This window comes from Capsicum annuum, chromosome 3 (assembly GCF_002878395.1).
Source record: "Capsicum annuum cultivar UCD-10X-F1 chromosome 3, UCD10Xv1.1, whole genome shotgun sequence".
Taxonomy (NCBI): domain Eukaryota; kingdom Viridiplantae; phylum Streptophyta; class Magnoliopsida; order Solanales; family Solanaceae; genus Capsicum; species Capsicum annuum.
The window spans coordinates 106,303,656-106,447,834 of NC_061113.1; the positions used below are offsets into that span (position 1 = coordinate 106,303,656).

General features: G+C 35.2%; 1 protein-coding gene across 1 annotated transcript; it reads right to left on the reverse strand.

The window, feature by feature from the left end:
- Positions 1–78,846: 78,846 nt before the first annotated feature.
- On the reverse strand, positions 78,847–79,275 carry LOC124896698 (secreted RxLR effector protein 78-like). Its single transcript, XM_047408416.1, has one exon. It carries the CDS (start codon positions 79,273–79,275, stop codon positions 78,847–78,849), a length of 429 nt encoding a protein of 142 aa, XP_047264372.1.
- Between the last annotated feature and the right edge of the window lie 64,904 nt (positions 79,276–144,179).

Genomic DNA, 144,179 nt, shown 5'->3' on the forward strand with positions numbered 1-144,179 from the left:
AAGATCTAATCAAAAAACTAAACAGAGAATTAACTAGAAACATTCAAGATAAAGGTGAGAATAACACAACTACACCCCTAACTCAGTCCTAGCTTTAATAATCGATTCCCACACTATTTCCCATGCTCTAAATACCTCAAATGGTGTTTTTGTACTTATAATTTAAGGTAAAAGTGAAAGGAAATATTTATATGCTACAGAGGTTTCCTCATCACTATCATGAGTCCCCTGATTACAATCAAGGGCCCCCCTATAAAACCATCACATTGTGGTGGCCTAGCCAGATAGACGTGATGAATAGGATAGTCTTATCCTACAACTTTTTTTATGGTGGTCATTAGTCCCGTCCTCCTGATTGTCACGACCAAGATCCGCAGACCCTAGGGATAATGAGGTCCTCATTGTGATAATGATAAAGGACCTTGCCATGAACCAGTAACTTTTCTAAGTTATAAAGTCTTTGAATGGCCTTCGAAATTTATTTGGAATCCTATGAATGCAAACAAAGTATGCTAATCTACCGAATTTAGCATTCCTAACTCATAAGAACCATCAAAACTTCCTTCTAAGATTATTTTGATAAAAATGGGTCCCACACCCAAAGGTCCAATTCAACCAAAATCCACCTAATAGTCCAAAATGAGTCCAAAAGTCTTGAGAACTAGATTAAAGGTGTCCTATTCTAAAATCAACCTTCCAAATCTAATGGAATTGTTAGAGTTAGAATTCAAGGCTATTTACCTAATGTTTTGGTCGAGGTTGTATTCTCAACTTCAAATGCTCTAAAATAAAGAAATGGCTCCAAAAAACAAATGAGTTACTCGATAACCAAACTGTCAGTACCAGCAAGTCATAAATGACTTAAGGCAGCTATGAGAAGTCTCAAAATACAGAAAATAAGAAAGCATAAAAAATGGCCTAGAGGGTCATCACAACATCCATTACTAAAATCAATTTCAATCATAAAAGTAAAGGATTAATGTCACGATCGGAGACTACACCCTAGTCGTAACACGGTGCTTAGAGTCACAAGTAATCTAAAGCTAACCCATGGCCTGGAATGAATATTAATATTTCAATAACTGATCATGAAATGGAAATTTGTAACTATCAAAGGTATGGAGACACAAATCTTACAGGGGAAACATATTGTCATAGTTCATAAACAATTAATCTGGAAGAGTTGAACAAAGCTCATATTTGACCTATAACCTAATGCAAAGAAAATAGAGTTTTACTTATAAATTTAGGAAATTCTTGGGACTCAATGGGTGGAAGGGACCTATTAATGAAACCCCACATACCTTAAACAAAACCCTTTGGAGAAATCTTTTTGAAATTTAGACTTACTTGATAAACCTAATTTAACTTTTTAGAGAAGAAATTGCTTCATTTGCTGTTAATCTAGTCATAGGTTTTACAATAGTCGCAAATCTCTCAATGAACCTCCTTTAGTAGCCTACCAAGCTAATAAAATTATGAAACTCAGTCGCAGAATTAAGTCTAGTCCAATTACAAATTGTCTCAACCTTTATTTGCCTAACCATAATCCCATTCTTAGCACCACATGCCCTAAGAATGCTATAATATCAAGTCGGAACTTTAAATTTGAGAATTTGGCATAAAGTCAATGGTGTCTCAAAATATAGATCACAATACTCAAATACTGATCGTGCTCCTCCCTGCTCCTCAAATAGACAATAATGTCATTAACAAACATAATCACAAAAATTCCAAATAATTCTTGAAAATTTAGTTCGTCAAGTTAATGAACTTTGTTGGGGCATTGGCTAATCAAAAAGGCATCGCCAAGAACTGTTATTTGTCATAGTGAATACTGAAGACTGTCTTAGGGATATATCACACTCGAATCCTCAACTGATGGTAGTCAAACCTTAAACCAATTTTAAGAAAAATAGTTTCACCCTGAAGCTAGTCAAAATGATCATTGATATAAGACATATAATACTTATTCTTCACTGTCACCTTATTATATTTTCTATAATTGATACGCATACCCATAGAACTATCTTAATTTTTCACTAATAGAATAGGTGCACCTTAAGGCGATACACTCAGCCTAATAAAACCCTTACCTAAGATCCTAAAGCTAAATATTCAACTCCTTTAGCTCAGCAAAAGTCATATGGTAATGTGTTATAAAAATAGGTCAGGTGTCTAGCTCAACATTAATAGCAAACTCAATATTATGCTTAGATTAAATCTATGTAGGTTAGAAGGGAAGACACTATAAAACTTACAGACTATAGGAATAGAGTAAAAATAAGGGCTCTTAGTACTATCATCACTAGCATAATATAAATAATCTAACTAACCCCTCGATACTAGTCTTCTACCCATAATATAAGAAATAATCCCTATTATTGTGTAGCTATAAGAACCTTACCATATAATGGGGGAAATTCCAGGCATGGATAAGGTAATGTCATGGAAAAACAATCCAAGACCACATGATAAGGTTATAACCAGTGCATGCCTAGAATCCATTCAAATCAACCATGTCCAACACAATAAGGTCATCTCGAATGTCATACTCCTAAATAATCACAATACATGATATATTCAAACAATTCACTACTAAAGAATAACCCACAAATGTAGCGACATGTAATGACATAGGTAATGGCTCTTAAGACTAATTCAACCATGGTGCATAATAATAAGACACATATTAATATGTGGAGCCTGAATCATCTAAAGAAAAAATTAGCTAGTTATAGGATGAGATCATATCTATAATAATAGTATCCAAAGACTTAGCCTCCGACCTACCAGGAATATCATATAAATGAGCTTGTTTGATTTTAAGTTAGTCGCCCACCTGACCCCTTGCCCTACCGTCTTGAGGGCCTCCTACAGATCCTAGGGGACTGATATTTCTCAAGTACAAGCTAGAATAATGAATGTATGCAATTGATAACAGTATATTTAACCAACATGAGTTGGGGTCGAATCCATGATGAATAATGTGACTAGAGATCGAGGAAGTAAAAACTAAAACTAACTCACTAAAATCCAATCAAAGATATAAGTGTTTTGGGGGTTTGATATATAAAAGTGAAACATGGATAAAACAAATTTAAAATATGAACAAAAGATCAATGGATTTCACAATAATGGAAAACTAAGAACATGATATGGTAATCAATTATATCAACAATTAGCTGTATTTAGTTAAATACTCACAATTTAACCATGGGTAAAACAAATTAGCCTTGGATTCAAAATCACCCACTAATGTTTGTAGACCATTGAGTTTTAGTCCTTGTTAGTTCTTTCAAACCAAGCTAAGAACCATGAATTGTAAAACCAACTTTTAACTACACAAGGATTTGACTATGTCTAGCAATAAATTACATAAGATGGGTCATAGTCCCAAATTTCACTAAAATAATATTTCCCAACCTCGATTAGCTCTTTTAAGCATTAATCAAGATAGACGACAAAACTCACTCTAGTATTCTCTTTCAAGATCAACTAGAGTAAAAATGGTAAAATACGAGATTAATTTAGATAAACAAAATCCATTTCCAAATCACGTATAATCATTCAATACAAAATCATAAGATAGAAAATCCAAATTCAACACAAAAGTAATCAGGACTTTAGCGGTTCCTAAGGGCATTTTTTGAGACATGTTTTTGGCTCATCCTTTTTAGTTCAGCTTCTTCCTTTTTGGATCTTTTCAGTTTCATTTCCAATTTTATTCATCAAAAACCTTTGTAAACTCAAAATACCTGAAATAAACACAATTCAAAGGATAATTAACCTCATATTATAGATTAACGATACAAAATCATAAGAAAAAAGATACAAATGAGTGGTAAAATTGCCACTCATTAGGGACCTCCCCTATGACCCTCACACCACCCCTAGTTTGGGGCAACACTAATCTACTTAGCAGAATACTCTACATGGTTGGCCTACTATACCACAATCATCACAGGTCCTAAGCACTTCACTATATCATGAAGATCTGAAATAGCACACTATACCACAGTCATCATATGTCTTGAGCACTATACTCTATCACGAAGATCCTGCTGACCTGAAATGGCCATCTTAACTTGAAGACCCTGACTAAATACCCCTTAAATACTAACCACTGCTCTGCCCATTATAATTACTATAATTAGGTTGATCCCTCTAAAATCTACAATGTTGCCTGAACAAAGCGATTAGACTGGCCCTAATACTAATACAACTAATATTGAGGGTTGCATCCAAATACACATACAAGTGTACTTTGTTATACAAGTGTTAAAGTGGCTCTTACGATCCGGATTACAATTCCACGGGAACTTGTTGATTAAATATTTTACTAAATTAGATAAATTCTAATTATTTACTCAAGTGATAATTCCAAATATATATTTATTAAATTGCTAAAAAATAAAAAAAATAACTAATTTACATTTTAACCTAGATGAAGAGTAGATTATGCAAAGTGAATTGATCTGGGATTATATAATCATTAATAATCGTGTGGAGTATTAGTTTCATCAACTCACTCGATTATCTAGTCATTGATTTATAGAGTTGATTATATGAGCATGGTCTTTTGAGCCTCTAATAGTTTATCCTAATAAACCTGACAACTACATCATTGATCAAGGGTGTTATAACCCAATCCGAATTCATTTATATATCTTCTTGTTTTCTAACCAAGTAAAGCGATCTACATATATTCCTATCCTAGCCATAGTTCAATTATTTATTTCTTTTAAGTAAAAATCTTACTCCCTATATTCTTCATTTTATCTCACTAATTCTTCTTCCGAGTTTACAATAAGAATATAAATTTATTTTAATTATAGCCAAGCATTAAAATATTTAGCACAAGAATATAAAACAACTATGATAATATTCAAATAAATTGAGTCTAGTAATTACTAAATAATCACATTATCAACTATCATAATCCTAGAATGAAAAATCTAACTCCACATAGACACGAAGAAATTACAACAAATCATATAAAGAAACAATGAAAAATAATAATAAAAGAGAAAAAAAGATGAAATCAATATTTTTGTCATCCTAGTAGCTCTTAGCTTTATATAATTCAAAAGTTATATAAAAATGATTTTATTATATGTTTATAGGTGTAGGAAAAAACTCTAAATAGAATAAATGAGTCCAAAATGGACTAGGAGGAATTAAATACAGAACAATCCTGCTCCATGTCACACTAGGAATATAGAGCAACTTCACCATGCCACGCAACAAACACTTGTGCCTACTATTTCAAGAAGACAAAATTTCAATTATAAGGGTCTCTTTTCAAGTTTCATTAATCATTATTTTATTAATTTTATTCTATTAAGCTACTTGTTTGATTTTCTTCTATAATCATATGTTTTTAATAACCTAAAGCATATTATAAAAGCCTTACATTACCACCCTACACTTAAAATCTTTCTCATTCTCAAGAAATCATTAAAGCTCATCTCAATAAATCATGCTAAGAACACCACCACTTTGATTGATCTAAATAATTCGACCATATGACAATTCACATCATCAAATACGTATTTTGATCATTATCCAAGAAATACAAATACAAAACAAACCTCTAGCTTCCTAACCTCCAAGACACACTCTAACTCAATGATATAGGTTTATTCACCTACTCTTATAAAAAAAGCAAAAAACATTAGTAACATATTATAAAATAAGTGCCCTAATAAGAAGAAATTGCACATACATAATTGTAGAGATCTAATATAATTTAATGAATTAGCATCAAATAATAACTCTCACACTAAAAAAAAATTCATATGTACTCACAAAGAACCATAAGTATGCCCATTAGGTACATCTCTACTAATAAAGCAAGCTGGAATGGAATAAAACAAGACTTTTAAAGGGTTTTAAAATTGGCAAGGAGATGTTCTATATGTAGTTTTAATGATGAGAAGGTAACTGAAAGGGACCATATCCCTAGATATGCAAGGTACAATATAGTTGGCATACATTGTCCGAACAATTTTTTCCTCTTGTGTAACAAATTTGCGGGTGTTATTTTGTACTAATTAGGACAATTGGTCCAATTATATTTCAATCCTAATCATCACTCATCAATAAAATAAAAGAGATGACTCTTTATCAAATGGTTTTTTCAATTACAACGAGTGAAAAGAGGTAGGAAAAACTATATTTCAATACTGCTCAAGTTCTTAGCTATTTAAGTGAGCTTAAATTAAAATTGTTCTTGAGTCAGTACTAATTTGTAACTGAACTACTCATGCTATGAGAGTAGTGTTTTCATTTGTTGAGAAAGGTGCTTAGGTAGAGTTGCCTAATCTTGTGAATGATTAGAGCGAATCAGTAGAGAGGGTCCTTAGTAGAGTTACCAAGATGAGGTTGTAGTAGAGTTACTACTAGTGAAAAGAGCCTGGAGTTAGGCTCAAATCTGGACTGTAATCAGGAGGTTGATTATAATGGATTTGAGGTTTTTGTGAGGCAAGCCATGATTTTTACCTTCCTAGGTTTCCGCATAAAAATATTATGTTCTTACTCTCCCTACACTCTATTATTTGATTTTTTGTGATTTAACTCTAAGGGACCTAGTCCCTCACTGTGCGGTGCAACCCCCAACGATTCCAACAATTGGTATCAAAGCAAGGTCACTCTAAAAGGTTCATACCTAGAGTGGCTTTGTCAGCATGGCTGCTCCACCTAATCTGGAAGAAGGGCAATCAACCACTAGACCACCTAGATTTAATGGACAGTACTATGAGTGGTGGAAAATAACGATATTTGACTTCGTAATGGTTGAGGACAGTGAGCTTGTGGAAATTATTCTTGACGGTCCTCATGTACCTGTAAGAAAATAAAAAAAAGAGATGTTACAAGAATGGTTATCAAAAGAAGGATGAAACTCAATGATAAAGATGGAAAAGAATTGACAAAAACTACAAATAAAAGAAACTATTTGTCTATGGCATAAGATCAGATGAATACAATAGGATTTCAGCTAGTCAAATAGCTAAGGAAATCTAGGATTACATGAAGACAACTCATGAAGGAACTAGTGATGTGAAAGATTCAAAAGTTGATATGTTGAAAACTCTGTATAAAACATTCACAATGAAAGAAAGAGCAATTATTTAAGAGATTCATACCAGGTTTACTTCTAGCACTAATGAGTTGCATTGCGTAGGGTATCGGGGGTGGTCCTCGGACCTGGTTGGACTTGGGATGCACATTACGACAAGGCATCGGTTCGGGTCATGTAAAGTTGATATCAGAGCATTAGGTTCATTGTCAATTGGGGAGTCCACAAATTCATGCTTAGTAGAGTCTCTTTTAGGGCTGTGTAGCGCACCACACTCATAAGAGAAAGGCTATAAGGCATTTAGAAATGATTTTCTTCTTGGTGTTTAACTTTAAAGATAGAGTCTAAGTCCTGGAATCTTTTCTAATTCCTGTTTGTTTACTTTTCAAATTATTTCTCGATGATGTGAAATGCAAGTAAACTTCTTTGTCCCAACTAGGGCCAATGTTTGTAGGACATGCTCTACTCAGGGGATCCATACTCGGTCTAGGGGTCCCATTCCTAATTGTTCTTAAATTCTACAGGTTCCTACTAGTCCTCCTTAGGGTGATGTGACATATGTAAAATTTATCTAGTTTATTTATATGATTGCTCAGTTGGTTGCTTCTCAAGCTAAGCATGGTGCATCTGTTATTCCGTCTTCTAAGTCCACAAGGGTTGGCCTATTCATGAGGATGAGTCCTCCTACTTTCACTGGTATTAAGGTGAAGAAAGATCCTTAGGGTTTTCTGGATGGGATAGAAAAGATATTTATAGTGATGCAGGCAATGAATGTTGAAGAGGTGAATTTTGCTGCCTACCAACTAAAAGATATGGTGTCCCAATAGTACAAGGAATAGGATAGGGTGAGAGGTGAGGTGGATAAGTCTTCTCAATGAAAGACTTTCTCTAATGCTTTTCTGGAATGTTTCTTTCCTTAAGAGTTGAGGGAAGTGAAAGTGGAGGAATTTGTTAAATCTAAAATAAGAAAATATGTCGATTAAAGAGTATGCCTTGAAATTCCATTAGTTGTATAGGTATGCTCTAGAAATAGTGTCTGATATGAGGGACAAGATGAGAAAGTTTTCTTTAGGTCTATCTCAGGATTTGATCTTTAAAAGCAAGATGACATTGCTGATCAAGGACATGGATATTTCTAGGTTGGTCGTTCATATGCAACAGATGGATGAGGAAAAGAGAAAACAAGTTGAGGTAGGGGAAATACAAGGTAAGAAGTTTAGGTTCTCTGATAGGGGTGGCAGACAATAACAAAGTGGTCGAGATGGTGGTAAGTGGCCAAAGAAGAAGTAAAGGAGTTCTGGTTCTTTCTCTATAGCTAGTGCTCCCTACCCAAAATAGTCGAGTGATAGGCATCAGTAGGATGGAGATAACTTCAGGGCATAAGGTGCACAATCTCAGGCTAGTGGGCTTAATCGGCCTCTTTATTTCCTCCTTATAGGTTCTATGGTTGGTTATATCTGGGCTTCTATGATAGAGGGGGACAGGATTATCAAATATGGTAAGCTATGCCATATGCTTAGAAACTACCCGGTTAGTAAGGTTGCTTCAAGGGCAGATAAGGTTTTGGTTTCCTCTTCATCTGCTCATGCACCTAGGGATGCTACTTCTTTATCTATTAATTCTCCTGGTACCTGCACAGGCCGGCATTAGTTATATGCTCTTGCATCCCAACAGGAGTCTGAGGCATCACCTGATGTCATGACTTGTACGTTGTAACTCTTTTCTCATGACGTGTATTTTTTACTTGATCATGGTTCCAATATTTTTTATGTGACCCTATTTTTGGCTGTGTATTTTTGCTTTGATATCGAGGTTATTTTGGATCTTTTTTTTGTTTCTACCCCGGTAGGTGACTCTTTGGTTGTTAAAAGAGTCTATAGGAGTGTGTGGTGTATATTGGTAGTAAGGAGACTTTGGTGGATTTATTTGAATTTGATATGGTAGATTTGTTTGAATTAGATATGGTAGATTTTGATATTATTCTAGGGATGGATTGGCTACACTCATGCTACGCATCCTTAGATTTTTGGACCCATAAGGTTGTCTTTAAGTTCCTTGGTGTACCGGTTATTCAATGGGAGGATGGTTCCCTAGTTCCTAAGGGAAGGTTTATATCATAACTTAGAGCTCAGATATTAATCTCCAAAGGTTGTCTCTATCATTTGGTTTGAATTAAAGACTCTAACAGGAAAGGTACTAATAGGACATAAACCTTTCTTCACTTTAATGGCTTTTCTTGGTTGCAAACTTGAAAAGTGATCCCAAGAACAACACTTGTTCGAATAGAAAAGTATTTGTTGGGAAAAAAAGGGTTTATATAAATCTTAAGGTTTTAACCTTTGGATAGAGGGTAGATGCCTTAACCAGATCAACCGATTTGAGAATATAATTGAATAAATAATATGTTCCTTAAGTTTGAAAGAATTAACGGATAAGAAACTCATTTAGGTTGAGAAACTAATGGGTAAACCATAATATTCAATTACTCATGCAATTAGAATTGTTCATTGGGAATTCAAAATAGTTCACAACCTTAGCTGCTTAAGCATCTTGGTAACCATAACTCTAATTTGACTACTCTTACTAAATTACTATTTGTCGTACAATCTACAGTTGGATTACTTTTTGTGACAAGCATTTGAATACAATTGATAAATCAAATCCCCTTTTTATTCTGGAACCTTTGATCAATAGTTTAATAAAAACCACAATACTTAGTGAACATAGTATTCCCTATGGGATTCGACACCCAATCTAGTTGGGTTTTACATTTGACAGAGACCGCTTACACTTTCTTACTAGAGTTGTAATTTAGGCGTATCAGGTCCTTCTTTGTATTCGGTTTCAGTGGTGAATGAGTTTCCAAAGGTCTTTTCGAATGATCTTCTTGGTGTTCCTCCAGATTGGGAGATTAAGTTTGGGATTGATTTGGTTTATCAAACTCGTACAATATGGGTTTTATCAAACCTACTGTATCCCTGTGGGGTGCACCGGTGTTATTCATGTGTAAGTAGGATGGCTCCCTTCGGATGTGCACTGACTATCGATAATTGAATAAATTGACAATTAAGAAAAAACATCTTCTTCTAATCATAGATGACTTTTTTGATCAGTTGCAAGGTGCCAATTTTTTTTTAAAATAGATATTCGGTCTGGGTATCATCAGATTAAGATTAGGGAGGAGGATATCCCTAAGACAACTTTCTATACTCGGTATAGGTACTTTGAGTTCTTGGTTATATCATTAGGTTTAACCAATGCCCCGGTGATATTGATGGGTTTGATGATAAAGGTCTTCCATCAATTTCTACATCTTTTTGTCATTGTGTTCATTGATGACATTATGGTGTATTCTAAAAGTGAGGTGGGTCATGCTAATCACCTTTCTGTGGTTTTACAAACTTTAGAAGAGCAATAGTTGTATGCTGAATTCTCAAAATATAAATTTTGGTTAAACCCTGTCCCTTTTTTGGGTCATATTATTTCTTGTGAGAAGATCATGGTGGATCTACAAAAGGTTGTGGTGGTTAAAAAGTGGCCTAGACCCATGACTCCAACTGACATTCGAAGCTTCTTAGGTTTGGTTGGGTATTATAGAAAGTTAGTGGAAATTTTTTTTACTATAGCTACCCCATTGACTAAGTTAACTCAAAAGAAGGTAAAGTTCTCTTGGTCGGATGCGAACGATTGTAGTTTTGAGAAGCTAAAGAATACGATAACTTCAGCTCCAGTTTTGACTTTGTATGAAGGTAATAAGGGTTTTGTGGTTTTCTATGATGCATCTCGGGTTGGACTTGGTTGTGTTTTGATAGAGCATGGGAAGGTGATAGCCTATGCTTCTAGGCAGTTGAAGGTACATTAAAGGAACTATCCTACTCATGATTTGAACTTTTTAGTAGTAGTTTTTGTGTTGAAAATACAGCACTACTATTTGTATGGAGTACACGTGGACATCTTTTCCTATCATAAGAGTCTACAGTATGTGTTCACTAAAAAATAGCTTAATCTCAGGCAGAGGAGATGGCTTGAGCTTCTCAAGGACTATGATAAGAGTCTTCACTACCACCCAGGTAAAGCTAACGTGGTTGCTGATGCTCTTTGTAGGTTATCTATGAGGAGTTTAGCTTATGTGGATAAGAAAAAGCAGGAATTGGTGAAGGATATTCACCACTTGTCTATTCTTGGAGTTTGCCTTTTGGACTCCGAGCATGATAGTGTGTTAGTACAAAAACTAGTTCAGACATCTTTTGGCACAGAGATCAACAAGAAGCAAATGCTAGATCTTATCTTGATAAAAATCAAGGGTGATGTAGGTGGGAAAAAGGTGATGGTATTTGAGATTAGTGGTGATGGTACCTTGAGGTACCAAAGAAGATTATGTGTTTCAGATGTTTATGGTTAGCAAGAGAGGATATTGGTAGAGGCATATAGATTGCGCTAGCGCTATGTTGTTTACCCCAGTTCCACGAAATGTATCATATTCTCAAATAGATATATTGGTGGATGGTATGAAGAGGGATGTGGCTGATTTTGTGGCCAAATATATGGTGTATCAATAAGTGAAAGGTGAGCACATGAGGCCCAGAGAGTTGTATCAATAAATTGATTTTCCTAGAGGGAAATGAGAGGTGGTCGATATGGATTTTATTATCGATCTTCTTTAATATCAAAAGCAATTTGAATCAGTTTGGGTCATCATGGATAGGATGACAATGTCAACCAGTGAGGACTAACTTTTCAGCTGAGGATTCTGCGAGGTTGCGTCATCATAAGATTGTGAATATGCATGGGGTACCTGTTTCGATTATCTTCGATCATGGTACACAATTTTTATCTCACTTCTGGTGATCGTTTCATAAAGCATTGGGGACTAAGGTTAGTTTGATTACTGCTTTCCATCTGCAGACTGATGGGCAAGCAGAAAAGACAATCCAAGCGTTGGAGGGTGCGTGTGTGATTGACTATGGTAGTAATTTTTTTAGGCATCTACCTCTTATAGAGTTATCTTACAATAATAGTTACCATTCTAGCATTGGGATGGCCCCTTTTGAGGCATTATATGGTAGGAGGTGTAGATATCCCATTGGGTTGTTCGAGCTTAGTGATATCATATGATTTGGAGTACTTCTCATTTGGTTATAATAGTTGGTTAGGGTTTTCCCATGTCGTTTACTTATGGTTTTCATATCATAATGGTGGTTTGAATATTTGGTTGCATGGGAATGGTTAATTGCTAATTGGTTTTGTCTTTGGAAACTATATGCCCCCAACATATTTGATAAAATGCCTATGAGAATATTTTTTGTTAAATTTTTGGACTTTCATTGAACTCTTGCATGGTATAACTTAGTAATGGAACCCTAAATGGTATAAATTCTTTAAATGGTTTTGAATGGTTAAACGATAAGGTCTTGGTGGTAATGATTATGGTTTAACTAAACGTCTTTGTGAGGTACAACGGAATCCCCAAGTACACTTAATAACAAACATCTTATGGGGTACATGGGATTCCCCCAAGTCGGTGAATGAATTTGATCTAGGATTATGGATTCATTGATTATTATGTCGACTATCAATTTCATAAACTTATTTAATAATCTACTTATTTAAATACGAGGTTAAGTGTATCATCATGTTCTTCTTAGCCTCTAATCGTCTATCCGAATTAACCTCACAGCTACATCTTTGAGATATGATATCTAAATCCGAATGCATTTATATATCTTACCATTTTATAACTAAGACCGGCGATCTGGAATATTCATATCCTAGGCACAAATCAATTCATTAATTTATTAAAGTAAAGATCTTACTCTATCTATTCTTCATTCTATCTCATTGATTCTTCTTTTGAGTTTATGATAAGAATATAAATTTATCATAATGGTGATGAAACTAAGCACAAGAATATAAGAATAACTATGATGATAATCAAATAAATTGAATTAATTAATTACTAAACTATGACATTATCAACTACAATAATCTTAGAACGAGAAATTTTACTTCACATAGACATGAAGTAATTACGACAAATCACCCAAAGTAATAACATGAATATAAATAGTAAAGGGGAATAAATGATGAAATAAATATTCCTTGGCCTCCATGGGGGCTCCTTAATTTATCTAGATCAAAAATTATGTAAAAACTGATTTTATTGAATATTTATAGGTGTAGAAAAAAACTAAGTTCAAATTAGATTTAGACATGAAGAATCGTGAAAGTTCACCCACCAAGCCATCCTTCATTGAACCTCCCTAACTCAAGTTAAAATCGTTGCCTTTCCACCTTCTGTATGTATTCTTGGATAATAATAACATATTTTAGATCTTTGTTGTTGGTTATTTTTAGCCTTACCAAGTGGAAAACTTGAAAGTTATTGTGAAGAGGTGCATTTGTGCTATCGGATAAATTATAGTAGATATTATAGGCATAGTCCCTAGATATTATTCCCACAAAATCAAGATAGAAATCGATCATGTCCCAAGTATGGAACATCAAAGATGACTCAACCTACCAATGCAAGAAGTGGTAAAGATAGAAACCATAAAGTGGATTGATAAGGGTGTTATTTACCCAATGTCGAATAGCAAGTGGGTGAGCCTAGTGCAATGTGTCCCAAAAGAAGTTGGCATGATGGTAGATCCAAATGAAAATAATGACCTTGTCCCCGTCCGTCCGATTATGGGGTGGAGGTTGTGTATGGACTACTGCAAATTGAACTCATGCACCAAGAAGTTCTATTTCCCCATGCCCTTTATAGATCAAACGCTAGATAGACTAGTCTAGCGGGGTGGTATTGCTTTCTTGATGGTAATTCAGGGTACAATCAAATTTGCATTGCCTCGAAAGACTAAGAAAAGACAACTTCCACTTGACCCTATGCGACATTGGCTTTCAAGCGTATTCCTTTTGGGTTGTGCAATGCTTCGATAGCATTCTAATGATGCATGTTATCTATCTTCGTGGACATGGTGGAAGATTCTCGAGAGGTATTCATGGATGACTTCTCCGTAGTTGAGGAGTCATTTGAGTAATGCCTTGTTTATTTAAGAAAAGTTCTTGAATGGGGTATGGAGACCAATCTAGTCTTGAATTGGATAAATGGCCACTTTATGGTTAAGTAGGGAATTATGTTTGGTCATAAAACCTCAGGGGATGGTATCCAAGTATATCAATCAAAAGTTGAGGTAGTTGCTAAGTTTCCTCCTCCTATCTCCGTGAAGGGTGTAAGAAGCTTCCATGGTCATGTGATTTTTTATAGATGATTCAACAAAGATTTCTTAAAAAATTGTATATCCTTTGTGCAAACACCTTGAAAAAAAGGTAAAATTTGAGTTTGGTGATAGGTGTTTGAAGGCATTCAATTATCTTAAGGAACTCTTTATTACGGCTTATATTATTGTTGGCCCATATTGTTCCTCACCCTTTGAACTATATGTGATGCGAGTAGGGTTGCGCTAGGCACGGTACTAGGCCAACGAAGAGAGAAGTTGTTCCATCCAATATACTATACAAGAAAATTATTGAATGATTCCCAACATAACTATGCGGTTATAGAACAAACGTTGCTTGCGGTGGTCTATGCTTTTTGAAAAATTTAGATCTTACTTGTTGGGTGTGAAAGTCACTGTGCATACGGACCACGCCGCCCTTAAATACTTCATGGAAAAAAATGATTCCAATTCTCTCTTGATTTGGTGGATCTTGCTCTAGCAAGAGTTTTATTGTAAGGTAAAGGATTGAAAAGGGTTGTGAAAACCAAGTAGCTAACCACCTTTCCTACCTTGAAACCAATTATGAAAAGTTGGGTGAGATTGAGATTGATGGCATCTTCCCCAATGAGATAGTCATGTCAAGCTTGGGAAATGTTGCACCTTGGTATGCGGATTACGCCGACTATGTTGTAAGTGGTGTACTCCCTAATGATCATAATTATCATCAAATAAAGCGGTTTTTATTTTAAGTAAAGGAGTATTTTTGGGATGAACCATTTTTACTTAGGGAATGCGCAGATGGTATGGTTCACCAATTTATTATGAAAGGAAAAATGAAAGATATCCTTGAATCTTATCACTCCTCACCTTTTGGTGGCCACCATGGGGGGATTCAAACTTCCGGCAAAATTCTTCAAAGTGATTATTATTGCCCCCCCATTCATAGGGATGCAATTGAGATGGTGAAAATTATGTGATCAATTCTAGTTAAAAGGTGGTGTTTTGAGAAGTCCTGAGATGTCCCTTAAACCCAACCTCAAAGTTGAGTTATTCGATGTATGGGGCATTGATATCATGGATCCATTAGTGAGATCTTTTGTTAACAAATACATCTTAGTGGCGGTTGACTATGTCTCAAAATAAGTAGACACCCTGGCTCTCCTGAATAACAAAAAAAAGTGTTACTTCTTGAAAAAGTATATTTTCACATGGTTTGGAATGCGACAAGCCATTATTAGCGATGGAGGCTCTTATTTTTGCAATCGGGTTTTCAGTACTCTTCTTGAAAAATACAGAGTCAAGTAAAAGGTTGCTAACCTATATCACCCCCAAACGAGCAGCCAAGTTGCGGTTTCAAATTGTAAAATCATATCTATCCTTGAGAAAACTGTGAATATGGTCCAAACCAAGTTGGTACAGCAACTCGATGACGTACATTAGGCCTATAGGACGACCTATAAAACTCTAATTGGTATGTCCCCCTACTAATTGGTGTTTGAAAAGGTATGTTGCTTGCCATTTGAACTAGAGAATAAATCATTATGGTTGTTGAAGAAATTGAACATTTATTGGGAGAATGATTCTAAATCAATGGTCACTCAACTTTGAGTTGGAAAATTTCTGATGCAAGCCTTATGAAATCTCCATTTTTTACAAGGAGAAGATGAAGATGTGCCATGATGCCAAAATCCTAAAATGGGAGTTTCATGTGAGCGATGAGGTGCTCCTTTACAATTCAATATTAAAGCTTTATACGTGTAAGTTAAGATCAAAGTGGTTGGGTCTTTTTGTGGTCTCAAAGGTGTATCCTAGCGGTGCAATTGAGCAGAAGGACACCAAGAAAAAGAAATTTATGGTGAATGGAAAAATATTAAAGCACTATCATGTGGGTGGACCCGAAACGGCCAAGATTGAGTTAGTTCGCTTAAAATATCCTCAATGAGGATAAAAAAGAGTCTTGTAGTGATGTTAAGTCAAGTGCTTGATTGGAGGAAACCTATTATTTTCATATTTGTAACCTTGATTTTTGATTAATTCACATAATTTATGCACGTTGCAGGTGTTCTAAGCAGGATTAGAAGCCAAAAATAGGGGACATTTAAGTTTAGGAATGTGGTAGCCAGAAAAGAAAATAGGGCAAAATAGAGGAGCAAAATACCCCAATTACGGTAATCGCAATCGTGGTATCGCGATCATGATAGTTTATCCAAAATTGATATCAACAATAATGCAGTTTCAGGGAGTCTCTTTAAACCCTTTTTTTAATACATCCATAATAGGCAGTGAGGGCACAACAGATTTTAAGTTGGGGGTGCTATCTGTATGTAAGTGTGTTTCCCATTTTTGTGTCCGCATTTGATAATTCACAATTGGTTTAGTATACCTGTTGATCTTATGATTTATAAACTAACTTTGTAATTTAATCATTTTTGTGTTTCATTTTTTTTAGATTGTTATTTCTTTTAATAATGATGATGGATGATCCTTTCCCTTTGATAGATTGAGTGACGACTTTCTTAACAAAAAATTATTGTATTGGAGTTTTGACCTATAGATGTAGGGGAATTCTGAGTATCCGTGGCATTATAGATTTGAGATTTTCATTATTCCTATTGTGAAGTCTGAGTATCTAGAGGGTTTTCCCTTGTGAGAGTCCAATTGTGAGATGACAGCTTGATTTGGTGCCAACAATAGTTAATCCTGCATAGGAAATTGTGAAGCAAGCACCATCCCCCCATTCATCTATTTTTTTTGTGAAAACAAAGGGCATGGACATGAATGAATTTGTAACAACACTTAACCTCTTTTTGTGATTCAAAATTCTTTAGTAGTTATGTGGTAATTAACTCTTTTTGCCTCAAATAGGAGATGCAATTGATCCTCCTAGAAAAGTTTGCATGCTATGTGTGATGATCTTAGTTGATTGATTCTCATACGTACTTCTGTCGTGTAGAACTTTCCCCGTTGGGCCTTCTTAGTACTTCTTTGTAGTCATGAAAAAAATACTTTGGCCTAAAAAGCCTAACTGCGCTAGAATGGAATCCCTAGTCTCCCCTATTGAGCCTTTGAACCTTTCTTTGGCAACTGCATTACAAGCCTTGAACCATTTAAACTTTATCCATTTTTTGAACCCTACCATCCTTGAACTTAAAAATGTAACTTGAGGGTAAAAGCCTAATTTGGGGGTGGTCAATCTTGGAAGAGGTGATCATGGGCCGTGATTTTGTAAGTAAGTTCCTAAAAGCTATGTCACAATGTCTAATTAATGAGAATAAGAAAGGGACCAACAAAATAAGGAAAAGCATGAGATTACGTAAAGGAAAGAAATGAGAAAAAAAATGCTTTCAAAAGATGGGAGAACCAATGTGGTAAAGCAAGGCACATGTGTGAAATAGGACTGAATGAAGTTGCCCATGACCCAAAGTTTGATTTAATAGTGTTTTTTGTGGAGTTCAAGGAGGTTGTAGTCACTTTTATCCTAAATGTTTATCCTACCCTTCCTCGAACCTACACTACAATCTTGAAGAAAGTCCTTCGAGGTCCTCAACCAAGTGTTTTTGAGTTAGTAGCAATTGAAAATAAGGGCAATCATATGGCAGGACACTTGTGTGTACTGAGAAATTCTTTGTTAGAGCAAATTCTTGCACACTTATCCCTTGTTGCATGATAGAAATTATGGCGTGACGGGGCTTTCCTTCCGTGAGGAGGCATGTAAACTAGTAAAAGTTGATGAAATTGTCATATTCCAAAAATGAAGCAAAGAAGTATAGTCTATTGAATGAGAGTCACCTCTTGAGAGTTAGTAGTTGTTACATGATTGTTGTTAAAAGTCTATTGCATCCTTGAACAAGTGATTGATTTTGAGGGTAGTGGCAAAACTAATTCTTCCTATGCTTGTTGGCTAATTGTTAGTGCTGAACGAGTTTGGAATCATGGTGATCATTTGGGTGCAAAAGTAGGCTTACAACTTGATTAATCTCATTAAATATACAGTAGTGTTGCTTGAAGACCAGTAAAGTTTTAAGTTGAGGATGTTGATGAGTGGCAAATTTATCACACTTACATCAAAATTCTTGCACACTATGATGGAATGATTGTAAACATGAGGCTAATTCTTTATTGAAATGCACTCATTTCCAGTGTGTAATCTTCAAGTAAACATGATAAAAATGAGTTGATACAAATCTAGAAGAGATAGGATGAGAGAAAGAGGAGTCAGAGTTGAAAACAAGTCTAGGAATCAACTCTAAAGTGTTGTGATCGCATCCTTAGGGTCGCAATCGTGATCCATAAACAAATTCAAATTGAGGTGATCATGAGGAGACCATCATGATAGGAATGTCTTAATCGTAGTCGAGGAATGTCGATCATGATAGAGAGGGAATTTTTAGGGGTAGAATTGCAACTTCACTATGCTGAATCCCAAATTATATGGGGCTAAACCCCTTCACAATGGGGAGTATTTTATTAAATTTAGTTTTTAGAAAGAAAAATAATAAAATTATAAGTTGAGTGAACAATTTATTAAGTTGGTTCCAAAAGATTTTGGATGTGAATTGAGGTTAATGTTTGCATTTACTTTTATTTGGATTATTATGGATCAATTGCATACCAATTTGGGTATATCTTCTCTATATAATTTCATGAGTAGCTAAATAAATATCTTGAGTTATGTTTGATAAGGTAGTAAATTATGTGTGGGTATTGATTGTTAGTCCAAATAATTAGTTAATAGTGACGGGTTTTGCTTTTACTCTATGGTTGAATTGAAAATTCTGGGTGAAACCCCCAATTGCCTATGATCCTATATCATACTTGAAAGAGGGATATGGGTGAATAGAAATTGCAAACAACACCTAGAATTATCCTCTTAATAGCACTATCTTAGAAATCAGGTTGTTAGTTAAATTTGTTAAGTTCATAAGCATCATCTTAGAAACAAGGATGCTAAGTTTGAGGCAAAAGATTTATTATCTTGTCACACTTATGAGGTATTTAAAGGAATCCATAAGTGAAATTTAGTGTTTAATCAAAAGGTTAACACTAATACCCTTAATCTAGCCTACCCAAGACCCTTAGCCAAAACTTGGACTAACTCTTGATTGCCCATATATTAAAACTACTTAGGAGATTGATTTGATAAACTAAACAAGTGTTTGACCTCATATTAGTGTAATTTGGTGATAGTGTTCAACAAATTTCAATGTTTAAATCCACCAATTTACTTTCTAATTTTTGTTTTAGATTTGCATTACGATTTACCACATAGTTTACTCTCAACACACGTAGCTGTTGAAAGCTCGCTTGCACTTCTCGTGGATTCAACCCTAACTCTTGTTGAGTATATATAGACAATGATAGCCTTGTATCGAAATGATGGTGTAAGTTGAGTTTTATCATGCTCCTTAGCTTCAAATTTTGAATACTCAGACTTCCCCTAAATATGAAAAATTAAAAGAAAATAATAAGTGACATTATTAAAAAATTAAATAAAAACAAGGACTACTTACTACATGTTGAGTTCCTCCCAACAAGCGCCTACTTTAACATCGCAGCACAACCCATCAATTTTTTCATCAACTTCAGGATGGGAATTTCACCCCCAATATCACATCCATCTCTTTGCTCTGCTCATAGGGTGGTGGTACAAAGATGAAGGAACCAAGTAATTGATGGTGCAAGTTAAACCATTTGGCCCTGAGGTGAGGCATGTTGTTCTGTTTCTAGTCTAGTGCAAATTTATGAATGTAGGATTCTTGTTCCTCACCAACACACTCCTCCACTAGTTAAATAACACAAAAACATAATGTAGAAAAGTTGTTTGAATGAGACCCAACACATCCCACTTTCAAACTTACATCATTCACAACATGCTCATTTTTACACAGCTTCTAAATATCAGACTCAAGTAAAAGATGGTAGTTGACCGGCTGAAATTCTTATTTCCTCTCCACAGATTGTCTAGTATCCACAACTATTAGTTGATTGGATATCAAACTTCATAATTTTTTTTGTTAATTGGTCATTCAAGTCACAAATATCTTGGACAAATTGCTTTATCTCTTCTACGAGCTTATCTCTCTGCTCTGTTAGTTGAATTGACATAGTTGTGAGACTATCTCAAAGGATCTCATAAAATTTCATTTGTTGCTCTCGTTCTATTATACAATCTTTAATTTCTTCCCTTACAACATCACAAACAACAGACTAATTATAATAGGAGTTTCGGACAAGGGAATATAAGTTGGGAAAGTCCTTCCAATGGCCAACCTAACCACCACACATTAAATATTAAACATATATTTAAAATATTGAGTAGGTGTGCAAAATCCTCTCACTTTAACATCACGAAAATTTACATACAAGTGTGGTCCTCCACAAAAATAACAGGAATTGTCATCATTCAATCACCATTTATCCCAGAATGACATATCAAGAAGAGTGATAGAAAAGTAAATCAAAACATTATACACAAACAAACTACATACAACTAAAGCATATAAAATATAAAAAAGTCTAATCTAGATAAACAATTAACAACAAAGTCCTTAGCAACGGCGTCAAAAACCTGTTGTGTCCAAACACACATGCAAGAGTATGCAGTCATAAAAGTAATAAAGTTGCTCTTGTAAGCTAAATGTCAAACCCATCATGACTTGTCATTAACTTTTTTACTAAAGTAGAACAAGCTTATTTATTTACTAAAGTAATATATTCCAAAGATAAAATTTATGAATTTACTAAACTAAAATAATAAAATGACAATAATTAAAGAATAATTAATTAAGATGAGAGAAAATTTTATGAAATCAATGAATGAATTTGATCTAGGATTATGTATTCATTGATAATCATGCCGAGTATTAATTTCATAAACTTATTTAATAATCTAGTTTATGAAATACGGGGCTGAGTATATCATCATGTTCTTCTGAGGCTCTAATTGTCTATCCAAGTTGACCTCACAACTACATCTTTGAGATGTGATAACCCAATCCAAATGCATTTATATATCTTTCCATTTTATCACCAAGAATGGTGATCTAAAATATTCATATCCTAGAAACAAATCAATTCATTATTTTCTGAAAGTAAAGATTTTACTCTCTATATACTTCATTCTATCTCATTGATTCTTCATTCGAGTTTACAATAAGAATATAAATTTATTTTAATGGTGGTGAAGCTAAGCACAACAATATAAGAATAACTATGATGATAATTAAATAAATTGAATCAAGTAATTACTAAACTATCACATTATCAACTACCATAATCTAAGAATGAGAAATTTCACTTCAGATAGACATGAAAAAATTACCACAAATCATCTAAAGAAATAACATGAATATAAATAATAAAGTGGAACAAATGATGAAATCAATATTTTTTTGCCTCCACAACGGCTCCAAGATTTATCTTGGTCAAAAATATGTAAAATTTGATTTAATGAAATATTTATTGGTATAGAAAAAATATAAAATAAAATAATTGAGCTCTAAATTTAGTAGAAAATATAAATAGTGAACAATCTTGCTCCATGTCATGCTAAGAACGCAAAGCAACTACTCCGTGGCACACTTCAATTGCTGGTGTCCACTATTTTAAAGAGACAAAATTTCCGTCACTTTTTATTATTTTATTAACTTTATTTCATTAAGTTGTCTGTCTGGTTTTTTTCTATAATCCTTCATCATTAATTTGTTTTGGCTTCAAATCTCTTTATTTTATGCCAATTTAATCCTATTGATCAAAATATAATATTAGGCACAATCCATGAAATCAATGCTCAAAAAATAATAAAAATACTAAATATGAGGTAAATAATGACTAGAATCATATAAGTTTAGCCTCATAGTAACTTACCTAAAATCCTCTATTTTTGAATTATTAGTTGTTCTGGATCCTACTGTACCTTCCCTACTAACGAGGTCTCTTATCGCAACCCCGTGGTCCTCGTGGTATATATCTTCCATAGTCTAAGCAACAATATCCAAGAATGACCTACTTGCAGCAACCAATCTCTGGGTAGCCCTAAAAAGTGGAAATCTTTACCATTTGCCAATTACTGAATCCGCTAAAACTCAGTAGGCAGAATCATAGTGCCATGTGTGACTATTTTATGAAATCTTACCCCATACTCTACCACTAAAATAGACCCTAATTATAACCCTATGATATGATCCCTTGGATGCTTGCATAAGCTACAAGACATATAATTCTTTAAGAAAGTCTCGTAGAACTAAATCCAAGTCCTAGAAGGAGATTCAACTAGCCTATAATCAATATATCCCCTCCTTTACTATCTGGTTGTTTGTTCAAACTGACAAGTGGTGTAGACCCTATCATACAACTCTTCACGGCCCAAATTAATTAATCTCTCCTCAAAACTAGTAAATAACTCAAAAACATCCTCGCTTGGTCCCTTGCAAATCTCGATGAAGGCAATCTAAGAAATTGGCCCAAGATCTTCTGCTCCTTAGAAGACATGGTTGGTTGGGTAGCTGATAGTTGTGGAAGTATCGGTGCTAGTGGAACCTCTACTCAGGGAACCATAACTCTTGTGAGAATTTCTTGGTTCCATCCATATGATGGCCACCAACCATACCCAGTAACTGCACAAAGACATCTTGATAAACTTCTAAAGATATGAACCTAGGTAGGACCTATGCTACCCCATGCATACTTTCTACTGTGGTGGCAAAACCTTCATTGTTATATCAGTTATTAAATCTATAATCAAATCTCGTGAAGGCTCCTTGGTTTGTCCTAAAGTTGGGTCTGGAACTCTGGCCTGACCTCAACCTCAAGGTTGACCTCTAACTCTAATAAGTTCCCTAGTAGAGATAAAGGTCCCCATCTCCGACCACTGTAGTCTACATCCTAGGAATCTACAAAAGAGTAAAACAAATGAGAATCTAGAAACCAATATAGATACAATGCAGAAAAATGAACTTAAAAGATGAGATTTTCCTAAGGATTCCCTATAGGCTCTGAAGATAGGATACCGATGTCATTGTACCAATCTGTAGGATTCTACTATACACTTGCTATAGTACCAACAATACCAGTGAACCTAGATTTAATACCAAACTATAATGATATAATTTCTCATGTCATGATGACTCCAACTTTAATCCACCAGTATGTAAGTTAAACCACAGCCCAAAATGGCAAGTAACAGGCTAACAAGCAAAATGTAAGTAAATAATGATACAACTACAATAATAAGAAAAGATAATTGAGGAATTAAATACATACATGCATACTATAAAAATGGGGAAAAGAAGAAAAAATAACAAAATGAATCCCCCAAGACCTAATAAAGTCAATACAAGAGCCACTATACCAAAAAGAGTACTTGATGGTATTAAAATATAGATTATAGACATAAAACATAAAAAATAACACTTTCATAATAGAAGGAGAAGGAGGATCAACTTTGGAATCTAAATTCTCTCCCAATCTACGAACAACAAAATAGCTCGAGGATGTGATCAATGGAGGTGACTCATACTTAGATCTGTGTAGTATAAGTACCAAAACCATGGTTACTCAATATGAATCATAGTTCGACTAAGCTAAATGACAATACAAGTATAAATAAAGTGAGAGTAATTAAACTAAAGTCAGTAATAAAGGGAAGGAGTCAAAGTTATAGGCTAATGTAGTCAAATAAGAGTCTAGTAATTCAAAATCGGAAATAAAAGTCCAATGATAACGTAAATACACCTTCATATGCCCAGAAGGAACATACAAAAAGAAATAAAAACATGATTGAGCCCCAATAAGTAGGGCGCCCTCAAAAGTAATTCTACAGTAAGGAAATAATATAATCATAAAGAAGGTAAAGCGATCCAAATATGCAACATGAGTATTTATTAGGTCATCAACCCCTAGATATGTAATATTAAGAATAGAAAATGTCGGACTATGGATTAACTAACAATCATGCCGAGTATCAATTTCATCAATATACTCAATTATCTGATTATTAATTTACGAATTTGAATATAGGATCATTGTTTCCAATCCTCTGATCGTCTATCCTAATTTACCTCAAAACTACACCATTGAATGGGGTTGTGATAGCTGAATCTGAATGCATTTATACATCTTTCCATTTTATAACCAAGTAAGGTGATCTAGGTGTATTCTTATCCTAGCCATCAATTAATTCTTTATATTACTAAAGTAAATATCTTACATACTATATTATTCATTCTATCTCATTGATTCTTCTTCCGAGTTCACAACAAGAATATAAACTTATTTTAATGGTAGCTAAGAATTAAAGCTGTTATCACAAGAATATAAGTCAACTATGATGATAATCAAATAAATCGAATCAAGTAATTACTAAATAATTACGTTGGAAACTATCATAACCAAGAATGGAAAAATTTAGCTCTACATATATATGGAGAAATTACAACTATCATCCAAAGAACTAATGTAAAAATAATGAAAAAGGAGAAGAAAAGATAAAATAAATATTATTCGGCCTTGATAGCAGCTTCTAACTTTATATCGGTCAAAGATATATAAAAAATAATTTTATTGAATATTTATAGGTGTAGGGAAAAACTGCAAATAAAATAATTGAATTCAAAATGGACTAGAAAAAATTAAATACAGAACAATCATGCTCCGTGTCACATTGAGAATACGGAGCGACTTCTCTATACCGTGATTTAATCGCTAGCATCCACTGTTTCAATAGGATGAAATATCAATTGTAAGTGTCACTTTTCACGTGTCACTAATCATTATTTTAAAAACTTTATTCACTAAGATACATACTTGATTTTCTTCTATAATCATTCATCTTTAATGTGTTTAGGATTCAAATCTCTTCATCTTCAAACCACTTTGATCTTAAACATCAAAATAGAATATTAGGTACAATCCATTAATACTAAATATGAGGCAAATAATGACTTAATACAAATACTGAATATGAGGCAAATAATGACTTAAAACATATAATTAAAGTCTTACATCACCACCTCACACTCAGAATCTTGCACATCCTTGAGAAATCATTAAACCTCTTCTCAACAAATCATGCTAAGAAAACCACCACATTGATTGATCCAAACAATTAGACCATATGATAATTCACATCATCAAATACACACCCCGATCATTACGCAAGAATACAAATAAACAACAAACCACTAGCCTCCTAACCTCAAAGACGCTCTAACTTTACGAATTGAAGTTCATTCTCCTAATTTTATAAAAGAAATCTAATAACATCACCAATTTATCATAAATGAAAGGCCCTCACAAGAAGAAATAATATGCACACTCAATTCTAAAGATCGAATATATATGGGCTTAGCATCAAATAATAACTCTTATACTCAAAAATAATAAACATGAATGCACAAAGAACCATAAGCTTTCCCATTATGTATATCTACACTAATTAAACATGCTCGAATATAATCAAACAACACTTTAAATGGGTTGTAATGTTGGGTAGGGGATAGTGTAACACCCTACATTTTTTAACTAGAATTTAAACCGTTGTTCCTATGCATATAGACCTGAACCTAATGATTTCTTTCTAATATATGTGTGATGATCCATTTTTTTTGTATGGAAATTCTTTTAAATATAAATAAAGGTCATAAAAATCTCCTAAATCAAAGACGAGTTGAGAACTTTTCTAACGAATAAGCTTTAGTGAACGTTTAAACTTGGATCAATATTCTAAATAAAATATCTTTGAGACTTCTTTCCAACACAACTGGTTTTACTTAATCCAATATTGGAGTGAAAAGTTATGTTCATTTTACCTCAGTGTCCATCTGTCAACAAGGTGAAGACTTGAGGTGATAAGCCATCAACTAAGTGATGAGCTATCAATGTCATCATTACCTTTAGTAAAAATATTAGTAAAACCAGCAATAATGTGACGACTTGGGTTGACAAGCCGCCAACTAGTTGACAAGATGTCAACCTCATCGTCACCCTTAAACAGAAAGGGTCCAAGTCCATCTATGGGTTAATGATTTAGTTGATAATCCATTAACTAGTTAACAAGATGTCAACTAAGTCATCACCTAAAAATTTTTGCAATTTTTATTCAATTTCTTCAGGGGTATTTTTGTCTTTTCCTTACCCTGAAACCCTACCCCATGACTTAAAACATGGCTTAAACTCTATTTTTCCCATCATCATGTTAGTTTCTCATCATTCATTCTCCACTCCACTCAAGAGAGAAAAGTTAGGGTTTTTTTTTTCAAAAACCCATGTTTTCAAGGCTTAGATTTAAGATATCACAAATTTTAGTCATCAAAAAGGTATGTGGGACCATTCTAAATCTTATGAGTAGAATTTTTTCTATTTTAACAAGTTCTAAGGATAGTATGTGTATGAGTTTACACATGATTTTGAAAATAGAACTCTCATGTGATTTGATAAAATCTTTTAGTAGACATATGCATCTATTTGAATCAAAAGGGCAGATATGATATGGTATGATATGAATGACTTAGAAGTTTGGATATGAAGATACCCAGTGATGATATTCCATTAAAAAAGCATTAAATGTTTTATAAGCACGAATCATGGTTTTAAAGAACTAAAAATAGGCTTTAAGAGAGTTAGATGGTTACCCAAAGAAGGCGCAAGTTTAAATAACTCATCGCCTGAAAGTGTGTTTTAACAACACGGGATTATGATGTCCCAAGATATGGATTATATACTGGCGATAGCCCCATGGCATATTAGATTATATGCACTCTATCCCCTTGCGGCAAACATAGGGTTGGGGACTTGGTCGATGAGCTAATGACTGAACAATATATCCCGTGGGTACTATGATTTGTAGAGTGTATCGTCTATCTCAGAAGTAAAGAAAAGATTTGAGTCATGATTACAAGAAAATGTTTTAAAGCTTATCAAATTATGCCCATGTGTTTTATGTATATACTTTGCTAAATTGTTTTCTAGATGCACTCAACTATTGTATATGAAATACATGTTTATTTTGTTTATTTTGTGTACCAATATATTTTAGGTATTAATCGTCCTTCGTAGAGGCTACATTGTCTCATAATATAGGTTCTGAGGTAGATTTCCGTAGTCAAGCTCAGCAGTAGATTACTTTCTAAACTCTAGAGTTAGTGAGCCTCCCTTGGTTTGGAAGTAATTCTATTCTTATTTTAGTTCAGTTGTCTTATAGTCCGGCCGGGGACCTTATCCTGGTCTAGATTGACTAGTAATTCAGTAGAGGTTTCCTAGATTGAAGTGGGATATTTTATAGTCATATTTTGTTGACACAATTTATTTTGTAAGTTCCTTTTAAATTTTATAATATCTTCTTAAATTTGATTTATGTATTGATTATGACTATGATAATATGCTAAGGGGTCTCTCGGGACTTCATGGTTCGGGATACCCATCGCGGCTAGGGCCTCTGCTCGGGTCATGACAGACAGGTAGGAAAACTATATAACAGTGACTAACACTTCCCTTAGTACTTTGAACTTTTTATATTTCTTCACTCATTATTTTCTTCTTTTTATTTTCATCCCTATATTTAACAATTGTTTCACTAGAAATCTCATCATATCAAGAATGCTTCAATTAAAAATTTTAAATAATTTATTTATCACCTTTTTATCATGTCACATTCTTTCTAAGAGAGATTTCTTATCACATATAACTTTCTTTAGTCACCTTTCACTAACCATCCCTTCTTTTTCAGTTTAAGAGTAATAATCAATCTATGTTACAATGACTGAGAAAGCAAGGTGGAAAAACTAGGGATTCAATAAAATATTTAAGGTAAAAATATAGCTACCAACAAAAAGCTACAGGAGCTAACTAGTGGTATAATATCTGAAAAGGCTAAAAATTCAAATCAACAAATTAAATAAAGTCTATATCATCTTCTACAATAAGCAACACTTTTTATTTTGCTTTTATAACATGCAGGGCAAGTTCTAGATTGGGATGAAATTTATAAGATCTATGCAAAGCCTCACCATACATGGAACAACTATCAATCAATATGGATCAATTCCACGTCTATGACAAACAGGGTCAAAACAAAGTATAAAAGAAGAAAATTTGTGTATAGATCCATAATCATGAGCATAGGTGTCAAAATGTCAGCTATTTTATTTACACTCAATCACTCATAAAAATATACTACTAAAGCTTAGGCCTAAGTTGTTATTATTACATAACTAAAAATATGTGTTCTTTTCTTATCTCTCCAAAAAAAGTATAAAAAATAAATATATTGCTAAATAATAAAATACCCGATTCAAAGGAATGTAATGACCCTTCAGGTCATTTTCCCTATTTTTGTTGTTAGAGATTTTCTAAATCTACCCCAAGTTATTTATGACTTATTGGAACTGACAGTTTGGTTACCGGGTTGTTTGTTTGATTTTAGAGTCATTTTTCTATTTTGAAGTTTTTATTGGTTTCAAATGGCCACCAGAAAAAACTTTAGTCAAATTATCTCGTATTCCAATTTTGAATATTTTAGTATCTTTAAAATATTTATTTTAGTCTAGGAGGACCCTTAGTTTAGTTTTCAAGCCACTCGGGCTCATTACGACCTATTGGTCAGAAAGTTAAGAAAATGATATATGGGTGTGGGACCCACATTCATTAAAATGATCTTTAATAGAAATATTGAATGTTCCATTGAATCAAAAATATCAAATTTGAAAGGGTAGCATAGTTCATTTGCATATATAGGATTTTGGATGAATCCCAAAGGGTTGGCGGAGACTTAGAAAATTCCAAGTCTCAACTGGAGTTGAAGAGCCAGCGATCATGAGCCATTTATTGCGATAGCGACTCCCATGGCAGCCAGCAGATATATCGATCTTTAGCCACGTGTCACGATATTGACTCCTGTGGCAGCCATCAGATATGGCGATCGTGAGCCACGTGTTGCAATAGAAATACCCGAACACCTAAGAAGGGTATAAATACCCTTTTTTATCTTATTTTACCCATTTCTCATCCATTCTAAAGAGAATAAAATCTTAAGAAGTGGGATATCATAGCATTAGAGCTTGTGGGTGATTTGGGAAGCTTGGTTGACGATTGTGATGCAATTTTTCTTTGAAATTATGGTAAGATTTACTTTAATTCCATGGTTAACTTTAATTTTTCTTCTCTAAAATGTCTAAAAGTTGTGGGCTTGATAAAACTCATATTTTACCCATTTTTAGAGTTAATTACTCCTTTAGCATAAGGGAATATTAGGTTGGCTTCAAAAATGCAATTTCCATAAACAGGACACATGGAATTTTGGTGTGACTTTTGGACCCGAAGGACAAAATTCCAATATGATGTCATTGTTTTCATCTTAAAAAGTTCATTGTGATTTTGATAGAATGGAATTATGTGGAAGCTTCTCAAAAGGGAAAGTCAGTGATTTAGTTGATTCTTTAAGTTTATGTCAACGTCCAGGTAGGCTAGGCTTTTCCCTTCATAGATTGAGTTGTGTCATAGTATATTTATTATATAATGTTAGATTTGGGATAGGTTTTAGGTATTGGTGATCAATTTGACAATACTTAGGTTAATTGTACCTTCTAGGCTATTCAAAAATTATAATTTAGGTGCTTTGGCTTAGTTTCTTAGATTTAAAGTAGCATTTTCATTTCAGGGCTAATTAATGTTTGTTTAACATTTAAAATTAGATTTAGTACCTTAGCCTAGTGTAGCAGGTGAGGTTAGCTGTATGTAGTACCTACTAGATCAGAGGCTGAGTCTTCAGATATTGTTGTTACAGGTAAAATTTTGTGTGCCTTCAATTGGCCTTTTCTTTATTTGATCTGGGATACATTTATTCTTATGTGTCTGCTTATTTTATGAATTGGTTAGAGTTATCTTAGGATTTATTATCTATGCCATTACTTGTATCAACTCTCGTGGGTGATTCTTTAGTAGTGGATCGAGTGCTCAGAGTTTGTGTTGTGACTTTTAGATATGTTGATACTCATGTTTACTTCTTATATATGACATTGTAGATTTTGATGTAATTCTAGTTATGAACTGGTTATCCCGCTATCATGCAGTCATGGATTGTTTTACGAAGAATGTAACCTTAGCCATGCCCAGCTTAAATGCCCTAAACTTTGGCCCTTGCAAAACTTCTTAAGTTTTGAATAGTCTAGATAATATACAATTCATGGGTACTAGTGGTATGCTAAGATACGGTTAGGGTCCCTTCTCTCATATGTTAGTCCGTGAGTTTTGGGTGCATTCTATCCTAGGCTTGAGTAAGCATCTTACTTGTCGTATGACAGGGTAAGAGTGGTATTTTTCCAAACAGTATGATTTTCATTATCTATTATAGTGGATTCTGACCAACGTATGGTTCCATTATACTATTCATATGCTAGGGTACGATTTAGTCATGTGTGGTTGTATGTTTGGCTGTATATGTTCCAAGTGTACTACTCATATGCTCTCTTGTTATATGTTCAGAATTCATCCAACTTAGGGTATATGTTGGTTGGTTAGATAGGGCATTAGGAGTGGTCTTCGGTATCGATTGGACAGGAGATGCCTATTACGACAAGGCCCTGGTTTGGGTCGTGTCAAGTTTGTATCAAAGTTTAGGTTTCGGTGTTATGGGGTATCCCCAATGCAGTGTCGAGTAGAGTATTACTTATGGGTATATTTTATACCATATTTATAATTAAGAGGCTACGAGGCATTGAGGAATGTTTCACTTTCTTGTTGTTCTACTTTTGGGCTATAGAGTCTAAGGTCTTGAACTCTTCCCTAAATCTTTTTGGTTCACCTTTCAGATCATGCCCTCTCGATGATTTAAAGTTCATGGAAACTCACCTGTTCTACCCAAGGATGACATAGATAGGTCTCATCCAACTCATGGGGCACAGACCCGGTCAAGGGTCGCAGTGCTTGATTTTTCCTTTAGAGTTCCATCGGTCTCCACTAACTCTACTCTAAAAGGTGGCACTCATGTCTAGTTACCTCAAGGTGAGGTTACCAATGTCGAGTTCCAACATTTTATTTATCTATTGACCTAAATAGTAATAACTCTATCACACCAGTCCAGTCCTAGTGGTATAAGAAAGAATCAGGCAAGGTCAAAAAAAGGTAGAGCAAGATGTATCAATGTTCAAACTAGGAGAGGTGTTAGAAAACTTGTAGTAGAGGTGGTGAACAGTAGTTTGAGGAAGGGAATCTGGGGAGTTCCCATATGATTGTCAGTGTCCCTTATCTTCAGTCTTTTAGTGAGTATTATTTTGGGTTGGTGAAGTTCAATTAACACCACCCTATCCTCCTTGTTAGTTTTGTGATCGATTGCTCTATGGTTATTGCTATGAATGGAGAAACTGGTGTTTTTGTTGTGGTTAGTTGGGTCACATGTAGTGAGAGTCTCCCACCTGGATTTCCACTAAGGAAAATAGGATACAGATTGCCACTTCTCTAGATATTACATAGCTCTTGCACCAATGGGTGCTACTTCTGGCTTCAGCACTGGTCGGGATCATCTTTATGACTTCACTATCCCTCAAAAGCTTGAGGCATCTTTTGATGCTGACACTGGTATATTGAAAATTGTTTTCCTATAATGTGTGTTGTTCACTTGGTATGGGTTCCATTTTCTCTTATTTGATCCCATCGGTGATTGTGAATTTGAGTTTTGGTCCCAAGGTTATTTCAGACCCTTCTCCTTTTTCCACCCCAGCAGGTCACTCTGTGGTTGCCAAAAAAGCGTATATAGGTGTGCTACCTATTGGTAGTAAAGGGGCTTTGGTGGATTTTTTTGACACGAATATGGTGGATTTATATGATATTATGGAATGGATATATTGCACTCGTGCTACACTTTATTAGATTGTTGGACTCATAAGGTTGTCCTTAAGTTCCTTGGTGAACCATATATTAAATGGGTAGGTGGTTCCCTAGCTCTTAAGGTAAATTTTTCATCGTATCTTAGAGCTCGGAGATTAATCTCCAAAGGGGGTGTCTCTATTATTATTTGGTCTGGGTTAAAGCTTCTATCTAGGAAAGTCCTTCATTGGATTTAGTGCTGGTGGTGAATATTTTTCCTGAGGTCCTTCCTGGTGATCCTCATGGTGTACTTCTAATGGGGAGATTGAATTGTGGATTGGTCTTGTTCAGGACACTTGCCTAAATTTCTATTTTTTCTTTATGGAATGGCTCCGGATGAGTTAAAGAAGCTTAAGGAGCAATTAAAGAACCCCCTTAGATAAAGGTTTAATCCATCCTAGTGTTCTCCTTGGATTTATTTCATGCCTTCACTCATAAAGGAGATGGTTTCCCCTATAAATGAATAGGTTGTCAGTGGACGAATAAGGAATTTAGGGTGTCCTCCTTGTGGGTTGGACCATATATGTATATTTTATTCTATATAGAGTACTTTGTTAGTAGTGTATGGTGGTTGATAAACACTAAGTGTGAATCTTAGATATTGATTTTTATGAAGGATGTATGATAGATAGGGGATAAAAATGCAAGAATTATAAAGAAAGATGGGTAGGTTGGATGAGGTGTGCGAAATGGGTAAGGTTGATAGCTTGGGGAATACAGGAATGGGAAAATTGTTACTTAAAGGCTGAGATTTAAGGTTGAACGGATGGATTGGGGGTCTAGTCATTGGATGGGTTAGAGCATGAGGTTTGTATGACTATATTGGTCTATAGGTAGCATTTGGATTAATGAGGTTTTAGGTATAGGAGAACTAAGCATCCCTAACGTACGCCCTTCGTGATACCTATTAGAGCAAAGTGTTGGGCTTTCTGGTGTACTAAGATGAAGGTTGAGGGTTAGTCTTAAATTTTCTTCTAGATGTGGACTTCAAGGAAGGTTGGGTGCATTTATTTACCTTGTTCCCTGAATATGAATCTTGACCTTAGATTGCATTACCTATGATATATGCGGCTCTGTGTCTTTCAGTATCCAGTCCTAAGGACTCCTATGATTCATCATTTATGACCGAGGTGGTTGCTATGAGGTACTTCGTACCTATTGTACTATGTCTCATTTCAAGGGTCTTGCCTCGGGTAGCATGAGTGATTCTCGTACTTTGGTTCCTGATTGACCCTTGAATGACCCTTCTTATGTTAGGATAGTAGTGGTTGTAGATGTGTAGTGATGTTTTGTATTGGAGGAGATGTAGAAAACCCTAAGTAGGGGAGAACCTGGGGTGAATACTAAAGCTAAAGTTTTGGAGGGAGAAGTAAGGTTGTGTCCATGAGAAATGGTTTGGAAAGGAGTGGGTGGTGAAGAATTCTTGTGAAAAATGATAGAGGTTACTAAATCTTTGGAAGGATAGATCATACCGCAGGTATAGAAAAGGTCGTCTTAAATGTGTTGATTGATAGATATACCAATCATTGTGTTAGGTACCTCAGAGGCTTGGTGAGGCATGATGTTTGACTATAGTAATAGAAGAATAGTAGTGTTTTGGGGTTGATGTAAGGAATAGAGCCCTGTGGCTAAGTTAACTCTTTTTTGCTTTTGATAGGCTTGAACATGGGAGTGATGTATGGCTAGAATCAAGATCTCGTGGTGATGTTTCTCTGGGAAATTCTAAGATGAATTAGAGTTTCCCTCTAGGATAAGTTACATTCATCCGGTATTCCACGTATTTGTGTTGAGGTAAGGTCTAGATGGTCCTTCGTTGGTTGCTTGTTTTGGAAGGTATTGGTATCTCGGACTCTTTGTCCTATAAGAATATCTCGGTGAGGATCTTGGGTTGGCAAGTTAACCAGTTGTGAACAAACGGTGAGGCTTTGGTGAAGGTTCTATGGTAGAACCAAAATTTTGAGAAAGCAAATTGGGATGTGGAAGAGGACATGGTGTCCAAGTATTCGTGTTGGCTCTTCATTCTGAAAACATCTGCGTAAGGTGTGTGTTCTTTATCACATCTTTGTTTTCTAGCTTAGTTAAAGGAAAGGATAATTTACTTGCTTTATTTTCTGACTTAGTTAGAGGCTGGGATAGAGGTGTTGGGGTGTAAATCGTGCTTGGGTATGTGATGATTTTCTCATCTTTGTTTTATGTATTTATCTTCTGATTTTTGCTGGGGGGAAGTTTGATGTGTATTAATGGTTAACTCATTCTTATGCTCGCCTTTACCCATCATTCAAGGACGAATGATCCTAAGTGGGGGAGAATGAAACACCTTAAACTTTAGCCCTTGCAAAATTTCTTAGGTTTTGAACACTCTGGACAACATACAATTCATGGGTACTTGTAGTATGCAAAGATATGGTTAGGGTCCCTTCTCTCATATGTTAGATAGTGAATATTGTGTGCATTCTGTCTAAGGTACGAGTAAGCATCTGTAAGACCCCGCAAAGTTCCCTTGTAGTTTGGGCCTTGAGTGTGTGAAGTGAAGTGTAATTCTGGCCCTAAAAGATTGATAAGAGACTTCCCAAGTGATTTGTGTTTTAATCTTATTGAATTTTCCTGAAAATGACTTGCTGTAGTGTAAAGAATTAAAAGAGCGTTCCAATGATACCAATTTCGTCCAGATCCAGCATCGGGGTGGGAAGTTATGGACATTTTATCGAGAGTTATCGCAACTGCCCAGGTGCAATGGACAGGTTGACGGACCGTTGAGTATGCGATGAACCATCGCTCGAACTATCGCAACCAAGGTAGTAACTCCCTTTTTGGCCCAAATGTAACGGCCAGGACAACGGACCATCAAGACTGTGATAGAGCATTGTTGAGACTGCCACCCCTAAGGTAGTATGGCCTCATCCCTGCCAACATATGATGGATGATCCGATGGACCGTTGATTTTGCAACGGACCATCGTTGAGATTTTCACATAGAGGCAGTGTGTTTTTTTTCTAACCAATGTGTGTCGAACGATCCGATGGACCTTAAGGCTAGTGACGAACCGTCGCTCTGACCGTTGCAGCCTCTATTCAGTATTTTAAGTTGTTTTTAAAAGGGATTCTTCGGTCTTTCCACTCTTTTATCAACCAGATATATTCCAAACAAAGAACATGACTTCATTCATCATCCAAAACGCAAGAGAGCTAGGGTTTCTCCCTCAAGATCAAATCTAAAACCCTTCTCCAAGAAATCCAAGAACTCACCATAGATTCTTCAAATTAAGTTGAGATTTAAGTTCCACAAGTTCAAGGGTTGCAAGAACCCTCTCTCAAGAGTAAGAAGAGGAGTTTGAAGCAATCTTGTTCATCTAATTTCATAATCTAAGGTATGTGGGCTTTTGAACAAGGGTAATTCTTTCACCCTTGTGCCCAAAGGCTTATTTAAACTATAATTTTCTGCAATATATGAGAGTTTACATGATATTGAATTAGGGTTTTTCATCCATTATTATTGATTTCAATATCTTGATGTTTCCCATGAATTGAAAGTCAAATAGCATGATTTTGCATGTTTTCTTAAGAAATTAAAGCTGGGTTTATACCATATGTTGTTACTCCTTGAGAATTTAAGAGTTTCAATGTTCTAGAAATTGAACTATATAAGTATGTTGATATTTTGAGACAAAATGCTGTAACATCCAGATTTCTACATGAATTAGGAATCTATATGCTATCTATTATGCATTATGATGAGTTTTAACGTAAAATTGAATTATGGGTCATTAAGCCCTACTTGAGACTTGCAATTTTATGAATTATTGTGCTGTAAGCTTTCTTGATTTGATTATTTTTAGATTATTGAGAAATGTTTTGACCTAATGGTTATAGCGTTTTGAAATCCACTCTACCACATGAGATTACAGATTTGATTATTTGGTTCTTATGAACCATGAGATTATTTTGAAAGTGGATTTCAATGAGATGAGCTAGATAAACTAAAGGGAGTAGTATTTTTCACCGAGTTTTGTATTTTACCATAGTTTCTTATGCCAGAACTATGTGCCACCAAAGGTTTAAAATTTTGGGCCTGAGGTCGAGATGATTGGGCTCGAGGCCGAGATAAGTGATCACTGAGTCGAGGTTATACTTCTTGACAAGAGTATGATGCCTCTCCTCAATGTGAAGTATGATGCCTCTCCTCAATGTGAAGTTTCTTCCTTTGGAGGACAAGACGTTGGACTCCATGTAGCTCGCATGGTTTATGCTGGTTAAGAGAACCTCTCTAAACTAAAGTATTTCCCATTGAGATAGAATATTTTCCCTAAATTTTTGAGATGACATATTTTCTAAAGTGAACGAATTGTTTTTGAGTATTTTCCAAAGAAGGAAGTAGTTTTCTCTACTAATAAGAGTTGATCATTAGTTTCTAAACCAAGTCATATGATTCCGAGTGTCAAGTGGTTGAGTGGAAAAGAGTTATAAGTTCTTGAGCAATAAATAAGTTTTACTCTCCATGAGATATATGCATGAGTTGAAAGTATTGTCTAAATCTTCCCTCATCCTATGAGTAATGACAATAAGAGGAGAGCACATATTTTAAAGCCAAAGTATAATGACTCGCGAGATTTATGTTACATGCTTCATTCTACATAATTTATGAACTTTACATTTTAGACTTATTCAAGCCATGTGAGTCATTCCTATTTGCATGCATGATTTGATTGAAGAGTATTGATATTGTTTTATGTAAATGCATACACCCCTATATACTCAGTACATTCCTAAGTGTTAATCCAAATATATGTCTATGTGACACATTGTCTTATAATGTAGGTTCAGATGTTCAGTCCCAGCCTCATCAGTGATTCCCGAGTAACTTTGTATACATTTCCATAGTGGTGAGTCCTCATGGTTTGAGCTTCAGATATTTCAGCATTTGAGTGTTTATGTTATTACTTTCAGTTCAGTTTGAGTCAGTTGGGGACTTGTCCTAATGGCTCTCGAGTTCATAGAGTAGTAGCGGCTTTGTTAGACTAGTTATCAGACTGTGGTTGCATTGAGATTTCTAGTATTGTGGTCGCTTGGACCGAGTATTACCTTCATATTTCCTTTCATTTGATATGACAGTGCTAGTGTTTCGTATATTCCTTCTTGAATGAGTTATTATGAGAAGTGATAGGCTCAAAGGGTTAGCTTGGGGATACTTGTAGCCCTAAGCATCGTGTGACATCCCGGGAGGTGATTTTGGGTCATAACAAACTTGGTATCACCGCCTAATGTTTTAAAGGGGTCCTAGGGAGTCTGGCTAGCCGTGTTGAGTAGAGTCTTGATAATCTATGAGTAAGAGGCTCCAAGATATTTTAGGAAAAAGTTGTTTCTTTCTTTCAGATTCCATCGTGCCTGCAGTTTTCCCTCTCATCTAATAATTTGTGCTCTCTCCTATTTTAGAAAATATCTCTCCAAAGAGCGAATGCCCGTGAAAATGATGATGAACAACCCCCACCTGTTGATCCTTTGAATAAGACCGTGTCTCATGCTGAGTTTCAGGCGGCCTTTCAGGCATTAGCCCAAGTAGTTGCAGCTAATGTTTGGGCCAATAACTAGGCCACAGTTGCAAATTAGTTGGGAGGTGATGTACCTATTTCTAGGCTCCATGATTTTATGCGGATGAATTCGCCAGAGTTTTATGGGTGTAAGGCAGGGGAGGACCCACAGTTGTACTTTGAGGAGGTGAGAAAGACAATGCAGGTGATGCATTTTTTTGAGGAAAAAAGTGTTGAGTTGGTGTCTTACAAGTTGAAGGAGATAGCTTATGACTGGGTTATATCATAAAAAGGGTAGAGGTGAGGATGCTGCTCCTATTACTTGGAAGGTGTTCCAAAATTCATTTTGGGACAAGTTCTTTCCTTTTGAGATGAGAGAAGCAAAGATTTCAAAGTTTATAAACTTGAAGAAGGGCTCTATGACTGTTAAGGAGTACTGCTTGAAGTTTAACTCATTGGGAAAGTATGCTTCTGATTTAATTTCTGACAACCAAGCTAGTATGAGCAAGTTCGTGACAGATGTTTCTGGTTTGGTAGTGAAATAGTGTAGGAGTACAAAGCTACATAACGATGTAAACCTATCTAGGTTGATGACACATGCACAGTAGATAGAGGCAGATAAGATTATAGAGAGAGACAGAGTAAGGGGTAATAAGAGGGCTAGATCTGAGCAGCATGAGTATAGTCAACCTAGGTTCCACAAAGGAAACCGCCCTTAGTTTTAGAGACATCCGTCTATTCCAATGCCTTCATCAGCTTATGCTCCTGTGCCTAGAGGCCGGCAGGAACAAGAGAGCAGGTCTTTTATGTCTAGGTTGTAGAACAGTGTTAGTAACAGGCCCTGTTATCCTCTTTGTTATAAATGTGGTAGGGATCATCCCAGTGAGTGTTTTGCAGATTTGACGGGTTGTTTTGGTTGTGTTAAGCAGGGCCACAGACTTAGAGATTGTTCGCATGCTAGGCAGGGGACCAGAGATGCCCGACCTCAGGCACAAACTACTAGTACACCAGCTCCCGTCCCTCGTCCCGCCACTGTTTGGGGAGCTTAATCTAGCACTATTGGCGATCAGCGCAAGAACAGATTCTATGCCTTACCATCCCATTAGGAGCAATAGGACTCTCCTGATGTTGTTACTAGTATGCTCTACGTCTTTTGTTTTGATATTTATGTGTTGTTGGACCCCAAATCAAATCTTTCCTATGTGACCCCACTTATGTATGTGAATTTCAAAATAAGTCCCAAAAAGATTCTTGAGCCTTTCCTAGTCTCCACATCAGTAGGGGAGTCAGTTATTGCTAAATAAGTGTATAGAGATTATCCTGTTACTGTTCTTTATTGAGTTATACTTGTTGATTTGATAGAGTTAGGCATAGTGGATTTTGACCTTATTCTGGGTATGGATTGGCTTTATTCTTATTATTCATCTATAGACTATGGTACCCATGTGGTCAAGTTTTAGTTCCCCGATGAGCCAGTTTTTAAGTGGTCCAGGAGTTTGGTATCTCCCAAGAGTCATATATCTCCTATCTCAAAGACAGAAAGCTAATATCCAAGGGTAGCATCTATCACTTAGTTAGTGTCAAAGACACTAAGTCCGACGCTCCAACTATTCAGTCAGTCGATATTGTTAATAAGTTTCTAGATGTTTTTCTAGAAGATCTCCCAGGGGTACCTCCCGATAGAGAGACAAAATTCAGAATTGGCCTTCTACTCGACAATCATCCCATTTCTATTCCACCATATCATATGGCACCTGTTGAGCCTAAGTAGTTGATAGAGCAATACAAAGATATTTTAGACAAAGGTTTTATAAGGCCCAGTATTTCTCCTTGGGCCATACCTATTCTATTCGTTCGGAAGAAAGATGGTTCGTTGCGTATGTGCATTGACTATCGTTAGCTTAACAAGGTCACAGTCAAAAATAAGTACCCTCTTCCGAGAATTAATGACCTATTTGATCAGTTGCAAGGTGCAATTTATTTCTCCAAAATAGACCTTACATCCGGCTATCATCAACTTAAAGTGAGGGAATGTGATATTCCAAAGACAGCCTTTCAAACCCGCTATAGTCAATTTGAGTTTCTAGTCATGTCTTTCGAGCTAACCAATGCCCCAGCAGCTTTTATGAATCTTATAAATTGAGTGTTCAAGAAATATCTTGATATGTTTCTCATAGTGTTCATAGATGGCATCCTTGTCTACTCCTGCAGTGAGCATGATCATGTCGATCACCTTAGAATTGTCTTGCAAACTGTTAGAGGTCACTAGTTGTTTGCCAAATTCAGTAAGTGTGAATTTTGGCTAAGGCCTGTACCCTTTTTGGGTCATATTATTTCAGCCAAAGGTATTAGAGTTGATCTCCAAAAGACAAAAGTTGTAAGAAATTAGCCTAGACCTATCTCTCTATCTGACATTAGAAGTTTCTTGGGTCTAGCGGGCTACTACCGCCATTTTGTTGAAGGTTTCTCTTCTATTTCGTCTCCCATGACCCAGTTAACCCCAAAATAAGTTAAGTTCCAGTGGTCAAATTCCTGTGAGAAGTGTTTTCAGCAGTTGAAGACTTGACTTACTTAAGCCCCTGTGTTGAATTTGTCTGATGGTACAGATGGGTTTATGGTGTATTATGATACCTCTAAAGTTGGTTTGGGTTATGTGTTGACATAAAGAGGTAAGGTTATAACCTATAACTCTAGACAGTTAAATTCACATGATAAGAATTACCCTACCCACAATCTTGAGTTAGCTGTTGTGGTCTTTGCTTTGAAAATCTGGAGACATTATTGTTATGGTGTTCATGTTGATGTGTTTATTGATCATAAGAGCCTGTAGTATGTGTTTACTCAGAGGGAGTTGAATTTTAGGCAGAGAAGGTGGTTAGAGTTGTTAAAAGACTATGATATGAGTTTGTTGTATCACCCGGGCAAGGCCAATGTATTGGTGGATGCCCTTAGTAGATTGTCTATGCGTAGTGCTGCTCATGCAGAGGAAGTTAAGAAAGAGATAGATTGTGATGTGTATTTTTTGGCTAGATTGGGTGTTAGGTTGCTTGATTTAACTGAGGGAAGTACTATGGTGCAAAGTATTTTTGAATCCTCTTTAGTTTCAGAAGTGAATGAGAAGCAAGATAGAGATCCTAGTTTGGTCAGACTGAAAGAGGTAGTTAAGGACCAAACGGTAAAGGTTTTCTCCCATGGGAGAGATGGCGTGTTGAGATTGCAGGGTAGATTGTGCATTCCATGTGTTGATGATCTGAGGCAGGGATTATGGCTGAAGCACATGGCACGCGATATTCTGCATCATCTATGATTAGGTGTGGAGTGGTGAGTCTAAATAGAATACCATAGATTCTGAGGGTATGTTGATTTTTATAGATGTATTTGTTTTCTAAGGATCAATGACTTAACTCAGTTGATTCTGCATGAGGCTCATAGTTCCAGCTATTCCATTTATCAGAGTACAGCAAATATGTATAGAGATTTGAGACCGTACTATTGGTGGAGTGGCATACAGAAATATATGGCAAATTTCATAACTCGTTGCCTATGTTTTCAATACGTGAAAGCCGAGCATCAATGACTTAGTGGATTAATTTAGGGTTGCCCATTCTCAAGTGGAAATAGGAGCGGATTACCATGGACTTTGTTACGATTTTCCCTGTACCTCTAGTGGTTCCGATTGTATTTGGGTCATTGTAGATTAGTTGACCAAGTCAGCATATGTCATTCCTATTTAGATGTCTTTCAGTATCGAGAGGTTGGTTCGTATCTATGTTAGTGAGATAGTCTGTTTGCATGGTTTTCCTATATCTATCATTTCAGACCGAGGTTCCATGTTCACTTCTAGATTTTGGAGAGCTTTTTAGAAGGATTTAGGTACTCAAACGAATCTGAGTACGACCTTCCATCTGCAGATAGATGGTCAGTCAAAGCGGACTATTCAGGTTTTTGAGGATATGCTTTAAGCCTTTATTATGGATTTTGGAGGACCATGGGAGCATCACCTATCCTTGGTTAAGTTTGCTTATAATTATAGTTAACATTTGAGTATTGAAATAGTTCCTTTTGAGGCTTTGTATGGTAGGATATTTCTTTTCCATATAGAGTGCTTTGATACTTTTGAGGTTAGACCCTGTGGTACTAACTTGATCCAGGAGTCATGGGATAGAGTTAGAGTGATTCAAGATAGGTTTAGAGTGAATCAAAGTAGGCAGAAGGCCTATGACAACCATATACTTTGTGCTTTGTGGTTTGGAGTTGCTGATCAGGTATTTCTCCGTATGTCGCCCATGAAGGGTGTGATGAGGTTTGGGAGGAAAGGCAAGCTCAACCCCAGATATATCGAACCATTAGAGATTCTTCATATAGTTAGTGAGGTGGCTTATGATTTAACATTACCTCCAGATATGTCTATCCGGTCTTTAATGTTTCAATGTTGCAACGATACATTACTGATCCACCTCATGTGCTTAGATGGGATTCATTCTAGTTGGATGAGCGACCTTCGTGGAGAAGCCTATTTTCATTTTGGATAGTGATGTCAAGAGGTTGCACACTTGGGAGATAACTATAGTTTTGGTTCATTGACGGCACCACCCAGTAGAGAAGGTCACTTGGGAGATGAGAGCAAGATGAGGATGCAGTATCCTTACCTATTCGAGACTTTAGGTTCATCCTAATCCTTTACTTTTACGAATAAAAGTTCCATAGTAGTTGATATTGCAATGGCCCTTTAAGTCATTTTCCTTATTTATTCTTATTTTTGTAGTTAGAACTTTTCTATAGCTACCCTAACTCATTTATGACTTGCTGGAACTGATAGTTTAGTTACTGGACAGTTCGTTTTGGTTTTAGAGATATTTTTCTATTTTGAAGTCTTCGCTGTTTTCAAATGGCCACCGGGCAAAAACTTCAGTCAAAACAACCTGATATGAAAATTTTGACTATTCCAACATCTCTGAAATGTCGATTTTAGGCTAGGTGGACTCTTGATTTGGGTCTCGAGGCACTCGGGTTCATTTTGACCTATTGGCAAAAAGTTAAGAAAATGATATATGGATGTGGGACCCATTTTTAGTTGAAACGACCTTGGATGGAAATTTTGACTATGTCATTGTGTTTGTAACTTTGAATTTGAAAGGATAGCCTAGTTTATTTGCGTATATGGGATTTCGGATGTATCTCAAAGGGTTGGCGGAGACTTTGAAATTTCCAAGTCTCTGCTAGCGCGGAAGCATCGGCGATCGCGAGCCACATATCAAGATAGAAACTCTTATGGTAGCTAGCATACGTGGCAATATCAATCCACATATTACGATAGCGACTCCCATGGTAGCCATCAGATATGGTGTTCGTGATCCACATGTCGCGATAATGATACCCAAACGCCTGGGAAGGGTATAAATAAACCTTTCTAGCCTATTTTGCCCATTTCTCATTCTAAAGAGACTAAAACTCTAAATATGGGATAGGTTTGGATTAGATTTTGTGGGTGATTTGGGGAGCTTTGACGATTATTATGCTATTTTCCTTCCAAATTGTGGTAAGATTTCCTTCGATTCCATGTTTGATTTTCCCTTTTCTTCTCTAAAACCCCTAAAACTTGGGATCTTGATTTTAGCACAAACGTAGCTCGGATTTTACCCATTTTTAGGGTAATTACTCCTTCAGCATTAGGAAATGTTGGGTTGGCCTTGGAAATGTGATTTTTATATATGAACCCATATGGGATTTTGTTGTATTTTTGGACCCGATGCAAAATAGTGAGATATGGGTATCATTGTTATCATCTTAGAGAGTGGATTTAATTTTTATAGTGTGGCATCATTCGAGAGCTTCTCGAAAGGGAAAGTTGGTGATTTAGTGAATTCTTCATGCTTTCTTTGTTATCCACGTAGGCTAGGTTTACCCCCTTCATATATTGAGCTATGACATAGTTTTTTAATGATATTATGTTAGATTTGGGATGGATTTTAGGTATTGGTGATCAATTTGACAATACTTGACTTAGTTAGACCTTCTAGTCCATTCGGAAATCATAATTTAGGTGATTTGGCTTAGTTTCTTAGATCCGGAGTAGAATTTTCATCTTAGGGCTAATTAGGGCTTGTTTTACATATAAAAATGGATTTAGATACCATAGCCTAGTCTTAGATAGAATTTTCCTAGTAGTGGATTTTGGGGATTTAGAAGTGGGCCATTTGACCCACTTTAGGCCAAGATTTGTGTTAGCTATTGAAAATCTTTTATACGCTTGTTGTGTGTCTTGAAATTTACTTATTAAGATAATATTGAGAAACTTTGGCATATGATGGTGATGATGGGTTGAATATTGAGAGTTGAATCTTGTTGATTATGCTAGTGATTACGTTATTGATTATGCTATTGATTATGCTATTACTTATGATATTGACTATACATATTTATCGGTTCGAGTCTTGATATTGATTTTAATATTGATGATATACATACTGGTTTAAGACTAGATATTGAAAATAATATTAATAACTTTATATACCCGGTTCAATTCTAGAAGACTTATGATATTGATTATGTGATTATCGATTCGAGTTTGGATATGTCTATGATATTAACCATTATAATATTGGTGGTATGATATCAGCAATACTGATGCTTATGATATTGGTTATGGAGTATGATATTGATGATACGGATATCAGTTTCAAGACTGGAGGTAGGAATTATTGTAATGTGGCATTATATCGATAGATTCTGGTTGTACCTGAGGACTGGTATATGATGGTGATTCGGGTTATATTATCTTTGCGTGTACCCTCCAGGCTTATGGGAGCCTGCGTTGGGTTATTTACTTTTCTACATTTATTGACTTATGGGAGCCAATTTCGTAGTATATTGCATGTGTTTGATCCTGTATGTTGTGTTATTATTCCGATTATACTGCATGTGTTTGATCTACTTTGAAAAATTTTCAATTCTTTTCATTTTAAGAAAGAAAATAAAAAAATAAACACATCTTATATCATACTTCACCCTAAATAAATATTGAAAGATATTCCACCCCGCATTTAAAATCATACTTTGTTTCCAAAGCAAAAATCAAAGAATAAGAATTAGGAATGCTCCTTGAGGCCATCTAGTTCCTAGCTAGATGCATGACGCTTCATTTTCAATTAAAGGACTCGTGCACCCCTCATTTAAGCTCCAACGTGCTCCCTAGCTCCATTTTATAACCAAGTAACACGATCTGAAATATTTAAACCCTAGCCACAAATCAATTCACTATTTCATTTAAGCAAAGTTCTTACTCTCTATATTCTTCGCTCTATCTCATTGATTCTTCTTTGGAGTTCACAATAAAAATATAATTTTATTTTATGGTGTTGAAGCTAAGCATAAGAATATAGGAATAATGAGAATCAAATAAATTGAATCAAGTAATTGCTAAACTATCATGTTGTCAACTACCATAATCTTAGAACGTGAAATTTAACTTCACATAGACATGGAGAAATTACAAAAACTCATCCAAAGAAATAACATGAAAATAAATAATAAAGGGAAAGAAAATATGAAATCAATGTTTTGCGGCCTTCACATCTGCTTATAGCTTTATCTAGGTCAAAAGTTACGTAAAAGCTAATTTTATGAAATATTTGTTAGTGTAGGAAAAAATCTCAAATAAAACAACTGAGTCCAAAATGCATTAGGAAAAATTAAATAGTGAACAATCTTGCTCTGTGTCTTGCTGAGAACGTTGAGCAGCTGCTCCGTGTTGCGCTCTAATTGTTGGCGTTCCCTATTTCAAGGTGACGAACTTTCAGTCACTTTTTTTTTATTTTAATAACGTTATTTCATTAAGCTACCTATTTAATTTACTTTTATAATCATTTGCCTTTAATTTATTTTGGCTTTAAATTTTTTTTATTACACTATTTTAATCCTGCACATCAAACATAATATTAGACACAATTCGTAAAATCAAAGATTAAAAACAACAAACTAAATATGAGGCAAATAATGACTAAAAGTATATAAGTTTAGCCTCACAGAAGTCTACCCCAAAATCCTCTACCTTTGAATTGTGAGCTGTGGTGGCACCTACTACAAAATTCCCTAGTAACAAGGTCTCTTATCACTACCCCTGTGGTTCTCGTAGTACATATCCTCTATAGTCTATGTATCAGTATCTATGAATGACCTACTTGTATCAACTAGACTCCAAGTAGCCATAAAAAGTGAAAATCTAAACCGTTTTACAAAATACTGAATTTGCTCATACTCAGTAGGTAAAATCATAGTGCCATGCGTGGTTAAATCATTAAATCTCATCTCATACTCTACCACTGACATAGACCTTATTTATAGCCCTATGAGTTGATCCCTCATATCCGTTCATATGTTGTAAGGCATATACTTCTCTAATAAAGCCTCGGCGAACTGAATCCAAATCCTAGAAGGATATTCAATTGGCCTACAATCAATACATCCCTTATTTACTATCTAGTTGATTGTTGGAACTAAAAATTGGTGTATTTAATATCATGAAATACTAACAGGACCAAATTATTTAGCCTCCCCTCAAAACTATAATGGAACTCAAAAGCATCGTCACTTGGGCCCCAACAAATCTCGATAGAGCCAAACTAAGAAACTGAAGTAAGATCTTCTGCTCCTCAGAAGTCATGGTTGGTTGGAATGCAGACGGTTGTAGAAGTATCGATACAAGTGGAACCACTTCTCTAGGAGACACAACTCTTGTACCAATTTCTTGGTTCTATCCATGGGATGGCCACTAACCATACCCTGTAACTTTACCAAGGTATCTCGTAGGACTGTTGAATTTATGAACCTAAGTAGAACCTGGGCTGCCCTCTGGCGCAGTTGCTACTGTGGTGGCTGACTGTCTGTTGCTATATCAGGTATTGAATCAATAATCAAATCATGTGAAGGCTCTTTGGTCTGACCTTAAGGCGGGGCTGAAACTCTAGCCTGACGTCAATAGGTGACCTAGCTGAGCTCAGGGTTCCCATCTTCGACCACCATAGCCCGCATTCTAGGCATCTGCAAAAGTGTTAAGCAAATGAGAATCCAGAAATCAATATAGACACAATGCACGATAATGAACTTGAAAGATAAAATTTTCCTAAGGATGCCCAGTAGGCTCAAAAGATAGGATATTAATGTCATTGTACCATCCTATAGGACTATACGACACACTTTCTCTTGTACCAACAATACCAATGAACCTAGATTTGATACAAAACTATCACTATCTCATTTCTCATGTCATAATGATACCTAGTTTAACCCACTAGTATGTTAGTCAAACCATAGCCCAAAACTGCAAGTAATAGGCTAACAGGCGAATGGTAAGAAAATAACGATACAACCACAATAATAATCAATGAGAATAGAGAAAATAAATACATACATGCATACTATGGAAGTGGGGGAAAGAGGAAAAGTAACAAAATAAATCCCCCAAGACCTAGTAAGGTCAGTACAAGAGTCACTACAACAAAAAAATATACTAGATAGTATTTAAATATACATTATAGATTGAAAATATACAAAATAACACTATCATAATAGAAGAAAGGGGAGGATCAGCTTTGGAATCTAAAAGCTCATCCAATCTATGAACAGTAGCACAACCCAAGGATGTCATCAACTGAGGTGACTCGTACTTGGATCTTCATCGAGGAAAAGACATAAGCGTAGTATAAGTACCGAAACCATAGGTGTTCAATAGGGATCACAGGTCGACTGAGCTAAATTATAGTACAAGTATAAATAATGTGGGAGTAATTAAATGAAAGCTAGTAATTAAGGACAAGAGCTAAAGTAATGGGCTAATGCATTTTAACAGGAGTCTAATAGTTTGAAAGAAAAACAAAAGTCTAATGATAACCTAAATGGACCATCCTATGCCCAGAAGGAACACATAAAAAGAAATAAAAACATGATTGACCCCCCATAAGTAAGGGGGTACATCAAAAAGTAATTATACAGTAATAAGAGAATATAATGATTATGAAGGTAAAGCGAGACAAATATGCAATATGAGTACCTCATACACCTTTTCCATCCATAACCACTACTATATTGGCATATATTAGGTCACTAACTCCTAGATCAGTAATAGTATGGATAGTAAATCTTGGACTCAAAGCTAAACTAGTAAAGAATAATAATTAACATATGTTGAACTTAAATTTGAACTAATAGGCTATAATAATATAGCAAATGACAAACTCAAATTATAACTGAATATGCAAGATACAAATAGTGGCATCATAGGATGGTATTCCATATAACATCCTATTCATAATTTCCAATATTCGGCGGCTAAATTCTTTAAGTAGAAATAGGTTATGTTTTTTATGCATGAAAGGTGCAGTTTAAGGTCAATTTCTAACTTACTCGGGGTAATGGATCTAAATAGGCATATAATAAGGCCTAAATCAACCCAATATATGGTAGTAGTCAAAGAAAGTAGTTACGTGATCATTTAGGTCTAAAGGGGATTATCTAAGCATTTTTTCTTAAAAAGGGCGCTGGGGCCTACTACGTGTCTCAGAAACCCAACCCAGAGAAAGCACGTACTTGAATCTAGATCAAGGATTCTCAATCCCAACCCAGGCTACTAAATAGGCTAAGTCCTAAAGGATAATTATAGGCTAACATAAAGAAAAATAGGGTTGAACAATTCTAAAAAGGGCCACTAATCGGGCAAAATAGGTAGAAAATAACTAATTAATAGTCCAAGTCATAAAAACTTGCTTAAAACTAGAAAAATATCATATTAGTTCCATAATAAAGTATAGTCTAGAAGAAGGGTAAGCCTATCCTACCTGGACATCACTGAAGCATATAAGAATCTTTATAATGGAGATTTTTACTTTTGAGAAGTCTCCGACTATTGACATACTATTAAAATAGTATTGTAAATGTCAAGAGGAGAATTTTCATACCTGTATCATAAAAGTTAGCTTCGGATCAAAAATTGACATAAAATCCACTATATGGCCTTCTTGTAAAATCATGTAATTAAAATTGTTACAGTGTCTCTCTTAGTTAAAGGAATATTTTACCAAAAATTAGGCATAATTTGAGCACTGTATCACCCCAAAAATATTCCCAAATCAAGGGGGAAACAAGAACTAAAAAGAGAATGAAATGGAGGATTAACAAGAAACTTATGAGATAGAGGGAAATAATCACAATGACGTCCCAACTCAGTCCTAGCTTCAATAACAATTCCCTTTCCAAGATCTCAATAACTCAAATGGTGTTTTTGTATGTAAACTTTAAGCTAAAAATAATGGGAAATATTATATACTGCTAGGGATTTCTTCATTGATATTGCGGGGGCCCCTAGTTGTGATCATAGGACTCCAATAACACAACTATCATGATCGCGGTGGTCAAGCCATGCAATCGGGATAAACAAGTTCGCCCAATCCCATGATCCTTCTTTATCGCAGTAACGAGTCTGCAACTTTGCAATTGCGATGACCAAGATCCATCAAAGTCACGATCTGAGACTACCCTTTAGTCATAAGATGGTGCTTAGAGTCAAAAGTGACCCTACACTAACCCATGGCCTGGCATAAGAAATAAATACTAAAGGAATGTAAAAAAATATTGGGCAGAAGCTAACTAAAGTAAATAAATAAGGAATAATCATAAAATCAAGGTAAATACTGTCTAAAATAGGCGATGAAACTAAAAGCATGTCTAACTATCTGACTGTCTGAAAGCCTCTAAACATGAAGAGTTATTAGAACAGGTCCACAACTATCTCTGGCTAACTAAAATGAAATAAAGTACTGAAAAAATAATTGATAACATAACTAGTCCTCAGATCATGAGGACTCACCAAGGCTGTAGATAAGTGGCGCATAAATGTGCTAAAGGCGGTCTGGGTACTGAGCATCTAAACCTATATTATGAGACAATATAGCCTAAAAAGTATGTGATCAGTACTTTGAATGTACTGAGTATGAGAGATGAAAAGCTAGTTGATATACATATATACTGATCATGAATTCATATACATAAAATCAAATATAAGACAAAGTATAAATATATGTTGGGAATCTAAACAATTGAATGACTGAATACCGCAAACTTGGTCATGCAAACCTAAACTAAACAAAATCTGAATGCTGAACTAAAGACTGTGAGATCTAACATTTAACCGACATACCCCAATCTAAGTTAACAAGGTTCCAACCAATAACCCCAGTTAGAAGGATGTCAAAACCTTGCCGTGGATACCAATACTGGCTGACGTGGATCCACTAAAGTAATGTCCCAAAGGACTAAGGTATCAGTCCTCCACTGGCAGGTGATACCTCATAAGCTATCGTGGTCATGTAGTTCTAGAACATAGGGACTTTTGCTAAAGGTCTCAGTCCTCATCTGGCGGGTGAGACTTCATCCCTATGTTTAATCGGTCCTAAGAACTACTCCCAACTTAAAGACACTGAAGAATAAACTGATATATGAATTCATAACTGATATGCTCAATCATAGTGTTCTGAATATATTTAATACATGCATAATCTGAAAAAAATCATGAATATGTAACTGATGCATGTTTAGTATTCTAGGTATCGGGTGTTCATAACCCACCAGCTCTGACTGATGAAACTGAAGATGATTATTCACTGAGCATGATAAGAAAATTTCCCCATTTTAAAGCCAACAACACAACAACTTAAAATAATTAGGAAAATCATGTTCTCGCGTATGGGAAATCACTAATCTAATTTAAAACACATACTCATAGCCATACACATAAACAGAAGAGAGTTAAGAGATTCATATGTGATGGAAAAAGTCATTATGATTTTAAATTTAGGGATTTCTTAGGACTCGGTGGGTGGAAGGTACCCGCTGATGAAATCCCACATACCTTAAAGCAAACTCCATGAAGAAATCTTCTTGAAATATGTACTTCCTTGATGAACCCTAGTTTAGCTTTTGAGAAAAAATCATATCTTCTACTGTATGTTGAATGATTTTTGAGTTATGAGAGGTTAGGGTAATGTTTACCCTTGATATCTGATGTTTGGAAAGCTTAAACAATGTGGGTTTAAAGTTAAAAGGGGTGGAATTCACCAAAAAGCTCTTGTTAAAATCATGCAAGAATTTTGATCCCAATTATCACGACTCATCCAATGACTCGTACCCTCTGGTCAGGTATTATGGTTTGAGTTGTGACCTAAGATCCTATGTTCTAAGCCTTCGCTGTTAAGGTAACGACTCCCCCTACAAAAAAATCATTATGTCTGGCCATGAGTCATTAGGAGTAGTCATGGTTGGAGACTCACTTTTTGGGTTCTTCTCTATTAAGGTAATGGGTCCACCCTATGAATCATTGTCACTGATAACGAGTCATGAGGTTGAATCATTACCTATGGATAGAAATCTAAGAGTCCTCATTACTGTGTTTATGAGTCCACATGACTTACTTGTTACGTATGATAATGAGTCATTGCCTGAATTATTACCACTGGCAGCCTGAGAGACTTTTAGGGAAATTTTCATAACTTTTTCCGACGACATTGAATTAAGGCAGGACTTGTTACACTGGAAAACTAATTTAATGGCCAATACTTTGACAGGATTAGAGCGTGAAACTTGGGGAATTAGAATATCTCCCTTTGGTATCATTCATCTGTGAATGAAACTGACTAAGTTGAGAGGCTACGGGAAATTGAGATCTTGCACTAAATGTTTAAGAGTCGAATCATGAACTGAAATCTAACCTTGTGATTGATGCATAAATTAGACTCATAAATGCATGCCATGACATATAAATGACTATATGGTTGAGATAGAAATGATAGATTTAATTAAATAATGGAAAATATTGCCTCAAGGTGGAACTAGGTTCGAAGAGAAGAGATCGCGGAACTTGGTCATCATAGTTGCCTCTGCTTCATAAGTAGCTTTCAACCGACTGGTTTCTCCATAGAACCTTCAACAAGGCGACTTTCTTATTCCTCAACCTTCAAATCTGCCAGTTAAGGATCTAAACTAGAATATCTTTGTAAGATAGGCTACTTTCCATGTTAATTCTTTCGACTGGTAGTACTAATGTTGAAGGATCTCAACTAGAATATCTTTGTAAGATAGGATACTTTCCATGTTAATTCTTTTGACTGGTAGTGCTAATGTTGGGTCTCCAACGCACTTCTTCAATAAGAAGACATTAAACACTAGGTGCACTGATGCTAAATCTGCAGGTAGCTCTTACTCATAATCTGTCTTCATATACCAGCTCAAAATCTTATATGGCCAACATAACAAGAATTGAGTTTCCCTTTTCATACCAAACCTCTTCACCCCTTTCATGGGTTAAATTTTCAAATAAATAAGGTCACCAACATCAAACTCAAGATCGTTTCTCCTCACATCTGTATAGGATTTATGACATTTTTGGGTTGTTTTTAGCCTTTCTCTAATCAACTAAAACTTATCCATCGCCTCGTACACTGAATATAGCCCTATCAAAGAAATTTCATCCGCCTAAAACCAAACAATGGGAGATCTACACCTACTACCATACAGCACCTAAAATAGGGCCATCTGAATTTTGGAGTCATAACTGTTATTGTAGGCAAACTCAATCAAGGGTAATTGCTCATCCCAACTACTCTTGAAATCAATTACACAGGCCCTCAACATGTCCTCTAAAGTCTAAATGGTCCTCTTAGCCTGACCATAAATCTACGAATAAAAAGTAATACTAAGGTAAACTTGGGTACCAAGATTAATTTAAAAAGTCTTCCAAAAATGAAATGTAAACAAGGTATCTCAGTCTGAAATAATGGTCAAAGGGCCTCCATGCAACTTTACCAACTCCCTAAGATAGAGTCTTGCATAATCTTCCGCTGAGTTTAAAGTATTAACTGACAAGAAAAGAGCTGACTTAGTAATTCGATCTATAATAACCCAAATGGAATCTTGTTGGCAATGGGTACGAGGTAACCCTGTGATAAAATTCATATTCACCACTTACCACTTCCAGTTGGGAATACTTAATTCCTAAAGCGTACCACTAGGCCTCTGGTGCTCAACCTTAACATGCTTGTAATTTGGACACTTAGCCACAAATTCCATAATATATTTCTTCTTACCGCTCCACTAGAAGACTTACCAAAAATTACGATACATCTTAGGAGCTCCAGGATGAATTGAATATCTCAAACCACGAGTTTCTGCCAATATTTGTTACCTTAAATTACCCATTTTAGAATATATAACCTACCCAGACAACGAAGAATACCATATTACCCTATGGAGAAAACCTCAACCTTCTAATTTTGAACCGCCTCTTTTAACCTAAGCAAAATAGGATCACGATCTTGCTTTTCCTTTACCTCCGCAACTTAGTAGGATTTAGAACCATTCTAAACCCAAACACTGCCTTCAGCTAAATCAACCAACCAAACTCACAATCCAGAAAGCTAGTGGATATCATGAACTAAATTATTTTGTTCATCCCCAACGTGAACAACACTACCCATAGATAATCTTCTAATGGAGTCGGCCATAACATTGGCCTTACCTGGGTGATACAACAAACTCATATCATAATATTTTAATAGCTCTAGCCACCTACTCTGATGAAGATTCAGATCTTTCTGAGTGAACGCATACTAAAGACTCTTATGATTAGTGAACATATCTACATGAACCACATAAAGGTAATACCTATCTTTCAGATAAAGACAACCGTTGTCAACTCAAGATCATGAGTGGTATAGTTCTTCTCAGGAGGTTTTAACTTTTGATGACGTCCAACCAACACCACCTTGTAGGTGGTGATACAGTTGTTGTCAAGATATAGTAACCCAACTAAGGCTAGGGTCGAATACTAAAGGAACATTTGGTTTGGCAGATCTCTATAGTTATAGTCTATGGGTAAAATAGGAAAGTAAATGGGAGGATTTTCTTATAGTAGTCTCGAACATAGAACAATATTAACTTGGTTGAAAATAAGTCGTAAGTGAACACTAGGATTATGTGTTCCCCTGGCATCTCTGTTCTGTAGGTTTCTCATTTGTTGTTGAACTAACCCAATACCTTACATGCTGAACTAATAAGTTATATACCTCCTACGGTTTTTTGACAAGTTGAAGGATTTCACCCTTTACCTATTGAGTCTTAGGATGTCCCGTTACTAATACTTACCCTGTTCCCAGTTAACTATAAACTTTTGAGTCTCAAGTTATTATATGAAGGCTAATAATCATTTAGATATACCACTGTACTGCAACGGATCGATTATTAGCTCACCAAATTATTGTTGTCTTATCTTTTCCTAGTTACTACCTCTTTATTAGAGCAAGAAATAATATCTGGGAGGGATTTTTATGTGTGCACCCATTAATAAATTAATCATATCTAAGACAAAGTAATATATGCCATGGGTATGGGTTTTTCATCAACAATCGCACATCACCTACTTTGTCAATCTGCCAGGGTTTTGACAACCCTAGCTATGGATTTTAGCCACTTGTGATTATAAAGTGATTAATAACATTCATATTTGAAAGCAAAGATCAAAATCACAATGAGAAGATGAATGAAACCCACAACTATAGACTGAATAATCAAGCAAAGTCAATACAATGAAATCCCAAGATCCAAGATGGATCTTGAAATCAAAATATATTTCTAAGTGTTAAAAGTTGCTAAATGCTACCAAAAAGTACATAAATGGTATTTATAGTACAACAAAAAACCCTAAAAACTAAGCCCAAATGAAATAGGAGAAATCAGGATTGGTGGCCACCCGCTCCCTGTACCTTTAATTTCGTCCTGGCGGCAGGTTGTACCTGTGGCCTACCCTTGGTGTAGGTACCAACCGCAAGCACCGAATGGGAATTTTCCTATAAGTTGACTCTTGAGATTTTGGACTTTCTGGCACCCTCTTTGTCTACTTACGGTCCATAGGTCAATATGTGATCCGTAGGTTAACTTAGTAAGTGTCGGGAGTTAAATTTTTAGCTCTACTTCAAACATCAAACATAATTGATCATGATTAAGACAAAAAATATTCCAATTATCAATAATCACTAAAAATGTGGACACAAATACCTTTTCCACCAGTTTCATGAACTTATTATTCAAATCATGGTTTCCTACAAAACATACCCAAAACGGACAATAGCTAACAAAAAGGCCTCAAAACTTGCATATTCATTTCATTTTAAGCATCGAAAGTACTATATTTCTATAGCACATCAACACCCTCAACTTAGAAAGTTTGCATGTCCTCAGGCAACAAAAATACAACAAAACAAAAATGACGCCTAACTAAGAGAATCTAAGATATTCAAGGCAGTTAGTCATAACCTTTAGTTGAAATCATAAAATCCCATCCTATATCTCTTTTCTAAACCAACTATGTATGAATATGAAGCAAATTAATATGACATAATGGGATCAAGGTATGGTAATTACATTACCAACTGACAAACACTCATATGTATAAATTACGCAATCTGAAATAGCACATAGCTAGCAACATGACTCAAGTTCCCTTACAACAACAATGTCCCACCACTCATATGAAATCATGTATGTCAATGTAGGGACGGTCAAGAAACACTCACACTCAACAAAGTTCTAGTCAATGTATGTCAAATACGATAGGCTTGCCCTTATTTTCTTTACCTTAGCATTCAGGTAGTCAAGTCAGGATTACTATAGGAATTTGCTCAGCTTGTAATGTAGGCTTGGGGGATGGTGTAATACATATGGACATTTAAAATGACTCAGCCTCATTGGAACTACACTAATTTTAGGGTCTCACTTATTAACCAATTTTCTTTTATTCCTCCCATATTTCTCCTTTTTATTTTTTTATTGCATATTCAGGTTGGGAGTGGTCGTTTATTCTTTCATTTTTGCTTTTTTCACAATTTCCTCTTCTTTTTTACCGAGCCCATCCCTACTTTATTTTTCTCATATTTTACCCTTCTTCATACCCATTTTACACTACGCACCCCTATGATATCCACCCTCAACTTAAGCGATTTGCCTCAGTTGAGGTGCACAATGTCCAAGGATGACTACATCCAAAATGGGTTTATTGTAACATAAAAGGAAAAGTGAAAGATGTAGCAAAAAAATAGGCTATAACACTCAAAATAGGGAACAAAGAATATAATTCACACATGGGAGGTACTTTAGGCTAAAAGTGGACTATAATCAAAAATGGCTTATGATATTTTCCTAATCAACTATCCTTCAACCTAGGCAAGACTAATCAGGCAAGTTCTGAATTTAAAATACAATGGAAACTAGGTAGTATCTCACATTCACATAGCACAGAGTCAATATCACCAACTACTTATTAAGTTCATGCAATTGTTAGCAAATCAGTCAAAATCTGACTACTGTCCTAAATATTCCAAATCTCCTAATTACACAAAACATCACGATACAAAACAAAACACAATATGACACAAAATTATCCTAGACTTTTTAGTTCTGTAATCATACCACAGCTGACAGTAAAAGAAGCATGGGAACAAAAACTCGTGGCAGTATGGCATGCCCACCCTAACTAAAAACTGTACATTATCCTTAATGTGCTAAAAACAAAACAAAACATAGGTAAGTGATAACATACCTAGATGCAATAAGCGCTCGAGTCAGGAGCCTCCTTAAATAGAGTTATAAAAGCTAGCGGAGGTGGTAGTGGAGGCAGTACACTACTGGATGATACACCTGCTGCTATAGTGTCATGCCTCTGCCTATCTAAGAAAGTAGTCTCCAATGAATCATGTCTGGCATTTTTAAGGCCCTCCTCCTCTATCATAATAGGATCCTACAAATCATGCAAGTGACCTCTCTTGGTCCCAACTGCTGGGACCTCCTCATTATCCTTCATGAAAAATTCAAAATTTCTCAGTGCACACGGAGATGAAATCTTGACTACAGGGGGTATCATAGAGACAGTAGTTGTTACAGGGCTCTCTGCAAGAGAGCGTACCACTACACATAGGATATCAAAATCCTCCCTAAATTAAATCAAAATCTGGTGCACCTGCCTCTATATATCATGATGTAACCCATCTCTCTATCTTATCAATCTATGTTTGAAAGTCAACACACAGCTTCTATAGTGCGGATCTCTAAGGAGCTTCCTATCTAGCCTCAGTCTTCTCAAATCTAGTCCTGACCCCTATTCTTATTTGTCCAAATAGGGTAACCATCTCAGTCTCAACAACCTTCAACTGAGTTATTTTATCTCTCTGGCTATCTACTAGGCTTTATAAAAAATCACAGGAAAAAGTAATCATACTTATCATAGAAGCTGTAGTGGATGGGCGAGTAGGCTCTCTAGATGCACCAATCGGCTCTGAGGTCAAAGCTAGAGTTGAAGAAAAAAAGTCATGTGTCCCATTGCTCGGAGTACTAGAATTTTGAGCACCACAATGCTCCCCTATCTCTATATCTATACCATTACCCGTATCATCTCTATGTGCCTCATCAGGTGCTATAAAAATTGTCGGGACTTCAGTCTAGGCCTGTGAAGCTGCTACTTACTGTTTTGATCTCCTAGAAGTGCTCGAACCTATTAGACCCTTTAGGTTCCCCATCTATGAAATTTCAGCAACAGTCACCCACTCATTAATACTTGGTAACTCAGGTACACCTGCCACATCACACAGTCTCTAGATCAAATAAGGAAATGACAGGTTAGTCAGCTCTCCAAAATCTCTCTTGTGTATCTCACACCTAAGGATAGCATGAAACTCAATATTATTACCAGCTTTCAAGTAGGCAACCAATGCAGCTCCTTCCCATGTCAATGCATTATCCGAAGTCATGGAAATCAAGGCGATATTGAATCAATAACCATGAAAATTTGGCCTCTAGTGTCAATAGGCCCTTCTTAATCATAGTTGGACGCTCAATCCATAGGGCATCATCACCTTGTAGTGAAATATAACTGGCTATCCACCTAGCCATCTTGAGCGTCTTAGCGTGATGCTCAGTATCCCTTATAATATGATAATCTTGTATGATCCAAAATCTATGGTATCACTCTACTATAGATGTGGGTGCAATATAATCTGGGCCAAATATGTTTCTGTAGATAGTCTCCTCTCTAACTCCTCTGACTAGTGTGTGATCAAGCTGCAGCTTTTGGGCAAATTTGATAAATCCTGGATAATGGCATATGGGAAGGACTACGGTGGTCTGTAAGATGCATAAAACATATGCACTATAGCTAATCTAAGAACTGAGTGGCCTAGTCATTAACCTAAGCTGATGCTTGTAAAATGCTACCTTCAGCTATGGTAACCTCCGTAGCCTCGATAAGTTAATCATGTACTCCTCATAGATACATCTTGTAGGCCTTCCTAGCTCTCAAGCAGTGCAACCAATCTCATAAATATATTGCATCCCTTTGAAATACCACCTCAGTTATCCCTTCTTAGAAGGTGCACTTGTGGTATGTGCTGGTGCATACTATGCAACATCAGATGCCTATATTGTACCCTCCTCAGATTGGGGTATCCTTGTCTGCTGTGTATGAGTGATGGTACCCTTCTCAAACTGGGGTACAGCTGATGGCTGCTCCTGCTCAACTTCCTCAGATGAATCTTGGGACCCTTCTTCATCATCATTGGGAGGAGGAGTATATGGCGGTGATATCCTCATAGACCTTATATTCAGTTGGTTTGAGGCTATCTAAGAAGCCCAGCGATTCTGTCCTAGTGTGACTCTATATGTCACTACAACTACAACATCAATATGATGTTATCTGGGATACTCCTTCACCGAACTGCTAAGCTAAGGAGAGATTGCCCATCTCCTCAAAGTACCAGTTGTTTTATTCTTTGCTTCTTTAGGTGCCATGTATACCTGAAAAAATATTAGTTTCCAACAAAAATGAGGGATAGTAAAAGTTGAAGAAAAAACTCAAAATACAAAAAATTCAAATTTTCCTTACTATTCACACCCCTATGACCTATTTGAGATCCTAACAAGTCCAATGTATACACGTTATTCAAAGATCATGAATTTCAAAGCAAAAAAAATACACCCTAATCAAAGATCATGAATTTCAAATAAAACAAACTTGTTCAACTAGTGGCAGTACTTTTGTTCATTCAAGTTCAACTTTCGGTTAGGGCCTAACACAGAACATTACCTCAAAACAAGGCCCTACATTATGATTTTAGGCTATTTCAAGGCTCCCGCATTCAGACATAATAGTTTCTATATATTAAACTATGTACTACACATATTAACTTGTTTCAACAATAGATAAAGCATTATATCACCATTAGGAGACAAGAAAGTTATATCTTATATGAAAATTCGAAAGAGAATAATGAAGAACTCAAGCAAAACCAAGGTTGAAATTTTCTTTTAGTGTGTTTATAGAAGTTGGTATCTCAAACAAGTGTCAATCTCGCCTTTTCTTAAGTGTGGGGTTGGTTTATGTTTCCGGTGGGAAGTTTGAATTTAAAGAGAAAATTGAAGTATTTAGAATTAGAATGAGTTATAATGAGGGTTGGGATGTTTTTATATGGATGGGGACTGCAATAGGTCATATTTAAATATAGGTGGGCTCAAAAGTTTAATTAAAAAGTGGGCCTAATTTTCAACCTACTTGCGCCCAGTACCCACGTTCGGGTCCTAGGCGCAAGTAGCACCTGCAGCCAGTAGGTGTTGGGTGCAGATGCCGGGCCAAAACTTTTGGCCTACTTTTCTGCAACCCAAACTTGGCGTGGAGATATTTTTTCAGATACTAATGGTCATGCAATCTAAGTTTTAGGTCCCAAAAGTAAAATTATGTGCCAAAGTCCATAACTTACTATTTCTCATCCTTAGAATTTCAACTTTCAATTTTCTGCTCAACTTACCGTATGGACCTTGTGAATATGATAGGCTGATCACACAATCTCCTTACCTGGAAATCGATTAATGTAGTAATTTTTACTTTATTCCATGTAAGTTTCAAAAGTTAAAAACCTATAAAAAGAAAAATAACAAAAATATAACCACTAATATATAGTGGGTTACCTCCCACTCAGCATTTGATTTAACATGGCACGATATGGCAATGTTTGTTACTCAGACTTCACCAACAAACTGATGTGTTGCCTCTCATGAAGCATTTTATTTAACATCGCAGCATGAGACAGGTATCTTGACTACTCAAAATTCATTAAGATATCCATAGGAATATCCTCCAAGGTTATAATACAATCAATAACCGACACCACCCTTCAGTTGGCTGCTTCATAGACTTTCGAATATTTAATATTGTCTCCTCATTGTTGACTTAGAATTTTAGCTCACCCTTTTCCTTGTCAACCATTATTTTTCTTGTGGCCATGAGTGGTCTTACCAAAATGATGGGCTTCTCATTGTTTGCCTCACAGTCCAAGGTGATGAATTTAGCCAGGAAAATGAATTTGTCCACCCTGACGATCACATCATAAGCGATTCACAGTTTCCTTCACTATGTAGTCAGCCCTCAATAACTGCATCGAAGTAGATTCCAGAGGGTTCAAGCCTAGCTGATGGAACATGGCAGCAGCATCAAATTAATGTTGGCTCCTAAATCACACAAGGCTCAGGCAAACCTTGATGACCCAATAGTAAATAGTATAGTGAATACTTGGGATAACCTTTTTTCTATGTCAAAGACCTAGTCATGGCTGCACTGCAGTGGTGCACACTATAAATATCCTCAAGAGTTGCTCCTTTCTTTCTTGTGACTAACTATTTCATAAACCTGGCATATCCAAGCATCTGATCTAATGCCTCAAGAAGAGGTATGTTCAAACTTAATTCTCTCAGCATCATAATAAGTCATTTAAACTTACCTTCCTCTTTCTTTTATATCATTCACTGAGGAAAAGGTGGGGGTGGTCTCGGAATTTGTCTTACCTTTGGCTCAATGATTGAACCCTTACCTTTATCTTTAGTAACTGTATCTCAGTCATCTACTACCTTGTCTGAATCGACAGCATGCATCTCAACATCAATAAATTCTATAGTGGGCATTTGGAGATTCATTGTAGTGATTTCACACCTCGTGATAATAGCAGTACGTTACCGCCATTTTTTGTATTTTGCACCGTGTTGCTCAGAAGGGTACATAACTGCCTCTGGTTTAGAGTTGCTGACATCTGCCCAAACTGGTAATCCAACTACTTGATAGCAGTGGCATATGACTTAACCTTCTGGGTGAATCCTGAAATATCAGCCTTAATCTCTTTAAGGTTGTTCTCTTGATTTTTCTGACCTTTTACTAATTTAGCAAGCATCTCTTCCATACTAGATTATGCATTGCATCTTCTAGGTGGAATGATCTATCTCCCTTCCTCCAGTAATCATCTTGCTCTCTACTACAGTCTCTATACCAAATATTAATAATTTTTACCTTAGTTCCCTTACCCTTGGGCTCAGAAACCCACCATCTGATGATCCAGGTTGTTAGCTTTTTCGTCCAATTTAGACTCCTATGCTTTGGAAGCTGACCCCTATGGTGCTACTGCATTCACTTTCTAAAAACTTGTTGCTGCAAACTGCTTTGCTAGTACCCCTAAATCAGTCCTTAATAACGCAATTTCTTATGCTATTGTATTATTAGCAGATCTATGGTCACAAGAAGCACCAATAGCATAAGAACCAGATCCCCTCTCAGCCTCCTAAGTTTCCACCCTCGGTTAGTGAGTGTGATCTGATCTAACATATCTGAATTTGGTTCCCAGCGTAGTCTCATAAAATCTCCTCCAGAGAGGGTGTCTACCATGGCTCTAGAGCTGATGTTCAGGGCTTTGTATAATATCTCCGATAATCTTTTCCCTAAAACTGATGATTGGGCACTAAGTTAAGCTTCTTCTTAGACCTGAACTATGCCTTGTACATGGATTCTAACTACAACTACCTGAAATTATAAATCTTGTCCTTAAGCTGCAACTCTTTAAAGGAGGGAAGAACCTGTTTAAGAATTGCTTGCACAACTTATTCCAAGTCTTCATAGATCTTCTTGGCAATTCCCCTTACCATAAAGATGTTTCTCCTGTAAGTGAGAAAGGGAAAAGCCTCAATATAAGTGCTAGTTGATTTATCCCTAGATTGGTATATGAGTTAAAGATCCCAAGAAAATTTGCATCATCGTTAGGCAATCCTGCAATCACAAATTTCAAATTTAGAAGTTGAATCATAGCACTCGTGATGTAAAATTTTATGCCTGGGGAAAAATAGGAGGTATGATATCTTTATTCTCTGTTGGCTCAACATATCCTATATCTTCTTCATCATCTATATATGGTTGAACATACTGATACGTTGGAATAACTTAAACAGGGCCACCTCTAGCTCTAGTCTAATTTCTACTGAGTATTGTTCGGTGGTCTGCTGCATATCTCTGCTTAAGTAGATCCGCTCGAATAGTTTATCTCATAAGGTTTAAACTTTTGATGACATCCAAGCAACACCTCCTTTTAGTTGATGATACGGTCACTATCAAGATATAGTAACCCAACTAAGGTTGGGGTTGATTCCCAAGGAACATGAGGTTTAACATATCTCAGCGGTTACAGTCTATGGTTAAAATAGAAAAGTAAATAAGGGGATTTGTTTGTAGAAGTATTGAAAACAAAATAATATTAACTTGGTTAAAAGTCAGTCATAAATGAACACTAGGATTGTGTGTTCCCCTGTCATCTCAACTCCATAGATTTCTCGTGCATTGTTGAACCAACCAATACTTTGCATGCAGAACCGATAAGTTATGTAACTCCTACAGTGTTTTGATGAGTACGAGGATTTCACCATTTACCTATTGAGTCTCAGGATTTCTCATTACTAAACCTTACCCTGGTCCCTATTAACTATCACCTTTTGAGTCTCAAGTTATTAGATAAAGGCTACTAATCATTTAGATATACCATTGTGCTGTAATGAGTCAACTATTAGCTTGCCAAATTACTGTTGTCTTTATATTTTCCTAGTTAATACCCCTTTATTAGAGCAAGTAATAATATCTAGGCAGGATCCTAATATGTGCACCAATTAAGAAATCAATCATATCAAAAATAAAGCAATACATGCCTTGGGTATGGGTTTCCCATCAACAATCGTACTTCCCCTACTTTGTCAATCTACAAAGGTTTCCACAACCCTAGCTATGAGTTTTAGCCTCTCATGATTCTGAAGAGATCAATAACATTCATATTAGAAAGCAAATATGAAATCACAATGATAAGATGAAAGAAACCCACAATTATAGACTGATTAATCAGGTAAAGTCAATACAATGAAATCCCAAGATCAAAGATGGATGTTGACATCAAAATATATTTCTAAATGTTAAAAGTGGTGAAATTCTACTAAAAAGTACATAAAGGGTATTTATAGTACAAGAGAAAATCCTAAAAACTAAGCCCGAACGGAATTGGATAAATCAGGGTCGGTGGCCACCCACTCCCTGTACCTGTGATTTGTTCCTGGCCGCAAGTTATACCTATGGTCTGCCCTAGGCGTAGGTACCAACCACAGGTACCGGCTGGGAATTTTCCTAAAAGATGACTCTCAGGATTTTGGACTTTCTAGTACCCGCTTTTTCTACCTAAAGTCCATAGGTCAAGATGTGGTTCGTAGGTTGACTTGGTAGGTGTCGAGAGTCAATTTTTTAGCTCTACTTCAACTCTTGAACATGAATTGATCACGATTAAGTCAAAAAATATTCCAATCATCCATAACCACTACAAAAGTGTCCAAAAACACCTTTTTCACAATTTTTATGAACTTATAATTCAAATAATGGTTTTCTGCAAAACACACCCAAAATGGATCATATCTAACAAAAAGGCCTCAGAAACTTGCCTATTTTTCTTATTTTAAGCATCGAAAGTGCTATATTTCTATAGCACATCAGCTATATTGAGGCATATGCAATAAACTTTCCTTGCTGCATTAAGAAACAACCCAGGCCAACTCTGGAAGCGTCATAATAAACCATATAACGACCTGAACCCTCTGGTAGAGTCAAAACTGGAGTAGAGGTGATTCGAGTCTTCTACTCCTAAAAACTTTTCTGGTAAGAATCAAACCACTTGAATGTTGGGACATGGGAGAAGAAATAAAGGAAAATTCCTCAATAAACTATCTGTATAACTGGCTAAGCCCAAGAAACTCATGATGTCTAATTGAGAAATAGGTCTAGGCCAATTCCTTACTGCCTCGGTCTTTTTGGGATCAACTCAAATACCATCATCGGATATAATGTGACCAAGGAAAGCTACTAATTTTAACTAGAATTCATACGTATTGAACTTAGCAAATAATTGGTGATCCTTGAGAGTCTGCAAGACAATCCTCAAATGGTTTGCATGTTGACCCTCACTACGAGAGTGTATAAGAATGTTTTCTATAAAGACTATAAGAAACATGTCCCTATTCATTAAGTACATAAAAGCTGCAGGAGAATTTGTTAGTCCAAAAGATATAACAATGAATTCGAAGTGACCATACTAAGTTCTGAAAGTCTTCTTTGGGATGTCATATTTTTGAACTCTAAGTTGATAATAGACAAATCTGAGATCTATCTTAGAGAACTAATTCGGACCCTACAGTTTTTTAAAAAATTCATTAATCCTAGGGAGTGGATAATTATTATTGATCATGACCTTGTTATAACGGTGATAATCGATGCATATTCTGAGAGACCCATCTTTATTTCACACAAAAAAAACTAGGGCACCCCAAGGGGAAACACTAGGCTTGATTAAACCCTTATCTAGGAGATCTTTAAACTATTCTTTCAATTTCTTAAGCTTAGTTGTATCCATTTTGTAAGGTTAAATTAATATAGGCTGGGTATGTGGAAGGAGATCTATTCTAAAGTCAATTTCCATCTTGGGATGGACTCTGTAAAGATCTTCTAGAAATACTTCTAGAAACTCTTTTACTACTGAAACTGACCTAGGACTCTAAATTTTAGACCTTGAGTCCTCGACTCGGACAAGATTATAAAGGCATCCCTTGGAGATCATCTTTCTTGCCTTAAGGTAAGAGACAAATAGACCTATAGGCATTAAGGTACTACCCTTCCATTTAAGGACTGGCTCATTAGGAAACTGAAACTGGACTATTTTTTTCTAAAGTCAACTAAATCATAGCAAGACTAGAGCAAATCTGTGCCAATAATGACATCAAAATCGATCATCTTTAATTCTATTAGATAAACTAAGGTGACTTTCTAGGACACTCTGACTGGGAAATTTTTGGTACACTTTTCTTGCTAATATGGAACTACCAATCAGAGTAGACACTTAAAAGGGATCTGATAGGATTTTTGGACTAACGCCAAAATCAACTGCTATATAGGGAGTCACAAAGAAAAGTGTGGCTCCGGGGTCTAATAATGCATATACATGAATATTAAACATATGTAACATACTAGTAGTAACCACATCAGGTGAACCCTCCAGATCCTGGTTAGTCTAAATGGCATAAATTTAATTTTGGCTTTATCCACTGGTTGAATTAGAAGATACACCTTGCTGAGTAGGTCTACCTACTGGAGTTGATGAGGAATTACCCTGACCCCTTAGACGAAGATCCTTACCACTCTGCACAACCACTGGTAATCCCTTATTTTATGGCCTGGCTTACCACACCTGAAACAAGCATCACTACCTACCATGCACTCACCCTTATAGTTTTTACCACATCTTCTGCAAACTCGGTTGGTGCGACCATAATTTATGCTAACCTAGTACTTAGAGCCAAGTGATCTATCATTATCATCCTATAGTAACTTAGTCATTAGAGCAAGAAGATAATGGGGATGCTGCTGAAGATCTCTGGCGGAAATGAGAATGATTACCACCATCTGACCTTTGCTGAAAGAAATTGAAACTACCAGTCCTGGCCCTCTTATTTTCTCTTTCATTTTCCTTGAGCTTCTCTTCATCAATCTATTAAGCATGAACCATCAATCTGGAGAGGTCCATCTTCTTAATCAATATAGTCATCCAGCACTCCTTGACTACATCCTTAGAAATACTAGATACAAACTTAATCATTCGAGCGTTGGAATCCGCCACCATAATCGAAGCTTACCTCGCCAACTGAGTAAACTTGAGTGAACCTCAAGCTCAGGTTACCCTGCTTCAAGTTAATGAACTCTTACCCCTTGGCCTCCCTCAACTCAAGTGAGAAGACCCTGTATAGAAAAGCAGTAGCAAACTAATCCCACTTTATAGGCTCTGTTTCAACACTTTTGCCATTCTTCGACTTCTAAAATAAAGTATGGGCTACTCCCTGTAAATGGAAGGTAACCAAATTAGCACTCTCACTTGAAGTGACACCTATGATTAGTCACTTTCTGAACACTATCTAGGAACTCTTATGGATCATCCTAAGACTTGGATCTGAAGAACGCTATAAGATTCATCTGAGTAAAATCCTAGATTCTACTGGCTGTCGTACTTACCACTGGGTTAGTGGGGGCAATGGACTGCTGGTTATTCTAAACATCCATGTATTGGGATAATGCCATGAAACAAGCCTTGAATTTAGCGTGGGAGACCTGCTTATCAAAAGGGTCTTTGAGAATAGGCGGAGGTGTTGGTTGGTCCCCTTCCTTCTTATGTTAGCCCTTCTAGGACTAATTTTCTATAAACGGATAGGGGATGAGTTATAATAAGAAGTTTAATAGAGCTTTTTCTCAATTGCACGACATGAATAATTAATTAATGAATGAATGAAGTAAAGACTTTCCTAAAAATATTTATAGCCACTCGCCCATAAGTGTGGCATGCTTCACACCCATGGATAAGACTCTACTTAACACAACTTTCAAAAAAACCCTAGGACACTTTAAATCAAGCTCTGATTCCATATTTTTTAGGACTCGAGACTAACACTTAGTCATAATATGGTGCTTAGAATCAATAGTGACCCCAAGCTAACCCATGGCCTGGCATAAAAAATAAATATTAAAAGAATGTAACAAAATACTGGGTGGAAGCTAACTGAAGTAAATTGATGAGGAATAATCATAAAGTCAAGATAAATACTATGTAAAATACCCATTGAAACTGAAAACATGTCTAACTGTCTGACTATCTGAAAGCCTCTAAACATGATGAGTTATTAGGATAGCTCCCCAACTACGCCTCTAAACATAATGAGTTATTAGGATAGGTCCCGAACTAACTCTGGCTAAGTGAAATAAAATAAAGTACTGAATAAATAATTGATAACATAACTAATCCTAAGTTGATGTAGACTCACCAAGGCCATGACTGAGATGCAGGTAAATACGCTAAGGGCGATCCAAGTGCTGAGCATCTGAACCTATATTATGGGACAATATAGTGCTAAAAGTATGCGATCAGTACTTGTAATGTACTGACTATGTGAGATTAAGAGCAATTTGATATACATATATACTGATCTTAAATGCATATGCATAAAAATTGAATAGAATACCAACTATAAACATATGATAGGAATCTGAACAACTGAATGACTAAATACCTTTCACTTGGTCATGCAAGCCTAAACTGAACAAAAATATAAATACTGAGCTAAGGTCTGTAAGAGCTAAAATTTAACCAATGTTCCATAATTTAAGCTAATCGGGGTCGAACCTGTAACTACAGTAGAAACGGTGTCAGTACTTGCCAAGGGTACCAACACTAGCTGATGTGGATCTACTAAATTAATATCCCAAAGGACTAGGGTGTCAGTCCTCTACTAGTGGGTGACCCATTATAACCTATGGTGGCGTCGTAGTTTTGGAACTTAGGGACTTCTATTAAAGGTCTCAGTCCTCAACTAGTGTGTGAGCCTTCATCCCTGCATTCACTCGATGCTACGTACTACTCCAACTGAATGTCACTAAAGTATAAACTGACACATAAACTTATAGTTGGTATACTCAATCATGGTGTTCTGAATATACATAATACATGCATAATCTAAAGAAAATCATGAATATATAACTGAGGTATGTTTAGTCTTCTAGGTATCGGGTGATCATGACCCACCAACTCAAAATAATGTAATTTAACATAATGGTATTCACTAAGCATGATAAGATAATTTCTCAATTTATAGCAACAACACAAAAACTTACAATAATGGGGAAAACTATGTTCTCGTACATAGTAAATCACTAATCACATGGAAAACACATACTCATAGTCATACACATAAACTTAGAAGAGTTAAGAGATTCATATTTGACCTGGAACCTAAATAAAGAAAAAAAGAATTATGCTTATAAATTTAGGGAGTTCTTAGGACTCAGTGGGTGGAAGGGATCCACTGATGAAATCCTATATACCTGAAAGCAAACTCCTTAAAAAAATCTTCGTGAAAATTAAATTTGCTCGATGAACCCTAGTTTAACTTTTGAGAGAAGAAATCATTTCTTTCTCTGTGTGTTGAATGATTTTTCAGTTATGAGAGGTTAGGGTAGTGTTACCCTTGATAAATGATGTTTGGATGGCTTAAATATTATGGATTTTAGGTTAAAAAGGGTGGAATACACCAAACATCCCTTATTAAAATCATGCAGGAACTTTGGTCCCAGTCGTGATGGCTCACCCAATGACTCATTCCCTCTGGTCACACACGAGTTATGGTTTGAGTCGTAATCTGAGATCCTAAGTTCTAAGCCTTCACTATTAAGATAACTACTCCCCCTACTAATGACTTGTTAGGTTTGGCCATGAGTCATTAGAAGTATTCATGGCTTGAGACTCACTTTCTAGGGTTTTTTTTGTTAATGTAATTGGTCCACCCAATGACTCATTCTCACTAATAACGAGTTATGAGGTAGAAATATTACCCCTGGATAAAGATCTAAGGGTCCTTACTGGTATGGCTATGAGTTTACATGACTGACACATTAAGTATGATAATGAGTCATTGCTTTAATCGTTACTACTAGCAGCCTGACAGACTCGTAGGGAAATTTTCATAATCTTTTGCCACGATATTGGATTAAGGCGGGACTTGTGGCATTGGAAAACTAATTTAATGGCCTATACTTTGAAAACATGGGGTATTACAATAGACACTCATAGTCGTAAAGGTCCTCATCATAATAGCAATGAAAGACCTAGGCCTGCAATAGGTGCTGATGCACTAGAAATTTTACTATGTTGTAAATTCTTTGAACAGACCCTCAAGATTTATTTGGAATTTCATGAATATAAAATAACTATGCTACACTGCTAAATTTATCATTTTAATCTCGATGAAACTCTCGAAACTTGTATTTGAGGTTATTTTAATAAAAAGTGGGTCCAACACTCATGGGTGAATTTTAACCAAAATCCATCTGATAGCCCAAAGTAAGTTTGAAAGCCTCAAATTTCAAACCAAGGTTTCCCCAAGCCTAAAATCAACATTTTAGAGCGTATAAAATCATCAGAGTTGGAATTCAAGGTTATTTACCTAAAATTTTATCCTGAGACCATATTGATAACTTCAAATGCTCAAAAATAGGGAAAACTCTAATAATCAATTGAACTATCTGATAACTAAATTGTCAGTCCCATCAAGCCATAAATAACTTAGGACAGTTATGAGGAGTTTCTAAACATACAAAAGAACAAAAAAATTGAAAAATACCTTTAGGGTCATCACAATTGCTGAGTCTACAATTTTATTTTCAAGTTATAGCATTTTTGGTTTGTGCTTATGAGGTTTTGAATAAGTTTTGGGTGTGTTTTTGAATATTTTGGATGTTTTAGTCTTTTTTAAGTAATATTTATCAACAAAAAGGTTTGTTATTAAGTTTAAAGAATGAAAAATTATTCTAAAACTTCATAAGTGTCATGCATGAATTTTAGGATTGATTTACAATATATAGTCGAGATTGAGTCTTTATTATGGAACATAAAATAATTCTTTAACAAGCAAAAACACTATCTAACTAGGCAAGCGAGCATGAAAAATTATGTAGTAACTTAATTAGTATGTTGATCATTATTTAGGAATTATAGAAAATGATTGGGACATTTTTCAATAGTATGAGGAATTTACAGACTATTTAGTGAGAAATAATATTGTTGGTGCAAAAAATTTGGTGCATAAATAGTTGGTGCAGATCTATTGAATTTTTTATTTATTTTAAGATTTTGCATATTTGTTATTATGAGCATATTAAGGGTTCTAGAGCTCAAAATTAAGTAAGTTTTTGTAGCATTCTTCTTTGATTTGTCAAGGAAAAAAGTATCTAATAGGTTAGTATTCTTTCGTGATTTCTTCTACTGATTTTCTTTCTTATCAATGAATTTACTAGAAAAAAATTGAGGTTTTACCGATTTTAACTCATTTTTTATGACATTTCATATTAAGGGTCCTTATATTATTGGTAAATGGATTTTGAAAAAAAATATTTATTCATCAGTCGTTTTCTTTTTTGAAAAAAATCTTTTGAATATGAAATTTGAGGGTTTCTTGGTAAAGTCAAATATTCATATTATTATGATATCTAACTCGATTTCAACTCTATTTTTTATGAAATTTTAGATTTGAAACCCTTAAATTATAGGTAAAGTGATTTTCTACTAGTATTCTAGTTTTGCCTTTTGATTTGATTCTTCAGGTGATTTTTAGACCTGGAACCAAAGTATATTAATATGGATATCATTAGTCTTTCATTTAAATATATAAGTCATATTTGATTAGACTGAATGCATCTACTGGTGATTCAAGAGAGTAGAGATTTTGCTTGATTGTTCAGGCAGTGTTATGGCTTATCGGTCCTTTTTAAGGCAAGTTGAGATATACCTTAATCTTTTTGAGGTATTTATGTGTTATGTGCTTATTGCTTCTACTTTGTGAATCAATAAGGATTTTAGAGGTACCACCTAGATAAAAAGGTGAGCATTTTTGCGAGAACCAGAGTCTATTGAAGGAGTGAAATAATAACATCTTGATTGTTCATTTTACTTCTTGATATGTTTATAGTAATTGTGAATAGATGACTTATTGATCCTGAGTAAATTGATATTGGGTATCTATTTAAGAAACTGAATCATGTTTAGTGGATTTTGATGGAATATTTGGGGTTTGATAATCACTTAGGAGATAAATATATTTATATTTATTTAAAGGAGTGATTGCAGTTTATTAAATATTTAAGGAACAGATTTGTAGTTATTTGATGGAATGATTGAGGTTTCATTTCACTTAGGATATAAATAGATTATAGTATAATTAAGTAGTTAAAAAGAGTAATCTTGGCTTGACTTTTAGATAAGTGAATGAAGGTGAACTTTAGGACACATTTGTTAACTAGTATAGTTGCCCTTTAAGAAGTTAAATTTAATGGTATCAAGACTAGGAATGGGGAATACTTATTATGTAAAACATTGATTATTATTATTGTGATGCCCGAGTGGGATATTGTTGACTATATTACTGACTTGAGAGCTTATTATTATCATGTGCCCAAGTGGGGGCACGTGTTGAACCTATTATGGGTGCCTATATTATTTATTTACTTGTGTGTTGCCTTGAGGGGATTGTATCATGGTTATTGAAGTTTGGAATGACTTAAACTTATTTACACTACTATTGAGTTTATTATTCTTTGTTGTTGAGCTAGTTATGAGAATCTTACTCATTCATTTATTCCTATTCATGAAACTGATACCACTAAGAATACTAATTTTAAAAGAAAATAAGACACTTTATAAAACACCTTAGTTGAGAGATTTATTAGTAAGGTTATTTAATCAAATTATAATAGTAAATAGGTTACAAAACCTCCTTGGTTCCTCTCCTGATATCTTAAAGCTTGAACGGTGTTAATGGGGTAAAATATTTGATCATTACATGCATGTCAAACCATCATATTTCACTACATTACATTATTCTATGTGATTGGTATTCTGTCTGACTTTTTAATTTGTGCTTTATTATCATGATTGAAGCCTATTTATTATATTGTGTATGTATCTTATATCAGTAGATTACATTATATTGCACTTTCTCTTAGATTATATAGTGGTTGAGATATTATTATATGTTTTTGATTTTTATGGCTAGATCCAGTGCGACTACTATGTCACATTGGCCTATTAGTTGTGTGATATATATACTTTCTCTAGTTATCCTGGATTACTAGTTGGGCATGGTGATCGATTATAATACGCTACGTTGGTGAGACCCTCTCCTAAAATATTTTTTACTTTTGTTGATCATAAAATAGTATGAGTTAACTTACTTGGACTAATTTGCTTACACTAATTATTGATATTCCTATAATTATTTTGGTTGGGTCACTTTACTAGGTTGAGGTGCTGTATTTACTAATTGTTGGTTTATAGGGGTAATCTTAGAGGATGGTGATTTTTGTCATCACTTTATATTAGGGTCGATTATCAATGATTTTTGTTGAGTACATATGTTTCCTACTCACCATTATTTTATCTTACCTTTTAGACATCCCATGTAGGTATTAATTTGAGTAGCAATGCATAGATTGTATTTTCTTAGTGTTGGCTTTATGAAGATTGAGCTGGTGACTGATGGGTCCTAGAACTTATCAAGATCTCTCCTAATTTCATCTTATGATTTATTCACATTTATGATACTTTGGATTAATTTATCATTATGTATTAGAGGCTTGTTATAGTAAAAACAAAGCATGGGATGTAACATTGAGATTATACTTTTTTAGTATTATTTAGGGTTTATCTCTACGTCATACTTCTTCCACTTTAATTTTATTTTGGATTATCGTGTTAGGTTGGGTTAGGCTTACCTATATCAAAGGATGTGATAAGTGCCATCACAAATTCTATTTTGGATTGCGATAAGTTGGTATTAAGTTCCTAGGTTCATTGGTCTCATGAGTACAAGTTGAGTATATTAGAGTCTTGCAGATTAATACAGAAATGTTTGTTATCTATCTTCAAAAGTCTACAAGACTTTAGTAGTAACAAATTTCTTTATTCTATGTTTTGAGTTTATCTCTTAGTGTGACTCAAAGACTTTTTATTTTCCCTCTCACTTATGGTAAGGACACTTTATTCTTTGGCTAGAGAATTAGAGGTCATGCCCTTGGTACGCGATCCTAACAAAGGTCATGAGAGTGGTCGTACTAGATTATCCAGATTAGTTATAGTTCATGTTGAGGTTGGAGCCTTAGGTTCAAAAGTTTCTCATACTGATGGATCTATTAAGACTGATGGTTTGAGCTCAGTCAGACACTACCTATATTTATTTCATACCTATGCTTAAGGATTTCTTGGTACAGGTATTAGGTTTCCTTGAGGGGATGGTTAAAACTTTCATTCAGTGCACTATGTCGAAGCTTAAGTCTCTAGATATATGTTTGGATATTGTGATAGATTCTTCTAATGATGAAGTTATATTGTTTGGTATTTCTCATATCTAGTGATTTTAAGTGCTATGTTGATGTTGGGTGTATTTATGCATTCTAGTGTTACTATTTTAGACTTTTTAGCCTTGTTTTGAGGATGATTCATGTGATTAATGTGTTAATAATGATATAAATGTCCATTTAAGTGTCCATGTGTGTGTGTACAATGTTTTATGGTGTGTCCAAGAAAGTTTTCATTCAAGTTAATCATTTAGTGTTCAACCAATAAAAACTAGTGTTACTAGCTTGAGTTAGGCGCTTTTCTAGTCTATTGTGTTGGGTTCTAATATATTTTAGTGAGTTTATAAGGTTTTTATTAAGTATTTATATGTGAAACAACTTGTTGATAAGGTTTAAGGGTCTATTGGATCAAAGACGAGTCGTAACAATGAGTTAAAGATCAAAGTGAAATTAGCATATGTTTAACTCGTGTTTCTAGTTTGTCGTGTTGGATGTTTTGTTGTTTTGAGCTCTAAATTGTTATGTTTGATTCTATAATATTCTTGGTGAATGGATTATGATGATATATGAAGGATATAAAAGCTTCAAATCAAGTTTAAACAACTCAAAAAGGTTTGGAATGGCTTAATGAAAGCACAATACACAACTTGGAATCAATTTGGATACCTCGAATGTCTAGGGAGAGTGTGGGAGTGTGGGAAGCATTCTGGGAGCGTGCTATATATCACAATACTCATAAGGCACCCAAAATAGTGTACCCTCGCGATGGGCCTGCTTTGCGACACTTCCCCAAGTCAAATGGCCCTCATGACGCGACCCTATTTCAAATACCGACAAAACTACAGATTTGAATCCTAATCGGCATTGGACTACTTGGATACAATAAATACATCTTTGTAAATATTATTATTCACTTTTGGGCATCCTTGGAAAAGATTAGAAGCTACCACAACTTCTTTTTAGGTTTTATCATTCTTTGATTTAGTTTCTTTCATGGTTTGTATCATCAATCCAAGGGATTGGATGATGAATATTTCCATTAAAGGCTAAAACTCCTATCTGGGTTAAGGCCACGATCATGATTACTTTCGTTTTGAATTAAGTTTGTTGATTTGCTTATTATTATTAGTTGTTTGTATAATCTTATTTTAACTATTTTAAGGATTAGCTACTCTTAGAATACATCAATATCGACCTTGTGATCCCGGGAGAGGGAATAGGGAGATAGAACATGGAAATAAGAAAAGTATAGTTCTTGTTTCTTTATAAAATAAGAAATTTGAATTAGTATCTAGGACAGGATGTACTTACATGCCTTACTGGATTCACACGTAGGATGATAGCTTTAAAGAACTTAAGTGCACTATTACATCCCCCTTCAACGATGTAGTTATAAGATTCAACTTAGGTAAAGGATTAGAGGTTGAGAAACCATGATTGCGCAATTAACCCTATGAATCAACAACCACGATAAGCAATTTAATTAATGAAGTTCAATAATGTAGTATGATTGTTCGTAAGCCTTAACCCTGGAGCTCTATCCTTTGATTGTCCAAAGTCATTTACTTTTTTGCATTAGTTTAGTTTCTTTTTAGTTTACAATTCTTAAACATCCTTGTTTACATTTTCTCAATCGTTAAACTAGAATTCGATAGGCAGTGTACGCAAGTCCCTGAGAGATCGTTACTTGGGCTTCCTTGAAGCTACTTTACAACTTGATAAGACCACGTACACTTGCATGTGAGCTTGAACGATGTCAAGTTTTTAGCGCCGCTGTCGGGGACTTGTAATTAGGTAACTATCTTATTTTTAGTTTTTCTATATTGATTTGTAAATAGTTTTTGTTTAATTTCTTTTTATTTTCTTTTATTTCTATTTTTCTCACACTCTTATCGAGATGTCAGTCTAGGATAGTTGGTTATCGAGTGATGGCAATTCTTATTATTTTTGTGGAGGACACCACCTTGTGGCTTATTGTCTAGATTTTTATGAAACTGTGTGGACGGAACCTTCATAATATGATACAGATAATTTGAGAAAGCCTAAGTACTCAAAAACTGATATTATAGAAATTATTATGGAGCAACTGCTGCCATCTCTACAGTGGCTAAGCAAATAAATATATCAGTGTTAACCAAGCATTTAAAGATCCTAAATAGCGTGCTGCCATGAATAAGGAATTATCGGCACTCAAGGGTCAAGGCACATGGTCTCTTGTACCAATAAATTCTCAAGCCAAACCTGTCGAGTCTAAGTGGGTTTTTCATGTTAAATACAACTCTGATGGAAGTATTAGCCGCTATAAAGCTTGACTTATTGCTGAAGGTTTTTTGCATTGTCCAGGTGTTAATTATGGTGAACTAAGTTATGCGGACTCTTCATTTTTGATGTCGTACCCGTGTCAGATTCTTAAAAAATACATTAATTTAGGCAAATATGACACACATTTATTGACATTTTTTGATGAGTTTGATCAACATAGATGGTGAAACATATTCTCCAATACCAAAGCATACCACAGTGTCTGTTATTCTCTTGCTGGTTGCCTCATTTGATTGGCCACATCATTAATTAGATGTTAACAATGCCTTCTTGCATGGTACTTTAACTGAGGAAGTTTATATGTCTCAGCCTCCTGGGTTTGTGAATGAGACATATCTCACTCATGTTTGTCGGCTTCATAAAGCATTTTATGGGCTTAAACATGCTCCGCGAGCATGGTTTAAGAAACTCAAATCCTATCTTATTTCAAATGGATTTTACCACTCCCAGTCAGATCATTGCATATTTATATATGCTAAATCTGGAGTTACACTCTATTTTATTGTCTTTGTTAATGATCTAATTATCACGGGGAATAATCAAAGTTCAGTGGAAGATTTTATTGTGTGTTTTGCTAATCGTTTCTCTGTTAAAGATCTTGGTGATTTGCATTTTTTCTTGGGTGTTCAAGTTATTCTCTCACCTTCTAGAATTTTCTTAAGTCAGCAGTAGTATATATATGAGATCTTAGACAAAGCCAACATGGTTGGAGCTAATCCAATACGTACACCAATGGCAAGAAGATCTTGTCCCATAAGTAGTGATAGCTCTCTACTTGAGGGTCCTAAAGAATATCAAAGTATAGTTGGAAGTTTACAATATCTCCACCTTAATGTGGCCTTTGTTGTAAGCAAATTGTCTCAGTTTACACGTGCTCCAACAACTACATATTAGGCTACAGTAAAATGAATTCTTTGCTATTTTGTTGGCACATCTGCTAATGGTCTATTTCTTTGCAAAGGCAAGTCATTAAATCTGTATGCCTTCTCTGACTCAGATTAGGAAGGTAATCGTGAAGATCGCTCCTCTACTATAACATATATTGTGTTTTTAGGCTCCAATCTGATGTCATAGAGTTCTTTCTTTTAGATAAAGGTAACTTTGAATTCACACCAAATATTCATCTTCTAAAAAATGATGAATTAGAAACCTACATACCACAGAGTGGTAGGCACACCTCTTAAAGGTACTTCTACAAGTTTCCTATGAAATAAACTAATTCTGCTATCTCTCCTACCAAATCTTATTTGTACCAAAAAAACAAAAGGCTAATACATTTTATCTTGATCCTCTGAATGTTGACTCTTTTCCCTTCAAAGCACCTATCATTTCTTTCTCTCCACAAAGTCTACCAAATACATGCTGGTATAGTCTTCCACCCATATGTTGTTCTCCCTCTATTTTAAATTCCTGTCCAACTTTCTAGAAGTTCCAAGGTTGTTTTAGGCATCACCCAGTTGATTCTAATAATGCATAAAAACATGTTCCACAAACTTGAGGCAGCGCTACAATGTAGGAATAGATAATTATTCACTTCAACTTCCTTCTCACACATGAATCATCTTGAGCATATTTCCCATCCTCTTTTTTTTAGTGCCTCATGGGTGAGACAAGCTTTCTGGCATACTAGCCAAATAAAGCATAAAACTTTTTAAGGACTTTTGGTCTTCCAAAATTGCTTTTCAAGGCCATGTGTCAATCACTGTGTGATTAAAGTTAAGCTCCCAGTAGCAAGACTTTACTGTGAGCAAGCCTTCACTATGGAGTTTCTAGTTTAGCATATCCGACCTCATAGACATACCCTAGAATGCATTCAGGGTTTCATGTAGGTTTGCTACTTCTTCGATTTCCCAATAATTAAGTGCTCTCCTAAATATTAGATTTCATCCTTATTGACTCCATAACTATGAAACAGTAGAACTTCTTTGCAAGCTCAAAATGTATAGATGTGGAAAAACATTTCTCAAGTTATCTTCACCTACCCAATTATCATTTTAGAAATCAGTTTTCAATCCATTGCCCACCCTGATAGAGATATTGTTTTTGAATTATGGCCAAAGCCTTCTTACTGTCTTCCACACACTACACCCAAGAGTACCAATAACCTCCTCAGTTGCCCACAGGTTAAGAAGACCATATATTCCTGCTATATATCTTCTCCACAATGCCTCATTCTCTAAGCCAAATCTCCATAACTATTTCTGTAGAAGGCTATTGATTTGATTTCTAAGGTTCTTCAAACCAAGGCCTTCCTGATATCTGCTAAGAGTCTGCTAAGAGTAAGGGTATCCCATTTCACCAAATTGTAGGCTTTCTTTGTTGTATTTCCTTGCCAAATAAAGGATCTTCCCAGTCTATTGATCTTCTTTGCAATGTTTTTAGGAATAGAGAATAGGCTCATCATGTAGGTAGGGAGACCATCAAGCACCGATTTGACTAAGGTCAACCTACCACCAAGGGATAAGTATTGGCTCTTTCACCTTGACAATTTCTTTTCACATTTCTCTGTCGCCTCATTCCATACCTCTAGCTTTTTGTGTTTGAGCACCTAGTGGCATTCCTAAATACATTGTTTCTGAGGTAAAGGTAACTTTGTATTTCACATGGAAAGCATCATCCAAAGAATGATAACTTGGTTAGTTACAACCCACAGGGCATTGGAAAAAAAACAACTAGAAATCTAGTCTAGTCAAAGGCATTACAGTTTACCTATGAAATCAAGTAGCAAGTCTATATCCCTCACAATATCTTGTTTACACCAAAAATAAAGAAGACTAATGCAGTTCATTTTGATCTTCTGGATGTTGTTGTTTTTGCCTTCAAAACACCTTGCATTTATTTCTTTCCATAAAGTTCACCAAACACAGGCTGGGATTAGCTTCTACCAGTTTTCTTCAGAGTTTCTTCTACCAATTGACTCCCAGTTCCTCAGCAAATCAATAGTGTCCTTGGGCATTTTCCAGCTTACTCTAAGCATACATAAGAATATGTTCCACAAATTTACAGCTTACTCTAATCATACATAAGAATATGTTCCACAGATTTACTCTAAGCATACATAAGAATAGGTGGTTGTTTACCTCTGCTTCCTTGCCACAAAGAAAACACCTTGAGAAAATCTGTAAACCTCTTCTCTGTAGTACTTCGTGGGTCAGGCAAGCTCTCCTAATCACCAACCAAATAAAACATGAAACCTTCAAGGGGATTTTAATTTTCTAGACTAGTTTCCAAGGCCAAATTCTGGTGGAAAAAAGGTTGGTGTTGTTCCAGTAACATGATTTGACTGGAAGAAAGGCCAAATACTTTGTTGGTAATGAACCAACTTGACATCCCAAAATCTCAGCCAGATAGTGTAAGTTATCAGGATGATTCCTGAGATGGCTTCAAAAATTATTAAGACTACCCTTAAATGTTTGATCTGTAACAACTCTGCCTCACAGAAAAATAAGAGCATCATTTGCATAAAAAATGTGAAATTTCAAGATTTCTCCCTTTCCAGTTTGGGACTAAAACCTTTTGTCCAGCTGTTTGCCTTTGCTTTCCTGAACATATGATTGAGATCCTCCAAAGCAATCAGGAACAAAAAAGGAGGCATAGGATCTCCTTGCCTGAGACCTCTGTATGATTGGAAAAAACCTTCAGCCTTACCATTAATTATAAGGGAACATTTCACATTTGAAATGCAAAACCTAATCCAGCTGATCCATGTGCTACTAAAGCCTGTGTCTTCCAGAATTTTAAGAAGGAAATTCCAATTGACATGGTCATAAGCTTTCTCAATATCTAGCTTACACAAAATTCCTGGTTTTTTTTGTTTCACCCGGGAGTCTACTAGCTCATTGGGCAATAGTGATGCGTCCATCATCTTCCTACCTCTTAGAAAAGCCATCTGATGCTCGTCCACCATCTTTCCTATCACTGTCTTTATCCTTTCATTAAGAGCTTAGAAATGATTTTGTAGACTCCACCTATTAGAATGATCAGTCTAAAGTCCTTTAACTCTATCGTTCCCAGCTTCTTTGGGATTAAAGCTATGAAAGAGGCATTAAATTATTTCTCAAATACACTCCTTTGGTGGAAGTTATGAATGGTTTGTATCAAATTTTCTTTCAGGGTATCCCACAAGACTTAAAGAAACACATTGTAAAACCATCAGGACCAGGCACTTTATATCCATCACACTGCTTTAAGACGTGTAGTACCTCTATTTTTGTGAATGGATTAGCTTCACACTGCTTTATCTCTATCACACTGCTTTATCTCCATTCATTTTCTTCCATAGTTATTGTTGGGAAGCCTCCCAAATGAAACTATGGTCTCTAAGGTTCAGGCTCCGCGTATAGATTGGAGTAGAAATCTATCATGGCCTCTTTGATGTGTTTTGGCTCATGTATCTCCTCCCCACTTACCATCAACATGTCAATTGTATTAAATCTCCTGTGAGTTATTGCCACTCTTTGGGAGAACCTAGTTTTTTTATCTCCTTGCTTTAACCATAAAGTTCTGGTTTTTTGTCTCCATTCTTTGCCAAAACTTCCAATTCCACCAGTATTGTTGCCCTTATCATCTCCTTTTTCTCCATTCCTTCAACTTCTGCTTTAGTAGTTTAAGTTTTACCCCTAGCCTATAGTCAAGGGAGCCTTCAACTCTAAAGGTACTCCATCATTCCTGCACTAACTCCTTGAAACCCTCTACTTTGAGCCACCAATTCTCAAACGTGAAGTAGGGATGTCTATGCTCCCAGTCCCCATATTTAAGGAGAATAGGACAGTAATCTAATGCTGTCCCAGGCAGAGTTCTCTGCCTGATACTTTTGAAGTTTTTTTTCCACGCAAAAGAGTATAAGAATCTGTCTAACCTTGCAGCACTTTAATGGTTGATTCCCCTAAACCATGTAAAATTTCCACCAACTAAAACATGATCATGTAATTCCAGATCTTCTATCAATCTGGAGAAGTCAGTCATGACATTCGTGATTCTGTTGAATCTCCTTCTCTCCGCCATGTGTCTAACTCTATTATAGTCCCCCCTCTCCCCATGACCCATTGATCACCACACAATTCTTTGATTGCGGATACTTTTTCCCAATACTCTAGTTTTTCACTTCTAGAATGAGGTGCATATGTCCCAGTGAAACACCAGCAAAATGAGTTTTGAGTAGACTCAAACCTATATGTTATTAGGAAAGTACCTTCCTCCACTTTTGTGCCCACCCATAGTTTGCCATCCCACATAATTAGTATGCCCCCCTTACTGCCTTCTGCTTTCATATAGCCATATCTCATTCTTCTACATAGCCATAACTGGTATGCCACCCCTCAACTCCCTTATTCACCTTTGTCTGTTGGAGACAAACTATGTCTGTTTTCTAATTATTTAAGCATATCTTAACAAGATTCCTATTTGTAGTGTTGTTAAGACCTCTCATGTTCCATGTCAGAAGTTTGATCTTCATCTAAACATTAGATTTAGATTTTTTCCCCCCGCTTCTTACCCCTTTAACCGCTTTGTTCGATCTGGATTGCAAATTCTTGAGTTTATTTTTTCCTATGCCTCTATTTATGGGAGTTGATATGTTTTTTCCTTGATCCTTGTTGTTAAGTGCCACTTTTCTCTCATCAATTCTCATAAGAAGACCCATTGTCTCCTTCTCAAAACCTATGAATGCTACTCCATAAGTATTGCTTAATTCTAGTATATGAGAGTTTACCCAACTTGGCACTTTTGTCTCAGACACTTCCTGCTCAGAAACATTCTGCATGGCCACTAGTTCAACATTATGTATTTGTTGAGTTTGTAGCTCTGTTTCTCTCCTAAGAAGCAAAGAGTTGTTGCTCGCTCATCCACAAAAGCTGAATTTCGTGTTATTGCTTCAGCATCAGCTAAAATTTGTTGGGTCTATAATTTTCTTAAAGCATTATCTATTTCTCTTAAGGAACCACCAGTTATCTACTTTGACAATCTTGGCGCGACCTATGTGTGTACTAAACCAGTTTTTCATTCAAAAATGAAGCACATCGAGATTGACTATCATTTTATTTGAAATCTCTGCCAATAAGGCCTGCTACGTGTTTCTCATGTCTCATCCCAAGAACAACTGGCTGATCTTCCGACCAAGCCACTTCCAAAAGCTCCATTTAAAGCACTATAGTTCATGATTGGTATATCAGACCGATCTACCATCTTGTGGGGGCTTATTAGTGATATCTCTTGATTAATACTAAGATATCTCATGATTGATCTTCCATATCTCAGTATCTCATCAGTGATTTAGTTTCTTTTTTTTATTAGGAGAAGAGGACAATTCTTTATTAGTTGTTTCTTTCCTTGTTTGTTTTGTGTTCTCTTATATATATATACATACATATCAATAAAATGAAATAATTCTCTCCAGCAATAAAGTTTATAATTCATGTCTCTGAGTTTACTATGTTATTAACACTCTTGTAGTATTTCATGGTATCATGATATCACTAAAATTGTTATAGTTCTTCAATTTTCACTTTAATGATGGAACATAAGTAGAAAAACACGTCCTTTTATCTTTCTACTAAGATGCTGAAAATGTTTTAACAGATTTATGTCTATAAATGCTTGTGAATATACTCCCAAATTATTTCCTCCTTATAGAATTTGGTGTTATGCAATGATTTCTGGCAAACAATATCACGTCAAATAATTCTATGAAATACAGTTGTGGAAAAGATCTGCTAATAAAATGTAATCTTTGAAATCAAAAGCTTAAACAATCTTGTAGATGTCTATGTCTAAATACATATCTACACAATATAATTTAGCCACTGGATTAAAAAGGAAGTCCGTTATACTTACTTTTGCACCTCTTGCCTGTTTTATAGAATAAGAGTATTTCACTGGAAGCAAGCTTAAACAGTAAGGATTCCACATTAGGACATTAAATTGCTCATCAGTAATGACAGGAGCGGTCTAATGGTCATCCTGCTCAAAATGTTCCATGTTTTCAATTGAATTATCCCATAATAGGTTAAAGAAGATAACTCATCATATAGAGTTTGGAGAAGTGTTCAGTGATGCATGATGCAGAAAAAGGTGACAAGGCTAGACATCGCGCATTATGCGATGCGTGATGCAATGCGACCGCATCATTCAAGTGAAGCGCAATTTAATAAAAAAAATATAGAAAAACAGATTTTGAAAACATACATTTATTTTTAAAATTGACAAATATTTAAAAACAACTATTTTTAGTATACTTAAAACTGAAAAAGAATGAGAATATTAATGTGTTCAATATATACTTACGTTAAATTTGGTTTCATTAAAAAATGTGTGCTTTTAGGCATATACATTAGTCTTTAATTTATAATTAAATAATTATAATGTTTATCCTTATTTTATAAACTCTGAATAATCAAGGAGGCAACTATTAACATGGCTGGCAGCTATTATTAAGAATAAACTCTACAAATATTTATTCTTAATAATAAATATTCTATGTGGCAGGCTGACAGCTATTAAAGGACTAAAGGTCCATTAAAAAACAAGTTAGAGTTGGTGTGTAAATTTTTGTAGCTATTACAGGACTAAAGGTCCATTAAAGGACTAAATAATCAGTTGAAAAAAAAAATAGACCATCAGAATCAGAATCAAGAAGAAGAAGAAGAAGATGACTTACCTTAAACAGTAGCCAAATTAGTCAGCTTCAGTGGAGGAGAGAGAAAGTAGCTTCTGTAAAAACCCTAAGTTGCTTAATGAATTTAAACTGTCTTCAACACCTTTTTAAAACTTTCGACCCCTTTATTTATTTAACAATTTCCCCCCAAAAAATAGCACATGCAATTCCAACCCAAAAAAAATACCAGCCACAACAAAAATAGAAAAATACATATTGCGCACGCATCGCATTGCAATATCCATCGCATCGCATCGCAACGAATCACGCATCAGTGCTTCATGTACCTACAACTATGAGATTGCACTGCATCAAAGATGCAACTCGCTCGGAGGCCACATCGCATCACATCACCGCATAATGCGACGTTGCGGACACAATATTGAACACTGGCTAGGAGTATGAATAAGTTTGTCATTTTATTTAGAGATAAGCATCCAGTACTCTTCCAAATTATGGCCAAAGTTTCTACGACACACTCCAACTACATAGAGGTCCTATTACCTCCCTGAACTCATTTTTAGCATATTTTTGTCACCCTTTTATGCTGAAGTGGCACCTTTATTATATAAAATGGGACCCACTTCAAAGGTGTCACTTCAGCTAAAAATGTTGACAAAAGGTGTCACGTCGACTCAAAAGGTTGACAAAAATATGCTAAAATTTAGTTCTATGGGTAATAGGACCCTGAATTTGGAGTGTGTCATAGCAAATTCTGTCATAGTTTAGGGGGTACTAGATGTTTTACTCTTTCTATTTAGGAAAGACAATTGTATGCTCTGGAAATGACTTAGGTGATACAAATAAACTACAAACTCAAACTATCTATTCAGAAACAAAGACAACATGATGCAGTAATAGATTTGTACGTAAAAAGCATGTAGTATCTGATAAGAAGGAAACACGATACACCACCAAGTTGTTAGAGAACTCAAGTTAATTTGCACAGGATGTGATTACCTTAAACGTTTGTAACCAAATTTTCACATCAGTGGCTCCCTCTACAGTACCACCAAAATATGCAACCAAGAAATGATTTTTATTTACCTTTATAAGAACAAAATCAGTCACCATCTCAATCCATCAGTTAATGAAAACCAAATCAGCTATATTCTCAGTCAAAATTAGCTAATCATTGAACCACAACTAAGACTTATCACAACCTCAACAATAGTCGAAGCATGACAATTATTGAATGGAGCTGAATTTACTGCAAAAGTGAACCCCTCCACCAATGGATCCTATGTCTGATTTCCACATGCCATTTTGACAATCGATGTGGTACTTGTTAGTACTCTCCTTTCCTCACTGTATTAAATTGATCAAGCACAAGTAAGGCTCATTTGAAGAAGCGGATATATTGAAATTGAAAGGTTAAAAAAAGTAGATAAATAATATAGAGATAATTGTCACAAACAAACTTAAAGAATCACTTTTTATGTCTTTCCTACCTAAACTATAAGGTGTTTGCAGTTCCTACCTGAACTATCACCAATTATTTATCAAAAAACGCCTCCAAATTTGCAATACCCCAAAAAAATCAAAACCAATATTAGAGCCATGTACCAAGCTCATGCATAGTACATCATTGTTCTTTTATAGTTTTATGAGTAATTTAGATGTATATTAAGGCTTCAAATAACTCCCAAATATAAGACGAATCAAAACATTCCTTACCGATTGAATTCTTGAGAAGGATATTGGTATAGTCAACTTCAAACAAGCATATCTCTCATTATACTTGGAATTTTTGAGCTCATGACCTATCAACGGATAGATAATTAAATTATCTTTCCAAAAATATAAATTTTACTTAAATCCAATATCGGAGCAAAGAGTTATTCCTATTTTACTCCAGCATGTTAGGCTGGAAACAGTGTGACAACATTCGTGATATCTTATCACATTTGTGATGCCCTATCACGAAAGTCATCAACCTTAGGAAAAAACCAGCTCCTAAGTGATGAAATTCGTGATAGCTTATCACATTTGTGATGCCCTATCACGAAGGTCGTCAGCCTTAGGCAGAAACCAGCTCCTAAGTGACGACATTCGTGATATCTTATCACATTTGTGATGCCCTATCACGAAGGTCGTCAGCCTTAGGCAGAAACCAGCTCCTAAGTGACGACATTCGTGATAGCTTATCACATTTGTGATGCCCTATCATGAAGGTCGTCAGCTATGATTTTTTAGCAACTAGGATTTTATTTCATAAGGGTATTTTGGTTATTTTCTTCACTTTCCATGACTTATAACCCTAAAGAGGCATAATTTTTCCTAATTTTCTTTAGTTAAGCATCTCAAAAACCCTATCTTATGCTCTTAACCACAAGATTAGGGTTTCCATCAAACTCATCTCTCAAAAGGAAGATTCAAGCCTTTTTCCAAGATAATTGAGAATTAAGTTTCCCAATCCAAGAACTCTCTAGCAAATCATTAAGGTTTCCTTTCTAAGGTATGTGTACTGTTTATCTATGGATCCAATCCATTCATAGAGCTCAAGAACCATGTTTTAAATATTATTTTGTAAACTTTTTGTGGTGATATGAGTATGTACATGTCGATGATTGTTGTTTAAGTTTCATTGTGATGTCTAAAGGTGTTTTCATGGAATATATATGTTTGTTAATTGAAAACCATGAAATTTAGGTGGTTTAATATGGTACAAGTATGAAACCCACCTATCCCTTAAAAAATGCATGCAAGGTGTTTGATAAAATGCTTAGGATGCTAGAAATTCATATTTTTATGGTTCTATGATGTCTAAATGACAAGTCCATGTTAGCTATATACTTCAATATAAATTCCATGCTTTTCATGTGCTACTATTGTGGTGGTATGAAGCATGTAAGATAATGGAGACATACAATATGCACACGAAATATATCCATGCATTCCCCACAACGTTTACGATATTGAATAACTAAATGAAATACGATATCCCCTACTTATGATATTATGAATTGTGGACTCAAATCTTATGATCAAGTCATGTCATGTGTGTCAGTTTCCTTCTATCGGGTCCTGGGGGTATTCGTACCCAAAAAAACATAGCTGTGTTCCTAGAGCTATGTCATGTTGTCACAAAAATCTAAGTCAAGCTATAATCTATAAAACTCAGTCAGTCATGTGACTCAGGAAACCTCAAAAATCTCATGATCTCAGTTAACTCTCAGATAATAGTACTACTCCGTCAGTCAACGGAAGTTAGTTAATCTGTCCATGTACAGTCAGTTGAATCATGTATAGCCTCTTCAGATGGGAGTAGAATTTAGCACCGAGTGAACCCAAGGATGGGGACTTACCTACCAGTTTAGGGTATGATTCTTAGCAGTCATCCTTGTGTTCCAAAACTACATAGCTAGCGTAGGTTAAGACATCTTAGCCTGTCAGATTAGGGTTGATGAGGTGGCTTAACCTGTCAGTTTAGGGTTCCCACCATTCTCCTTTCAAATACCTGCTAGCTAAGGGTCACCCACAACTATCCTTATCAGTGGCGCGGTATTGACACCCCTCCAGTCGGGGCAGAGATTAGACCCCAACTTAGCTATATGCGTTATAGGGTCATGTTGGTTAAACAACTACCTCCCATAGTTTCAGAATCAATCTTGGTAAAAGAACTCAGATAGGTCTTCAGATTTCAGTATATCAGGACTGTCAGATACAGTCATACTCAGTTACAGTATGAAACTCAGATAGTTCTATCAGATTCAGGATTGTCAGATACAGTCGCCCATGTTATCAAAATTTCAGTATCAGTTATGTTATCCATCAGTAAACCATGTATTAGCATACAGGAATAGCTATCATACACCTATGATTTCAGTAACCATGTATGCATGTTTGTACTCTTACGTTCAGGTCAGTCAGAAAGTTAGCATTGTTCATGCATGTAAACCCTGTTTATATTTAGACTGCCTCACTCGTATACTTAGTACATTCTCTTATACTGACACATTTGTCCTATGGTGCTTTCTTTTCATATTACACTATAGGTTCAGAGACATGAGCTCCAGATCAGCAGTAGCAGTAGCATTTCTAGTCGCAGAGATTCAATGAGTCCTCTTCATTCAAGGACAATATGATTTGATTTATTCATTATTATTTTAGCCAGTTATCAGTTTACGGAGTTAGTTGAGGACATGTTCCTTCAACTCCTTATTAGACAATAATTAGAGGCTTTCAGATTCAGTATTCAGACTTATGTTTAGATTTTATTCAGTTTTCAGTTGTTTTAGGTATCTTTCACCCATATAGATATTATGTTTTGATAGATTATTTATTCAGTTGAACCTTATGGCCTACATGTTCATGTTTTCTGCATTATTACATTATATATTACAGTGTACAGGTATAGATATCATGTGTAAGACCCCGTAAAGTCCTAATCCACTTAAATCCTTTATAGCATGCCAAAAGAGGTCCCAGACTTAGAAAAAATTAGCAAAGTGTTAAGACTTAGTCTCATTTTTAGCCTTTTTATTTCAATGGTCTCATTTCCAATCTTTCCGGCCTTATATTGTCAATTTTTAAATTAATTCATGATCAGGGTTTTCTATAGGTCATCTCAGGTGAGTTTTAGAATTTTCAGACATCATTTGAGACATGTTTGGATGACCAAAATAGTGAGCCAACACGACAAGGACTCATCGTATTGGCCATTGCATCATCACCATCGACGAAGCGCATTGGTAATTGTGTTGACACCAATAGACTTGATGCATGTTTACAGCATCACTAGGCATATTTTATGTAATTAATCTCGAGTCTAGAGGGGTAGTGGGGTCATTTTTCCCATGCTAAATTAGTGGAAAACACGAAATTAAGCATGGGAAAGGGCAAAATACATTCATTCTTCACAAAACTCTCAAGAAAAAAATCCTAGGTTCATCAAATTCAAGTCCAAATCTCAAGAATTCACTAACAATTCTCACAAATTCAGAAACCAAGGTATGTTAGGTGCTGATTATTGGGTTCTTTCCACCCTTGGAGTTCAAAAATCCTTTTTTCAAACCTTAGATTATGATTTGCATTCTTAAATAGAATTGTGTTCATATATGTGTTTTTGTGTGGGTTTCAAGCCAAGAGGATTTTGAATTTCATGTAAATAAACTAGAATATGTGTTGATTTATGTAACCCTCATGTTAAATCTTTGAATTGTGATGTTGAATGTGGTAGTCATGACATTCATATATTGCTCATTCTCATATACAAGAATTATGCATCCTAGGTATTTGACAAAATTTCTATGTGAATGAATTATGCATGGTAATCAATGTGTGATGCTTTTAAAGTTGAGATATGGTTTTATTATCTATGCTATCGAGTCTTGAGGGTATTGAATACCTGAAATTAGGTGTTTATCTAGTCTTCAGTTGAGATAGAATGATTTCGTAGTATCCCGAAAGTAGCATTCGGTCAGTTAACAGAATCAGTGTGAGGTCAGCCAAGCCTAGTACAATCTAGTGATTAGTTCCAGTGTCGATTCAGTTGGGAGTAGGATTCAGCATCGAGCAAACCCAGGGATGGGGACATTCCTGCCAGTATAGGGTTTGACCCTTAGTAGCAGTCCCTGAGTTACAAAATTATATAGCCAGCATAGGGTAAATCATCTTCTTGCTAGACTAAGATTGACGTAACCATATACATCTCACGAGTCTTTCTACCAGATTAGGGTTGACCCAGCCAGTGTTAGTAACCCGTGGAACGGTGCTAACACCCTTTCAACTGGGTTACAAGTTAGACCCCAAATCAGTCTATAATTGGGGTATGCTGGTTAGATGATAAATACCACATTTTTTGTTTTCAGTACAGAACTCAGTTCAGTTCTACACGATCATGACTTACAGTTATTAGAAATTTAGTACTTCAGTTTCAGTCTAATTAAGATAGATGACATATGCTTGGTAGTATATGTTCAGTACTTTCAGTAGTCCCAGTCTTGCATATACTCTTATCCAGTTACTTCATGATATTTAGTTATTATTACTCATGCACATGAACCTATGCATATTAGCCTAACCTCACCTAGTGTACCAGTACATTCAAAGTACTAACACATACTCTCTTTGCGCTATGATGTCTCATATCATAGGCTCAGATGCTCGGGTTCCTAACCATACTTAGATAGATCAGTCGATCAACTGCATCTACAGTAGTGAGTCCTCATTCATCGAGGACGTGATACTTATTTAGTCATTGGATTACTTACACTATTTCAGTTATTTTCAGACAGTGGTTGGGGTTAGTTGGGGCATGTCCCACCAACTCTTTTATTTCAGATGTTTAGAGGCTTTCAGACACTATTAGTTAGCAGTTATTCCACAGATGTACTCAGTAATTGTTTTTCAGTATTATGGACCTTATGACACTTTTAGCTTTACTTTCACATATTTTTTATGATTATTATTCAGTATTCACAGCAGGTACCAGTCATGGTGTAACGCCCCGAGATCCCATCCCGAGATGTCACATGGTGCTTGTGACCCCGAAGGACCACAAGCTCACCCTTTTCTAATATCTTTACCTGTACACTACATAATATCTGGAATAAATGCAAAAACTGGACATAAGGTTCAACACATCTATAAATACTCAAAATATAAAACTGAATACTATACAATACATTCGTCTGAAAAGCCTCTAATCTAATTGAATTGTGGAGTTGATAGGATAGGTCCCCCAACTAACTCCATTAACTGAAAGTAAATAAAGTTTTGATTACAATAATAGAAAACTAAAACTCATCCTTCAAAGAAGAGGACTCACTGCTACTGCTGCTGACTGGGACTGATCTGCTGATGGTACTCTAGGTCTTGTGCCTCTAAACCTATGGTGTCAAATGAGACACCATAGTGCAAATGTGTTAGCACAAAATGTACCAAGTATGTAGATGGAGTAAGGCTAAATGCAAGGGATCATGCATGCAAAATATGTATAACCTAAATGATCATGAGAATACCGCACAAAAACAAGCACTCATACAAGAATGCATAAATCATACTCATAATCATCACAACCCTAGAGACTTGACCTTGAATACCGCTTTACTGCGAGCTAAACTCACTACTATCACTGAGATACCAAACCACTAACTTATCTGCTACTGATAAATGAGGATCTGAGTATACTTATATCAAAGACTGAGTTCTGAGGTTATCGCTTTCAACCGAAAGAATTAAAGATTTAACTTTTCTAACAGATAACTTCAGAAGCTTTATCAAGGATAAGAAAATAGGATTATATTCAAATCTGACAACAAGAATACTCAACAAATTCTGAGAAGGAGACCAAGCCTATCTGACGGGAGATCTTTAAATATGATAATAAGAATATTCAACATCATTTGAGGCTGAGATCAAGCCTCTCTGATGGGAGATCTTTAAATATGATAGTAAGAATCTGTATATGAGGACAAGCCTATCTGAAGGGATGGTCCATGAATTAATAGAACTATCTTATTTTCTTACTGAGATAGACGACTGTACCACACGGTCTTGACTTCTAAAGATTGACACTGAAACTGTAATTGTGGGAAGCAGTCATTTAACCGACATGCCCCGACCTACCACAGGTGGGTCCCAACCTGTAACCCCAGCTGGAAGGGCGACAATACCATGCCACAGGTAAGGACTCACTCTCAGGTCAAGCCTTTCTGATGGGATGAACTTTGTAGGAAGTCGACCTGAGGCAATATAATAGTCAACCTCTCTGACAGTGACAGCCTCTACTGATGGGGACTCCTGTATCCTGTGCTGGCTATGCAGTTCTGGAGTTTAGGGATTGATACTAACAACTCCGGTCTCTCTCTCTAATGGGAGAAATTTCCATTCCTTCCCTCACTCAGTGCTAGTTTCTACTCCCAATTGAAAGACTCTCACTGAATCCTTAGAATGAACACAATAAAGCTGCATCTATTTATATGATCATGTTTCTCAAATAATCTGGCTGAAATATGCTGAGATCACTTGGTTCCGTATCTGACAGAAACAATATCGAATCACGGTGTCTGACTGACAATACATAGCTTGATTAGATTATTCGAATCATTTCTAAGATTAGAATTGAATCACTTGAGTTCCATTAGGACTGGGCTGAGTACAGGTCTGGGGCTATATCACTAGTGATACAGAGATTATAGAGATAACTAAGATTATTGTACTTTATTAATCTTCGTACTTGTCTGAGGATACAGAGTTCTATAGTTCACTGAGTTCTGAAAATCATGGATCGATTGGAATTATCGAGAAACTGACACAGGCTCTAGACAACAACTTTATTTTCGGGTATAAATACCCCCAGGACTCGATAAAATAGAAGTAAAGCATCATCACTCATTCAGGCATAACAAGCATTCATGCATCATTACCATCATTCAGGCATATTCACAAGAAACTTAGAAATCATGCCATATATTCAATTTCACAATCATTAGAACATTACCTCAAGCCTCCAAGGATTCACAAACGTCTAATCATTATCACAACTACCAAGGGGTCACTCTAAGCATTTTAGAATCATAACATACTTTCCCTCTCACAAACCTTACGGCATCACATTTATCAATTAGGAAATATAAACCTCTATTCACCATCATGATTACCAAAGGATCGCTCCCAATATTTAGGGGGTCATCAATATTAATTCATTGTCACAAACTACCTTAAGGAAGACATGTTATTAAATTATACCCCATTCAACGAAGTCTTGCATCAAGTACTTCACACCTATATCGGTCTCGACATATATCTAGATATCATGAGATTTTGGAAAAACTTCACACTATCATGTCATTACTCTCTTGCTAACCACTTAGCATGTATCAAAACTTAAAATAAATCAAAGAGCACTAACTTAGGAGATTTACCGCTATTTCGTCTCAACTTACTCACTACGGTATTTTGACAACCATTAGATATGTCTGGTTCGACACCTACTCGGGGATTCCATATTATTATTATGGCTCATTCCGTTCACTAAGACATTTTATCAAACACTAGGTGTGCATGGACTAGCCTACAACTTTGGGTTTCCCCTTTAACATACTACAATGCCCCTCTATGCTTCACCTCAGCCTTTCATCCAACCTATGGGGTGCATACTCCGCATATTCAACCATCTCTACACTCTAATGTCATGAACATCTCACATAGACACCAACTTCAAAAGGGTTCATCACAATATGACATAAATTTCACATACTAGGGTCAAAGACCATAAATCTTGCAAACAGTCATGAATCCAAACTCAACAACACAAGTAACATCAACTTCAACTCATATAAATCATGGAATATCACAAAACATAAAATCCTTAAGTTTAAAAAAGGGTACTTGAGCTTCCTGGATGAAAGGGACCCAAGAATCAACATCTACATACCTGGGAATTTCTTTTCTTGAAGACTCTTGAAGGAGTTCTTGATTTCTCTAGATCCTTCTTGATCTCTCTTGAATTTTATGAAAGGAGAAAAGAGTATTTTGATTTTGGAAACCCTAATTTTTGGGTAGAAGAGAGAAAAATAAAGTTGAAGGCCCTTGGCCCGGTATTTATAGAGTTGGGGGAGGATATAGAAATGACCAAAATGCCCCTTTAAAGCAGGGTCTGTGATGGTCAACCTGATGGTCTGTCAGAGGGACGGATGGTCCACCAAGTCGTCCGTCACTCAAGGTCTAAAACTTGGATGTTCTGCCTCGGAGTAACAGTCGAAGTGACGGTCCGTCAACTTTCTGACGGTCCACCACTTTGGCTGTCACATGATGACCTAAAAAGGAAGCCACTGCCTTGGTCTGTCAGGATACTTGATGGTCCACCAAGGACTTGGCGGTCCGTCAGATCGACCGTCAAACCTGCGATTCTAACAACGTTCAGTAAAACGACCATAACTTCTTCGTTCGATGTCAGATTTTGATAAAATTGGTATCGATGGAAAGTTTGTTCAATGCTCTACATGACTAAAAGTAGAAATTAAGGAAATTACACACGATTCAAGGTGTTTTATAATTTTGAAGATACTTCTGAAACTTTTAGACTCAGATTTTTTGCTTTGCTGGATACGCTCTAAGGCTCAGACTAGAAGAGAACTTTGCGGGGTATTACACATGGGTTAGCTTATTGTCCTTCAGGGTTGTAAGTACCGTGTGATGCCCAGGGTGTACTCTTGGGGCAGTACAAACTTATTATCAGAGCCAGGTTACTAAAGTGTCCTGGGAAGTCTAAAAGTCGCATCAAGTAGAGTGTTGTGTATGGGTGTGTAGCGCGCCATACTTGTGGATAAGAGGCTACGATGTGTCTTTAGGAAAAGTTCACTTCTTTCAGTGTTCATATCGTGTGACTGAGCATAAGTTTTAGTTAAACACTCTATTTAAACTAACTTTTCCTTTCATTTATAGAATGTACCTCCCAGAAAGACTAATGGAAGAAGAAATGAAACCAGCCAACACCTCCGCTCATTTAGGAAGATCCCCTGAATGAGCACATTTCTCATGCAGAATTTAGAGCAGTATTCACCACTTTAGCCTATTCTGTGGCAGCTTTAAATGTTCGACAAGTTGTTGTTCAGGCTAACTATGCCTGTCAAGTGGGTCGGGCCTAGCTAACCCAAAACCGACCCTATAAAATAAATGGGTTGCTGGCTGGGCTGGGTTCGGGTTGGGGTTATGTGGGTTGGGTCGGTCCGGGCTCAACAGTAAAAATTTAAAAAACCACCCTAACCCGGCCTACTTAACCCAACCCGATCAAACGCATCAAAACCCAGTCAAACCCAGTTAAAAACCCGATCAAACCCGATCAAAAATTTTTAAAAAAACTTTTTTTCAATATACACAATATATACCCACCTATATACATTTTTAATACGTTAAACAATATATATACACTATATATATAGTATATAATACATTAGAATTTAAAAAATATATACACATTTACACAATTACACATATACGCACCATCTAATATATACGACTATACGTACTACTTTAAATAAAACATATACTAAAACATATATATACGATAATATATATAAGTTTATATATATTATAGAGTTATATACTAATTTATAAAACATATACACATGTATACATTAAATATACATGTCTATTGAAGATATATACATAAATATATGCACCATTCAATATATATATACTAGTTTAGTAAAACATATACTATAATATATGTATATACTACAATATATACATAGTTATATACTAATTTACAAAACATATACACATGTATACATTAGATATACACATCTATTGAAGATATATACACAAATATCCGCACCATTAAATATATACGTACTATTTTAAGTAAAATATATACTACAATATATGTATATACTACAATATATATATATATAGTTATATACTAATTTATATAGCATATACACATCTATATAGTAAATATATCCGTCTATAGAAGATATATACACATGTATACTACAATATATAGAGTTATATACTAATTTATAAAACATATAAACATGTATACATTAAATATATACGTCAATAAAAGATATATACACAAATATATTCACCCTTCAATATATATGTACTAGTTTAAGTAAAAAATATACTATAATTTATGTATATTCTACAATATAAATATATATAGTTATATACTAATTTACAAAATATATACACATGTATACATTAAATATACATGTCTATAGAAGATATATACACAAATATACACACCATTCAATATATACTTACTATTTTAAGTAAAACCTATACTACAATATATGTATGTACTACAATATATATATAGTTATATACTAATTTATATAACATATACACATGTATACATTAAATATATACGTCTATAAAAGATATATACACATATATACTACAATATATATAGTTATATACTAATTTATAAAACATACACACATATATACATTAAATATACACGTCTATAGAAGATATATATACAAATATATGCACCATTAAATATATATGTACTATTTTAAGTAAAACATATACTACAATATATGTATATACTACAATATATACATAGGTATATACTAATTTATAAAAAACTAGACACATGTATATGTTAAATATACATGTCAATAGAAGATATATACACAAATATACGCACCATTCAATATATATGTACTAAAATATATACTACAGTATATGTATATACTACAATATATATATATAGTTATATACTAATTTATAAAATATATACACATGTATACGTTAAATATACAAGTCAATAGAAGATATATACACAAATATACGCACCATTGAATATATATGTACTACTTTAAGTAAAACATATACTACAATATATGTATATACTAGAATATATATAGAGTTATTTACTAATTTATAAAACATATACACATGTATACATTAAATATACATATCTGTAGAAGATATATACACAAATATACAAAACATATGCTACTTAATATAATAAATTATTAATAATACTTGGTAGTAAACTAATAATATATTATAAGTAATTTTTAAATTTAAACTAGAATTTCAATTTAAATCATTAAATGAAAAAAAATATAAAGTAAGGACTAAGGAGGAGTGTGAATGTTGAATTTTATTGATTGCGATTTGCGAAATGATCCAAAATTTATAATTTACATGAATGAAAAATCTACAAATTATGAATCATATTTTCCAAATCATTCATGTTAATATTAACTGGAACTTGCATAGGATAGTCAAAGTCAACGGGGGTAAAACCATGCATTGGACTTGATTCTGTTGAGTTCTCCCGTGAAGACATAATTTCTTCAAGTTTCAGCTCGTCGCTCGGCTCCAGTTCCATTCCTTGGTTTCTACTTTCCACTCTGATCCAATCTCTGAAGCAAACTACGATATTCATTGCATTGCTTTTCAATGAGTGTTAGTTGTCTCCAAGCTGCTGTCGTCCCTGACTAAAGGCGCTCTCTGATGCAACAGTTGACATTGAAACATTCAAGATGTCTCTAGCTAATCTTGAAAGCACAAGATATTGTGTTTCATTACTCATCCACCAATCCAACGTATTTATCCATCGTCTACGATCCTCTGGCGGCGATCGAAGATAATATTTCAGCTCTTCCCAATAAGTTGAGGTGTAATTTCTCTCATCAATACTGTTCCAACAAGGTAAATCATAAAAGGAATCAGGAAAACCACTATGTATTGGCCTTTTAGAAGATGATGGCTCCTCGGGAGGATGAGAAGCGACAGTTGGAGTGATATTTGTAGGTACGGCTAAGTCAAATAAATCAGAATAGTGATTATATAATTTTTCTATGTATTCATTCACATCACTCATAGCCGTCCACAAATCAAGTTCTACTTTTTCAGATTCAGATTCATTGTTAGTATTTATTTCTAAGTTAGCATAAATAATAGTACTAAAGTGGAACATAGTATTATATTTAATGCATGGATTTAACATAGCACTAACCAAGTAAATACGGAGAATCGGGAAAAAATACTTTTCAAATTTAGTAAACATGGCATCAACAGCTTCTTTATAACCATCTTTATTTTTATATTCTTTAAGCAAACCAGAAATATCGGCTATATATCCCAAAATATTACAAACAGTAGGATAATACGCACCAAAAAATTCAACCATAGCTACATAGTTTTTTTCTAAAAACTTAACAAGATCATTAATTACAACCCAATCAGATTCATGTAGCATGCAATCAGTAGAATCAGTAAATGAACCGTAATGTTGGTTAAAAACTAGTGTAATAGAAACTCTATATTTATAACAAGTTTTTAAAAAACAATATGTAGAATTCCATCTAATATCAATTTCCTCAGGCATCAATATCGGTGCAAGTCTATTTTCTTGACATTTAATTTTAAATTCTCTAATTCTTTTTCTTCGATTATTTCCTTGAATAAAACCAACAGCAAGACGAATTTTTTTAATATAAAGCTAAAAAAATTCAAGTCCATCTTTTACAATTAAATTATATATATGACATGCACACTTAATATGAAAAATTTTAGGCAATGACGGAGATAGCATAGATTTTAATTTTTTTATCACAGTTTTATTGTTAGAAGTATTATCAAAAGCAATACATAAGATTTTATTTTCGATACCATAAAATTCGGCAACTTTAACAATAGAATCAACAATAAAATCTCTAGTATGTTTACGGTCTTCATCATATAAATAAGCAAGAATACGTTTTTGCATCACAAAATTACTATCCATCCAGTGACAAGTAACGGATATCGTACCCGTATCCCTTGCTTTCCTCCTCTTTTATTCTTATATATTTGTTAATAAATATTGCATAGTACCTCAGTATCTGATATACGTTCAAAATATTGTCATGCAATACTAATTGTTTTACGAGGTAGACGGGGAGGGAGATTAACCGATTCAGATCTAAGGTTAGAATTTCTTACTGTGGGTGTCTCATCAATATTTTCATCATCTTCATCTAAATTAACCGCATCTACTTCATTTTTTCTTCTATACCGTAATTTTTCTGAGCTTCTACATAATCCATATTGTGAGCGCCTACACCTATTTCTTCCAAAAAAGGTGTATCAAGCGGTACCGGAGGCGAAGGCACACGGGTATATCTACTACTTGAAGTACCTCTACGACTAGTAATTCGCTTTTTACTACCACTACCGCTTCCGGGATAAATTTTTTTAACATTTTTAGTAGTGAGGTTTCTTAATTATCCATAGTATAAATTAAATTAAACTGAAATAATTCAAAATACACAAATATAATAAAATTAAATATTCAACAATTAATACAATAAATAAAAATTAAACATAAGAGATGGAACGACAATACCAAATTTTGGAAGTATCCGAAGGTTGTGAATTTAGAAACTTCCACTCGTACTTTGTAAATGCAAAATTAAAAATTTAAAGTGAGCACTTTGAGAAATTAAATATATTGAATATTTGAGAATTGAGAATTGAGATTTGAGAGAGAATGAGATTTGAGAGAGTGAAAAATTCTGTGAAAAATGATTGAAGGTGTAGGGTATTTATAGAATTTTTTCTGGGATTAAATAATGATTTTAAAAGTAAAAATTTTTTCTTTTTTAATTAATGGGCCCAAACTAGCCATTTGAATCCAAAAACGGCTATATAGCGGTTGGGCCAACGGCTAGTTTGGCTGAAAATCCAAATTTTTTTTTTTAAAAAAAAACTATTTTGGGCCGGACTAGGTCGGTTAACTGGCGGGCCTGGACCAGGCTTGGTCCGGGGCAGGTTAACCGGGCCCAAATTATAAAAAAACCCAGTTCAAGACCCGATACCCTAAAGATCTTGGGCTTATCGGGCCGAGTCAAACTGGGACGGTTAGGTGGGCCGGTTCGAGCCAGTTCAGGTCGGGTCAGCCCGACCCACTTGACACCCTTAAGGCTAACCCAGTGGCTAATACTGTTGCAGCTAGAATTTGGGACTTCACCCGAATGAACCCTTATTTTATTTTCGGGGTCTCTAAGTTTGAAGAGGATCCACAAGAATTCCTTGACATGGTGTAGAAAGTAACAGACATTATGGGGGTGACTGCTAGTGAGAGTGCTGAATTAGCTACCTATCAGCTGCAATATGTAGCTTATACGTGGTTTAAGTAGTGAAAAGTAGATAGAGACGCATATGCAGGGCCTATAGAATGAAAAGAGTTTGCTACTGCCTTCTTAGATAGGATTTTTTCGTTGGAGTCGAGAGAGGCTATGGTGTTAGAGTTCATCAATCTAAAGCAGGGCAGCAGGAGTGTGAAAGTGTATTCCCCCACGTTTACTCAATTGGCTAGGTATGCTCCTAATGTGGTGGCTGATAGTAGGTCTAAGATGAGCAAGTTTGTGTCTGGTGTATTTGACAGTATGGTCAAGGAGTGTAGGACCATAACGCTGATTAAGGACATGGACTTATCTAGGTTGATGATCTATGCTTAACAAATTGAGAAACAAAAGACTAAGGAGAAAGAGAGGGAGAGCAAGAGGGCTAGAACAGGTAGCTTCAGTTTCGCTCAGCCAAAGTCAAAAGATGGTTACCGTCCTCGATTCGGCCTAAAATCTTCAGTCCCAGCTTCGTCTTTAGATAGTGATCCGATGCCCAAATTCAGGAATAACAATAAGGATAAGGCGCCAGGATCTAAATCTCAGGGTAGTGTGAATAGTACTATAATAAATCCTCTTTGACAAAAATATGACAGGAACTATCACGGTGTCTGTAGGGCTGGTAACGACGTGTGTTTCAGATGTGGTAAGCCAGGCCAAGGATCAGAGAATGTCCTCAGGTGGTTTTCAGAGTCAGCATAACCGTCCCCCAGTTCAGTCCAGTCGCCTGTCTCAGTAGGGTACCACTTCTAGTGCCACCAGTGGGTAGCACCCAAACTGGATCTATGGACTTCAGTCCTGACAGGATCAGAAGAGTTCTCCTGATATGGTTACTGGTACATTGCAAGTCTTTTATTTACATGTTTATGCTTTGTTAGATCTTGGAGCATTTTTGTCTTTTGTAACTTCTAATATAGCTATCAACTTTGGAGTCAGCCCCGAAATCCTAACAGAGCCTTTCTCAGTCTCCACCCTAGTGGGTAAGTCTATTATAGCCTAACGGGTATACAGGAACTATCGGTATGATGTCTTAGAAAGTTATATCAACAAACCTTGTAGAGCTAGAGATAACATATTTTGTCATCATTCTCGGCATGGATTGGCTCTATTCATGCTATGATTTAGTCGATTGTAGGAGGAAAATTGTCTATTTTTAGTTCTTGAATGAACGTATCCTAGAATGGAGGGGTAGTACCACAACACTTGAGGGTCAACTTATTTTATACCTTAAAGCAAGAAAAATGATATCCAAGGGGTGTGTCTATCATCTGGTGTGAGTCAAGGATTCTAGTTCTGAGACTTCTAATCTTGAGCTAGTTCCAGTCGCAAGTGAATTTCTATATGTGTTTCTCGAAGATCTCATTGGAGTTCCCCCCAGAAAGGAAACTGACTTCAGAATAGACCTTCTTCCTGATACTCAACCCATCTCTATTCCACCATATCGAATGGATCCATCTGAACTTATTGAGTTGAAGAATAGTTAAAAGGCCTCTTAGACAAAGGGTTCATCAGGCTCAGTGTATCTCCTTGGGATGTACCAGTTCTATTCGTACGAAAGAAAGACGATTCTCTTAGAATGTGTATAGACTACCATCAGTTAAATAAAGTCACCATCAAGAATAAGTACCTTCTTCCTAGAATCGATAACTTTTTTGACCAACTTCAGGGTGCCAGTTACTTTTTTAAGATAGACCTCAGATCCAACTATCATCAGCTCAGAGTAAGAGAATGTGACATTTTGAAAATAGCTTTTAGAAATTGGTATGGTCACTTTGAATTTTTAGTCTTGTCATTTGTTCTTACCAATGCCCTAACAGCTTTCTTGGACTTGATAAATTGTGTGTTCAAGAAGTACTTGGACATATTCATCGTAGTCTTCATTGATGACATTCTTGTTTACTTTTGTAGTGAAATAATCACGCAGACTATCTCTGAATAGTATTACAAACTCTCAAAGACCATTAGTTCTTTACCAAATTCAGTAAATGTGAATTTTGGCTATTGTCAGTAGCTTGGTCACATAGTTTTTGGTGATGGCATTAGAGTTGATCCTCAAGTGATCGAAGCAGTGAAAAACTAGCCCAGACCTATCTCTTAGTAAGATATCAGGAGTTTCTTGGGTTTGACTAGCTATTACCGATGGTTTATTGAAGGATTTTTGTCTGTTGCGTGCCCTATATCTAGATTGACTCAAAAGAAAATCAAGTTTCAGTGGTCAAATTCTTGTGACAAGTGTTTCAGGAGTTGAAGACTCAACTCACCATAGCCCCAGTTTTGACTTTGGCTGATGGTTCAGATGGATTTATTGTGTACTGTGATGCTTCCAGAGTTGGCTTGGGGTGTGTTTTGATGCAAAAGGGTAAGGTCATAGCCAACGCATCTAGACAACTTAAGCCTCATGAAAAAAATTATCCCACCCATGATCTTGAACTAGCAATGGTTGTGTTTGCCTTAAAGATTTTAAGTTACTATTTGTATGGGATGCATATTGATGTATTCACAGACCACAAAAGCCTGCAGTATGTATTTTCACAAAAAGATCTGAACTTGCATCAAAGAAGGTGGTTAGATTTGTTAAAAGTCTATGTCATGATTGTTCTGTATCACCCAAGCAAGGACAATGTAGTGGAAGACACCCTTAGTAGTTTGTCCATGGGTAGTGTTGCTCACGTTGAGAATAGTAAGAAGAATTTAGTTTAGGAAGCTCATCATCTTGCCAAACTAGGTATCCGTTTGGTTGATTTGGCTGAGGTAGTGTTTGGGTGTAGAATAGTTTAGAATCTTCTTTAGTTTCTGAGATAAAAGAAAAACAAGACAGGGATCCCAATTTAGTTAAGCTGAAAGTGTCAGTCAGAGACTAAAAAGTAGAGGTTTTCTCCCAAGGGGGAGATAGTGTGTTACATTTCCAAGAGGCTATATGTGTCATGCACAGATAACGTGAGACAACGAATTCTTGCTAAAGCACATGGTGCACGTTACTCTATTCACCCAGGGGCCACTAAGATGTACCATGACTTGAGGAAAGCCTATTGGTGGAGTCGGATGAAAAGGGACATTGCAAAGTTTGTGGCTAAGTGCTCCACTTGTCAGCAGGTGAAAATTAAGCACTAAAAGCCTAGTGGTTCCATGAAGGAGTTTAGTATTTCCATATGGAAGTAAGTGGTAATAAGTGAACATGGACTTCGTAATGGGTTTGTCTCGTACTCGTTGTCAGCAAGATTCGATTTGGGTCATTGTAGACAGGATGACCAAGTCCGCCCATTTTTTCTAACCCATACTTCCTATTCAGCCAAGGACTATGCCAAGCTCTATATCAGAGAGTTGGTTAGGTTGCATGGTGTCCTATTTTCTATCATTTTAGATAGAGGTACACAGTTTACCTCTTACTTTTAGAAAGCCTTCCAGAAAGGTCTTGGTAGCCAAGTCTACCTCAGTACAGCTTTTCACTCTTAAATAGATGGTCAAGTAGAAAGGACCATTCAAACTTTAGAGGAGATATTGAGAGTGTGTGTCATTGACTTTAAGGGTCATTGGGATGACCTCTTACCTTTAATTGAGTTCGCATATAATAACAGCTATCACTCCAGTATTTAGATAGCTCCATTCGAGGGTTTTTATGAGAAAAGATGTAGATCTCTTATTGGTTGGTTTGAAGTAAGTGAGGTCACGTTAGTGGGTCCTGACTTGGTGTTTTCTGCTTTAGAGAAAGTACAGTTGATCAGGGATAGGCTTAAGATATCCCAGAGCTGATAGAAATCATACGCAAATGTGAGAAAGAAAGATCTTCAATTTGAGATTGGCGACTTTGTGTATTTGAAAATCTCTCCCATGAAGGGAGTGAAGAGGTTTGGTAAGAAGGGACAGCTTATTCCCTAATATATTGATCCTTATAAGATTTTGAGTCATTTTGGAAAGGTAGCCTACGAACTTGAGTTGCCTGTAGACTTAGCATTAGTACACCCAGTGTTTCATGACTCCTTGCTAAAGAAGTTCATAGGTGATCCAGTAGTATTAGTTACCGTAGAGAGTGTAGATGTTCAAAATATTCTCTCTTACGAAGAAGTCCCAGTCGAAATCCTCGATCGTCATACTTGCAGACTAAGGAAAAAAAAGTTCCCTTGGTCAAAGTTCTTTGGAGGAACTAGTCCGTTAAGGGAGCCACTTAGGAAGCAGAAGCAGACATGCAAACCAAGTACCCTCATCTCTTCTACGCAAACTCAGACTCAGCCTAAGGTAATAGTCTTCCTTAGATTTACTCTGTTCCATGCTTAGATCCAGATGCATATCATTTATGCATTCATGTATTAGTTCAGTCATGTGTCATGTCTCAGGATTCAGTCATGTTTCAGCTATGCACGTCAGTATAATCACAGTACCTCAGTGCCTCTCAGCTTAATCAGTCTCTTCGAGGATGAATGTTCCCAAGTGGAGATATTGTAAGACCCCGTAAAGTCCTAGTCCGCTTCAATCCTATATAGCATGCCTAAAGAGGTCCTAGACTTAGAAATTTTTTTAGCAAAAATTTATCATATGAGATCTTCAGAGAAGAGAATCAAATTGGTCCTTACATACTAATTAATACACTATCTCATTCAAACTTTTGAATAAAATACAACAAAAGAAAAGCAGGGAAAATCTGTGGACCAACCATATCATCTCTACCTTATATGAACTACAAGATCACTCAAAAGACATCTCTAATGACCCTCCAGGATGTTTTCTTGATTTGCATTCTTTTTCAGCTTTTTAAGCCTTCCTAAAGAGGCTATAGGTCATTAATAACTTGATGAAACTATTAGTTCAATTATCAGATAGTTCGTTTGGATTTTAGGCTCGTTTTCTTATTTTAGAGCTTTCATTGTTTAGGATTTGGTCTCAGACCAAAACTCCTAGTAGACAACCTCAAATATTAATTCTAATAGTGCCATCATCTTTAGAACATTTATTTTAGGATAGGGGTACCCTTGGTTTAGGTCCCAAGGCTTTCAAATTCATTTTGGACTATTGGACGAATTATATAAAAAAAAAACTATAGGTGTGGGCCCTATATTTAGTCAAAATAATCTCAGATGAAAGTTTTGATGGTTCCATTGAGTCCAGAATATCAAATTTGGTATGGTAGAATATTTTGTTTGCGCGTACCGAGTTCCGAATGAATCTTGAGCACCCGGTCAAAGTCCATTCTAGACTTGGCAAAATCTGGTGCAAGGTACCTGATAGGATCGTTTAAGTTCCTATTGGGTCGGGTTAGAAGCCTTGGCCCTTTATCGGTGGTAGGCTTTAGTGCCCAATGGCCGCTAAAATGGTTCTCGCTTTAGCGCTATTGGGGCTGTTTTAGTGGTACCCATGGTTGTCACTTTAGTGGTACCCATTGTTATTGCCAGGCTGCTTTAGCACTCGTGTTTTTGGTTTAGCACCCAGATGTTTTCTTTAGTGGAACCTATAGCTTTTGATTCCCTTTATCCACCAAATTTTCTATCATTTCTTCCATAATTTTTACACCAAATTGGGAGCTTAAAAAGAGGGAAAAGTGGAAATCCATCCACATAAGTTGAGGTAAGATAACCTAACTCTTTTTGGTCATTTTACATTGATTTTTCATTCGACTTCCATTCTAAATCTATTATAAATTCTTTAAAATTAAGGCTTGTTTCCTCAAATTTGAGGGTTGATTTGAGACCCGAATTGTGCTCTGTTCGCTTTCAACTTTTGTGTACAACTTCCTTGTCTTTCCAGGGATCTCGTGATGGGTTCAATTTTAGATTCTACTTATTGGCCTTGTGTGCCCATTCTTGACCCAAAATTTATTTTGAATCTTAATATAGTAATAAAGGTGTCATTTTACTCCTAATGATGTACATATTACTATTTTGATAGCGTGATGGCATTTGGGGTCACGAAGAGAAAACAGGCAATTTATGGATGATCTCAGGGTTGCTTTTTATCTTTGAGGGATTTTATCTAATCTTCTTTTAAGATGGTGTTTTATATACATTTCATGTTAGACAGGGATGTTAGAATGTGATTATGGGTATAACACCACGACTTAGGCTAATTTATAAGTTTGGGGGCTAGAAGGGTAATGACAGTGCCCGAGCATACACACAAGTGTACGTGGTCTTATCAAGTAGTAAAGTGGCCTTTAGGAAAGTCGAGTTAGCGATCCCACAGAGACTTGTTTCAATAATGATTCAATTCTAGTTCAAAGTTTAGACTTAATTGGTGAAAGAGTAACCAAAAAGAGAGTTTATAGTTTGTAGATAAAAGAAAAATAAATAATGCTTATATTAAAATCTTGGAACAATCAATGGATTAAATCCCAGGGTTAAAGCACTTCGAATAATCGTACTATATTATTGAACTTCTTTCGTTAACTTGCTTATCTTTGTTGTTGATTCATAGGGTTAATTGCATGATCATGGTATCACGACCTCTAATCGTTTACCTAATATGGACATTACAACTACATAATTGAGCGGGGATGTAATAATACAATTAATTTATTAAAGCTCCTAAGTACATCCCTGTCCTAGGTGCTAAGTTCAATTCTTTATTTTATATAAAAATAAAAACCATACTTTGTTTATTCTGATGTTCTATCTCCCTATTCCCTCTTCTGAGATCACAAGGTTGACAATATATGTATTTTATGGGTGATCAATCCATAAAATAATTAAAAAAGAATAAACAAACAACCAATAATGATAAGCAAAATTTAATGAATTTAACCCAAAATAATAATACTCATGTTCATGGCTTTAACCCCGGAAAGAGGGGGTTTAGCCGATAATATTCATAATCACAATCCAAATAATTGAATGCATGTTATGAATAATTAAAAACTAATTAAAATAACTAAAAAACCTAAATGAGTGCAGCCACCGGTTCCATTGAATTTTGTCCAAGACGTTTCCAACAATTGATAAAAATTTTCTATTCCAAATAGTGTGTACCATGTATGTATATATATTAAAATATTCCTAATCCTTATAGGATTAAGGAACTTGCACGGATGCCAAAATAGATTCCTACGAAGATTCCCTCATTGGAAATATATATTATATTGATAATGGGAAAGTACCAAATTCGTGCCTAATTATAATTCAATTTGGCCGTGCATGGATCTAGCATCGCGATGCATTGATGATTGCATTGTCAAGAGCAACGCGATAGATCGATTATCTCATATCTGGAAGTGGAATATTCGACGCGACGCGTCGGTTCACTAGAATTTGCATTCAAAATTTATTCTAAGTGTTGAACGTCCTATCCTTTGCCCATGCCTTTTGTAGTGTATTTTCAATGAATTTTCGGCCTTTAAATAATCAACATATCACCATAGTCAGCTCACAAAGCCTCCTAGAATACCACACACCATATATTAGAGATCAATACAGCATAATATTCTCAACGATGAATCAAAACAAAAGCTAAGATAAGTCTAGTTTGCAATGATCTTCAACTTTATGTTCCGACTCATGACTTAATCAAATTGACCTTTGCAAATAAAAAATAAGTTATTCCACTCATAATTACACCATTAAACTATTTGGTACAAATTAAATACATTAGAATCCAATGAAGCCAACTAGACACACACTTAGCTCAAGTTAGTAAAACTAGTTTTTCGGGTTGAACTCTAAATGACTCAATAAGCACAAACTTGTTTGGAAAAACACGTTGAACATTGTAATCACACACTTTGAAACTTAAATGCTTATTTATATCAATATGAACACATTAAGCACACGAATTGCTCTCAAAACAATGCGAAATAAGCTAGAATAATGACACCGAAGTGTATAAAACCACCTCAGATCAGGTAACTGACCCTTAAGTTGAAATACTTATTATAATTCTATAATACTATTACTTTCCTTATATATAATGCTTATTTGTAGTATTATTATGATATTATTTTAGATATGGGATGGGATTTAGGTAGTGGAAGCATGATTAGTATGATTAGTTTTATTTGGACTGTGTAAGATATCTTGGAACCATAATTTAGGTGGAATTGACTTAGTTGCTCATGTTCTAGGTGGAATTGCTATCTTAGGGCTAATTACGTATTATTTAACATCTAGAAGTGAATTTAGATACCTTATATTATCCTGGGGTAGAGGCTTGCCAAAAATGGATTTTGGATTTCTATGTGACTTGGTTGCTATTATACCTTATCCGTATGATAGATTGTCAGACATAGGTTAGTCAAATGAATCTCTAGTATAAGGTTGCTATATGACTTGGTGAATTATAATGGTTTTCCTCAAATTATGATGTTATGGATATTTTGGATATAATATTGGGCCTAAGGCTATGATTATGATGTTATGGTTGTGCTATATATATATATATATATATATATATATATATATATTGGGCCCAAGGTCGTGACTATGATACTAGTTGGGTTTTGGGAAATATTCTATCTTTGTAAAAAAAGTGGTCATAGTTTATAGACATATTGATGCTTATAATCGTATTGTTTAAATACTAGTAATGGCATGCATAGATTCGGTACATCCATGATCACTTAGGTAGTAAATGGTACAATTTTAACTGAAAATATAGTTTTACGACTCTTTTCCTCAAAATGGGATTTATTGTCACTTTTTACTTTTAAGACAAATTTCTTCATAATAGGAATCATACCATCTTAATGAGTAAATTATGAGCCGTTGAGAGAAAAAATAATAATTTGGAGATCCTCAACATCAGTCATAGGATTTAGTGCCAGCCTAGGCTCTAGTAGAGTTTGTGACCACTTCAGCCTTTCAAGATTCAGTTTGAGGATCCCAAGTATTTTTGTGGATATATCACAACCACTGATGACATTTGATTAATCGAGTAGTTCTCAAGCTAGATTTGGGTTTGTTGGTGTTCATCAGGGTTCCTTGATAGTTTTAGAGTACGAGATCATTTTTTTTAGTGAACCAGGGAGATTCCTATGCTATATCCTTTAGAGCATGGTATGGTGCATGGATTTATTAAAAGATTAGCTTTGCCACTTTGTTCGGCTTTAAAGTATTTGATAGCAGATGGTTCTTCCTTCCCTCAGGTTATTGATCATATGAGAGCCACAGATAGAGCATGTATTAAGACTTATAGAGATGGCAGTAGGAGATCATGCCATCAGTACAGTGCTATTAATATTCCATATAGAAGTTAGGATCCTCTTGATGGAGGTTGGCTTCACTTGCAACCTATTAGTTCTACGTAGGTATCATTTTAAACTTTGGGTGGCTCTCAACTTAGTTGTGGTCATCATAGCAGTCAGAGTTCTTATCGGACCTTGTGGAGTTTTTAGTATATGTCTTCAAGCCACAATGGCCATTCTGGTTTAGGATGGACAGTATCTTAGAGTATTCTAAGAGCTTGTTTTGGTTGTGGTGAGATAGGATATTGGTCTAGAGAGTGCCCTAGACACGGGTTGGTTGCTCCGATAGAGTTAGAATGTATTACTTGCCATCCTAGAGTTCCTGAGGTATATTATTATTGTATGAAGGATCATCATTTTAGTAAGGAGTGCCCTCAGTGTCAATTAATTAGCAACTTTTAGTCAGCTCATGTTTCTCACCAGGTTAGAGTTTTAGAGATTTTTTACAACTTTAGAGAGATCGGTCACTGGTCCAGAGAGTGTTCTTGATGTGGTATCCTTAGATATTAAACTCATTCAAACTAGTCTATTAGTCTTGTAGTCTTTTTAGTTGGAGATAATGTATTTAGTGCCTCAGTTGATAATTCAAATGCTTACTCTGAGTATGGACGTGTTCAGATTTATTCTCCCTCCAACCCATCAGGCATGTGACTTTGGATTTCATCGTGATAGGCATACTTCTATTTCCTTTCTTTACCTTTTTATTTGTGTGTATTAGGGTTCTCATACCCATTGATGATTTATATGCCTTGGTAGGTTTATATCAATTATTATGTCCCTTGAGATAGAGTTCACGATTATGTGACTACCTCTATAGATTATTTATTTTAGTAGTGGATAGAGTGGGATCAATATTAATATTTTCCCCTATGGATATACATTTGGGTTTGAGTCCTATTTACTTTAGCATATTGGTCTTTTTATGGCCCTAGAGTGGTGCTTGCTATTGATTTCCATTTTTGGCGATTATACTTTATGTTGATGATTATATTTTTGTTGTTATTCTTGTTATTATTTGATGCTGATTGACCCTTGCTTGGTAGATGGCTAGACTGTTAGTGTTTAGTTAGAGTTTTATTCCTCATAAGTTTTATTCATTTGCTTGGGCAGCTAGTGTGGTTGGATGTTTTCTTTCTTGTAGCAAGGTGAGGTTGGTAGGTTCCTCTTCTGTTAGAGTATTCTAGATCGATTGTTGAGTGGATTATGATATTGAAGGTAAATTTACCTTCCATGGTTCTAACAGTCGGTAATTTTATTATATTGCCCATTTTTGAGTTTGGGATTCTTAGAATTTCCTCCTGGGTTGTGAAGGTTTTTTATTTGTCTATCCCTATCCATTTTTTAGGTAGACTATTTTGGGGTCCATTCTTTCAATTTGGCTAGTTTATCGCCCTATAGTAGTTTTGATGTTGATGTCAAGAAGTCTTAGATTCATCTTTTTGGTTTGTTGGGTTTATCTACTGGTGATGGTTTGCTCTTGGTATTGGCGTGAAGTTATATACTCTATTTTTTCTGTGATATGGTTTTTGTCTAAGTGGAGTTAGAGAGTTTGAGACATATGTTCTTTTTTTGTAATTGCTTCTTAAGTTAGAAGATTGGAAATTCTTTATCTTGAGTTGCGTGGTTTATTTTATGGTAGTGGTCTTGACCCTAGCATTGATGTCGAGATTGGTACATTTTTACTTATTGATATGATTCATAGGTTGATTGAGTTAAGGTTGTCCTACTTAAGAGGAGGAGATGGGGATTCAGAAAATCCTTATTTTAGATTTTTATTGGCCCAATAAGACTTGGTGGACTGCTTCTCCTTGGTGTTATATGCCTATAAGTATTCTTTGCTGAGACAGAGTATTTGATTTACCAGTTTCCTTCTAAAGCTATGTTTCTTAAAGTTGCTGGAGCTTTGGTTTTCTCTGGTACGGTTTGTAGCCTTCCAAAGTTTTGTAATATGCATTGGTGGTTCGCGCCCTCTAGTGGATATAAAGTTGGTTGATTGTATTTTTAACCGATGATTTATCCTCTCTTGTGATTATTATTCTACAGCTATATTTTGTGTCCTCTAGTGGATATAGAGTTGGTTGTTTGTGTTTCCAGCTGGTGATTTATCCTCTGTTATGATTTTGTTCTTAAACTATGTTTCAATTTTGACTCAGCATGATTCGATAAGGATATGTCAAATTCTGATAGTAAGGTCGATTTGAGTGTTTGGCTTTAGTTTAGGCTTGTTGGCTAAGTTTTGGATTTGACGTCTTGGAATGGCGATATGGAGGTTATGGTAGGTTTAGAGTATAAATGCTTACCCATTTTTAGGTTTGGTTAGGGTAATTGAGATCAAGCGGCCTAGCCTTGCTGTTGAAAATTTAGTTTGGAGTCGTAGAGCTTGGGAGCAACCTTTATTTTTAGGCTTGTCTAAGTTGGGGTTTCACCTATAGGCTAGTTAAGCTTACTCTATGATTACTTATCCAGTCATTTTTAGTTCAAGTGGATTATGGTTGATAGGTGTTCGGATAATAGTCTTATTAGCATAGTATTAGTTCCTTTATCTTTGACCTCGAGTTTTTACTTTCGTCACAATTTTGGATAATTTACTCAGTGGTAGTAAGATGCTTGAGTTAGGTTCCACATAGCTTTTTTCTCAGATGATGGGACATCCTGGAGTGGATCATTTAATGGTGAGTCGTTGTGCTTCAAACTCCTAGTTTCTAGATTTGATGGTTATTCGGACTAGTTGTAGCATCATCATAGATTGCAGACCTTAATTATCTCTATTTATGTGCCTACTTAGTGTCGTATGAGCTTATTCTCATGCTTGCAAGTATGGATTTTTTATGGAACGGATTCTGTGCTTCAAAGTTAGTATGATATAGTTGCGCGGACAAGACCCGAGTGACTTTTTTCTTGTTTTAGAGTGGATAGCAGGTTTGGAAAGGAAAAAGTAAGCTATATTTAAAAATAGATTTAGTTGCATGGTTCATTCTTTGGTTTTCCATTGGCTTAGATGAGTTTTTATTTGTCTGTGCCTGTATCAATGTGTCATGGTTCGAATTTGTGTGCATAGCGTTCCTTGGTATAGTGGGAGGCCAGTTGGTGGTTAAGGTTGAGTTTTGTCTATTTGAGAGTAAAGTGTGGAAGCTGGTTGGAAGAGGGATATCTACGACAAAATCCCTTGGAAATGTCATTTCTTTTTAGAGGTTATATAGGAAGTCGTGCTCAAAGTATGTGTGCCCAGTACCTCATCCCTTCAAGCCTTCATAATCATTCTATCTATTGACTTTCACGGTTGAAAGTCCTTTTGTAGTTGATAGTGTAATGACCTTCCAAGTCATTTCCTTGATTTGCATGTATTTTTGGCATTTCAAGCCTTCATACAGCGGCTACAGATCGTTTATGACTTACCGTAACTGTCAGTTTGGTTATCAGAGAGTTCATTTGGATTTTAGACTTATTTCTCTATTTTGGAGTTTTTGTTGTTTAGGATTTGGCCATAAACCAAAACTCTTAGAAACGATATTGACTGAGAATTCCAACAACGCCATTAACTCTGGAATGTTGATATTAGGCTACGGGGACCCTTGGTTCAGGTCTCGAGGCTTCCAAATTCATTTTAGGCTATTGAGCGAATTATATAAAAAATGAAACTATAGGCGTGGTCCCTATATTTAGTTGAAACCATCTTGGATGAATGTTTTGATGGTTTAATTGAGTTCAAAACGTCGAATTTGGTATGGTAGCATATTTTTTTTGCGCGCATGGGGTTCTGAATAAATCTTGACCACCTGGTCAAATTCTATTTTGGACTTAGCAAAATCTGGTGCATGGCACTGATAGGACTGCTTAAGCTCCTATTGGGTCGCTTTAGCACCCATGGGCCTCTTTAACGCGTATTGGCCGCTTTAGTAACCAAGGCCCTTTTCCAGTGGTGCGCTTTAGTGCCCAATGGCAGCTAAAACGGTTACCCCTTTAGTGCGGTTGGGGCCTCTTTAGCGGCACCCGCTGCTATCGCTAGACCGCTTTAGCGCTCGTGTTGCCACTTTACCCCCAGGTGTCTGCTTTAGTGACACTTATAGCCTTTTTATTTCCTTTTCTCCACCCAATTTTCTATCCTTTCTTCCATCATTTTTACACCAAATTGGGAGCTCGAAGAGAGGGAAAAGTGGAAAATCATTCACATAAGTTAAGGTAAGTTCACGTAACTCTTCTTGGTCATTTCCTATTGATTTTCCCTTCGACTTTCAATCTAATTCTTGGTTTAAATTCTTAGAAATTAGGGCTTGAATTCCTAAATTTTAAGGGCTGATTTGAGACAAGAATTGTGCTCCGTTTGTGATCAACTTTAGAGCACAACTTCCTTGTCTTTTGAGGAACCTCGTGATAGGTTAAATTTTTTATTCCACTTGCAGGCCCCATAGGCTTGTTCTTGTCCGAGAATTTAATTTGACCTTTAATATAGCAATATAGGCCTCATTTTACTCCTAACGATATATAGATTACTATTTTTATAGGATGACAAAATTTCAAGATTGTGCAGTAAATACAGGCTATTTGTGTATGATCTTATGGTTGCGATTAAGCATCGAGGTAGGCTTCTGTCTACTCTTCTCTTGAGATGGTGTTTTATATATGTTGTATGTTTAAAAGAAATGTTAGGATATGATTATGGGTAGAACACCATGACTTAGTTTAATTTATGAGTTTGGGGGCTAGTGGGTAATTGACGCTTAAGTTGAAATTCTTATTATACTTCTATAATCCTATTAGATTCCTTATAGATAGAGCGAATTCATAGTAAGATTATGATATTATTCTAGATATGGGATAAGATTTAGGTATTGAAATCATAATTAGTATGATTAGTTTTATTTGGATTGGTTAGGCCATCTTGGAACCGTAATTTAGGTAAAATAGACTTAGTTGCTCATGTTCTGCATTGAATTTCTATATTAGGGATAATTATGACTTATTTAACATCTAGAAGTGAATTTAGATACCTTAGCCTAGCCCGGGGTAGAGGCTTATTAAAAATGGATTTTGAGGATTAGAAGTGGACCCCTCTGGCCCACCTTAGGCCAAGACTTGTGTTAGTTTTGTAGACTTATATTCGTATGACAGCTTGTTAGGCATAGTTGAGAGTAATGAACCTCTAGTATAAGGTTTTTATGTGACTTGGTGGATTGTAATGGGTTTTCCCCGAATTATGATACTATGGTTATTCTGGATATAATATTGGCTTTAACGTCATAACTGTGATGTTATGGTCATCCAGATATATAAATTGGGTCCAAGGTCGTGATTATGATATTGGTTAGGTTTTGGGAAGTATTTTATCCTTCTAAAAGAAGTGGTTGTAGTTTATAGATATAATGATGCTTATAATTATATTGTTTGAATACTGAAGATGGCATGCATAGAGTTGGTATATCCATGATCACTTAGATAGTTAATGATATGATTACAACTAAAAATATGTTTTTACTACTTATTTCCTAAAATGGGATTTGTTCTCGTTTTTCACTTTTAAGACAAATTTGCTTTATAATGGGAATCATATCATATTAATGAGTAACTTATGAGCCTTTGAGTAGTGTTATGGTGGGATTGTTTGTTGTAGAAGGCATTGAAAGCCATAGGTTTTGTGATGATTATATGGTATGAGAGGGACATGCGATGCCTCTACTTATTTGCTTTACTAAACTTGTTGAATTGTTTGACTTATACTATGAATGAATTAGTTACTTGAATTTGTGTTTTGAATTTATTTAAGTGTTGTTACTTGAGAAGTGAAGTAGTGACTTGAAAATGTTTGAGTCTGGTTAGTTGAAAGGTGAACTTTTGTTTTGAATTTAGTTAAGTGTGGTCACTTGAGAAGTGAATTAGTGACTTGAACATGTTTGAATTTAGTTACTTCAACGGTGAACTTGTATTTTGGATTTAGTTAAGTGTGGTCACTTGAGAAGTGAATTAGTGATTTGATCATGATCAAGTGTTTAGGTGTGGTCACTTGAGAAGTGAAAATAGTGATGAATTAGTGACTTCAAATGTTTAGGTGTAGTTACTTGAATTATGAATTAGTGACTTGTGTTTTGAATCTAGTTACTTGAAATGTGAAGTTTGGTTTTGAATTTAGTTAAGTTTGGTAACTTGTGAAGTGAATTAGTAACATGAAATATTTAGGTGTAGTTACTTGAATTATGAATTAGTGACTTGTGCTTTGAATCTAGGTACTTTAAAGGTGAATTTTTTTTTTGAATTTAGTAAAGTGTGGTCACTCAAAAGGTGAATTAATGACTTGAAAATATTTAAGGGTAGGTACTTGAAATGTGTACTTTTGTTTTGAATTTGGTAAAGTATGGTCACTTGAATTATGAACTAGTGACTTGTGTATTGAATCTAGGTACTTGAAATGTGAAGTTTCGTTTTGAATATAGTTAAGTTTGGTAACTTGTGACGTGAATTAGTGGCTTGAAATGTTTAGGTGTAGTTACTTGAATTGTGAATTAGTGACTTGTGTTTTGAATCTAGGTACTTGAAATGTGAACTTTTCATTTTGATTTTAGTAAAGTGTGGTCACTTGAGAGGTGAATTAAAGACTTGAAATATTTAAATGTAGGTACTTGAAATGTGAACTTTTCATTTTGAATTTAGTTTAGTTTTGTAACTTGTGAAGTGAATTAGTAACTTGAAATGTTTAAGTGTAGGTACTTGAAATGTGAAGTTTGGTTTTGAATTTAGTTAAGTTTGGTAACTTGTGAAGTGAATTAGCCGCTTGAAATGTTTAGGTGTAGTTACTTGAATTATGAATTAATAAGTTGTGTTTTGAATCTTGGTACTTGCAATGTGAACTTTATTTTGAATTTAGTAAAGTGTGGTCACTCGAGAGGTGAATTAATGACTTGAAAATAATTAAGGGTAGTTACTTAAAATGTGTAATTTTATTTTGAATTTGGTAAAATGTGGTCACTTGAGAAGTGAATTAATGACTTGAAAATATTTAAGTGTAGGTACTTGAAATGTGAAGTTTGGTTTTGAATTTAGTTAAGTTTGCTAACTGGTGAAGTAAATTAGTGACTTTAAATGTGTAGGTGTAGTCACTTGAATTATGAATTAGTGATTTGTGTTTTGAATCTAGGTACTTGAAAGGTGAACTTTTGTTTAGAATTTATTAAAGTATGGTCTCTCGAGAGGTGAATTAATGACTTGAAAATATTTAAGGGTAGGTACTTGAAATGTGTACATTTGTTTTGAATTTGGTAAAGTTTGGTCACTTGAGAAGTGAATTAATGACTTGAAAATGTTTAAGTGTAGGTACTTGAAATGTGAAGTTTGGTTTTGAATTTAATTAAGTTTGATAACTTGTGAAGTGAATTAGTGACTTGAAAATGTTTAAGTGTAGGTACTTAAAATGTGAACTTTTCATTTTGCATTTAGTTTAGTTTGGTAACTTGAGAAGTGAATTAGTGACTTGAAATATTTAAGTGTAGGTACTTGAAATGTGAACTTTTGTTTTGAATTTAGTAAAGTGTGGTCACTCGAGAGGTGAATTAATGACTTGAAAATATTTAAGTGTAGGTACTTGAAATGTGAACTTTTCATTTTGAATTTAGTAAGTGTGTTCACTCGAGAGGTGAATTAGTGACTTGAAAATGTTTAAGTGTAGGTATTTGAAATATGAACTTTTCATTTTGAATTTATTTTAGTTAGGTAACTTGAGAAGTGAATTAGTGAATTGCAAATAAGTGTAGGTACTTGAAGTGTGAACTTTTGTTTTGAATTTAGTAAAGTGTGGTCACTCGAGAGGTGAATTAATGACTTGAAAATATTTAAGTGTAGGTACTTGAAATGTGAACTTTTGTTTTGAATTTAGTAAAGTGTGGTCACCCGAGAGGTGAATTAGTGACTTGAAATGTTTAAGTGTAGGTACTTGAAATATAAACTTTTTCTTTCAAATTTAGTTTAGTTTGGTAACTTGTCAAGTGAAGTAGTGACTTGAAATGTTTAAGTATAGGTGCATGAATGTGAACTTTTCATTTTGAATTTAGTTTAGTTTGGTAACTTGTGAAGTGAATTATTGACTTGAAAATATTTAAGTGTAGCTACTTTAAATGCGAACTTTTGTTTTAAATTTGTTAAAGTGTGGTCATTTGTGAAGTGAATTAGTGACTTGAAAATATTTAAGTGTAGCTACTTTAAATGTGAACTTTTGTTTTAAATTTGTTAAAGTGTGGTCACTTGTGAAGTGAATTAGTGACATGAAAATGTTTAAGTGTAGGTACTTTAAATGTGAACTTTTGTGACTTGAACTAGTTACTTGAATGTGATTGATTGTGTAGATGGAACCTGATTATAGCTGGATATATCAATGAAATAATGATAATAGAATGGGTCTTAGGGTGGAATTCATTGAAGGTGTTAATCAATTTATTGGACATGCCAAGACACTTGATGATTGGTCACTTTGTCAGGCGATTCATTGTCTTTGTGTTAAATATGATGGTACAAGCATTCTAAAAGAAGAAGTTGTGAAGGATCATCATCATAGAAAAGGGTTTCATGAGGACTTTTTAAGATTGCATACTAGTCATGGTTATGTTGAGAAAAATAACTTTGTTGTTGGTGAAAGTAGTAGGTCTGTAGAGCATAATAACTATCAAGATACTAGGATGGCAGAAATGGTGGATGATACTTTTGGGATGCAACACGGGGCCAAATTTAGGGGAAATGTTGAAGATGTTCCCCAATAGAGAAGCGCACCATTTTTATGAACAATTATGTGTTGCTAGTCATCCTTTTTTTGGCGGGTGTTCGCACTCTTGATTGTCTATTGCTGTTAGATTATTAAGTATTAAATCTGATTGAAGTATTGCTGAAGGAGGAATGGACTCAATGATGACCTTATTAAAGAGTTATTTGACTCCGCTTTAGAGGTTCCTAATTCTTTCTATAAGGCAAAAAGAATGGTGTCAAAGTTGGGTCTCTCCTTGGTTAGAATTGATTGTTGTGAAAATAGTTGCATGTTATAGTTTAAGGAAGATGCTAACCTACAGTCCTGTAAGTTTTGTCAACACCCTTGCTATAAGTATGGTTTTTGTGGAAATAAAATTGCTATTAAGGTAATACATTATTTACCTCTAATACCAAGGTTGAAGAGATTGTATGCTTCAAATAGCTCAGCTCCTTATATGAGATGGCACAGTGAAAATAGAAGGCCCACTGGTGTTATGTGTCATCTATATAATGAAGAGGCTTGGAAACATTTTGATGCAACTTATCCAGATTTTGTAGCAATGCCACGAAATATTTGATTGGGATTGTGTGCGGATGGTTTCTCATCATTTTTCTGTTGTTGTTGCACCATATTCATGTTGGCCTGTATTTATCACCTCGTATAATCTTCCTCCTGAAATGTTGATGGCTAGTCCATATATTTTTTTGAATTGTGTTGTTCCTAGCCCACATAATCCAAAAAGCGGAATAGATGTTTACTAGAAACCTTTGATTGATGAACCACAAATTTTATGGCATGAAGGGGTTGAAAATTTAGACATTTCACTTAAATAGAATTTCAATCCGCGTGCATATCTAATGTGGACTATTAATGATTTCCCTACTTATGGAATATTTTCTGAGTGGATGATAGCTGGAAAGTTGTCTTGTCCATACTGCATGGAAAATACATAATCTTTCACAATGAGACATGGCAGAAAAAATTAATGGTTTGATTGTCATCACTATTTCTTGCCACCTAATCATGAGTTTAGGAGACTCAAGAACTCATTCAAAAAGAATAGAACTGAACATGATATTCTACCTCCAAGGTTCTCTGGTCATGACATTTGGGAGATAGTTCAGGATTTTCCAAAAGTTACTGAGGAACCAATGTATAGGTTTGATGGATATGACATTTCACATAATTGGACTAAGCAAATTATATTTTAGGAGTTAGAATATTGGCCAGATAATTTACTTAGACATAATATTGATTTCATGCATACTGACAAGAACTATTTTGATAACTTGTTCAACACAGTTATGGATTTTACCGATAAGACAAAGGATAATCCTAAGGCTAGACTTAATTTACCAGAATATTGCAAGCATAAGGAATTACTCTTGCAGGAGAGGCCCAATGACAATGTTCTTAAGCCTAAGGCTAGTTATACTTTCAAGTTGGACCAAAAGTAAAAAATATGTGAGTGGGTCCAAAGTTTAAAGATGCTTGATGGATAAGCCTCAAATTTGGGAAAGAGGATTGATATGAAAAGCCATGATTGTCATGTTTTCATGGAACAATTACTACCAATTGCTTTTATTAGTTTTCCTAAAAACATATGGAAACCTATAACAGAGATTAGTTTGTTCTTCAAAGACTTATGTTCCACCATATTAAAAGAAGAAAATCTGGATCGAATAGAAAGTAATATTGTTGTCATCACCAACAAGTTGAAGAAGCTTTTTCCACCTGGGTTCTTCGATGTGATGGAACATCTTCCCATTCACCTTGTCCACGAAGCTCGGCTAGGCGGTCCAGTTCAAACTAGGTGGATGTATCCAAGCGAGTGGTAAGTAATTGCAACATATGTAATTTATTAAATAATTCTTTAAATTCATACATATCTATTTTTATATAGTAAACACCTAATCTTAATATTGTGCACGACAATTGGAAAATTGAAAAGGGATCCTAAATATAAATATAGGGTGGAAGGCTCTATAGTTGAGGCATATCTTGCAAGAGAACATCTCAATTTTGTTTATACTACTTTGGCAATCAAGTTGCTTGTTTAAGAAACAAACGGAATCGACATCAGGACGATGAGAATGAGCTTCATTTTCAAACAATATCAATTTTTAATCAATATGGTAGTAAGACCAAAAAGATCATATTTCGTCGGCTCACTACCATGTAGCACAAAACAACTTTGTATGTCTTGCTGAATTGCCCAGAAGTTGAGCCCTTTCTAAAGTAAGGATATTAAATATTAAAATATCATATTTATTTACTTATTTCACTATGGAAACTAATTGTATTTCACATGTTGGATCTACAGTTCATTTAAGACTCAATTCAACTAAAAATAAGTGTATGCATCCTTTACAATATGGTTTAGACATGAGGAGTTTAAGTGTGAAAATATTTCAATAAATTTTAAACATTTACACATTCTTCAACTAATATATATATATATATATATATATATATATAATATTTTTAGGTATACCATTCCCCAAATGCAGCCGCATACGATCAGTTCGTGAAAGATATTTCTTTGGGACCAGTTGAAGCTCGTATAATGTCCCATTACACAGTAAATAAATTTAAATTTTACACTGAATAACACTCTAGAACAAGGAAACCAAACAATAGTGGTGTTTAGGTTAAGGGTGATGATGATGTTGATTATTTTGGCACCATACAAGAGATCTTAGAAATAGAGTATGCTGGTTTGCCAATAATTTATTTTTACTCTTTCGATATAATTGGTTTGATCTAAGCACAAGGGGCACAAGAGTACTTAAGGAGCATAACATCATTAAAGTTAAGCAAGATAGGACATATCCTGTTTACGATCCCTTCATTCTCGTGCAAAATGCTAAATAAGTGTAATATGCTCCTTATCTATTACACAGAGATAAGTCTGATTGGTGGGATGTAATCAAAACAAAACCTATAGAACGGGTGAAAGTTGAGAATATATTGGAGATTGTGTATCAAAATGAAATGTAGATTAATCATCAGTTAGTGGACATTGATTTAGTGGATAGTTTGAACCACCCGAAAAATATATTTGAAGAAGTTAATATTGCAGAAAAAAAAGCTGAGTGAGTAGAAGATGAGGAAACTTCCAAAGAGGGTGAATGGTCTAGTGGAGAATGTTCAGGAGAGGAGAATTAGTTTGTGTAGGTTGAATTTGTTATGTATTGGTGTCTTTATGCTTTGTACTATTTACCTTTATGTTTCTTGTTTAAGGTAATATGATTACTGTTGTCGCTTTTCCATCTTGTATATAGTATTAGAAATATTCTTGTCTTTCTCGTGTTGTTGGAGCAAGCCTAAACTTGCAATAGTTATGTAGCTATTTCACTGGTGTTTAAATACCTATTTAGTGATTTGAAATGTAATTTAGGAACTTGAATAGTTACTTGGAATGTGTGTTAATGACTTGAAAATGGATGTGTATTCTTTTCATAAAAAATCTTCATTTTTTATAAGATAATAAAAGGGACGGTTTCTTATATTCATTTTGTAAGGGCTAACTACTTGTTAACTTTACATAATTTAGATGGGAGGTAAAGATGACAAAGGTAGAAAAAGTAGATCCTACAAAGAAAAAAAGAAAAAACAACCTCCGCCTTATAGACGACCGACAAATATTCATATATCTGAGCATCGGTTAGATGACGTGCCAGCACGACCCTCTTATTCTAGGTCATCGCATTATTCAGTTTCTTCTCTTACGCATTTGGGTCTACTTCATGGATCTACAAATACCCATTTTACTCCTATCGTCGTGCCACCTCCATCACAGTACTATCAGACGATCGCTAGCATACACAGTTTTCTACCGTTGTCTGTAGTACCTTCTACTAGTGGTCACCCACGTACCCACAGTGATTCTGCTGGATCTATTGGGATTAAAAAACTTCATCTTAGAGGAACACCATACAGTTCCTCAGATCCACCCACGCCAGTGCATTCAGCAACACTTGTTCCACAACCCAGTGATAGAGATGAGTATCAGAGGCAGTATATTATTCCATATGGAATAGGGTAAGATTTCTAAATATAAGAACATTATTCATTTTTCATTTATTATATTATTATGCTCTATGACTTTAATGTTTGATATTGTGTTGTAGGTTTAAGGCCAATAATAGAATTGCAAAAATTACTACTAAATGTGTTTGTCAGAACTTCAAAGGCTATTGGACTAATTGGCAAAAGGTTCCAGAATTTGATAGAAATGAAATATTTAAAGAATTTCAGGTAAAGATTTAACTTATCGACTACTTAACACATTGTTAGAACAAAAAATTGAATATTAAACTTTTGTTTTTGCTGTAGAAATATTTTTGGTGGGATTCAACAAATTACTTTGCTATACTAAAGAACTTTTAAAGAAGAGCAAGAGTCAGAATGAACGGTCTATTGGATTATGCCAGACAAAAAATCGTAAGTCCAAGTTTTATAGATGAAAAAATGAGGCAAGATTATCTTTGCTATTGGAATAGCAAAGAATACCAAAAGTTGAGTAAAAATGGAAATAAAGCTAGGGCATCGACCAAGGGTGGCTCTCTACATACTACGGGAGCTGTTAGTTGGATTATTGTTAATAGTATGTAACTTTTACTGGTTTAATTGTTTGTTTCTATTTTCTTTTTTTATTTTTTGAAGATTAATAATTTTATCATATGCAGGAAAAAATTGGGTAGGAAGGTAGCTTTTCATGAGGTATTCAAGGAGACCTATGTAAGGAAGAAAAATAACACAACAGATGAAAATGTCTGGGTTGAGCCTCGTGTAAAAGCTACCTATGTAAGAATCACATTATGTATTCATAAATTTTTTTCTCAAAGTTGATATTATTCAAGTACAACTAGTTTAATATTTTTTTTACCATTAATTTAACATTACTTCGAATATAGTACAAATATATGCAGTTCATTAATGAGTATCGTAGTGCTCAGCCTCTTGAAACAATACCTGAAGATGTAGAGGAGAAGTACTGGAAATAAATTGTGGGTTCTCCAATTAGAGGCACATACTACGGCCACCACAGGAAATGCTTTAGCGAGAATATTAGGTCTTCGTCTGGTGATTCATCCTTTTCCTTATCAGTTGACATAAAAACTGTTGATTTACTAAAATTAATGGTTTCTCAACTCACTAAAGAGCTTGTTGTACAGACTGAGGGGGCGAAGAAAAATGAGGAGGAAATAATGATACCAATGAGGATGATGAAGGAGCAGATCAACTATTTTCTTCAATCTGCACAGATTCTTCCTCCATGTCCTGGTGATGTAGCTCGGATTGTAAAAGGACTAAGCCCACTTGATGATTATTACACCACAGAGGAGGATGGGTGAGGCTGAGAATGAGGATGCGGATGATGAGTTGTAGTTTTTAGTCATTTGTTTGTTTTGTAGTTTGGATTTAAAACCTTGTTAAATTTTATAAATAATTTGATTTTTAATATTTGCATTTTTATGGTGGTTGATTGTATATTAAATATTGATTGGTGGGCTGTATTTTAGATCATGGTTGATTGTATATTAGATGTTGATTGGTGGGTTGTATTTTATAGCAGGTTTAACAAAATGTAGCATAGATATATACTATTATTTTATTTTATAGAATTACCAGGAAAACCGCCCACATGTGGTCGATTTTCAAAAATTTTTCCAGAAAAGCGACCACACGTGATTGATTTTTCTAGAAAATTTTATAAAAATCGACCATATGGGGTTGCTTTACTATAATTAATTAAAAATAATTTGATTAAATAAATAAATCAACCACATGTGGTCGCTCTTGTATTTAAATTAATTAATTTATTTATTTACAAAAGCGACCACAAGTGGTCGCTTTTGTTAAATTAATTAATTAAATTAAATACAAAAGCGACCACTTGTGGTACCTTTTTCAAAAAATTTATTTTTATTAAATTTATAAAAAGTGATCACTGGTGGTCGCTTTTAAAAAAAAATTGATATATTTTTTAACAAAAATAATATTGAATTTTAAATATACATATATTTTTTTAAACAAACCAACCACATGTGGTCAGTTTTAAAAACACTACCACTTTTTTTCCGACCACGCCTTGTGGTCGCAAATACAAGAAAAGCGACCACGTGTGGTCGGTTTTTATGGTCGCTTTTTTTTTTCCTAGTAGTGAGAGACAGTCTTTTCTTTATTTACTAAGAAACATTAATGGAGCGGGTGGGTTCCCTTAATAGTTCTTAATATAGGTAATTTTTCTTCATTACATATTTATTCTCTTTACATATCATTTCCCTCAAGGGCGAGCAAAGTGGAACGACAAATCGTATCAAAACACAAATCGAGTCAAACCAAAAAAAATCCAACTTTTAACTAAAAAAGGCCAAACCAAATCGAACCAACCTGATATTACAGTTGTACAACTTTTATAAATATTTAATAAATAAAAATATTTACTATTATGTAATTTATAAATATTTCTTAAACTTTTTCATAATTTTTGTCTTTCAACATGTTATTTCAAGTTTAAACTTCGAATTTTGAATGGTTGATAACGCTCAACTTACATGTCAATTGAAATGCAAGGCGATTATCGTCAATATATTTATACAACTTAGGAGTTGGGATTGAATCCACGAGGAAAAATGTGAGTGGCAATCAAGTTGATTCGAAATAATAGATACAAGTTAAATTCAAACCAATAGTACAAAAATATAAAAATAGGGGAGACAAGTATCAACACTAATATTTCTTTTTTGTTTTTTCTAGTATAAATTGGGGGCTATGAATAATTAAAGTTTTAAGAATTAGGCACAGATCTTGGGATTATACATTACTTAGGGAATGATATGTGGATGTTAGTAATGAACATCAATTTAGTAAATCAACTATGGGTAGGTTCGGTTATCGATTTTGACGCTAGTCTTTCAACAAAACACCAAACTTTCACCTACTGATTCTTTCGAATACCTAACGGATGTGTTCAGCATTTGGTAACCAAATCACAATTTAGGCATCCCTATTTCTAGGATGATACCCATGGTATAGTTAACTTCACAATCACCCTTATGTATAAGATAGTGAAAATTTAGCAAACTACACACATAACTGTCTATCATTGCTTTGGTCTCCACATCCCTCTTTCAAGGCTGATATGGATTCCTAAAGTTCAACCAAATCCCTTTTTTCGAAGATGGCCTTGAGCTTTCTAGAGTTTGGAGCTTTAACTCAACAAACTCATGTAGGTATTTAGGGATTTCACCTACAAATCCCAACCAAGTTAGCATAGCAATGATAAAACCCATAAGTATGAACTAATAAAGAGAGATTAACAATAATAACCCACACACACTTTAACCCCTATTCACACATAACCCCAAGAGAGACATCTATCTACACATAAGATAAATAAGTAAAGATATACCCATAATCTCCATTGAAATAATTTATTGAAGCTTAAGTGAATGTTACTTCAAACTTTGCACTCCCACAAATCAACAATGAAAGTGAGCTATTCCTCCTTTTAGAAGGTCTCCAATGTATTCTTTACCCAAAATTTATACAATATTTTTTTCTCCAAGTAAGGAGGCTATGAACTCAAGAGCTAAACCTAAAAAAAATTGGGGAAGATGAAATATGATGAATCATTCTAGGGTTTGAGTCTTTTTGTCAAAATTGGGATCAACCACGTGCATTTTCAGATTTTCCTTTGGGTTGAACTCTTCCGCTAAGCCACGATCGCACCAGCTTGGCCACAATCGCAGCCTCCGCGATCGTGATAGACTTACGAGACCATGGTTGATTGACCTTACTTGACTGTTGTAATCGCGGTCAATAGACCGTGACCGCGGTAACTGAATCCCTTCTACTTCAAGTCTTTAGCTTTATTTTCTTGCTTTTTTTTTGATCATTTTAAGCTCCAATCCACATCTTTCTATCCCCTCAACTCTATGCTTGTAAAGAGTGGATATTAGTGCATTTAATCACAATTATGTCTCATTTATTCATTCAAAACAAGGTAATGTATACGAATGTTGAGTGCAAATGAGTGGTAAAAGCACCACCACTCATCAACACCTCTAACTTAAAGCTATTGCTTGTCCTCAAGCAACACTACCTCTTACTATGAGACACAATTATTTATGCCCAAACTTCATGCCTTAAATATCATAATGAATTCAACCTTAGTCACTACCACATGTAGCTCATTGCACATGGGCTAAGCTACTTTTCACTACTCCCCTCATCATAAGACGCAATATCAAAGGATACACAATACTTTAAAGAGAAATTAAGCAACAACAACTAATGCTCTAGAAGTGACTCACTTTTGACCAAAACTAAGTCATACTCTATTTGACTCATCACTCGAAAGGTGATGAAATCACCTACCTTAACTTGTTTCATATGATAACCTCACAAGAAAGAGAATTCCATACACCAGGTTACCAAATATACTTCAAGGAATTTTAAGTGCAAAAACTCTCTCCCTCACAAAAAAAATCTCTATGTAACAAGTATCATACCATAGGCTTGCCCCTATTTTCATTCGCCACTACAAAGAAAGTAAATGGTTGGAAGGACTTTCTAAGCATGTAACGTAGGTTCAGGTTAGGGTAGGATATCATTTGGGAACAACATGGCTACACCCTTCCTTGAACATCTACATCACACTTTTCTATCCTCCTTTTTTGACTATGGGACACTCTTATTTGTTTTCTCTCATTTTTCATGCCTACCTTTTGCTTTCATTGTTCACCCATTTTGTTTCATTTTTTTCCTTGCACTCTAGTGCAATTCATTCCACTGTTTGATCCTCTTTTTTTCTATTCATTTGCTTTCAATGCTAAGGCATAATAGGGATTTCATTTACAACTTTATGGCCCCAAACTTACTTCCGTTGATCTTTAACTCCCCCAACTTAGGATTTTATGTTCAAGGAGGGCATAGTTCAAAAGAGGGATAAAAAATGGTTCACGTTTGTAATAAGTTTGTCAAAGAAAGGTCCAAAGGGTGAAAGTGGGTAACTACGGATTATATTCTTGCATGGGTAGGCTTTTTAGGCTAAGTGGATTTCCAATGCCAAAAGATGGCCTAAGATCATTTCTCCAATCAAATACGATCGACATTAGCTTTAAAAGACTAACAAGGAAAGTTCTAGATAACACAGGTATACAAGAGATGAATTCAAATAGCTCACCACTCATGTCATACAAAATTTGCCAAGAGAGCTCAAATATCCCTCCCACTAGAGACAATTTGGAGTATCCATTTCTATTCATAAGTCAAAACTTTACAGAGCCACAAAAATAGAAAAGTTTTGTTACAAAATTGCTCACGTCTATGCCATTGATTTTTGCATAGTTTTGGACGGAGGGGGTTTTTAGTTTTGCATTAGCGCCACTTAAATTTGCTAAATCATGGCAACAACTAAAGCCTTAACCTAACATTTTGGCTCAAAACGGGAAAACCAACCATACGACTACTCAGACTTTGCCAATGGTGTACAATGTGATCCCAAATTTATAATATACAATGCCATAGATACTCAAACTTCCCTTGCATTCATGATATTTATGCTATGGGTACTCAAATTTCCCCTGCAAACTCAAACATGATTCTTTACCCTTAAGAATGTCGTCACTCAATCTATCATAGGGCTAAGCTAGTCATACATTACCAAAATCAAAATAAAATTAAAGTAAAAGAAAAACTAAAACTAAAAACCACATGATAATCTATAAAAAGTAAGCACCATCACAGTGCCCAAAGATGTAGCATCCCAAAACAAAAACAAAGTAATATCTAGAATATCATCCCAGAACAACAACATAAAGTGAAATATCCATCAACACAACATCATAATAATACAAATCTGGGGGCATCCCCAACTAAAAAGGAAAGCAGTATCTTCACTGTATGTGAAATAAAGCAAAAGTAAGAGAGGTCTGCCTGAATCTGCATTAAGAGTTTCTCTCTCCTGCTAACTCTGCACCATTACCATCAACATCATTGGCAGAGCAATCAGCAGGGGTCTCGTCCTTACTATCCATTCTAGGTGAAGGTAGCCAATGGTTAGGATTGAGCACTTTTAAGATGCCCTTTACCCCCTTCCACAGCTTCTTGAAGCATGTATCTCTCTTTTTCATATTCTCATATGGATCCCTAAGGTCCTCGTATGATGCAGCTAAGTTTGAATTAGCTCTCTCTAAACTGGCGATAGTAGCTCCCTGCTTTTTTTGATCCTCTCTATATTTCTCATAGTCGACTAAGCTACATACGTGTGGCAAGTGGTGGATGGCTCTCCTAGCTCCTGAGGAAACCTAGATACCATCTTCCTAGCCTAACTCATCTAGCCTGAGATGTTATTGAAGGGGATAGCTGATGAAGGTTTACAAGAATCTGTGCCCTCATGGGTTGAATTACCTGATTCCACCTTCCCCTTTTTGCTCTGACCTAGGGTACCCTTACCCTTGAACTTGAGTGGAAATATGAAGGGGCCTAGGAGTACCCATGTATCTACAATATATTCCTCCACCTATGCCCTCCTGTATAGCTTGGTGATAAGAGAAGGGAGGAGAAGATGTGTACCTCTATGATTTCTAAAGTACCTCCAATATGAGTGCACAATCTCGCCTATATTCAGAGCGATGACGGAGAGAATACATGTCACCATCCAAGCTCGCAAGTCTGTAATAATGATCATATGAGTGTATGGAGATACTCGACTACAGATAATATTTAGCCAAAGCCTGGCCTAAGCTATGAAGTCATTCATCAGAATGTCTCTCTTAGTAGTGTCCTAGGGAACTTCTTTGCCAGAACATAAAATATTTACCATCCAGGTCCCTGGCTCGTATGATTTTTCATGGAACTGCTCCATGTCAGCATTTGATAGTCCATACACCTTATTGATCCACTTTGTCCTAAAGTTCACTTGCTTTCCCCTAATATTTATCACCAAGTTTGTGAAAGAAGTTACACTTAGGTTAGCATATAAATCTCGTACCCACTTCTCATTTACATAGCAGGGGTTCGGGGCAAAGCACCTACACCCAATTTTGGCAAGTCTAGCAAGGAATCCTGGGAGCTATTCCTCTACCTTGCCTATGTGATACCCCTTTTAGGGAGTAACTTTGTCCTGTGCAAGTCCGCATTATAGAGGTTCTGACATTGTGGGGCTATGAATTTGGTATTGTCAAATTCTTCTATCTCTGTGGCTTAGATCCTGTAAACAATGCCACTCAGGCCATCATTAGTATTATCACACCAAAAATATGCTAGATCAAATAAATAAATACATATGGCAGTGTTACAGAAGGTTTTGGGGTCAGAATTGGATGTACAAAAATTTTTGGTTCCTGCAGACACTGCCCTCATATATGGCAATCGTGGCACTGCGATACATTCATAGGGACCATGATCGTGGTACCTGATACATTAGTCGACAAATTCTGCGCACTCTTCTAAACACAATTTTAACCCCAATTCTTTGTTCCAAATAGGCATACCAATATTATACATAGAGAATTTAAGCCTAGAATGAATGATTATGGCCCCAGACTTGAAAGAATTCAAGTTAAACTCATTGGGGAATTAAATTGAACACATGGTACACACTTTAATTTGAGCAGTTTTAGGCCTAATTCTGGGTACTCAAGATTTCTCCATTAGTGTGTACACCAACTACAACAGCTGAACACAATAATAATCACAAACTAACATGCATTTAATAATGAAAATATCATTTAAGGCCTTTCCTAAACTAAAAGTTCTAAGCATGTAATTGTATCCAAATCAAGAGAGCTGAGACAACTTACAAAATTAGCTGATGCAAGGGATGAAATGACTATTGGATATGCAATGCAAAGCCATAAATTTGAGAGAATTTTGAGAGAAAATAAGAGAGATGCATAAGAAATAAAGGGCATTCAGATGGTCTTTTAAACTAATTTGACCGTGATCGCGGTCATGCGGCCTCCGCGATCGTGGTGGCACGAACCGTAGTCATAGTAACTGAGACCAAATAATTGGGTCTCCTACACTTTGTGTTTAGTCCAACTGCCAATTTCACACGTTCCTCTTCCAACTTCAGTCAAAATTCCTCTTAACACCAACATTACATGGATTATGCATGGATAAATACAAAAACTAAATCTACTCTATCATGCATAAATGATTAAAGGATATATGCCACTTTTCCTGGCGTGATGGTTGCCTCCCATCGAGCACTTAGTTTAACACCTAAGCACGACACCCTTTCCACTTCCTTAGGTATATCCACTTAGAAGAGTTGAATCTCCATCCCAACTTTCATTCAATATGCAATAAGCGACAGAGGGATAGATGATCTAAATCATACAAGATGAGTCTTGGAAGAGGTGAGGAAATGACAAGCTTTGATCTCCCCATTTTGAAGACTTGAACCTTTTATCCAACTCTGCATTGAACTTTTAGTTGGGCTCCTTGGGTAAAAGTAAGCACATAAATAGGATGCTCCTTGTACATCGAAAGTTTAGTTCCTTGGCCGTTGATATGTGGGATTGCATATGCTCCCTGGGAATATTAAGTTCCAAGATATAGGGATTGTACTCCACCTCCTCACAATCCACCATTTGCCTAGGTAGATGGATTCTCATTACATCTTCTAAGCATAAAGCTGAGAAGTGGTTTGAATGAGGCCTAACCCCTAATTTTGGAATTACTTCCTCCAAAGCATCTTCACCCTAGAATGAGCTAGAGTCATCATAAAAGATTTGTCTTGATTCTTCTTGTGACTCTAGCACTATTTTTTTTTTATTTAGGCTTCTTCTTTCTCATTTGATTTTGTAGATTAGGAAGTCACCATGGAGTCTTGACTACCAAGCTCATCATCATAGCTTGGTTTATCTTCTTGATGAACCCTCTCTTGGAAAATAGGCAAGGTAGTGATAGTTTCAAGCTTTTCTTCTTTGCCCATTTCCTCCATCTTGACACTTTTCCATCCTAATGCCTCTTGTTGTATGTCTTATATATTCTCCCCTATTGCATCTACCCAATCTAAAATAGCTAGTAGCATTATGTCAAATCAATTGGACTCGGTATGTTACTCTTCCTTCTTCTCATCATAGGACCTTTTAAGATCATAAGAAGAACCAACAACCCGATTAGCATAATAGAGAGAGGAGGCATTTGGACAATCATCCTAATTTCTATCTTGACCACTATATAAAGGACACCTATACTCCCTATACGATCGAGATGGTAGGTCTATCTCTCTCCAGAGAGCATAGTTACAATCTCTTCTGAAGTGTGATCTATCATAAATTAGACATGGGTCGTCACGATAGGATTCCCAACTAGTGACATCATACTTATAGGAAGATTCCATAGAGAAAACTAAAATAGACTAAAAATATACCTACAAAAGAAAATCATAAACAAATATTTACAAGCTTGAATTCAAGAAAGTAAGCTAAAATCCCAAACTAACTTAATACACCAGATTGTTCTCGGGCAGCGGCTTTATTTTTTATAACGCTCAACTTACACGTCAATTGAAGTGTAAGGAGGCCATCGTCAATATATTTATCCAACTTATGAGTCGGGGTCGAATCCACAATGAACAATGTGAGTGAAAATCAAGTTGATTCGAAATACTAGATACAAGTTAAATTCAAACCAATAGTACAAAAAAATAAAAATGGGGGAGGCAAGTATCAACACTAATATATTTTTTTGATTTTTCTAATATAAATTTGGGGCTATGAATAATTAGAATTTTAACAATTAGGCACGGATATTGGGATTATGCATTACTAAGGGATTGATATTTGGGTGTTAGTAATCAACATCAATTTAGTAAATTAAATATAGGTAGGTTCGGTTATAGATATTGATGCGAGTCTTTCAACAAAACACCAAACTTTCACCCATTGATTCTTTCGGACACCTAATGGATGTGTTCAACATTTGGTAACCAAACCTTAATTTAGGAATTCCTATTTCTAGGATGATACCCATGGTATAGTTAGCTTCACAATCACCCTTATGTCTAAGATAGTGAAAATATAGCAAACTACACATAATGATCTATCATTGCTTTGGTCTCCACATCCTTCTTTCAAGGATGATGTGGATTTCTAAAGTTCACCCAAAACCCTTCTTTCAAAGATGACCTTGAGCTTTTTAGAGTTTGGAGCTTTCACTCATCAAACCCATGTTGGTATTTAGGGGTTTCTCCCATAAACCCAACCAAGTTAGCATAGCAATGATAAAACTCATAAGTATGAACTACCAAATAGAGGCTAACAATAATAACACATACACACTTTAACTCCTATTCACACATAACCCCAAGAGGGAGATCTAGCTACACACAAGATAAATAAGCAAAGATATACCTATAATCTCCATTGAAATGATTTATTGAAGCTTAAGTGAATGTTACTTCAATCTTTGCACTACCACAAATCAACAATGGAAGTGAGTTATTCCTCCTCTTAGAAGGTCTCCAATGTATTCTTCACCCAAAATTTATACGATGTTTTTTTCTCCAAGTATGGAGGCTATGAACTCAAGAGCTAAACCTAAAAAAAGTGAGGAAGATGGAATATGATTAATCATTCTAGGGTTTGAGTCTTTTTGTTAAAATTGAGTTCAGCTACGTGCATTTCCAGCTTTTCCTTTAGGATGAACTCTTCCGCTAAGCCGTGATTGCACCAACTTCACCGCGATCGCGATAGACTTACGCGATCGCGGTTGATTGACCCTACTTGACTTTAACGATCGCGGTCAGCAGACTGCGACCGCTGTAACTGAGGCTCTTCTGCTCCAGATCTTCAGCTGAACTTTCTTACTCCCTTTTTGATCATTTCAAGCTTTAATCAATATCTTTCTATCCTCTCTACTCTATGCGTGCAAAGAGTGGATATTAGTGCATTTAATCAAAATTATGTCTCATTTATTCATTTAAAATAAGGTAATGTGTACGAATGTTAAGTGCGAATGAGTGGTAAAATCACCACTCATCAATAGTCCAATAAGTTTTATAGCCCATTGATATTAGTTACTCAAATAAAGCCTAATCAATACTAATGCTAACAAAAATATTCATTTAAACACTACAAACGACAATAATGTTGGATAGCTTCAATTTATTTTTTTATTTAATAAATAAAACTTCAATTTATACATAACTTCAATTTATTTTTTTATTTAATATGCAGTGTTAATTTTTTAAGGAACACCTAAAATAGTTGTATCTTACTAGGACTAAAGAATTATTTGAAGCACAAGTTAATTATATGTTTATATGAAGACTTTACCAAAAAAAAAAATCAAAAAACCCAAAAAATTTGAGAGAATAAAAAAAATCAAAAAAAAAATTCAAGGTTGAAAAGCCCAAATTTTATTGGTTTGGTTTGATTTATTCATATCCATACTATATTAAAAGTGTGAAGGTCCTTATAAATATTATTTGAACTTTTGCCCTTCATTAAAAGAGTCCGTCATAGACAAAATCTTTTTACTATTTTTCTCAAACTATTGTTGGATTATATTTAATATTTAAAATTAAGGAATCCCAAATTATATGATAAGAGAAAAATATATATTAAAAATTAAAGTGTCCTAAAATATATGATAACAAGAATATATATTTTAAACATTAAAGAATCCTAAAATATATGATAGTAAAAAAAGATAAGTCCTAAAATATATGGTAAAAAATATGATAAATATAAACTGACCTTTATTTATAGGAAGACTATTTTATTGATTAAAATAAAAATAAAGCATGCAAAACCGAACCAAAAAAGTAAAGCACGAACACCTCGACTAAAAAGAAAAAAAAGCTACAATTCCTATTAGTATAAAAATTACCATATTAGATAATTCTTTTCTCAAACAAAAAAGTTTTGCACTTCTAAATCAATTAGAAGTTTACCTTATATTAAAAAAAGAATTTATACAATTCTATTTAAGTAATACTTTTTATCAAACTTTACCATAAAAATATGGCGGTTCTTCTACTTTTATGTTTCTTTTTATTTCGATATTGATTCAATCCATCTTATTTTATTAATTATTCTTCCTTTATTCTTTTTAGTTAATAAATTTAAAGATTATATATGAAGTATACTTAATCAACAATTGACAATGTCTTTTTTAGAAGGAAAATTTTGATCGAAAAATTAGACGAGACAAGTGTGTTACCGCCAACAAGTATACGAAATAATCAAAAATTTATCTCACAAAAAAATCAAGATTTATATTATGAGAATGGTAGTTCTCTTTTTGATTGTCAGTTTGTCACGTGTTTTTCTCCTTTCACAGGTATTCAATGATTTTACATGATTTCAAAGATTACACGAGATATATTGGTTGAAAATAAAAGAGCACTTTGAGTTTCATTTAGTTTTTAAAATTTTATTTTTTTTGTTTTTCTATTTGAATTAGTCACAATTTTTTCTTAAATTTTTCCCCTATTTTGAATTATATGTATGATAAAAGTTAGGGATGCGCATAGGTCAATTTAGATTATATTGTCAAAGATGTACTTTGATCTTTGAATATTTAGGTCCCATTTGGCCATGAAAATAATAATTTTTTGGAGTTGGAGTTGTTATTATGTTTGGACATGAGTATAAAGTGGGTTGTTTTTAAAATTTTGTGAGAGAAAAAAAGTAAAAACATTCTACAAATAATTTGCACTAAAGTGAAATAATTCTTATGACCAAACACTATTATTTTGACCTTTTTCACTAAAATAAAATAATTTTCCTAAAGAAACTAAAAAATTCTCATGACCGAAATGCCTGCATATTAGCATGCTTTCTCAAACATGGCTTCATCGCCAACTTTGCTTTTGTGCTCTCTATTTCTCTATTGTAGTACTATTTTAAAGACATCGTATAATTTTTCAAACCCTTTGTTAGCTTATTTTTAAAAAATATGGAGTTGGATATTTCTACTGGACGGAAGATCAACTTTATTGACTGGTGATGAGCAGGATGCCATTATTATATGGATGTGTTATATAACTGTTAAGTTTCCTTTCATGGCATGATATATGACTTGAAGAAAATTGAAGATTTTATTTTTAAAAATTTATAAAAATTGAAAACATTGACAATTGACTTACAATTATCCATGTAATAACTGCACTTGCTATGCAACTCATATTTGTAATAGGGGTTCATCTATGAGTTTCTCTTGATTTATTTTATATCTTTGAGATTTAAATTTGTAAAGTTTCATACTTAATCGTACAATACTCAATAATTTTTTTTAATGTTATATAAACGTGCAAAACACGTACCCTAAACTAGTAGGTACGAAGAATACCTAAGAATAATGCACACATTACATTTTTTTAACACATTCTACCAAACAAATCCTTATTGTAACAATTATGGAAGGCGAGGAGCTCACAAAATGGGCCAAGAACTAAATCATCATTGATTGTACCAGCTTGATTCCAATAAAATATTGATTTTTTCACATTGATCTCCATTAATTTATTTGTGTTGACAAACGTGTGAAAGTTCTGATAAGACTTGTGGTAAAATGATAAGTATTTTTTTATTCTTAATCAGAGGTCATGCATTTGAGTTCGCCTATAAAGTCGTTCGCCTTTGCTAAGAAACATTTTACTCCCTAGGATGAGACTTTTTCTACAAGTAGGGTGGACATTTGGATTTACATTGGATATGAAAATTTTGTTTTGAATTTCTATTTTAAAATTGAAAAGTTAACGTTCAAATCCAATCCAAATAAGTTTGAATTGGAGAGGATTTTTCTAAGTTCGATTTGGATTAATCGGTTTGGATATTTAGAATTTTGATTTTGACTTTTGAGCCTTTAAGCAAAACCATGACAATTAACAACCTCAATTTACATAACAGTTTACTCCTTAGAATATATATTTCTATAATTAAAAAGTATTGAGACTACCTTATCGTCCATGTGGTGTAATTTCGTATTTAACTTAGTACTATAATGAATGGGCCATAGGTTACTAACCTATTGAAAATTTGAAAATTAAACATATCAATATTTGACACATTTGATATGGGTAGGACTGAATAAGGTATAAAGGTTTTTAACTTATCTAAAAATTTATAGTTCGAAATTCGATATTCAATCCAAAATTCTTATCTTTTAAAAAATAAAATTTGAAGTTCAATCTAGAGTCCAAACTAAATATTCAAAAAGTTAGGACTTTGATTTGAATTTCAAGTTGTCCAAACTATGTACACCCTCTGATACAAGTTTAAATTAGTCGGAACCAAATAAGAATATTATTAGTTTTCCCCTTTATTTTATTTTATGTAGAAATAAATTAGTTTAATTAATGTGCCAGTTAAAGTTCAACATTAAACCTGATTTTCTTCTTAAAAAAAAAAAATCACTCGGGTTTTCTTTAATTATATATTCAATGTAATTTCATAAGCGTAGTCTAGGACGGAAAAGATGTGCGCAGATTGTATTGTTATTTTTGTAGGGTAGAGAGACTGTCTCCGATAGACCCTCGTCTCAGAAGAAGGGCTATCAAAGCGGGATTGCAAAAAAAATATAAAAAACCAAATAGCAAGATACATATTAAATGAAGCAACTGAATAATACCACACACAGAATAAAAAACTATGTTGTTATTAAATAATACTACAATAGTGAATGGAGGAAAGAAGGGGCTAGCCCCATTCTCTCCCACTTTATAAAGTACAAAAAAAACTTCGTTATCTACTAACCTTCTATCCTAATTATCGACCTTAAGGTCTACTTATCTAGGTCATGTCCTCACTAAGTTGGAGTCGCGTCAAGTTTTATCTAATAGTTTTGTTTGTCGAAAAAATTATGTGGGTGCAAACTAAGTTAAAAATTGTAAAACAGGATCAAAGCAGGTGAACTAGATCTCATCGCTTTTTCTTTATTTTTATGTTATGAGATAAAAATAAAAAGAGATAATAATTTCAAAACTCGAAGTAGAATAATTTGTTAATATCAAGATCTGCAGATTAAAGATGAAATAAAGATTATCTATTTAGAACTTGAGATAGCTTGGTAGAAGTGAGAAAGATAAAATATCTTATACTCTCATGCAAGGGTTTATTTATAAGGAAAAATATTTTGGATAAAATTACAAAAAAGGCTCGTCTAGATCCTATCAAAAGTTTATTCTAGATTACACTTGAGTACTATCATGTGGCCGCATGTTAGTACAGGTTTAGAGGTTGACTAGTGATAGTTTCACTATCATTGTATTTTGTGATCACTTGGATAAAATGGATATAGTCCAATCTTGAAGGCATTGTTATCTGTAGTCCAAAGTGGGCGATAGACCAATTTGAAGGCTCTAGGAAGAGCTCCAAACTCTGGGTTTGTCGCGGTCTAATATATGAACATCTTTCACTAGTCTCTTATTTGTGTAAGATTCCTTATTTTAATCAAGGGTAAGGATGTTTACCCTTATATAGATAGTCCCCTACTTATATTTCGGGCTAAGCATCTTGAAAAGTGAAAAAATAACTACTCTTCATCCTAAAAAATAATTTAAAAAAGCTTTCGTGTGAGTTACTCAACCAGGCGTATATTTGCATTAAAAGCCTCGAATGTTTGCATCACTTTGTGTTGGGTCTCGTCACTAACTTCTATCACAGATAGAGCTATTTTTCCATTCAGATCCATAATGGTGATATATTTCTCTTTTTAAACTCTCGTGGCTCATCTTTTTTTTTTTCGCCATTGTGTTTCTGTGTTATCTGCTATCTTTGATTTTGAGATTTAAATTCTATCTTTCTTGAGTTATTTTCTCTTTATAGATTCTTCATTCCCGTCATTCATATTTTAAATGGTGATGGGATATTTTCCCTCAATTTTGAAGGTAGAACCTTAGGTCAACGATGTTTGCTACTCCATCACTTCTTCTTTGCCCATCGCCGCCGTGGAAAGATTTTATTGCTGCCCATGCGGTTAGTAATTGCAAAGGATCCTCCTATTTCTTCCAATGACATTATCCAGAAAAATATGAGTTTTGAGCACGACTTTTATTTCTAAGTGGAGACAAAAGGTAATGATCATAATAAGTCGATAAAAGGAGTACCCATCTATCATTGACCCCGAGTATCTTCCTATGGTATTGGAAGATTTTTATTGGTGTGGACGAGCATGTTTGAATCAAGGACCCAACTTCTATAAACACGTTTCAAGCCGTCGATTCGTCTTCCTAGTTGTATATACTTACCTTTTTGCTTTAGGGTTGAACCCCTTAATTGCTAAAATTATTTTAGACCTCTACTTTTGGTATAATGTGCCCCTAACACATGTATTGCCTGTGATATGGAGAGTGGTCATCTGCTATTGTTACTTTTGTAATTTCATTAATTATGTCTTTCATGATTGAGTATATTAGTTTCCTTTACAAGGCAAATATGGTTTAGGGTGGCTCCTACTCTTTCTATAACCATGGGCTTAAGAATATCATCTTTAATTCAATGAAGATTCGGACCATAGGTAACTAGATTGGTTTATCATGGTGCCTATGTCTGACCTTATGCATTCGTCCCACAATCTTGCCCTGAAGCTTAGAACAGAACTCATAAGTTTTTTTCTTCCTTGTGATAATCTTTTCTATAGTTTATTATTCACCATCCTCGATCTTCTTCTTTCTTCTTTTCTTTTTCAATGCATTTTAGAACTTCATGTATCGACTGCTTAAACCTGGACCTCCATGGTTCTAGCCCATGGATGAAGGGCAAGAAACCATAGTATGTCCCTAGTATAATACTAGAGTTTCATCCTAATTTTAGTGATCCCCTAAGTTGGTTATTTGTTTCTTTGTTTGTCTTTTTATTGAAAGACCTACTCACAATGTTTCCAAGCATCACTTTTTATTGGAGCTAAAGAAGAGGGAGTTTTTACCTTTTAGGCTATTTCTAGAAAGCGAGCCAAGGAGTTTGCAGACATCCCTAGGCGCCCTATAAGAAGCCTTCAAGTTCTAAAAATAAAACCAAAGATCCAAGCGGCGAGAGTCCTCAATCTAACATTTCAAACGTCCATTCTCATCTTTTTTTGATGAGGAAAAGGCTTCTACTATTAAAGTTTCCAATGATGAAGGTAAAACTACCCCATGTGTTGATGACATTATGACTTTTAACCCAGGACCCATTAATATAATGCCCCCAAATATGGTTCAAGCTTTGTGGGCATGGGTAGGGGGAGCTAAGACCACGAGAGTGAACTGACATTAACTGCAATCATTGGTATGGATGCTTTTGCTACTGTTCGACTTCTCTCTTCCTCCTTCAGAATATGGTATGTGCTCACACCAGTCCTTCTATTTAGGGGATCTTTAGAAAACGTGCCTCAAATAGTCAATGATGCTTTTACATGCTCTAGAGATTCACCATACTTAACTTTTGTCCATAGATAAACCTAATGCCAAAATCCATGTGTGCCTTGCTAAGGTAAGGTTTTCTCTTGACTATTGCATGATCTTGTGATTTCATCCTTATTTATTCTCTTCCCTTATCATTTATTATGGCTTAAGAAATCAACTCTATAATAGTACGAAGATATTAGGCTAAGAAGGCGAACGTTGCTACTATATGAGATCAAAATTGGAGGCCTTGGAATTTTAGCTTGTTAAATCCATTATGGCCAAGAAAGAAGTTATGTTGTCAAAAAATTCTATCATATAGGTGGTTAATCAGGTCAAGAAGTTGATAGCAATTCGTGAGAAACAAACTCTCCTGCTCAAACCAAAGTTTGTTGAACAGGTGTCTTAGGAGCTTCAGCTTGCTGCCCAAAACAAAGCTCTGAAATTCAAGGTTTCGCACTAGAAAAGTGAACATGTTGCTCTGTGGTACGATATAATTAACTTTATGGTTGGATTTAGTGTTGACGGGCAGGTGGATAACCTAAAAGCCTATCTTAGACTGTTTGGTACTCACATGAAAGATCTTTTGGTTTATTTAGGAGCTTCTCAACCCCAACATGCATAATAGATCTAGAGAACAATCTTCTTAAGTTCAAAATGGAATGTTATAATTCTTGGGATAAAATTCAAAGAATTCATACCAGGCTAGCACTCAGAGATAAGCCCTTGAGGATATTTTGAAGAGGGTTTTGATTTCGAGAAGGAACTTTAAAAGATGTAGGTCATCGAAGTTAAGGCTTTGGTGAATATAGAGACCTACATGTTATGCTGAGTACTACTATGAGCATCTCTAGATGTGGTAACCCTGATAAGGCCAAAGATAAGGAAACATTGATTTGCCCTACTCCTGTTTATAGTTCTTCATCATATTCACTAGTTACTGCAATTATATCATCTGACCAAGGAATTCCTCTTTTTATACTCGAAGTTCTACCAATAACCAAATATCCTTGTTTTTGAACTTTTTTGAGGGAACCTCTCTCCTTTTTTGAGTTGTATTTATAGTTGAAATTGTGCCTTCTTTATTTGCGTATGTTTGAAACTTTAAAAATCATAGTTGTAGTTTTTCCCTTTTTATATGTTCTGACCATTTTACACTTCCCAATAGTTTTATATGTATTTACAAGTTATAGGGATGGTTGATGTAGTCCACAATGTGTTCGAGAGTGATTTGGGAGAGTTTAAGACTCTTAGAGACTTTGAAAGCCATGGGTTTGACTACGGTCAATATTTTGTATTTCAAGCCGTGGATGGTGATTTGGATAGTTCCATTAGATCTGAAATATTAAATTTGGGCTAGGAGCGTAGTTAGTTCAGGTCCCAAACCTTTATTTTACATTTCGACCCTTTTTTCAAAAATTAGTATAATAAGCCAAAATAGAGTGCCAGGGGATAAATTATTGTAAACAATCTCTTTTTGAAAATCCATTATTATCAATGAGTCTGAAACATAGAAAATATCATAGTAGCATATATGATTTATTTTTATGGGGTCCCAAATGAATCACGAGCATCCATTTGGAGGATTTGAAACATGAAAAATCAACAACTTTGCTAATATTTGGTTTATGCTGATTCCTTTTTGGTGAATGTGGGCCTTTGGATATGAATGTAGAAAATGATAGTATTTTGCATTATAAATGCGATGGGGTGATTTTTCGACTTTTGATGGAATATTTTAAGTCTTTCTCTTAGGATAATCGTGTGTTTTCAAGAAACTATTGTCGTATTTAACATTGAGTTTTAGTGTTTTTAGGACAAAGACTGAACACGAAGAATAACTTGGAAAAATTGCGCAAAGCAACAGAAAATAACAAGCGATGGTTCAGGTAATGGACCATCGACCCTGCGATGAACCTTCGGCCTAAACTGTTGCCAAGAAACAGAATATTGTGCCACTAGAAGGCCCGCGACGATTAATGCGATGGACCGTCGGCCTAGACCGTCACCGAGAAATAGAATATTGTGCCACTGGAAGTCCCGCGACGGTCCATGGGACATACCTATGCCACTGCGATGGACTATCGGCCTACATCATCGCCAAGAAATAGAATGTTGTCCCACTAGAAGTCTCACGACGGTCCAAGAAATGGACCATCGTCTTAACAATGAACCGTTGAGTTCGAAGCGACAATTCCGAATTTGAATTTTAAAAACCCAGTCCTGGAATCATATAAATACTAAGTATTAGGTTTTATTTCGGTACTTTTTTTACAGTAGTATCATATTTTTCTCCTCTATTGAGAGCCTTGTAACATTATTCTTGGAGATTGGAAGTGAAAACTTGAGATCTAACTATTATTTCTATACTTTTCCATTGAAGATTGAAAGAATAATATCGTAACTTTTGTAAGTACTCCTTTGAAGTTATTTATGAATATCCTTATGTTTTCGATATCTTCTATGGAAATGAGTGGCTAAGCTTCCATAACTAGGGTTATGGGAGCCTTGATGTAGAGAGTTGATTGGGGTTGTGAATTCATCTAATTTTTATCACTTGTCTAAATTGTATGAACCTCTCTTCATTATAATGACATCTCTTGGTTGGAAAGTTGAGAAGTGAGCCTATGAGCACCACTTGTCTGAACAGGAAAGTGGATGTTTGGAAAAAAGATGATTCACATGAAATCCATATATTTACTCTTTGGGTTAAGGGTTTATACCCTAACGGGATCAACCCTTGTGAGAATTCTATTGAATAATGCATGAATCCTTTGAGTTCAAAAAAAGTAAATAGTAAAATACCTATCAGGTTGAAAACCAAGTGGTAAATCCTTAGAATTCAATACTTCTTGCAATTGAAATCATAAGTTAGAAATTGATCACAGATTCACAACCCTAACTGCTTGAACATCTTGGTGAGCATAAACCTAATTTTCTTACTCTCATTGAAGTTATATTTGAATTAACTCTCAGTAGCTGGACCTCGGCGTGATACAAAAGTGAAAGAATATTACTACAACGAAAACAACAACATACCCAGTATATTCCCATCTAGTGAAAGAATGTTACTAACATACTAAAACCCCCTTTATTCTGGAACCTTAGATCAACAGTCCATTAAAAATCAACATACTTAGTTGCACAAGTATTCCCTATGGGATTCGACCCCAACCATCATTGGGTTCTATAGTTGACAATAGACGCATACACTTTTGTAAGAAAGTTGTAATTTGGGTGTATCAAATATTGGCACCATTGCCGGGGAATATGGTTGTTAATTAAGTCTGTGATTGTTAATTAACCTTTGGTCAAAGTTTCCCAAATTTTACTTTTTGGTTATTGTTTTTGTTTTTTGAAGGTTTATTTTTTTGTAGCCAAGTACACGAAGATCAAGTGAACCTTTATTACCTATTCATCCACAACCTTAACTTATTGGCAGAATGGATAGTCAACAGGACCCGGAGAGGGTAACTTCTTAGTAGGAGGAAGCTAGACTAGCAGCCTTAGTAGCTGTACAACTAAATCAGCAGAATGCGGATAATGCAGGCTAGGCACTAAACCTAGATGATGATGATCTGGGTTATCGTGATTTATTAAATCCGGTCAACCAGAGGCGTGCAGATAATGTGCCTGCACTAGCAACTAGGAATGTCAACAGAAATTGCCTTACTAGGGTGATACCAGAGTTCCAGGCCATCCAATTTAATCTTGTGGATGATGATGATGACTTGGATGAAGCTGGGGGCTATTATTTCTCCTCCTTTAGCACTCAGTGCCAAGTTTAATATCATGAGCATGATGATCCAGTTAATGCATCTTAAGGGGCTGTTCGGTGGACTTACAGGTGATGACCCAAATATGCATTTAGTTAATTTTATCTCGATATATAAATCGTTTGATAACCCAGGAATTGGACAAAATGCTATTCGGTTGCGGCTGTTCCCGTTGTCTCTGTCTGGGGAGGCAACTTTATGGTTGAATGGGTTAACTCCAAAATCCATTACCAATTAGAGACAACTGAAAGATTCTTTCCTTAAAAGGTTCTTTTCGCTATCCAAGCGGGCACAATTGAGATATGAGATCAGTAACTTCAGAAAGCTTTCAACTGAAGCTCTCCATGAGACTTGGGAGAGATTCAAGAAAAAGCTTATATAGTGTCCAAATCATCCGATAACCAATGTCCACTTGATGGAGATCTTATATCGGGCATTAAACTTTGTGACAAATCCAGTAGTGGATAATGCTGCGGGTGGGTCAGTCATGGACCTCGCTGTTCCTAAAGTAGCTGAGATGCTTGATCATATGACAAAGAAGAGTAGAGCTTGGAATACCAGGGATTCTGAGGTAGCAAACTCTACTCTATCTATTAGCATGACTGCAGAGCAGAGGCGAAGCAAAGAAGAATGTGACCAGGACATGTCTCACATGAAGAAGCTGATGGATCTTCTCACTAAGCATTTATTATCAAGAAAAATAGAGAAGGTTAAAGCTGTAGCATCACAAGAAAGGGCTGAATTTGATTCTAAGGAGAAAGTGAATTACTTGAACAATCAAGGGGGTTTCTGAGATGGTAGCCAAGGAAACCAAGTTCAGAACTATTATTACAAATCTGGCTATAAGGACTGTGATCAAGGAAATTGAAAGAATAAAAATGACAAGAGTGGGTTGTATGTCTCTCCTGGACATCGCGAGGCTGCTGCGACTAGTTCGAGGAAGATATCCATGGAGTACATGATGGCTAAGTTACTGAAGAGAGTATAAGCAACCAATATTGGGGTGGCTCAGATGAAAAGTGATTTGTCCTCAATAAATCAATTAGTGGATTAACACTCTACTTCGATAAAATAGTTAGAGCAGCAATCGAACCGACCGTCTGCCACATTCAATCAGAGGAAGAGTGACACCCTACCAAGCGACATAGTTCAAAACTTGAGAAAGGATAGATCATGTATGGCAGTTACCACTAGGAGTGCTAAAGTATTAGCAAGCTCTTCCGTGGGAAAGCCTGTGGTTGATGTTGTGGCAGATGATATTAAGAAAGCAAAAATTGATCATCCAGTGGAGTCTGAGAAATTGGATGAAGTTATTGATAATACACCATCCAACCATCAGTAGGTTAATGAGTTGGAGAAGAGCAAGGGAAAGGAGACTGAAGTGGTAGTTACCATGCTGCCAAAACCACCTCCTCTATTCCCCCATCGATTGAAAAAGAAGGCTGACAACACAAAGTTTGGCAAGTTTATGGCCATACTTAAGTAGTTGACAATCAATTTTCCATTGGTGGAGGCATTAAAGCAAATGCCTGAGAATGTAAAGTTCACAAAAGACCTTGTTACGAAGAAGCAGACAGTTAGTTTTGAGCCGGTGGACAATCTCCATCATTGTGGTGCTATTTTCACAAGGTCATTGGTGCAGAAGAAGGCAGACTTAGGAACATTTACCATCCAGTACACTATTGAGCCTCTTGATTTTGCAAAAGCTCTATGTGACTTGGGAGCCAATATAAACTTGATGCCGCTTACTGTGTATAAGAAATTGGGTTTGGGTGATCCTACTATACAAATATGAGATTAGTTAGGGCGGACAGGTCTATGAAATGGCCCGTGGGGATTCTATATGATGTATTAGTTGAGGTGGCCAGTTTTATATTTCTTGCTGATTTTGTCATTCTTAATCGTGAGGTGGATTTTGAGATGCCTATAATATTGGGTCGACCTTTCCTAGCAATTGGGAGTGTACTTATTGATTTGAGGGAAAATGAGCTACAATTCAGGTTAAATGATCAAGTAGTTCAATTAAATGTATGCTAGTCCATGAAACAACATAAATATATGAGCATATTTTCGATTGTGGATGTTTATTATGAGAAGGAGAAAGAAGTGCCTATAGAAAAAAAAATTGCTATGGAGACTTTAGCTACGATATCGATGAATTTTGATCATGATGGTATTGAAGATTAGGAGGAGACAGTGTGTGCCTTAACTGGCTTGGGGTCTTATTTATATGCACCCAAGAAGTTGGATTTAGACTTGAAAAATCATCCAAGTCCACCTGTTAAGCCTCTAATAGAAGAGCCACCTATCTTGGAGCTAAAGAAATTGCCCGGTCATTTAAGGTACGTGTTCCTAGGCAGTGGGAATACACTACCTGTGATTATTGTTGCTGATCTGGGTGCACAACAGGTGAAAGATCTTATTTCTATTTTTAAGAGATATAAGAGGGCTATTGGTTGGATGATTACAAATATTATCGATATCCCTCCTGGTATATGTACACATAAGATTCAACTAGAGGAGGATTGCGTTGCATCAACGTCGTCTAAACCCATCTATCCAAGAGATGGTG

Excerpts from the sequence above, each read along its gene's own strand:
- LOC124896698 (XM_047408416.1), bottom strand. The coding sequence starts at position 79,275 with ATGGTGGACGAGCATCAGATGGCTTTTCTAAGAGGTAGGAAGATGATG.